The 103,901-nt window shown below is 38.3% G+C and overlaps 3 protein-coding genes across 5 annotated transcripts; 2 read left to right on the top strand and 1 right to left on the bottom strand.

The window, feature by feature from the left end:
• Window positions 1-19,571: 19,571 nt before the first annotated feature.
• Window positions 19,572-25,308, top strand: LOC139726013 (uncharacterized). Its single transcript, XM_071637093.1, has 2 exons — window positions 19,572-19,600; window positions 22,725-25,308. The coding sequence occupies exons 1-2, from the start codon at window positions 19,572-19,574 to the stop codon at window positions 25,306-25,308; spliced, it is 2,613 nt and encodes an 870-aa protein (XP_071493194.1).
• A 10,928-nt stretch (window positions 25,309-36,236) lies between these two features.
• On the top strand, window positions 36,237-67,631 carry LOC139726021 (glutathione hydrolase 1 proenzyme-like). Of its 2 annotated transcripts, none has more exons than XM_071637103.1 (12): window positions 36,237-36,335; window positions 39,633-39,847; window positions 47,163-47,402; window positions 55,745-55,968; window positions 57,422-57,620; window positions 58,241-58,401; window positions 59,265-59,414; window positions 60,706-60,842; window positions 61,722-61,918; window positions 62,654-62,867; window positions 63,682-63,801; window positions 64,727-67,631. In XM_071637103.1, the coding sequence occupies exons 2-12, from the start codon at window positions 39,633-39,635 to the stop codon at window positions 64,874-64,876; spliced, it is 2,007 nt and encodes a 668-aa protein (XP_071493204.1). In that variant the 5' UTR covers window positions 36,237-36,335; the 3' UTR covers window positions 64,877-67,631. The 2 variants fall into 2 exon arrangements, with proteins under 2 accessions (XP_071493204.1, XP_071493203.1); XM_071637102.1 differs by lacking the exon at window positions 36,237-36,335 and adding an exon at window positions 36,424-36,597.
• A 4,939-nt stretch (window positions 67,632-72,570) lies between these two features.
• On the bottom strand, window positions 72,571-99,821 carry LOC139726020 (L-lactate dehydrogenase-like). 2 transcript variants are annotated; one of them, XM_071637101.1, is made up of 9 exons: window positions 99,683-99,821; window positions 94,785-94,945; window positions 93,623-93,740; window positions 86,911-87,021; window positions 84,583-84,819; window positions 84,037-84,154; window positions 78,899-79,022; window positions 77,730-77,933; window positions 72,571-73,107 (listed from the first exon to the last, which is right to left on the bottom strand). In XM_071637101.1, the coding sequence occupies exons 2-8, from the start codon at window positions 94,911-94,913 to the stop codon at window positions 77,754-77,756; spliced, it is 1,017 nt and encodes a 338-aa protein (XP_071493202.1). In that variant the 5' UTR covers window positions 94,914-94,945; window positions 99,683-99,821; the 3' UTR covers window positions 72,571-73,107; window positions 77,730-77,753. The 2 variants fall into 2 exon arrangements, with proteins under 2 accessions (XP_071493202.1, XP_071493201.1); XM_071637100.1 differs by having other exon boundaries at window positions 77,758-77,933.
• Between the last annotated feature and the right edge of the window lie 4,080 nt (window positions 99,822-103,901).

The following is a 103,901-nucleotide window of genomic DNA, read 5'->3' as shown; positions in this document are numbered from 1 at the left end:
TAAGGAGAACTGGAAACTGGTGTCGCAAAAGGGAAGGATCTTGCAGGTTAGAGATATCAAGGTAACATCATCATCCCTGCGATGAATCTGTGTTTTCCGCCTGCAGCCTCTGGATCTACATCCCATGTGTATGTTTTGTGCGATTGGTAGGCAGTAAAGATAGGGAGACACGGAGAATAAAAAGATCTACAAGTGTGATCTCTGCCACTGGCAGACCAAAAGATTTGGAGATTACAAGTCTTGATGCCAATGTGGCTCCTGGTGAGCCATTGACTGCCAAGGAAGAACTGGAGCTGATGTTGGTGGATCCTCCAGGACTCCAAGGTGATGCCTCCAGAAGGCTCTTGAAGACCTCAGGAGACCTTATCGTGTTTAGACTGATCCTTGACCCTAGACAACTTGTCTCCTTATCCTCTCTCTCCTTATCCATGATATTTGTAAACTTGTCAGTACATCAGGATGTTAGAGAGAAAAATTCTAGACATCTTGGCATTCCTCGTGGCCAGTTCCCTCCTGGAAATGATCTGCATCTGAGACAAAGGTGCCCTTGGTACAGTGTAGTTGAGAGTTGCTCAGTAACAAGATCTAGTCAGTTCTTAGGAGTTCCCTAATGGAAGCTTTAACAGAAAGTCTTTGGCAAGTGAGGAATCACAAGATCGACCTTCATCTATGATGGACCCTGTTCTTCACCTGTTCCAAGAAAGGGCATGGTGCCAGGATTATTCTAGGGAGGGTCATTTGGTGCCATTGGCTTATCGGCAAGACTGTTGGAACTGAGCAATGGTGGTGTTTGTTGTATTACAAGAAATGATTGATAGGCTGAGCAGGTGAAGTAGGTGAAAGTGAAAATTTGCCCGTACACATCTCTGCAACTCAAAATGTATTGCCTCTTATTATAGGTCCCTGTTGCAATTTTGACCATTGTATGTACGCAAAGGAGAGAATGGTTTTCCAAAGAATATGGGTCTCATACATTTGTAGACTCTGCCTGCAACAGTGACCCACCCAGTGTAAATTATCATAACATGCAACTCTCAGTACAATGATAAAAATGTGTCAGTAAGACTTCAAAGAAGTGAGATTTTTTGATGCATTTGGAAATTGTAAGTTTTCATGTTACCACTGTGAGTATTTTGGTAAGTTTGTTTGTTTGTTTTCCTGAGATAATTATCCGTTATTATGGATAGACAGGATATTATGTACGGAGGAAGGAACAAGATGTTTTAGTAGGGAATTGATATGATAGACCATTTCCTCATTCAATGAAGGAACAAAGTTACAGTGTAATATTGCGTGTGTAGATGTGTGATTATACCTCCCACTGGTACTTCAAATCTAGGTACACTGGTTTTTATTGCATCCCAACGATGGCGATGTTGTTATAAAGTACAGCTGTATGTGACCAGATGGGCTGAATCAATAATGCATTTGCATACATCCTTGAGTAAAGAATTTCCTCATACTACGTTTGATGTCTCTCACATTCTCCCTCTCTTTCTCTCTCTCTCTCTCTTTCTGTGTATCTTTTTGTCTTGTCACCATACTATTGGCCCATTCTCCGTCTCAGATAAAAAGAAGGACTGGTTATTGAGCAAAATTGAGAAGAACTTGTATCAAAAAATGCAATGGTGCATAAACTGAAGGGTTTGTAATGTTCTGAAGGCTGTCTCATTTTTTTTGTTCAGCTGGTGACTTTTCAAAATGGAATTGACACTGAAAACATGGTATCTGGGCCATCACAACATGGCAAGCGTGTAATCCGCAGGCTCCCTAGTGAGTCATTTCGGCTCAGACTTCAACTGTGATGCAGTTCAGAATCTCTCCTTATTATTAGCTCACTTTATAACTTCTGCTAATGGTATGACTATGATATCAGTGGAGAGATCTGCAGTTTCCTGTAAATATTAAGCCCCCAGGAGAACAAAATGACCGCAGAATTGTAATGTCTCACATTCTTTATTTTCCTTTCTTGGGGCCGTATCAACTTGACGGAAATGATCCATTCATCTTAATGATCTATGGCAAGCTTGGCTTCTACACCTGTGTTGTCTTTACTGCTGGCCTGTAGGTAGAATAGGAAGAGCACAGAAACGTGCAGGACTGTGTAGTCTAAAAGAGAAACTCTATTCCGTGTTGAAGAGAATGTTTATATTAAGGGGAAAGTGAAACAAACAGGACAGGAGAAGCTTCATTTAGATCCCACAAGGAATAAGAAAGTGAAAAGTGTTTGCATTGAACTTAACGTGTTTCTACAGCAACAGTGGTATCAGTCACATGACAAAAAAAAAACAAACAAACAAACAAATTTATGTAGCCCCTGTAATATATGACATTCTCTCATTACTTTCCATGTACTGTCTTTGTAAAAACTGTTTACATGTTTAAATGTTTACCAGTGAATGTGAATTTGTCAATTTGTCAAGGGTTGTGGAATCAAACACAAAGATTTCTTCCAGGTTTGCATCAAACACTTTGCATCACAGTACTCCAAATGCATTCCAGTATTCTGAAAATATTGAAAATTATCCCCTCCTCCCCCCCCCAAAAAAAAGAACAAAATTTTTCCTTTGTTTTAGATGTGCAGTAGTCTTTTTTTAAATAGTCTAGAGCCATATGAAAAGGAGGCACCATTCAAACACTGACCAGGAAATTTCATCTTGAAAACAGAATGTCATTGCCATTAGAACACTACAAGAATATCTGTGGTAAATAAATGAGGACATGACACTCTGCTTGCTATGTATCTACTTTACCCCTTAATAGGCTTTCATGGTCTTCAGGGTTTTTTGCTGTAACAGATTATCACTTTCATGTCACGTAGGCATGACAAGTAGGCATTGTGAAAGACTCTGGTGCATACAATCTCAGACGATTGGATACAAATGGCTTCATAGTTAAGTATCATAAATATGGTTTGATGTGGACACTCGTTGTGAAGACAAATTACATCTCATAATATGCGATTACAGACTTTCAGTGGCATAGTGCCGCTGTTACATCTTTGATTTATCACGCCATTCTGAAACTCAGTCCATCGTTAACAGTCATGTTTATGCCAATTGGAATACAAGTAAAGATTTAGCATTCTTAACTGCATTTTTTTAAGTTAATGCAAATTACCATGATGTGATTTCATTAAGGTATGAACATAAAAGAGAGAGAGAGAGAGAGAGAAGGAGGAGACTTTTAAAACTGGTGTTGAGTTTCATCTATGATGTGATGCTGATATCTTTAAAGGACAAGTTCACCTTCATAAACATAAGGATCGAGAGAATGCAACAATATTAGTAGAACACATCAGTGAAAGTTTGAGGAAAATTGGACAATCGATGCAAAAGTTATGAATTTTTAAAATTTTTGTGTTGGAACCGCTGGATGAGGAGACTACTACAGCTTGTGAGTCATATGCGTACAACAGTATAAAGAAAATGTAAAAGAAAATTCAACATATTTTCACTTTTTTCGCATAGTAAAAGAGCTCTTGACTTGCCTCTTTCTAAAGGCAGGGGGAATAATATTACCCATAACATTTGTCGGTAACGAGTCAAGGGAATGTGTACTTTTTTCAAAAGATGGCATTTTGTGAAATTCTCTTTATATTTTCCTTATATTGTTGTACGCATGTGACATCTATGTTATTCATACACTGCAGTATAGTCTTCTCATCCAGCGGTTACTGCACAAAAACTTCAAAAATTCATAACTTTTGAACGGATTGTCTGATTTTCCTCAAACTTTCAATGATGTATTCTACTAATATTGCTACATTCTCTCAATCCTTATGTTTATGAAGGTGAACTTGTCCTTTAAGTGATTTCTCTGCTTCTTTCTTTGGCATTCTGGAAATTGTTATGATTTCTATCTTTCGTACAAACTTTGACATGTTTTGTCCCAATATCTGGTCACTTATTCTGTTTTAACAATCATTTGCACTAGATGTATATTGGGATAAATTCAAGAGAAGAAAATGATGATAATTCCTTTTAAAGTGTGCATGCATGTTCAGATATTTAAAAAGAAAAACACCCTCTCAAATTTCAATGCTTCTATTAAAGGCTTTTATTGAAACATTACTCCTCGAGCAGTATCTCGGCAGCTTGAACAGATGTTTTTGCAAATTTCTTTACCCTTCGATATGATACAAATACTGTTAGACAGGATTTTGTTTCAGCAATAAAATTCTATTTTCATTCAATGTAACAAAAGGACACAAACAAATTCAATGATACTTTGAGTTACACTGAGGTCTTGAATGTTGTAGAGTGTCCATGACTGTTCCGTCGAAGACAACTATTACTGGTATGTACAACTGTGAGTATGCTTTGCATTAAAAAAAAAAATTGTTTGAGACTAAAGGTTTAATGCATTGAGCACAGATGAAGTGGTAAATGCTTTCCAAACTGTTGATAAAGTCTAAACCAATGTGTATTAAATGTGAAGTGATTGAATCATTTGTATTTCTGAGACACTTTCAGTATTCTTCTTCGTTTTTTCAGTGCTTACAAAGAATCTGATTACCGTTGATATCAATAGACCTGTAGCACTGCATAATAGATACTTCAGTATGCACATTGCTTAGTATCATGGACAAGGAAACCTCCCACACACAGTGAGATGTAGGCTTTCAAACAAAGACAAAGTGAGGCTGAATATGACCTGTTATTTGACACCAGGCTTCATATTTCCTATAATCTGGCGATGTCTCAATGAAAAGTGATCTGCGGTCACTGATACAATTTCTGTCTGCGTCCTAAGGACCAGCCCAAAACTAATTCGAAGAAAGCCTGCAAGGTACTTTAGAGTCCATATCAAAAGTAACCTTTGTTCTCTTTCTAAGATGAAACTGATCTTAATAGTATGTTGCAAAGCCTGAGTCAGTCCCTATTCATTGTCTTCCATTGTCATAAATGTTACATTTTGTATTCATTCAATTTTAGAAACTGTATTTATCTTATAATTATTATTCATTATCTTTAATTTTTTCAAGAAGAAGGTACAGTAGAGAATCTGTTCATTCATTGGGGAGGGTTTGGCAATTTTCTTTGTTCTGTCAGGGTTTTCTGCCCCCTTTTTTTTTCAAATTGTAAGCATCTCAATCCAAGTTCCATGTTATAATTGAGCATTAACTTCCATTAAGTCTTAAAAGCTCGTTTCTGCATATGTTATCTTTATGATGCACTGGTAGTCAGGTATGTTGGCATAGAAATTATCAAGTATTGTCTCTTCAAGGAGATATGAAACTCAATGAAGTGGCTTGAAGTCATCTCTTCCATGCAAGTGCATGATATAAACCATAATGGCCAGATATTATTGTTGCTATGTGACAATGTTCAATGCTTCATTCATGTCTGGATCCGTATTCATAAATGTAGTCTGTCTGTCATCATACTTGAACAACTCTGTGTTCCAATGCAATTATGTATATATTGTAACATTATGAGACCTGTATCATATTTTTATTCAGAAATTTTGTGGGGCTGTTCCCCATACAACCTTCCTCCATATACATAATTCTTTTCAGTACTACAAAAGCCAGTCCATGAAACTGGATGGCAGTTTTTTTTTTTCTCATGACAACATCAGCAGGTGAAAGTGTCAACATTTCCTTGATTTTATTTTTGGTTCCGGGGGTGGGGGGGGGGGGGGGGGGGGCGATGGAAGGAACAGGTTTTGTGCACAAGCTTAGGCATCTTTTCCTGACTCATTATTTTTACTCTACAGTCTTAAGTCTTAAGGAAAAATGAAACCCAGATATACAGAAGGTGTATGTTGATTGAGAAAATGCAGCAATACTAGTACATTCTAGAACACGTCTGTGATGTTTAAGAAAAAAAAAGAAGGATCGTCCATTCAATAGTTACGAGTTTTTAAAGTTTCAACTGCCATTGCTGAATTGGGAGACCTTGAGACTTCCTGACGGCATGCATGGACAATGATATGAAAAAAAAATGAAGATAATTTAAATTTTTTTCATTTTTTTTAGCATAATGAAAATGCACTTGACTAACCTCTTTCACAAAACAGGGAAATTGTATTACCCTTCACATAATGATGTCTGTATCTAGAGGTACTTTTGACTAAAAAGAAATAAAATGTTGTGGAATTCTCTTTATATTTTCTTTATATCATTGTCCATGCGTGATATCACTAACTGTTGCACTGTTCTCCATCTAACGATGGCTGCACCAAAACTTTAGAATTCATAACTTTTCAATGGATTGTCTGATTTTCCTCAAACTTTGCTGATGTTTTCCTAGCATTTGCTGCATTCACTCAATCCACATCTGTATTTTTCCATGCCATTTTAAATCTTTTATGTGAAACAGGTTTTGTGCACACCACAAGTTTAATTGTCTTTCTGTGACTCACTTCTTACCCTGTATTAGTAAGTGCATATGAAGGGAAAATCTCACCAGGATGGTAGATATTTTGTAGGTTGTTTCAAAGGTGTACAGATACCTGTAATTCCTCAGTACTCTTGTATCTTGGTTTTTTGAAAAAAAAAGTTTCACAATTCAGCTTCCTCTGTGTCTGTATTTTAAGATGCAATGTACATAAACTCCTTTTAATGTTGGAGAAAGTTTGTAGTACTGTTGGTGAATGGTGTGTGGATTGTGGCTTACATATGGTATGTTCTACATTCAAACAAACTCTTAATTTGTGTACAATGGTCAAGATAAAAATTGTTTTATTTTTCAGGAATTTCGGCCATTGATATAAATCACCTCTATACCAATATTCAAATTATGGTTGGACATTCAATGAAACCAAGGTTCTGGATACGCGGTAGATTTATCGATTCTCTTTTTTTTTTCATGACCTTCACTAGCAAACTGATATTCAGAAAATGAATAACCTTCAAAAATATTACCACCTGTAACACAAGTACTCTGTATTTAAATCTCCAAGATGGGATATCATTCTTAATTTTTTTTTTTCCAAAAAGAGAAAATATGTATTTCTCAGCTTCTTGTTTGCATAATCAACCATTCAGCAAAATTGTCTTGCAAGGCCCAATTCACAAAAATACATGGCGTGTACAAAATGATATAAGAAGCATTCATTATATCAGAATCAAATGAATGTGCACTCATGTACAGTCAAACATATCTTAGCAGCCACATGATTAATGTGCTCATTACAAGCTTGGAGGGGGGGGGGGGGTGTATGTGGCCTTGAATACAATGGCCACCTGTCTAATGTGACCAGTGGCCACATTTCATTTCCTCTAGATCATACAAGTAATGTACTGTGTATAGTGGCCACAGATTACATAATTATGAGCAATGTCTGGTGATGTACTAAAGTACATGTTCCTTTTGTTTTTTCTTTCACCAGCATTCCTGAATCTGGCATACCGTACCAGCCCTGTTTTGAGGGTCAGTTTACAGTAATTTTAGTTTGAAATGAAAACGAGACTGAATAGCGTTTGCACTTAATCACTTCTGAGATATGATAATTCATGTTGAACATTTGTTACTGCTAGTACAGCACATACGATTGTATGTGACGAAATCTAGTTGGTCGCAGTTTGTAGTGACCACTAGTCTGTGAAGAAGCTTGTTTGTGTGTGTATGTGTGCTTGTGTGTGTGTGTGTGTGTGCTCTGAGTGATTGCTTTGTACAGGTTTGTTCATTTCCTTCTGGGAGATGAAAATATGAATGTAATGTTGGAATTGTTGGATGTTGAATAGATTTGTATTATGCAAAGCTGCAACAAGCTACTTGAATGCATGGTATCACTTCTGTCACACAAGTCAGGGTGTTTTACCTTGCTCAAGTAAATGATATGGTGCTTACACCCTTTAACAATGCTTCTTCTGGTTTTCACGTAATGGTATGAACAATGTTGGCTGAAAACTCAATGGTTTGAGTCAGAGAAGAAATACACTCTTCATTGTATGGATGAAGTTCTAGCTTCAACACTCAAAGTGTCTTGTCTTTTTATCTGTACATTTCAAAGTGTCAGTACTCCACAAAGTTTACTTACATGGCCGCCTCAACAAAATATGTTCTCTTATGCAGGAAAAGATAAAATAAAATAAAGCAGAAGAAAGACTACTCCATTGCTGTATGAGTGTAATTATTGTAACTTTGCGTGGATAAATAGTGAGTGGAGCTGGAAACCTTGTTAAGTGTGAGCCTGAAAATGGACTGTGTATGGAGTTGGGTGTATGATATGCATTTGTAAGCATTGAGCAGTCAGTTCATGGAATATGGTGTAAAGGTACAAGTGCCGAGTATTAGACCTAATAGTCAGTATTGGGTAGGGGGTAAATGTATAATTGTAGAGTATCTGGTATTGAGTAGGGTGTAAATGTGTGAGGTTTAAGTATGTTTGTACCAGTGGAGTAGAGAGAAAATACTATGGCAGTGTTGTGGTCATCATGGTGTAGGGTGTAAATGTAAGTGTTATGAGTATATAGTCAGTGTGGAGTAAAGAGTAGAGTGTAAATGTTTGAGTGTGACAGGTAGTCAGTGTAGAGTTGTGAGAAGGGTGTAGAGTTGCATAGTCAGTATAGAGCAGTGTTGTGTTAGTGTTGAGTTGTCAGCATGGAGTAAATGTACAAGTGGTGAGTAGTCAGTATGGAGCAAGGAGTCAATGTATCTAATTGTGTTGAGTAGTATGAGTGTTGATAGTTCGATTAGATACATGTTCTCTGAGGGGTGTTTAAGGGACTGTACAGTACTGGTTGAGGTGAGGATTCAGGTTTATAACATTCCTAAGTGAGATAATGAGAAACCTCTTATGAAATATGAAAGAGCATGTAATTTTAAGAAGGATTCAACGTTTATTTGATGAAAATTGGTTTTCAAATGACTGAGATATCCGAAAAAGTGATAATACTAAAAGGTTATAGGCCACGACTTTTATTAGGATCTCTTTGTTTCACCTTGTTTTTGGATATCTCGGCCATTTCAAAACCGATTTTCATCAAATGAACTTTTGATACCCCATATAATTGCATTCTCTTTGACATCTCATAGATTTGTTACTGAATATCTCGCAAAACGTTAAAAGCTAAATCCTCACCTCAACCAGAACTGTACAGTTCCTTTAAGTGAATAACATGCATACAGATTTTATGATATTCTGTGCATTGATTGATTATTTGAAAAGCTTTGGATCGTTCTGTCAATTAGTTTTATCGATATATCCATCTATCATTTCACATTTTGTGCATTTTTACACGGATTACAACATTATACAGAAATCAGTCTGAATCTACAAGTCTACAACTAGTATACAGCTACTCAAGAAACTGCTCGAGATCTGGTTTTAAAACGAGTAAAAGTTGAAGCAAAAGATGTGACAATCACATTGTATATCAAATTTTCTAGCATGGACGTCACTTCACATGGATTAATTCCTATCAATTTCTTCTTTGCTTGATTACCATTAATATTTTATTTGGCATTTGCAAGACAATGCAAGTGAGTGATCAAGATACAGCAGACAACAAACAAAGCAAGAATAATACAAGAGTATTAGTTTCAGAAATCAGGCTTTCCCTGTTGTGCTTCCCTAAGTTGCTTACAAGTTGATTAACATCAACATCAACATGCATAATTATATCACACTCTGGCAACCTCTCTTTCCTTCCACAATCATGATTTCAATCGAAATCCCATTTTTAGCGGCCAGACGTTCCAGGTTAGTAGAGGCTACTATGTAATCCCGTGAGATTTTCGTGCCAAAATTGATTTTTTTCACTAACTTTGTCAATTTGGGGGTGCTGAATCCAAAAAACTTTGGTTCCATTTTTTCTGATCACGTCTTCAGCCGCCATTTTGAATTTCAAAATGGCCGCCCTTGCAGACTGTATTTTGACCCATATTTCATAGAGTGAGCATTGTAGAAGCTTAAAATTTGGTGCAAAATGCATGGGTGTGATGTCAGACACTCTGATAAATCTCTGTCTGATATTGTGAATTGTTTTGATACAATTTGTAGGCTGCCATATTGAATTTCAAAATGGCTGCCATAGCAAGCTGTATTTTTACCCATATCTCATAAAGTGAGCATTGTAGAAACCTCAAACTTGGTGCAAAATACATCGTTATAATGTCAAACACTCTGATATATCATTTTCTGATATTGTGGATTGCTTTGTAGAGTTTGTAGGCCGCCATCTTGAAATTCAAAATGGCCGCTATAGCATTTTTACCTATATCTCAGTTTGCAATTATTGTAGAAGCATCAAATTTTTAAGAATGCATATGCTTGTGGTGTCCAATGGTCCAGCACAGCTGTTTCCTAATTGTGGATCATTAGATAGACCACCATGTTGAAATTCAAGATGGCCGCCATAAAAACATAATTATAATACTGTGGTAAGCGCCTTAGATGAATGTGCCAAAATTGTCCTAGTTAGACTGAATTTATTTCCAGTTCACGCAAAATGACAGCCATCTCTCTATTCAAAATTGCCGCCATAAATTCAAAATTTAAGGATGAGGTTCTAATTACGTCATCAAGAGATGCTGAGGGGCAAGAACTGCGTAAGGGGGGAGGGGGCATACCACTGTCCGATAGTGTGGGCAAGCGTGTAAGCTATACATCCCATATAGCCAGGCGGGTATGCGGTTTGCAAACTGCGCGCTGAAACGGTTCGTTTTTGCCTCTCAGGCAACACGTTATTTTGCGTTGTGGAACCTCGTTCATGATTATATTTAATCCCAATCATTGAATATTTGTATAAAAGCAAGCATTGATGCAATTGAAGGTGATCTTAAAAAAACTTGATGCTGCCTCAAGAGAATGAAGACAAACGAGGAAAAGTCTCGCAATGGCAAGAAATGCTATGGTCACCCTACCAGGCATCCAATTCACAAGCTTGTGTGTTGGCCAAAACTGAAACACTTAAGGTTTGATAGATATAATTATTTCTGGAATAACACAGAATGAAGAAGGAATAAGTAGGCTTTTCGTGATTGCCCTTGAGTGGGTCATCTTCAATTATCAAGACTTCCAAGATGCTTATTGCTGTACAGCCAATTATTCTAAAACTACAAAGGAGTAATGATAGCTCAGTTCTGTGGCGCTTGCATCCATCAGAATTCCTCCACAACTTAGAAGATCATCACACAAGGGTAATGTAAGAACTTGACACTGCCTTGAAGCTAATAAATGTGGTGGTTGCCACTGGTTGGTAGTCAGATATCAGAAACATTCAAGGGAGATACTCTAGAAAGAGATGAAAAGGGCAGTTTTAATGTTTTGTACTAAGAATTTGTATCTGCGAGAATTAGAATATATTAATCTCCGGAATATTGTGAGAAAGGCCAGACATTCAGCTCGTGCGAAAAAAAAAATACACCATGTAAGATTGGATCCAAAGTCATTAAGCTTAAGGGATCGCAAATTCTTCATAACATTTCTACTGGTTCTACAGCCTGATAAATGTAGACCTGTCATTATCCGGTCATTGCTGGGGGGCGTTTCATCAACGAGTTCGTCGGAGTTTTCACCGACGAATTTGCTATCAGCCAATCAGACCAAGGATTTCATTAGCTTTTAACAGTTGTCAGTGTAAATCCTTGCGTCTGATTGGCTGATAGCAAATTCGTCGGTGAAAACCCCCGACGAACTCGTTGATGAAACGCCCCCCTGAACGATACAATCATTGAAAGGTATAAGCTCTAAGCAATTCCACAATCACTCTTCGTCTCATTGTTTTATGGCCTTCTCCTCATTCTCCCTATTAAAGGTTCATTTTTCCTACCCATGAATGCCTTAGAAACTCACAAAACTGAGCCAAATAATAAGCCTGAAAGTTGAAATACTGAGCAGTCAATTCCATGTGACACAAAGACCATGGAAAGAAAAAAAAAAGAGTTCATCAAAGATGCCATGGGAGTTACTGTCACCCGTCACTCACAAGAGATAGCCTCATTCGATTGTATGTACTAGAGCAACGAGAAAATCAGAGATATTGATGATTATTACGTAGACTCTAACATTTCAATTATCCTGATGGATCTTGTAGTTTGCTTCACTTACTGCATTGCATGTTGTCTGCTCCATCACCGGAAAAGGAAATGATAAAGGTACAATTGACAATTTTGAGAGATTATGCTCTGCAGTTTGTTGCGAACAAACAGGAACAGCTAAAGGTCTGCTTTTTAATGCCTTTCATGGTGCTGGCTGAAGTTGAAAATTTGAGGATGTCTCCAGGAGCAGATGGACCAAGAAGTATCTAAACCTTGAATCATGCAGAATGTGGTATGACACAGTCCGTGCCTTCCAGAAGTTTGGCGTGGATGACTTCAATCAGGACAATTTCCCGCTTTACCCTCGTAGAGACTTGACGATATAACCAGAGAACGAACCTCGTAAACTCTCACAACCTAATTTGTGCCTCTAATACATATAAATATGATATATTAGATTGTAGATATTTCGAAAGGGTATGCATAAATTGTTCAATTACTATAAAATGCTTCGAACTTCCTACATCAAAGGTAGCCACAGAATTCATTATCATGCTCAAAAGCAGGAAATGCAAAAGTCATTATTTCTTGAAGAATTTAGAACTAATTCTCCCCTGTGTACAGCTTTAGAGTGATGTTTCTAAACATGTGCAGGAATGAGCCTAGAAAACCTTTAATTATCTAAGTGACTATCCCATGAATTGTTAGAGTATATAGGGCTAATATTGTAAGTTCTTACAACCAAATCGTCCAAATGGGGCATTATTTAGTCAGTCAGACACAGTTATTGAGAGGTGTTTTTTTGAAAGTCATTTGTTTTTAACATCAAAATCACATGATTTCCCATTCACAAATTTTACCCAAATGCTATGCTTTTAAAGGAATGTTTCACAAGGCAGCATTTTTGCATTTCAACACAACAGTGTACCTACAGGACAGGAAACACTTGAAGTGATCGACTTATACATGAGTGTTTCACCATGCTTGGGTTTGCAGTTTAAAGATCTTACAGCACCAAATATGGTCGAAATACATCTTGAATTTCAAGAGTGGCGACCAATACAAATAATCCATTATTACAGAATGTATAAGCCCTATGTGTGTGTGTGTGTTTAAAGAATGTACACCGTAAGCCACCATTAACATTGATATGTCTAAAAATTAGCTGAAAAGCAGCCATTTTGAATTCTAAGAAGGCAGCCTTGAAAGTTAGGCCTATCTGCAATTTTAGGGAGGGGAAAAGTGCATCTGAATGTTCAACATTATGAGCCCGGTTTATGCCCGAAATGTGAACTGTCTGTATTGCGTACAACATGAGATATGGGTCAAAATATACATTCTGGTATGGCGGCCATTTTGAATTTCAAGATGGCCAACTTTAATATCAAAATGAACATCGTTCACTCAGTAAAAGGTTTTCAGAATGTCTGACAACATACGTATGCTCTCTGCCCCCAAATTAGAACCTTACACAATGCATACGATATGAGATACCGGTCCAATTACATTTGTTATGGTAGCCATTTTGAATTTCAAGATGGCCGCTAAGGAAAATGATCCATCATTAAATAAATAAATGTACATATTAGCATTGATGACTGACATCATAAGCATGCTTTTTGCCCCAAATTTATACTCTACATAGTGCTGACAACCTGAGATATGGGTAAAGATATATTTAGCTATGGCGGCCATTTTGAATTTCAAGATGGCTGCCTAAAAATGTATCAAATCTAGCTACAATATTAGAAAATGGTGTATCAGAATGTCTGACATCACAAACATGCTTTTTGCATCAAATCTGAACCTGATATGATGCTCACATTATGCAAATTGGGTCAAAATACAGTTTGCTATGGCGGCCATTTTGAAATTCAAAATGGCGACTGAAGACGTGGTCGGAAAAAATGGAACCAAAGTTTTTTGGATTCAGCACCCCCAAATTGACCAAGTTAGCTTAAAAAATCAATTTTGGCACGAAAATCTCACGGGACCCAATACTTCGACATAGTAGACTGTACTAGGTGGTTCCGATCCACAATCTATCAGAAGTTGATGTTCTCGTTTAACTGTGCTGAGAGAACTCTACAGCTCCCTCTATCGGTAAAAGTCTTAAGACTGGGGACTGCGTTTTGGCCACACAGTGACGACGACGCGCGACGGTAAGATGCCTGTGGTGCACACAGGACAATAATTATACTGCGGGTAGATGCTGCATCCGCATTGACCTGTTGTTAACAGTCCATTAATCAAAGTGTAATTGAACACCATGTTCAAATGATTTATACAAATTGAGTCAACTCAAACAAACAGAAAGCTTAATATGTTATATAATCGCGTAGTTAGGTGATGACGTCATTACCTCACAAGTTTTTCGATTGACCTGTACATTGATCTGCGCTTACTCAGTTATTTCTTCTTCTTCTTCTTCTTCTTCTTCTTCTTTTTCTTCTTCTTCTTCTTCTTCTTCTTCTTCTTCTTCTTCTTCTTTGTGCATTTAAACAATATGAAGAAGTTGTATTCTGTTCAATCACTTTAGACTTGAAATAAATAATGACTTGTGGGGGAAGGAGTTTTACTTGCTAAATTATTGGCCAAAAGCATTAGTTAGTTTGTTTGTTTTTTCAATATTTGTTGTGCACGAACTAATGTTTATGAAGAGTGGTGAGGTGATGATATCGTTACCTGTCTTGACCAATGTCCCTAGTACTATCTGGCTTTGTAGGCTATGACATCGTCACCACAATAATATTTCCAGATGTGATTACAACTATATAACATAACAATTTCGTGAAAGTATGTGAATTTAAGTTCATCTCCGATTTTTGTTGAATTGCTACATTTCGATTCATTTTTTTCACTCTATTGTTATAGCGAACTTGAACGCAAAGTAGAAATTGCACTTTGAACTTAAAAAGAACAATTCTTCAAAAAAAAAAACAATCAGTCAGACATCAATTGTTATCAAGTACCGAAGATCGCCTCAATTCGTGATCGCCACTTTCCATAGAACATTATCCTTCTTTGTTATTGTTTTTTATGGTGGTTGGTTTTGTGTTCGTTTGTTAATTTATTTGTCTGTTTGTTTTTGTTATACTATTTGCTGGTGTTTTTTTTTTTTTTTTTGGGGGGGGGGGGGGAGGGGGTACTTCAATGTTGTAAATCCTTCACACACAGAGTCACTGAGTGGATCTGCTATACGGGAAACAGTTGCTGCGATTGAGGTCCTCCCGTATCCATGAGCAGTGGAAGACAGCAAAACGGTGATTGTGGTCCGCCCCGCAGCAGAAGCACCGAAAGTGCCCATTCTTTTGTACTTGGATTGTGCTTGGATTTTTGGTTCTTTTCATCTACAACTTAACCAATTTTTAAGCCGTGGAGATCCCTGGGGGTTGTTGGCTCTGGGAATTATGCCGACTTGTATTAAGGAGAAACTCGGGGTTAGATGGTCGCCTATAGTTTCTTTGCGTCTCTACATGGGAATTCAGACAAGCAGCCTTACAAATATAGCTCTCATCGTCTCACCCCAAACCCCCTTTATTCTGTTTAACCTAACTACACCCCTGAAACCAGATGTTAGATATCCAACAAACAAATGGTCCTATATCCTCTTGTGATCCGACTATTGTTGCAATGCAAATACAACAAGTCCCAAAATGTTCGGGAACAGCTTCTTCTGCCTATCTGATTTACATCTGTGGTTGATTCAGTTCAAAGGAGGCAGTAAAAGGGAATCTTAGAGCGATAACTTTGGCAACTATACGGATGACGAAGATAACACCTAACCCGTAACCCAGGATATATTTTCGAATATAAAGGTAAGGAAACTTTCTGGTGCATTGAAGTTCCTGGGTAAGAATGAAAGTGTTAAAATAATCGTTAGATTGACTATGCTTTTATCGTTCTGCTGTTGTCAAACCTATGAAGCAAGAAAGTGTACTAAGCTTGTCCGTCAATCGATGATTATAAATGAACTCATCCGGAGAAATAGTCGTTTGCGGTTTTTGCTTCTGATGATAAAGATGTTCAAATAATTTTAGAGATTGGTAGAAGAAACAATCTGTCGGGATAAACTCTTTCCGAGCCTGAAAAGGTTATCATGATTAATAGTACTCAGTGATAACATTTGAATATAAATCAATTAGGACAGATATTCATGCTCAACCTCATAACTTTTGTACCTATGACATTTGCTTCTGCATGTGTAGTGTTATAAACCTGTTTTTAGCACTGATGTGTCCATCTCTTACACCCCTGCTATTTTTACCTGACACATAACCGTATGACGTTAAACATTATAATTAGAGAGGCAAACAAAATGGTTTACTGAGATTTGAAACACTTGAGATTGGCTTGAAGCGTTCCAGAAACAAAGTGTATGATATGTCTTTACTGCAGTGTATTCAATAATCTAAAATTTGAATCGATATTAAGGTGGTGAGCCAAGTTACCCGGAAACTGACTGCATTTGACTTTGATTTGTTATTATCATGTTTATGTCTAAAAACTTCAATTTCCCTCGCACAAATTGATTAACATCCCAACTTCCTCCCTCTGTAGCATTTCCGCTTTCGTATTCTACGTCTGTATTATGTTCGTAAATTCATCAGTGCATACTCCATCTCTCTCTCTGACGATCAACGAACATTGTTTACCTCATGTATCCATCCATACAGCTATTCATTCAATCTATGTATGTGTCTCATGTGTGTCTGTATATAACTATCCATCTATCTATCTTTCTATCTATCTATATTCTTACCAACTTACGAACATTTTATTTCATTTTGAATCATTATCAACATCTTCAAACTATTTATTGCAACGAACGAAAAAGGGATGGAAAATCGAACAAAGAAATAAGATATCGTCTCGAAAACATGTTTAAAGTAAGCTGTCAACCAAAGAATCACAAGTGTAACCACTATAATGTGATCTCACGACAACAAGATGTACATGGTTTTTAATGGTGGAAATTTGAGAGGATTCAAGAAGTGACAAGAAGTGATTTCCATTCTCGCTACTCTCTAAAGATAAGAATCACTCCAAAATCTTCAAGAGTGATCCTTGCATGAAGTCACTCCAAAATTAGTGAAAATGAAAATTTTCACTCAAAATTCACTCCAATTTCACTCTAAATGTACTCTTTTCTGTTATTCACTCCTTTAAGAGGAAACATTTTCACTCGATTTTCACTGACAGTACAAGAAATCAATTGATGCATTTTCTGTCAACGAAAAGAAAACCACATTTTATTTTATTAATACTAACAGTTTTACGAGATGATAATTGTGATGATTACAAATTTATAAAGACAAGCCTCTATAGGCCTAGTAATCAATGATGATAACAATGACAAATATAATGACGATTGGGATGATAACAGTAATGGTAATAGTAATAATAAAGATAATAATAATAATAATAATAATAATAATAATAATAATAATAATAATGATAATGATAATAATAATAATGATAATAATAATAATAATAATAATAATAATAATAATAATAATGATAATGATAATAATAATAATGATAATAATAATAATAATAATAATAATAATAATAATAATAATAATTCTTATGATGCAATGTGAAATGTTTATGTTCTTTTCAAAAAATGAAATGAAATTTGATTTGAATTGAATTGAATTGATTTGAATACCACTCAAAGATTTATTGTGCGTCCGGGCTCCGGAAAAGAAGAATGAAAAGAATATACGTAAAAGTGAAACTTGAGTTTCCTTTGTTATCATATTGATGAACTTGAATAATTGTATAGGCATTTGTTCGTTAGAAACTGTTAACATATTTCTATGTTTGATATCATTGTAATGCTGTTTTTGTTGTTCTGTCATTTCATCTTAATGTAGTTGAGTTTTTCCCATTATTCTCTAAAATTTTATCTTGCATTGTAACCTTGTGAAAACTCTAAAATCCATCTATTATTACAGCACTAATTCATTTTCGTGATACGTACCCAGATACATATTCAATTTTTATCGCGTTCTTACATTTGACAGTAAAGGTGAATACTTTCACAAATCATTTATTTTCCCTTCCACCTTAACCCTTTTTTGATGACCATTTCAAGAGAAAAGAAGATTCTGATTTCATCTCTTCATATTCATAATTGAACCGAAATCTGTTGTTATTATTATGGCGGTAATTGTGCATCGTTAGTGTATTCGTTTGAATTGTTTTCTTCTTCACGGTACGTTTGTATAAGTAGCAATAAGTTAGTGTCAGACTGGCATTTGTTTTTTAGGTGATGAGATAGAATCAAAGAAAAGAAATGAACAATGGATACAAGAAAGAGGTTTGTCAAGATGTGGAGTTTCAAGCAAAGAATCGAGCATAATAACAGTGATCGATCATAACTGTAACCTGAAGGCATACTCTGTCGCGTAGCAACCACTGGTATGTTAGTTGTGTAACCTTTGATTATCATTCCTCCACTGAATACTGGCGATCGATACAGGTGTAGCACCTTTTATTCGGACACGGGAGGCTGGACACCCCAGGTCGTAGCTTCGATCGATGGTGCGATAAGGCTGCCCTTTTGTCGATGTTCAATAACACATGTACGCAACAAACAATGGGCCAAGGGTCAAGAAATTGCAATCGTTGTATCTGAGTAGCCAGTAGAGTTATGATCGATATAAAACAAACCTTGACTTCGTAGTGTTGTCTACAGCACGTACTATTGTTCTTTTTTCTCTCCCTCTCTCTCCATTCCCCTCCCTCCCTTTTCTCTCCCCCCCCCCCCCCCCCCCCCCTCCCTCTCTCTCTGTCTCTCTGTCTCATTCACGCTGTATTGTTGTCCCTCCATTGGGAATTGACTGGAATTAAGGGGTAAGGGTTAAGGGTGAAGCCAGTGTGGTGGGATACAGGGATCAACGTCTTCTTCATACTTTTGAGGGTATATGAATACTGTGAGTAAACCATCAAGACATTCTACAAAATTTCAGTACAGGCTATAGTTGGATATTTGTTTTAGTCACTAATTAACACCTGGAAAGTGTGATCAAATAGCGAGCAAGACAGAGAAGATTAGTAAAAGAAAAAAAATACGTCTCATGTTTAGGGTATATACAAATTCGCATATTTTCGTACTCCTCACCATCACCTACAGAGCCGTTCCCCTCCCCCATCATCCCTACCCCTCCCTGATCCCTCCAGCCCCCTTCACCCCATTCCCAACGCGGTTATCCTTGTTTCTCATCTCGCTTTGGTCGAGCGACCTCGTAGGAACGTGTAACCTGTTTGTAGAAGTTATAGAGCCTTTACGGGACCCGTTCGATCGGATCAATGCTCGGCATTGTCGGCCATAGACGGCAAACGTCGTATCCCCATTAAATATTGATGATAATTTGAATGTAGCCATTATTATGACCATGCAGTACCACATGGGGGAGATCGACCGGCATGGGGCCATGCAGCCGACTCGGGGCGCGGATCACGAAACCGTACGATTGTCTGCATGAACACGTTAGTTCGCGGTTGCTACGGAATCACCTGTCGCATGTGTATTGTAATTTCGCCGGTCTATCTTCGAAACTTGTGCTTTGGATATCAAAGAGGAATGGATATTACCAGTAATGTGACTGAATTATGACGGGAATTGTCGAAATGGAAGCACTGGAAGGGAAAAACGGGAGGTAGGTTGTTGTGTATGATATACTTCGATATTATTTTCACGCCGGTTGATTGTTTGTTTAAGCTTAGCAGGGGGCTATACGGAGGGGTGTTCGCGGGGGTCCCGTCCCGATACTGAACTCATCGGTAATCCCATCAACAGAAGGGGAGGTAACCCAAATATGGACGAGAAACCGCAAAAGAGGGATACACAATTCAGAGCGCGATTTGATATCAATAATAACCCATTTCTGCAAAATTCAATGTCACCCCGTTTACTCTAGTGATGTTAAATATCTTCTCTTTTCGAAATCAAATTGATATTATTAGGCCTATACACTCATCCACATATTGAGCAGGCATGGGCCATGGACGGCTAGTAATGTGTGGTACATGCATAATACTTAGAACAGAAACATGTATATTGCATGGAAAGATAATCCACATACATCAACCGTTTATTCCTGGGGTGTGTCAGCAAAACGGAACTTCCCTCTTCACTCCAAAATATAAACCGCATTCATCTACACAGCAACAAAGACACATAACGAAACGAAAGGAACGAAATAATGTACTAACAATACCACAATGTAGCAAAACACAACGCCTGAAGTCATAGAATATTGCTCAAAGGGATGAATGATTTAAACACGTTGTATAAAGTAGCAATCATTTCCTGTTTAAACGTAGATCCATTGAAGATAAACTAAATATAAATTTCCATGCTTTTCAGGTGCAATATGAATAAGAGAGAGGCCTCTTTACCAAAGCAAATTCTACTAAAAGACTGTTTTCATGAATATAATCTGAGAGAAGAGTCTAGGACACTTATTGAAATATTCTAAACCGCATTTAATGAGGTTTTCCGATAAAAAGTTCCCTTTTACACTTGTCTTTTCACAATCATTATATGAATTAAGTCGATAAGATAAACGATACCCTCTAGATAAGTCCAATATAAGAACCGATAAACAATGAACTATACCTCCGGTTCTCCATTGTAATGAGATATAATATTTTATGACAACACTGGAGTTTTACACAAGAAGAGCATCAACATTATACCTTTCCTTAGATTAGACATCTCTCGGAATTCATACATTTTGATTTTTAGATTCACGTCTGGAGAATCTTGATGTTTAAGAAACTATTAATTTTTTCGACGGTGAAATCAGTAAATTTGACACACACACACACACACACACACACACAAAACTGACGAGCAAAAGGTGTCTACGAGATACCTATCTGCTCTTTCTAACACTAATAAGCAGAGGATTAGGTGTGTTACGGTGTTTTGTTGAATAAATTAAGGATTTCGTTTTCTCAATATTCGTCGCATAGAAACAGAAACGTTAATTAGCTGTAATTTATTTAATTGGTTAAATCAACATTTGAATGACGGAATACTATTACATTTTGTCGTAAATTGCATGCAGTTCTAGTACTAGTATCGTTTTCAATAAAACAATCGTCAAGAAATTTGGTAAAATATAATTAAGATATAGGAATATGTAAACATAGATTTGTAACAAATTTGTTGATACCGTACACTGATTAATATATCAATAATTATATATTTAAATGTACATGATATACATGCAACAGATTTGTTAATTTCGTACACTGATAACAATTTTAGTTTTGTTTTGTTTTGTGTTTAAGCAAGGGTTATGTGTGGTTGCTTAGGGCTGATTTATCATTACCTATTCTTTTTCTTACTATTATTATTCCTCATATTGTGAACATAAATTTATTCTATCATTTCTTCTATCATTTGATTTGATTATATAGATTTGTTGGTTCCTGTAGTATCATTTTACGTGCACATACATTGTTGGTGCCATACATATTTATACAGAAACATAATATAACGATTTTTTTTTTCTTCATTGCCTTTATAATGTACAGCAAAAGCAATACAGTGAATAATACAGAAGGGCTACAGCTTGAGCTTAGCTTGATTTGCTTGCAGCCCTCGTATACATATCGGAAAATAGGAGGGAGGGATGACTTGCGTATAACAGAGATAGGACAGTAGAAAAGAAAAAGGAAAGGAAATGTCTATCTGCTTTCACTAAAGGTTTACACAAAGTTAGATCACCTGGATCACTGATGAGCAAGGCATGACAAAATAATTTCTCTCCGAGGTACTGGTGAACAGTTACAGGTCATGGCCGGTTGCATGATTATGTATAATAGATTAGCTGCTGCGATATTTCCATAATTTCCATAATTTCATGTACATGTATAGTGCATTTTGAATGACAGTGAAATCACTGATATCCAGAGAGCAACATTTTTTGTTATAGCTTCCTTAAAAGAGTTCATGGACTTTAAACTTCGAATTTCAGAAGAAAGAAAGATCCAGATATCGGGTCCAGTGTGTCTGATAGATTTGAGAGCCATCACCGTTTTAGGATAGCCTAATATAAATGACATCATGCACAACAATCACTATTCTATCATTACCGTTGATATTTTTTGGTGTTGTCGCTAATTGTCTTTGACATTGTGTGAGCTGTTCCTGTGGATATTGCTGTCTGTTTATGTTATGTTAATAACTTGTTATATCAACTTAAAATATCTAAATCAAGATATAAAAGTTACTAACAATATTGATATTTACTTAGTACCATCTAGCTTTTTGTAGTTACTAACACTAATTACCCATAATATGTCGTGACTATTAGTGAAAATATCAATTTATGCAAATCATGCTACTAGTATTCATTCATTCTTTTATACTAGGGCGTACATCCGAATTTCATAGTACAGCAAAGGATTGATTTCAATCCACTATCTTTTTTCGACAAATAGCGTTGGTGTAAGATTGGAGTATAATATTCTGCCTCCTTACAATTTTAGGAAAAAACAACAACAACAAACAAGAACAACAAGCCAGAACAAGACACGCATATTGCATACATTCACACTGATAATCATTTAATTTTTTTCTCGTCCTTGTCTCGTCCTTTCATTCACCTTCATAGACAAAAACAAAATAATGATGGCAGTTCCATCACTATGAACATCATCATCTTCATCACCATTAATGTCTTGCGCGCATTAGTCATAGTACTAGCACATGTAAGGTATACATCGAAATAAAAGCATATATATTTTGTCTCTCAATCTCCTCTGCAGCTACCAAGACACCATTACCCAGCAATGGAAAGACATTGCACAGCGCCCTCGCGTGCCCACACCGAGTCGCAAGCCATCCGAGCACAATGACATGCAGACGGGCGTATTCCTTCAACTCTTCACGAACAGCATCAACAGGGCGCTGCACAAGCAACACTGCACCTGTAAGGGGAAGAGCTACGATGCCGATGAACTCTTTACCAAGAGCAATCCCGGAATGTTTGGACCTACTGCAAATCAGGATAACAAATCAGTGAAACGAATCATGAAAAAGAAAGAAACAACGAGAAGTGATCTCCACGAATGTGTTGACATCAAACTTCCCCCACTTTCAAACCTGAGAAGTATGATTCCCGTCAGTGGGTCGAATGAATTCATCAAACAAGCTACGCAAACCTTGAAGGAACAGCTAAAGGAGGCCGTAGACGATGGAAGCGGCACGCAGACATCTCCGCGGGCAAAGCCTCTTGGTACAACGGGGATTGTGGAACCCGATGAAGAGCTGCGTCTTCCTAGTATCATGGAGATTCGCGATCGAAACGGCAACAACTGGAAGATTGTTCAGGAGCCGTCGATGAAAACCCGCCAACGTCAGAGGACTGAAAAGGCGCGATACGACGGGAAGCTATTCCAACAAATATCTACGCAGAAGATTGAACTGAAAAATACGCCTCCAAATACTGCCAGGCTAACTCTTCCTACAGCAGACACCGTTAGCGCCATAGATGCGACAGTGATTGACGCAGTGTCACGAACAAACACGCCACAAGTCCAGCAACTTAACTTTGCTTTGTCCGATCTAGACGACTTGCTGGACGCCAACAGCACAACGCATGATGACAAAGCCAACCTCCCGGAACTTCAACCACTCTGTCAGCCCGCTCTTAAACACGTCTGCACATCACAGCTCCAGACGCCTAAGGACGTCCCGGACGAGATGACGCGAAAAGTGTTGCTGGGGAAATGGGCAGCGTCGGTGCGCACGGGAAAAATGTCTTATAGTGAATATCTGCAGAAGGTTTCGCTGATGTCGATGCTGCAGCGGTCGGATACAATGACAAGCAAAAAAGACATGCTACATAGCCAGAGCCAAGTGTGGGTGTCGAGTAATAAGGAGAAGAGACCGCGGACGAGAAGTCTTGAAGATATGCTCACCGCCGATACCAAGCAAAAGAGGCTGGTTGTTGAAGCAAACTCTGATGGACTCTCCCCAAGACCAACCGGTCCGTCAGGTAGGACCGATCCCACGGGAGGAGTCACTCCAGCCAATAGCGTCACAGTATGTAGCCCAGACCTACCACCGGAACTGCAGCGGTTGTATACGAGGGCGGCAAAAAAGGTCGCGACCGTAGATATTAGCCAGCATCTGCGAGAACAACTACCCAGCAATTTTCTCGATCTAGATCGACACAAACTACGCATGCAGTATCCCATGTACAACTTCAAGCGCGAGCAAGAACGTTCGAATGTTTTTAATAGACTTGGTTCTCAGTCGATGCCTGGCGGAGTCTCTGTGAATCAAGAGCTAGAAAGGCCGATGACGAACGAACCGAAAGAAATACAGCTCCAGGCGAATATTACCCATGTAGTGAATGACAGGAGGCGGTCTAAGGCCCGCAGGACCTTGAGCAGTCGGCAGGGTAGAAATGCCATGACGGTAACAGGTGGAAGGATCATGCAGGCACCGGTGGAGCAGAAGGCAAAAGATGAGATTGATGAGATGGCTGAACTCCAGCGGCAGTACAGAGAGCAACAGGCAATGATCGAGAACGCATCACCATCCAAGATCTACACAGTGCCTCACCAGCCACCGACCACACCCGTTGATGCAGCCCTGACTCTAGCCAGTGCCTCCTTGCCTGAGATGGTAGTGCACATGTCCGTCGAACCGGCCAAAGAAAAGCAAAGCAACACCAAGGGGCCTAGGGGTACCGTCACGGCGGCGACTGAGATCACAGGGAATGATCCAGGAGCCGAGGTGAGGAAAAATGAAACGAGGACAGCAGCGAAGAAGGCGGATGTTGGGGAACCTGTGCCGATCCTTACCATCATGCCGGAGGGACAGAATTGTGACAGCACTCTGAAGTCAACAAGCTTTGTGACTGTGAAGGGTAACAAAGCCACTGTTGACAAACCAGGGGTGAGGGGAGGACAAGAGATCGACTTGGAAAGGAAAGGACAGTATGACATAGACGCTCAAATGGAGACGCAGTCTGTTGCCAGTGAGATAATCGAACATGATGGCAACTTCACCAACATTGACAATGATATATCAAAACCATTAATAGGAACCTTTCAAAAGGAGAAAGGTGACTTTTCTGACGCAAAACCATCCATTACGCAATTGGAACTCGCAAACTCTGACCTTGCAACCAAACAAGCACCCACAACCACCTTTAGAAGCCGATCGCTGGAAATTTTAGCGAGGATTCCGGACGGAGCCGGAAAGACTTCTGATGCTCAGACGAGGAAACCTCGATTACTTGGTTCAACAAAGCCAGGACTGCTGACAACCAAACGAGTTCCCCTGAACACGCAAAAAGTAGAGTTTATTAGTCCCGCTGTGCATCAGGGCAAAGCTTAAAAGAATTCTTGCAAGAATTTCAAAGACTTTAAGTGCAATTTGTTTACTTTTATTTCTCTTAAGATAATCAGGACTTTATACGCTTCCCTCTCCCTCCCCCAAATTATTTTCTGCTGACAAATCACCCATTTTGACTAATTTACTAAACAGCAATGACGATATATGAAAACCTGTTGTGTTAACTTAAAACTTCGCAATTGCATTATTGCCAATATGAAATGCACATTTATGTGTCATTTGGCACCTGTCGAGTGTCTTATTCAACTACATGGTCGTCTTTTTATACATCTTTTTACTTGCAGAAATATATGAAAGCCCAAGCATGATGAGGGTTTGGGTCACCTGCTAACCAAACAGACTTAAGAAAATATTTATTTTCTTCTCTTTTTTTTTTTTACTTAAGCTACATAAAAGTAAACAGCATAACAATACCTTCACAATTCAAATCCAATCAAGTCAGATCAAACCAACTGAGATTTAGTTCAAAACGACAACCACAACTTTGATGTCACATATTTTCTTAGGGAAAGAATAGATAATATACTATTGTTTTTCTTATCATTATTAAACGTAATACCATCATTACTATCACTGCTACCATTTCCACCAGTATCTCAACCATAATTCTGTTTAATTTTGGTATTCCGCCAAAGTTTTATGAAGATGTACGAGAAGAACCTTATGTCTTTATACGTAGTACAATCATGTATGGGTTTTTTTTTTTTTTTTTTTTAGTCTCTTGCCCTTTCAAAACCTTCGCTAATAGACGAGGAATACGAACTTGAAGCTCGAAACGTGTGTTCATTAATTTTTCATCTGGGAAAAGTGCAAAATTCATCGACAGTGATAGCTTTTACAGTCACAGGCAGATAAGGGTGACTGTGATATAAGCAAGATTCGAAAGAATGCATTTCATCATGAAAATGGATGGAGTTCACTTTTTTTGTCGATGCACATCGTTTAAAATGTTGCCGACTATTTGAAATATTGCAGTGATGATGTGTCAGAGCTTTCTTGCAGTTGAAAAAAAAAATATTGGCTTCTGATGCTTTAAAGATGACACAAAAACGTCTAATGTCCACTATTGTCACTTTCACCGCTTTACAAATCGTTAATAGAGGTATATTTTCTGATGAATGATAAAATATCCAATGTGGTTATTTCACGGTAAACATTTATGCATGAAATCCGTGTCCTTTTTTCATATTTTTTGGAATGAAGTTATGTAGAAGAAATAAAACTTTCGAAAAGCTAACATGTAACACAAATCTAATCTATTAAATATTTTGAACAGACCTTGAGTCAGTCCAACTCCCCAGAACATAAAAGATTATGAAATGAATAGATATAGTTTACTGGGAATGTAATGTTTCTTCCAAAATCTTCCACCAAAACACGGTCAGATCATCCATAGGAAATTGAAATACCACCAATAATGTATCCAGTATGTGTGTGTATTTTTTTTTTTTGCAGAGTACAGAATATCATGAATAATATTTATCATGCAATGCCTTTTTTAAGATGACAATCTTCGTATTTTGAATTTGTGTGCAATATTTGCCTGTAAGTTATAGTCACGTGTATTATAATTAACACATTCTTGGTTTGTTATGTCAATGTAAAGGTGACGGGTATCTTATTTCACTGCACGTGTAACATGATTCTACTTGGAACATGTTTGCAAATTAAAAGTCGATTTGACGTTGCATTTTGCGTGAAATGTAATCTGGACATCCATGGGTCCTTTTTATTCATGTTCTTACGTTAAATCCAATGCACTTTCAATTTTGTAACTTTTCTCTTTAGTTTGATATTCCCAGGCAAACTAAACACTTCATAAAAGAATTTGAAGGATGATCGGTGTATCATATCGTTACATTCCTTGATGCTCGTTCGTTCTTTCGTTAGTTTATTCATTCCAATAAAAGATCAATGGTTACAAAGAACACAAACAAAAATCAATCATATTGAGATCAATGGCATAATGCAGACAAACAAACTTAGAGGTTACATATTTTGTCATATCAAATACAGTAGTTCATTGAAATGAGAAGGAGAACTAGAGAAAAGCCTTGCCACAATTCAATGTCACAATTAACAAATTAAAACGTCTTCACAGTCCTTTACACCTCATTATACAGTATGTCCCAAAAAAAATTACAACGCGGCCCTCCGCAATGATATCTTTAAAAATAGTGAATCAATCTAAATACAAATTCAGGGTATGAAACTATAACTCATTGCCCACATCTTACAAAAAATCCCATTCGATTTGCTTCAGTGGTCAAAGAGAAATACGGAATTTTGTAGAGGATGTCAAGAATCTCTTCTGTCCAAATTCTGTCTATTATTTACACACAAGAGCACTGAATTGCTATAATTGGAAGAATCAGATTTATGACATGTTTTACAACAATCCACATTTCTATGTGACCGCTTAACCAAATTGAATGGGGTTTTCTGCAAAATAGAGCTAAGATGCTATATTTTAAGACCCTGAAGTAGCACTTAGACAGGTTGATCATATTAGGTGTTATCAATCCGAAAATCTGATCGTAATTTTTGGGGTGACTTACTGCAGTATGTCCCCAAAAAAATTACAGTCAGATTTTCGCATTGATAATGCCCAATATGAATAAATCTTATAAATGCTACTTCAGGGACTTCAAATATAACATTTTAGCTCTATTTTGCAGAAATCACCATTCGATTTGGTAGAGTGGTCACAGAGAAATGTGGATTGTTGTAAAGCATGTCATGAATCGGATTCTTCCGAGTTTAGCATTTCGATGATCTTGTGTGTGAATAATAGACAGAACTTGGACAGAAGAGATTCCCAACATCCTCTACAAAATTCTGTATTTCTCTTTGACCACGGAAGCAAATCGAGTGGGGTTTTCTGTGAGATGTGGGCAATGAGTTATAGTTTCATACCCTGAATTTGTATTTAGATTGATTCAAAATTTTTAAAGATATCATTGCGGAGGGCCCCGTTGTAATTTTTTTTTGGGACATACTGTACGTCATTTACAACAAGTTGAAGTTTACGTGAGATGAATTTGCTCCTATACTTGATTAATTCTGACAGCTATCAATAGTCTGTACTACAATCAAGATACATGCACACTTCATTTGTTTTGTTTTTCTTTATTTTGGTTCTTATTTTCAATACCTTCAAAAAGACACGTAATGCAAGATTAACATTCTTTATACGAAATACATACTGTAGCAACATTGTCCCAAACGACCTAAATCTACTATTGGCGCAGAGGGCGTACTTGATGATACGAGGGCAGTGCCGTATCGGCACTGCATGAGGGCACCCTGTTGTGAAAAAAATGCGTGTGACAGAACTTACTAGGATACCAGGAATTGTGTTTTATATTCCTGTTAAATCGATGTCCATGTCGCTTTAAGTAATTATTCCAAAAATATACTACTTAATGCGTAACATCAGTACTGCATAGACTTCGAAATTTTATTCTTCATGATTAGAATGATAATAACTTATCTATGTTATATACATAATTGCACTCTCTCACACACACATATGATTTATATATGAATGTATATATCTATATCTATATGTATATATATATATATATATATATATATATATATATATATATATATATATATATATGAACAACTTGCTTTCAAAAGGCGCTATATCCATCATTTTTCAATGGATAGAGAGCACCTTTTGGTTGCAAGCTCTTATATAGTATATACGTTACTAAACATCATTACTGTTAGCATATCTGACTACGTTATTCCCGTTCTCTTGTGACCCCTTAAGTTCAACATCTAAAATTCCACGACTTTTAAGTGATTCGAATGATCACTGCAATGACAGTTGACAGTGTTGTCTGTTTAGATTTACTATACTTCACAACCACGGTTGTCATAGTGTGAACGTTCCCTTTAACTTGCACGATATCATGCATTAAATTATTATATGTTTCTATCGTTATCTCTCTTGGGCATCGTTCTAATTTCGAGTGTCACATGACACTCCATTTATTTCAGCCCTTAAATACTTCCAGCTCCCTACTTGGTCACCTCCGTTTTCATCAGGGACTCGTTAAAAGAAATTATATTTTAGCACATACACACACACACACACACACACACACACACACACACACACACACAAACTACGACGCCCTGTAGTTTCGGTAGTATTATGCCACCAACCGATACATTTTCTGTCGTTTCCGTATGTCTATAGAGGCCCCATAGTGTAAAGAGACAATTATTTTTTGTAAGTGTGCATGTGTAGAGATTAGGCATACACTATACACTGCATAAGCATGAATGTAATCTTACCGATCTTTATAGATAAAGTTTCATTGTGAAATTATCAGTCTGAAGCAAGCGAAGGAAACATGGGCGCTTAACTTACCTTTTTCGACTTTAAAATAGCAGTCCCGACAGCAACGAGAATTCTATACCAGATATAAACTGACTACCACAAAAGGGATATCCATGATTTAACAATGAAGGACAGAGGCAATGGTACTGAAATCAGGCAGGTGTACCACCAAAATTTTGAATGTTACACCAAAGACATACAAATTCAGATGTTGCAAACTTTTGTACACTGTCACATTTGCTCACAAAATCCCGATTCTGATGCAAATACCGTACAACGATACTACATTGTAAACCACAGATCCCAACACCTATCGGCATACAATTACGTTACCATAAAATTACCATTCTGCAACCTTAAAGGCATACCATTTGCAGATGAAGCAAAGACCTAGTATTAGTGCTTAAAATAGTTCTAAAATGCGAGTTTGGGATAGAAACAACCACTGTAAAAATTTGAATCTGTATAATCGATTTTAAGTATTGTTAAATACACAAAATGTGAAGAATAGTTGTAATAAAAATGTTTCCGGACTAAGTCGTCTACAGTTATGGTTTAATGAGAAAAATACTGAAATCTCCTTATATATCAAGCTTTATTGCGAAAATTTCATACGATAGGATTTTTTGTGATACAAATGACCTACACATATGCATCAAATGTGATATCTTGAACATTTTTTTTTCAAATCACTGTTCCCAGAGGTAAACAGGACCTTTAATTACACACGGTACAGTAGCGTAAATGTACTGACATCTTAATGTAGAATAGTGATGTAAAATAAGGGCTTTTTACACTTGCAAATTTTTACTTAGTCCCGTACCAACGGTGGGGCTAAAGGGTTTTTAACACTTGCAAATTTTTGCTTAGTCCCGTACCAACGGTGGGCTAAGGGGGGCCTTAGCCCCACCGTTGGTACCGGACTTTCCTTAGCCCACTTTCTGTTTACACTTGTTTTTGCCAAAGTGGGCTAGCCCCACCGATAATCCCGTACTATCTGGCCCTGCAAAATAGCAGGGTTAGCACCGCAATTGCGGTGCCAAGCAAGCGAGTGTAAACAGAACGAAAAAATAATCCGCGGCTAAGCGACGGAGACGAAGTCCGACCCCCTACAGACCAATCAGAAACGAGGTAATCAAGTGCTGCCGGTGCGTGCGTGTACTTGAACAGTGCACAGCGTAATCATGAATATTCATGTATTGGAAAGTACGGGGCTAAGAAATATGAGTGTAAAAAGGTCAGTTTTCTCCTTAGCCCAGGACAAGAGCTTAGTATGGGATTTATTGGCGAGTGTAAAAAGCTGAAGCTCTTGTCCGGAGCTAAAGAGAAGACTACGTATTTCTTAGTCCCGTACCTTCCAAACCACATGAATATTCATGATTATGCTGCACACTGTACAAGTACACGCACGCACCGGCAGCACTTGATTACCTCGTTTCTGATTGGTCAGTGGGGTTCGGACTTCGTCTCCATCGCTTAGCCCCGAATTATTTCTTCCGTTCTGTTTACACTCGCTTGCTTGGCACCGCAATTGCGGGGTGCACCGCAATAACCCTGCTATTTTGCAGGGCCAGATAGTACGGGATTATTGGTGGGGCTAGCCCACTTTGGCAAAAAGAAGTGTAAACAGAAAGTGGGCTAAGGAAAGTCCGGTACCAACGGTGGGGCTAAGGCCCTCCTTTAGCCCCACCGTTGGTACGGGACTAAGCAAAAATTTTCAAGTGTTAAAAGCCCTTAAAAAGCTTAACAAATTCGTACGGGATTAACGATAGTCCTGGGTCAGAGAAAGCAGATACGGGGTTAAGAAACACGAGTGTAAAGGGGCTATAATGTCTAAGGTGGCGTTCTGAACAAGGGAAGCTCTGCTTCTGATGCCGCTCTCTCACTCTTAAAAAAAAATTGAAATGATAAATCAACATTCTAAATGTTGCCACTCCTCCAACCTTCAGTAAATATCAAATTCAGCACTCAAAATGGCGGAGACCTCTTATTTCACTCTTTGAATATCATCGATTATTAAGTTCAATAACTCTATACTTAGTTTCCATCAAACAAAAGTTAATACATTATACAAAGCAAACATTTGTACACTCACATTGTCAAAGAATTTGAAAGAAGATTATGCATGTATTTACTTAATATCATGAACCCAATACCACAGGGGCGGCATCAATAGACGTGAGGAGTGGGGGGGGGGGGGGGGGAAGAACTGCTGAACGGCAGCGATATATTATGTACATGCGCTTCAGTTTGTGAATGAGGGGGTATGGGGTTTTCGTTGGCTGGTGTTTGTTAAATAGCTCCTTGGTTATTCCAAAGGTTCGTTTATCCGAATTAAGATGAGCTATAAAGGTTCGTGATTCCAAAGGTTCGAGAATCTGAAAAATGAAAAAAGGGTTCATTGTTGGGAAGATTCGATAGTTTGAAAATGAAATTAGGGAAAAAAATATTACGCACTAACGAACCTTTATTCGGAATTACGAACCTTATTTTGTTTTTGGAATAACGAATTTTCGGAATAAAGAATTTTCGGAATAAAGAACTGAATAACCGTTTTCGTGGGTTTTTTTTTCCGGGTGGGGGTGGTGGGAGTAGGCAGATGAACAATCTTTCATTCTATTTCAGTTCATTCATTTCCATTTTTCCTCTTTAGAAACATTCTTTTGAGTCTGATCATACATACATGAATTGTTCTCTTTGCAGTTATGAAAATGTATTTTTGTTCCTTTTATGAGGACAATCAATATCTAAATCAAAGTCTCAGAGCATTCTGTATTGAGTTTTGTTATGAATAATTTGTATAAGTTTATTGTGAAGGTGTGGACAATTTGTATTTGATTTGAGACGGAAAAAAAAAACATCATTAAAGCATTATCTCTAATTTCCAACACACTATGTAATATAAAGTCACGGTGTTGCTATACGAATTGACAATCTCTGTTGGTATCGATTTATATAATAATCTTCTACTTTCCTTGCTTTCTTTACCTACTTCAGTGTACTATAGGAGAATGAGATACTAGTATCAAGCATAAAAACAAAGCAAACCAAACCAAAACATGTTTTGTTTTCATGATTTTTAATCGAGGCCCTATTCATTCAAATAACAATAACTAAAATGGTAAACGAAAAAGAAGAAAGAGGAGAGAAAGCATGCTAATGAAAATAAATATGATAGTAATGATTATGATGATAGAAGAATAATAGCAATGATAACACTGCAGTATACTAGTATATGATGCACCATATCACCGTGTGATACTTTTCTACCCCTGAATACCAAATAAAAAAAATATAAAAAAGCAATATTAGTGAGCATACATACACAATTAATCGTCCGAAGTACGGTGACATCAAGGAAAGTTGTCGTAGGTTTGCCCGGCATAGTAACAACTACAGCAGCAAGGTATATAAGATGTCCACGCACTGGAGAGGAACATCAGTGAGCGTTGTACAGTGCATGCACAATGGGTGTTTATTGGGGGCTTTCTGTCGGAGAGGGATGGTACAGACTATATACAGGCCTTTGTTTTGGTTGAGGTGGGGATGTTTTAATTTTTTGCAAGATAACTAGACACCACTATATGAAATATCAAAGAACATTATGATTCTGAGCGGAATTGATTAAAGATGCCTTAATAGAAGGTGAGTCCCTTCTTTCATTAGGACACGTTTTTTAATCTTGTTTTTGGATATCTCAGCAATTTCGAAACAGATTTTCATTCAAAATGAACTTTGAATTCCTCTCAACAATAAAATTGTTTGCTCTTTGATGTTTCATGGAGTGGTTTCTAATTATCAAGAAGTTAAAACCGAAAAAACGCCCCCAACAAACACTCATTATTTAAACACATCGCAATATCTTCCCATTAACATGATTGACATATCAGACGTGCACAACATGACAACAACCTTAACCTAAAATTGAAAAAAAAAACACAAAAAACACCCCAAAAAACAAAGACTGGTTTCCTCCGAAAGATAAATGGCGCGTGATATGCTCTAAATGTACTTCCTGTTTATGTGTTTCTCAACTCGAGCTCCTTTCTATTGCGCACTGGCAGGCTACAAAAAAAAAAAAAAGTTGAAAGATGTATACTTTCCCTTGCCTAAGGTTACCATACAAAGACACAGATAATGTTTGTTTGTCATAACCTCTTGATAAAGCAACAGCTGGCTATTAATGATATTCCAGCGCTTTACATGGGTACAGCTTCTCTTATAAAGCCTAAATTGTACTTATATCAAGTATCGTAGAAGGAGGCGTGCGTGTCATATTCTTAGTACATTTTTAAAAGTAAATTATTTATTATGTGGAACTGAACTTAATTTTCAAATCAGTGGCAATCACCTCTTGATTGAATCTGTCAATATGCAAAGAGCTTAATTTGAGACTATATTTACATAATCAATCACACCGTTGTTTTCAAGAACATAAGGAATCGCAGATAATATGATAATATTAAGTGGTGGTTTTTTTTGGTAATAACTGGTGTATTATCATTTTTGATAGAACTGATTACAGATACCACACGATTATTACCTGTTATTTGTAATCTTTTATTACCTAGAATCTGATATGACACAGGGTGTGGCAATCGCACAACACGGATCCTATGAACAATCATTAGCTTGTCCAGACGACTACATATTTATCCATAAACTTGGAATTATTAAAACCTCTGCCAGTCGCACAGTAAATGACTTCTGATTAGTCCCGAGGGGATGGGGTGGTTCCGGGGTGGTGATCGAGTGGGAAGGGGTGATTGGGATGGTGATCGAGTGCGAAGGGGGGGGGGGGGGGGTGGGGCTCCGCCAGAGCTTACTATCGGTTTATAAAAACTTTCCCTCAAGTACACGTTTGGACCTGGGTATATCCAGTCCGTATCTCTCTGTATAGCCATGGAGCTATATAGCTATATGAGAGCCATATCATACATGTTGGTCTTCTTGAGCAGAGAGACACGGGGGAGATGGGGATTCGTTGAGTGCAAGGTTGAATATCCCCAAAGAGGTCAGATTGACATGACCTGCCAACCTCGACACGAACTGTTTGCCATAAGAATTTAGTGCATGTTTTTGTAATACCATGGAGCTCCATGGTAATACCTAGCCCAGTAGGCATATCGTGCCAGCGCGTAGGACCGGATCTACGTGTATCATGCTCGTCATGTGCATTATCAAAACAAGAGTGCAAAGACATAATAATAAAATACGTATATATTATAATACAGTCTTCCTGGGCGTAGATAAAGTGGAAGGTGAGAAAGCTGCCAAACATCGAATCGAGAATCTGTCTTTGAGGACGCGAAGGCATTGTGTGCGAGGACATAGGCCCATATAATGATGATCTAGAGGGGAAAAAACAGATGGGGGAAAAAAGAAAAAAGAAAAAAGATTCTTTCATAGGGGAATGGTGAACTCTTCAGTCGGTCTCAGCAGGTAGGCCCCTTAAAACAATTATGACTGTAGGTCATAATCCTTTCATTGGGACGCTAAATATCAAACTGCACCTTATTCAACTTCGGTCCTTCTTCGATATTTGCAATATAAGTTACAATGATTGTTTGATGTCTCCAAACAATTACTGTTTGTTTAACTGATTGATTGTTTACTCCTCTCGCCCATAATAGCACCTGTAATCGGGCAATGATCAATGTTTGTGAACACCAATTCTAAGTGACCGTTATGATCCAAGGTTTTCACATAGGGCCTATATATTAATGTCCTTTTAATCTTCCCTTTTTTGGGGGGGGGGGATGGAACTCACGATCATGCGGCACGTGAATATACTCTTATTCTTCACCAGCAAATCAGTAAGGCGATCAGAGGTGACGACCTTTTTCGCTTGAGTTCTTGAACACAATCTAAATCTTCTCCTCCGTCGTTCAGTGACACTGACGAAACCTAATTATGCAAGAATTAAGGCAAGCAGCTTAGGCGAACATGCTCCCGGGGACGTGCTCTTGGTTGTGTACGTGCACACAGTCGGTACACAGAGCCTAGAACCCGTCATAATCCCTCTCCCGACAAGAAGTTTCATTTCCGGTTATTTGTGTGTATGTGATTTTCTTTTTCTTTCATCAGACCACCTTCATTGTAGACAATAGTTGCATGCATGAGTGGCTACGAAAGAGGGTGAATAATGTCATTGCCGACGAGGCGATTGCTTCTTTAGTGTGATGAGGACACTATTTTGGACCGAGATGAAGCCCGTATCACTGCAGGCTGGGGATCATTGAGGAGCAGACGAAACAAAGCCAAAGACTGAAAATCATGACCTCCCAGTCAATCAGTCCGTCTGTCGACACAAAACAAGTTGAACTCACACTCGCAGACGATCGAGCTGAACGCGCGCGCCACAAAGAAGCACTTAATGATCTATTGCTGTCTGCAACGACCGGGACGCTTTCCTCTGCTCTGGAGGCAGAGATAAGCTGCCAGCACTCACTGTCGCGCAGATTCAGTGTAGGCCCGGATTACCACCTGCAAGGAAACTCCCGAAAGAACTTCCCTTGATTGTGAGTTCGAGGTAGATCCCAAGCGAACGGAGCTGTGATCTTTGAACCTACACTTTGAAGGTCCAGGTTGTAGGAAACGACCCCTCTGCGAGAACATCGTTTATTGGACGTTTGCTGTGCATTGAAAAGCGGTGAGTAAATAACGAACACCGTATACAAACATTAAAGCTTAATTTGTTCACCATGCACCAGAGCGTGTACATGCCCATAAGTTTTTCTCTGGAAATCATATTTGGGCTCGGTCCCATTGACTTCAGGATCGGTACGTCCTAACGCGTGAATGAGCTATTGTCATGAAGAATATGGTTCGACACATTGGGTTAATCGAAACTTATTGTGCTGCTCAAGCGGAGGGGACAGACATCTGTGTAAGCGAGAACTGAATTGTGGAAGGTAATGTTATAGACCGACGTTATACCAAGGAGGTACTAGGCAAGCTTGCCTAGTACCTCCTTGGTTATACAGAAGACTTGAAATAGTTTCTAATGAGATTCATCATCGTCGTTTTGTTTCATTTCGGCTTCAAAGATCTGTTTTGCGTATAGTTTTAAAGGTTTGCCTGGTTTAGGAAAGACTTCATCTCTTTTGCCGTGACAAGTAAATGTTATCCAAACATCGAATTGTATTACCGATTTTTGTGATAGCCTGTAGTCCATCATTAAACATACGATGTAGTATATACTGCGAATCGAGTGTGTTTATGTTAATTGAAAATAATTGGGAAATTATTGTCAGAGCGATCGAGCGACTGCTATGACGGCTCGCACTGTACATTAACGATTCTAGCGTATCACATGTATCATGTTTTGTCATCCTTCAAAAGACACAGACTGTAGTGCTTACGAAGTATGATTGATTGGTCTGAAAGATTGGTCTGTCTGGTCGTCGGGGATGTGCTCCGCGGAGACTGCGTCTGTCTTCACGAAACAGTGTCTACGGAGGAAAGCCGATAGTATGAAAAGAAAATCAATAGATAGATAAATAAAAGAGTTCGGACCAACTGATTTTTCTGTCTAGATATATGAGTAAACAATGGTATTTTCATTTTGTGATAATGTGTTAGATGCCTTCCCTACTACCGAGAACATTTCTCCTTGGTTTCACGCAATCTCATGAACTATAATTATATGCATAGATTCGAATATATAAACGATCGAAAATGATCAGGCAGGATGTTTATATATATATACTGTATATAGATGGAACTATTTCTATAAGACACAGAAGTCATGATTGAAATGCAAAGAGACTGTCCTGTTTGTAGGTAAATGGATAGTACCGTGTCGTTTAGTGTGGGAATACGTGAAGAGGCGACTACAAAGACACCTACAGAAGAAGAAAATAAGATTCGAGTCCACATTCCTGTATTTATATCATTCTACTCTTTATTGGCGAACGCGTGATTTTTCCACCAACGATTTTAGTTTCAGTTTTCATATATAATAGGGAGCATTCGTTCATTTTTCCTTGAACTGAAAACGTAAAACACTGCCTAGATACCATGAATGTATTAACAGTCATAGACATTAAGTGATTCCTGCTATAAACCACTTCTGAGTGCTGTTATAAATCCATATGGTGTCATCATATCCCATTCATTACTTTGCGGCAGAAAAAAAAAATAGTGGTAATAAAATAGATTAAAGCTAAAAAAAAAACTACTCGTACTTCCTGCCGTTAATGTTATAGACGGGAGGCAGACGTGATAGGACTATCACATAACCGGATTACGTGGGAAAGAAACCAGGGATTAAAGCGATGCAAATTGGCGATATATCCGTTTTCAAGGAGCAGTTAACCTATGTTTTTTTCTTTAAAAATAATTTATGTCGTTCTTAGCATTCCATCATGACCTCTCATTGTTTTCTTGTCTAATAAAAAGCATTGTAATCCATGCAGTCTGAACAATCTCAATTCTGTATCTACCGTATATCTATCCATTGGTTTCGTACATGCAGACATGAATTACATCAGCAACAAATATCGAAGAACATCTAATTTCAAATACAAGTGTACTAAAAAGGCTTCACATTTTGATTTTGATTGCAAACTTACAGATAGTGTTCCCAGTGACCATACATGCACTCAGCCTTTAACCTCCTCGAGCTTTTATCTCGCTATATAGCGCGTTGCCTCTACAAAGTCGTTAAGCGGAATCCAATATTGTCATAATGTAATATCTCAGTCCATTATTCTCTCCATAACGTAATATCTCAATCCATTTTCTCTCAGGTATTACTGTATATTGAAATCATAAGACATCATATTTCATGCATGTGCCTCGCCTTCGCAAGAATTGCTCTGCCTCTATTCCCGCCAACTGAGATTGATGACCCTATATACCGCGCAGACAGCACCATCGTAGTAACGAGCAGAGTCTATACAAGATATGCAAACGGAATAAAAGATGAACAGTTAAATGAGATAGTGCCTCGCCTGAAGACATCCGGAAGTTCCAAACAAATAGTTTGAATGGGTCACCGTCATTATTTGTTGTTGTTTTTTTCTCTCTTTTTTTATAATTTCCAATGAAGGCCCTGGATGACACACAACCTCGGTGTATTGATTATGGGTTATCTTTATCTCACTACCGTATACCCTCTAGTGGTAGCCGTTATGTTCTGTAATGTCATGAAGTGCAGTCTAGTACTAAACTTAATTTGTATTCAAGTTAACAGAACGTGGGACCTGACACACACAAATTACAGGAACGGCTCATTGCACATTATTATTGTACTCTACGCGAAGCATTGCACTGTTATTGTACATTGCAGTTACACCTTGTGGTCATGAATACAAGCCTTACAAAGAATTGGCATAAAGCGTAGTTATAACGGTATGTTCCTTCCTTTTTGCGTAGCATTGTGGAGGGTATGTTTGTAGGCATATTGCTTGCTGCTGAGTTATTGTGTTTGACTTGCTTCTTCACAAAATCAGTCAGATAAAGAGCATTTACACGAAAAGAGCGTTGACAGAATGAGTTTGTAATCAAGTTACATTTCCGGACTCTTGTCGGTCTTGTGAATGTCCAGCCAGCCCTTTCTACCTGAGTTTCTCAAACGAGCTACGCCATCCCATCAAGAGCCGGATGTGACCTTCATGGCATAGTCCTAATACACCCCCCCCCCACACACACACACACACACGACATATCAATACTAATACTGTAATGTTTCCTTATCATTCACAACAAGAATAAGCAACAATTGCTTCCTTTGCAAAGACATGCCAGAAATCATTAAAACGCTGATGTGAGATAGCTGTCTTTCACAATCTTGTGATGATGATACGGCTCTATCGTGTTCAATTAGTGCAGTATATTTCCTTATCAATTTTTATGTCGAATGTACATTAATCCACCTATCTATCTATCTATCTATCTATCTATCTGTCTGTCGGTCTATCCATCTCCATCTACCTACCGAAAGATGGAGGCTGCAGCTGAAGAGGTAGAGTTGGAGAAGAAGGAGCTCTTGGCTCAGGGAGGAACGGAGGCTGGATACGGCTCGGAGGCCAAGGCCGACGCAGTGACGGGAGACGCCGATGTCCTCACCATGGAAGAGTTCCGGACCAAGCTTGCCCAGGAGGGCGCTGTGGCAACCAACGCTGACCCGGAAGAGGCGTACGAAAAACCAAAGAAGGGGTAAGAGCATCGCGGCCCCTCTTGCGTCTGTCATAGAAAAGTATGGTTAACACACTCAAGGTGTGACTTGTTCGTCTCGGGTTTGTTTGTTTTTTTACCTCTTTTATTATTCAGTGTAGCACCTCGTCGTTCCTCCTTCAAACTCCCATTCATTTCTTTAATGCGTTTTCTTTAGCAATTGAGTTGGAAAATCCCAGGATGTTTTCAATCATTGGGAAGAGCAAAATGTTAGACAAAATGACAAAGAACTTGTCAGTACGGAGACTGCTCCTTTTGCCTATAAGCTGATAAGAGAACCGGAGAACAGCTTTAATCTGGGAGCGTTTCTAAGAAAGCCGCTTGACTTGCCATGACATCACGTGGGAACAAAGTATATCTGCTGCAGAAAAGTTAAGAATAAAAATGTGGGGTCTCATATTTCAAGTCGTTTCATGCAAGTTGATTTTCGTTAAAGTCGCAGTACTTTTGTCGAGTGGGGAAAACCGAAATACTTCGAGACTATGAACATTTTTCGACAAAGGAAGAATGGCCGACGGCGCTTAGAACCTTCCACTGGTCATCTCAGAGAAAACGCGGGACTTTTATTCAATCTCATAACGGCCGAAGGAAGAAGACACAGTTTTTAGGTTGGAGAAAACTTAAAGTTTTTGACAAAATATGAACAAGATGCTAAGGAGATTAAATATGTCATATAATAATTGGATAGTAAACGTATACAGTGAGGGCTATCCCCCCTCCCATCACACAAGGGAGCTCTTGCATCTTCAGAACTTAAATTCAACGATCTGGTGCACACTTTTTGTGTGAATATTTGGACCAAAAAAAAATTAAAAATGTTCATTTCCAAAGAAAGAATGAACAATCACGGACAATGTGAATGAGTAAATTAAGGGATCTGTCATGTGGTGGGTTTTTTTTTCGGTGTGTGCGTCGTCATTTTATACTGAGTCCATGGGGATGGAAAGAACGGGGCAGAGTGTGGGGCAGGGTATACTCCCTCCCACACGCGGGGACCATTTCCTTCTTAGATTTGAAGTTCAACGATTTGGTGCACACTTTTAGGGAAGTGCATTGTATTGACAAAATTTTTCAATGAAAAAAGTGAGCGATATGATAAATACTCAGGACAATATGACTGACTAAATAGCGATATTTCCGCGTGTGATATCTCACGGTGTTCTACTATAAATTTATGCAGGTGGAACGAGGGGTGGGAGGGGGTTCCCCTTCAAAATGAGGGAGCTTTTGCATTTTTAGAATTGAATTCAACCATGTGGTGCACACTTTTGGTGCATGGAATGTTAAAAAAAGTTTTAATTAATAAAGTAATAGAATTATATTGGGGAACAGTTTGCTTGCCTAGATCATGGTATCTGTCAGGTCTTGTTCCACATTGCGTGTAGCGCTCCTGAAACAGCAGTGAATGGAGTGATGACAGATTTATATAGGATAACGAGATACGAGAAATGTACTTAACAAATAGCACGCACACTCAGACAGATTTTACCATTGTTGCCTGATTTTTCTCAATTAGTAATCAATCAGTCTAAACACTTAATATCCAAATCCAAAGAGGAAAAAAAAAAAGCCAAGGGGGGGGGGGGGGGGGGGCTATTTCTAGGAAGTAACTGCCTCCCCCCCCCCCCTCCCGCCGCCATACATACAGTATACTAACACAAGTCCGATTTTCCGGTCAATTGAGTCGTAAAAAAATTCAAGGATTCCGTTCAGGGAGGTGGAAATTTGGGTCTCTGTTTGGAATAGAAATGACTATTGTGTAGAGCAACAAATCGTCTGCATGCGCCATTGTATCAATGTCTGCAAAAGCAGGGAGGTGGAAAGGAAAGTACCCAACTCCCAGCTTGATCAAAATAAGTGGAGTCAGTCAAACACCACCCATATAGCATATAAGACCACGATTGCACAAACTATCTCTTCAAAAAAAACTCAATTTGCTCCGAGATCACCTAGACTTCTTGGCCGTGGCTTTGCCGATATCACACTACCAGCTTATGCTCTGGTCGAGCTTGGAAGCGGGAACATAACTTGAAATTAGACAGTCAGATGCAAGGCGGTAAGTTAAGTGTTGAGTAAAGTGAAGAGCAAAGGGCCTGGCTTTACCCAACAGTCTGAAACATGTCGCTCCTTGAATATCACACCAAGTCGTTTGACTTCAGAATCGTTTATGCCATCACGAAACGTATGCGAACATTTAGGTTCTAATTATGTGAAACGCTGCGTAAAAACGGTCCCATGTATTTCAGGTTTCAGGTTGATGATTGTTATACTGAAGGTTCGTCATTCCGAAACACACATGTGCCATTTACCTTGTCATGCTCGTTAATCCGAAAATGAAGCAGGGTTTATTAGTCCGAACACTTGTGGCGTTATTCCAAGGGTTCGTCATTCAGAAGGCACGTTATATCGAAGGTTTGTTAAACTGTAAATGAAACTAGACTTCGAATTTGTCATTACTGACAATTTAGGTGATCCAATCACTTTGAGATCGAGGGCAATTGGCCATGCAATGTCGTATATGTTTATAAGGGAACAGATATTTGAACTGCAACTTGCGGACGACGAGCATTGCAAACAATCTTCGTAAAATTGAAGCCTTTAAGAGTTTCAAGTTTAACCACATTCTTATGAGTGATTGCAATTTTCAATTAACAAAATAATGGCCACATGACGATAGCCCAGAGTGCCAGCTATAACATATAGAAATCCTAGAGAAATCCGACCGAGCATTGGTGAGCTACTGCTTAATGAATAAAGTCATGGCAATTTGTGTTTCACACACACACAAAAGAAAGAAATGGACTGTCATTGAGATATAACGTAAAATGGCCAAATTTGACAAGGGTAAGTTCAATCGATGTCGTTACTATGATGACGCCATCAAATTGAATAATCGTGAGGGTAATTTCGATAGAGAATTCAATAAGCCACAACATACTAAATACATTTTGGGTACAGATTTGTCAAGGATAAGAGACATACACTAGCCTATATGAATTTCAAATGTGAAGACGAAATCATGAAATTTCATATTTTCATTTCATGCAGGAATTTGATAACTTTGAATACCTTTACAAGACTTATAGACCAATTCGCTGACATCTACCACTCATCCGCTTTCAGAATATGTAAAGAAATAGGGGGTTATTGTCCATCCGAAAGAGCTATACGTGGAAACGTATATGCACGCAGTGAATTCCAACTTTGGCAGGCCTGTATGACGTCATATCGAGTCGGATAGACTTGAAATTTAGTAAAAATATTCTCCATAATATATCAGTATAATTACATGCAAAAAAAAAAATCCAACTTGGTATCTTGCTGACGATGGGCAAGTGGTTATATAAAATTTTGACGAGCACGTATGTGCGCGTTAGTGCGCGTCAGAAATATTAGAAATATAGATCATTACATGTAAATATGCACCTGCCGATTTTCATTGGTAGAAAGCGTCTAGAAATAGAGCTAGAGACAATGAAGTGATTTTAGAAAATGACGTCTTAATGATGTCACAATTGAATAATCACAGAGAAAAAGAAATTTTAGCATCCTGAGCTCATGAGACAATATGTACTAAAATATTAAGAGCTAAGACCTTGAGCTTCTGGAGATACGCTCTGCACAAGATTTGTACAGAAAGAAAGAAATAAAGACAGAATTCGGACAGATTACGGATCACGGATCACCTAACAAGAGGTGCTCCTTGAACTTTCACGGATCATCCAATAAGAAAGATTTCGTATAGGAAGTTCGTTATTCCGAAAATGAAATAAGGTTTGTTATCCGGAAAGGAAAAGAATGTGCTAACTACCGAGTCTTCAGAATAACGAGCCTTATTTCAAGAGGTACCTCGTGAGCTTTCACGGATCACTAAATAAGTTTCGACGTTCCGAAGGTTCGTTAATCCGAAAATTAGGGCAAATTGGGTGGTACAAAATCAAGGATTCCGTTTAGAGAGTTTGATGGAAATTTTGAGTCGCTGTTGAAATAAAATGAAATGACTATTGTGTGAAGCAACGAATCATCTGCATGCACCATTGTATCAACGTATTCATAAGCAGGGAGGTGGAAAGGAAACTCTCCACCTCAAAGCATGATCGAAGTCAGTGCAGTCAGTCAGACACCGTCCATATGAAACCACGACTCCACAAACTATCTCTTAAAAACCTCAATTTGCTCCGAGACCACCTAAACCTTTTGGCCGTTGGCTTTGCCGCCATAACATTACCAGCTTGTGCCCTGGTCAAGCTAGGAAGCGGAACATAACTTGAAATCAGATGCAAGGTTGTAAGTAAAGCGTTGAGTAAAGTGAAGAGCAAAGGGCCTGGCTTTACCCAACAGTCTGAAACATGTCGCTCCATAAATATCACACCAACTCATTTGACTTCAGAATCGTTATACCATCATGAAATATGTGCAAACATTTAGGCCCTATCTGCATGAAAGACTGCGTAATAGCGGACCCTAAGTATTAGGTTCCAGAGTGATGATTACTATCCCTAAGGTTCCTTGTTCCAAAACACACACACATGTTCAAAAAGGAAACAGGGTTCGTTAATCTGAACATTTGAGGCTTTATTTCAAGGGATAGTTATTCCGAAGGTTAGTAAGATACGTATAGGAAGTTCGTTATTCCGAAAATGAAATAAGGTTTGTTTAACCGGAAAGGAAAAGAATATGCTAACTACCAAGCCTTCAGAATAACGAGCCTTATTTCATTTTCGGATTAACTAACCTTTGGCATAACGAACCCTCGGAAAAAAAAACGAACCTAATTTTGTTTTTCGGGTAAACGAACCGTCGGAATAACAAGCTGTAACCGTATTTCATCCTATTACTCGTGTATGCCATCTGTTCCACAAGGAAATAATGAAATAATATACCGTGATTCCAGCTAACCATGATGTTGTTAGTACCGTCTCGTGTGGTTCTGAATCTGATCTTAATTCCTTCATCCATGAAGTCCCCAAAACCATGCACATTTCTTTGCTTTAATGTTGTGCTCGTTATCACAAGTATCGTTCTATTCAATCTTAGTGAAACACTTCATGAGAGGGAAGAGCAAAAATACCCTTTCATTGGGGCCTTGTTATTCGATATGATTTGTTTCGCTTGCAGAAACTTCAAAAGTCTCTTAACTGCTAAATTTATAACTGATGTTTAGATCAACTTGTTTTCAGATAATTCAAGTTCCCGTTTATCCCTGCTGTGAAATATGCATATCTTTAATTTCTGATATTGTGAAGATTTCATGAATTTAGCCATTTCCATCTTATTGTTTTCGTTTATAAGATATACAGCGATATTCAAAGATGCCAGCTTATGCTGACCTGATGCTGAATTATGTGGAAAAAAGCAGTCTTAATTCTCGGGGCCTTATAATTGCGGAGTCTTTTTTTATATTGCTTTTCACAGAAATTAATCGCAGCATCTTAATTTCCTTTTTTGAAAGTTTAATTGTATGAATTCCATTTAGAATCACACAATCGTGAACGCTAGCAAACGATATTTTATGTTCGTTATTCGAATACTTCATTATCGTCCAAATATACAATACATATCACAAATCTTTAGATATAGTTGTTTTTTTTTCTGCAACTAACACTCCGTAAAACACGGATTGATGTATGAACGTCGTAGATTACAGGTGTTTCTTTGTTGCTTTTCAGTGCCTGTGGGTTTTTGGATTGACATAAAAAAGAACTTTTAGCCTTCTGTAAATACATAGATCGTATCGGAGTACCGGGTCGACATTGGAGATGACATTTTGACCCTGTCCCGTGTCCGTTTTCAAATTGTTTATTATCGTTTCTTCGCACAAAATAGAGGTAACATAACCTTAACTGCAAGCTATTCGAGTTTGATGTTATATATATATCTCCCTGTTTGTCCCTTCTTTCGTTTGGAATGGACCGTTAGAAATTAATTGCTAACTCATAAAAAACTTATCAGCTTATTTTTGTTACATATCGCGATTTACAATTTTGAAGCTAACTACCCAATTGCTTTTGAGTGAAAGGTCGAACTCTCGTGATACACGTCTCTTTGCTGAAGGGAACTCCGATAGTGACAACTGATTTAAGGGAAGTAAAGAATCATTTGTAATGTCTATTATTCGTTTATCAAACGTGCTGTAACAGGTATTTTGAGCATACATCACAGCAAGGCCAAAGCATTAGAACACTTTTCAAGCATCATGAGCATCATTCCGTTACTGATCTATGGAACGTATGTCACAAATACGTCATGGGGGGGGGGGGGCATGTTATCAAGCGTATTGCCAGATTTTTTTGTCTTCTGACAAATTTGCTTTTAGCCAGTCAGATGCAAAGGATTTCAGTAGCTTGAAATAGTTTGTAAAAAATGATAATAAAAATCTGACAAAATGGTTGATGAAATGCCCAAAGAAATACGAAAAGGCAACCGAAAAAAAGAAATACTTGGTAACTCAGACAAAATGCTAGAACCGAGAGGAGTGTTGCTTGCCCTATACTAAGTCTTCTTTTTACAAAACAAGGTCCAAATGACCACATCAAGCTTCAATTCAATTCTCTGTTTTGACGTGTCCTATATTCTGCAATATCCTTGGCTCATCTCCCAACCACAATAGGACTAAGTGACACCTGCTACCGGTATACATACATATGCCGAGTCAATTAGCCCACAGATAGCGCAACTGCATGCTTGCCCCCGTAAAAGGAACGGAAGGGTACCCCTCCTATAGCCATAACTGGCAGGAGACCTGTTCCGTTAAAGGAAGGGGATCACTAATTAGAAAAAACAACAAATCTTTGAAAGACAGCCGTGTATAATGCAGGCTTCTATAACCATACTACACTTTACAAGCACAGACGCACGCACACAGACACACAAACCCATACAAATACACACAAGCACATTACAAACTCACGCAAACACATAACTGCGAGTACTAAGTGCAATGGTTTTTAATGTCATTATTCCTGTATAAACAAAATCGGTAGTAATGATTGATGATGAATACAATCATTATAATGATTTAAAAAAAAACTTCATGAGTCAATACAAAATATTATGATATCATTGATTATGAAGGAGATAGTGATCGATGATAGATACTTGATGATAATGGCAATAATACGTTTCATTTGTGTACGATGTGACTTTGCCCATAACGAAACAATTTTTGTGTCTTAGCATTACTTCATTGTTCTGTTCTAGATAACTAAATTTAGTGTTTTGACATGGTTTCGCAAAATTCCATCTATACGCAGATGTTAACATCGGTGATTTTATGAATTTTCATTCCCTCCTCCAGATTCGGTGGTTCATCTCGCCTCGCCATAGCTCTCAGCGTTGGTCTCGCTGTCGCTGTGATCTTCACCATCGTCCTTGCGCTCGTCAGTGGTCGGGGAGGCAAAGAAGGTGTCGCCATGGCAACGCCTACCAATGGGAGCACAGGGACAACGCCTGCCAATGGGAGCACAGAGGACAGGTCGAGCGTGTTTCAGTCAGCGGCAGTGGCATCAGACGTGGATATATGTTCAAAAATGGGAAGGTGAGGAGACGGAATCCACAATCCAGTGTACTTGTCTCTTCTGACCTTTTGAAAAATGATCATCCTGTTTAATGAAATGTTGTAGGTGGATCTGAAATTGAAAGTCTTATTTGAAATTGATTAAAGTAAACTTTGGGGTTCGCCGTAAAATGCCGTTATTCTCATTACAGCAGACATTTTAAACCCCGTTCTAAGGGAAACCGAAACCCAAAGAGAAATGTGGATTGAGTGCAAGGGCGTACCGAGGGGGGGTGTTTTGGGTGTTCAAACACCCCCCTTTGCCAAAAGGGGGGTGTTTAAGGTGTTCAAACACCCCCCTTGGGCAAAAGGGAGGTGTTTGAGCTATTCAACACCCCTCTTCAGCAATGCTTAGATGTTGACAAATGAAACAAAAGCTGTCTTTACCGCTTTTATTTCCGTTTTGAATTCCGCCTTTCCTTTCTTTTGCGTTCATTTTCTCTCTCTCTCTCTCTCTCTTCCTTGTTTTTATGTTTGTGCGGATGATGATACATTATGGAGTTACATAATATTATACACACTAAAGAACTCGTGTACAGTACGTGTTAATACTACGTTACTGCACCGCGCGCGAAGCTGACGCGCAAACAGTAGACATTCCCGATCCCTGCTTTGCTTTCTGACCGAATCGCGAAGATACATTGCGATAATGTTCACCGTTTACCGGTATTATACTGTACTCGGTACCGTAAATTGTGTATGATGCATAATATTATGTGTGTACAATGCATGCTGCGCTGCAGCCTATTATAGGCACATTGCATGCTAAGTCAGTAGTATCAACTACCAACAGTGGCGTATCTAGGGGGGGAGGGGGGCAAGGGGGCACGTGAAAAAAAAAAAAAAGAAGAAAAAAAAAAAAACCTCGCCCGGACGGGGGGAAGGAGAATGGGGAGGGGGGGGGGGGGGGGCAGAAAACCAAATCAAACAAGATAAAAACAAAACATGAATTCCATGTTTTGTAACGCTGAAATATAAAAATTTTCGGCTCGCTCGCTGCGCCCGCTCGCCAAAATTTATCCCAAGAAAAAAAAGTAAGAAGAACAAAACGTAATGATGACGTGGAAATATAAAAATTTCGGCTCACTCACTCGTAGTAATTCAGAGTATTTTTCCAAGTCCTTAGTTTGTTGGCATAAATCGTTATCTATGAAGCTGTCACTATATCTTGATTAGAATTGTAAGATTTAACAACCAAAAAATGACAAGAATTCCAGGTTTTGTAAGGTGAAATACAAAAATTGTCGGCTCGCTCGCTGCGCTCGCTCGCCAAAATTTATCAAAATTTATCAGATTTTATATCACCCTCAAAAAAAACCCTTTTAAGTGCTCGAAAAAGCATATCAAGTGGACTTTTTTAAAGTCCCTACCGGGATGGGATTGGGGTTGAACACTGTTGGTATAAATCGTTATCTATAAGACCGTCACTATATCTTGATTAGAATGGTCATTCGAAGATTTAATAACCAAAAATGACAAGAATTCCATGTTTTGTAAGCTGAAATACAAAAATTTTCGGCTCGCTCGCTGCACTCGCTCGCCAAAATTCTTCAATATCTATTACATTTAAAACACCCTCATAAGACCCCTTCTATAAGTGCTTGAAAAAGCACATCATGTGAACTTTTTTTAAGTCCCTACCGGGATGGGGTTGGACACTGTTGGTACAAATCGTTATCTATAAGGCCGTCACTATGATTAGAATTGTAATTCGAAGATTTGATAACCAACAAATGACAAGAATTCCATGTTATGTATAAAGCTGAAATATAAAAATTTTCGGCTCGCTTGCTGCGCTCGCTCGCCAAAACACATCAAAATTTAGGGTTGCCTATTTACATTTAAATCACCCTCAAAAGACCCCTCTTAAGTGCTTCAAAAAGCATATCATGAGGACTTTTTTTAAGTCCCTACCGGGATGGGGTTGGGGTTGAACACTTTTTCAGAAATTAGGGGAGCAATTTTCGCGCTTGCCACGGGCGCCGTTTTCCCTAGATACGCCACTGACTACCAAGTAAAGTCAGTATAATGGCCTACTGGAAGCAGCAAGCTCTGGAAGCTCTGGGAGTAGCAAGTTACTTGCTACTCAATGTAATTAGTAATAGCACATGGACTTGGTAATCTTTAGTAATAGTAGATATGAATTTTTTCAATGACTGAAAGTTAAAACTGAAAAATAACTGAGTGTGAGTCTACAAATTGTGGTTGGATGACTTTATTGCGTCTAAAATTCATTAGATATCTAGGTCTAGGAACAGTGGCGTAACTACGGGGGCATGGAGGGGGGGCACGTGCCCCCCCCCCCCCATCCGCTGATTTAAAAAAAAAGAAAAAAAAGAAGAAAAAAGGAAAAAAAAGAAAAAAAAAACCTACGAAAATGGTAATTCAAAGGTTAGTAAACTGCTTTTGAAATCGACATGAAAGGATGATCAAGAAAAAAAGATATTTTTCTAAGATTTCTTTTAACCATATTATAATTAAAGAGGTATAACATTGTTCAAAAAGCCCGGAGACGACAAAAGATTGTGATTCAGCGTGATTCCTGGTTGGCATTTTGAATACAAGCAGGATGTGCGCAGTGTACTCAGAATATCGGAATGACAAAAAGAGTCGCTGCAATGTTGCGCAATGTTTGATAGGTTGTACACATTTGCTATCAAAGCTTGATCATTGATTTTGCAGTGTTGCTCTACATACTAGTCTATATTAAAATGCCTTGCATTGCCAATAATAAGACTTGACCTTGGCTATTTCCTAACTTTTCCATCTATATGAAACACACACACTCACAAACACAAACAAATTAGGGGATGCTCTGTATAAAGTGCAGATTTTGGACATCCTTCTCCCGCTTGGTCACTTCGACGCCCCCTCGCTGGTCATACCTCCCCCAATCATGAACATAAACCGACACCCTTGACTACCAGTGGCGGATCCAGGGGGCGCACCGGGCGCCCCCTCCCTCCAATGCGAAAAAAATATACATGTAGCTACAAACGACAGTTTTTGGACGGTAAAATGTCAAAATTTTCAAGCTCGCTCGCTTCGCTCGCTCGCATTTAACCGTTATATGCCATTCTCCTGATGTTACTGCCAGTAATTGCCAGCTGTTGCGCCCGGTGCGCCCCCCCCCCCCCCCGAATTTCCAAAGCGAAAAAATATAGCTACAAACGGCAGTTTGGGGACTGTAAAATGCCAAAATTTTCAAGCTCGCTCGCTTCGCTCGCTCGCATTTAACCGTTATATGCCATTCTCCTGATGTTACTGCCAGTAATTGCCAGCAGTTGCACCCGGTGCGCCCCCCCCCCCCCCGAATTTCCAAAGCGAAAAAATATAGCTACAAACGGCAGTTTGGGGACTGTACAATGCCAAAATTTTCAAGCTCGCTCGCTTCGCTCGCTCGCATTTAATCGTTATGCCATTCTCCTGATGTTACTGCCAGTAATTGCCAGCTGTTGCGCCCGGTGCGCCCCCCCCCCCCCCGAATTTCCAAAGCGAAAAAATATAGCTACAAACGGCAGTTTGGGGACTGTAAAATGCCAAAATTTTCAAGCTCGCTCGCTTCGCTCGCTCGCATTTAACCGTTATATGCCATTCTCCTGATGTTACTGCCAGTAATTGCCAGCAGTTGCACCCGGTGCGCCCCCCCCCCCCCCGAATTTCCAAAGCGAAAAAATATAGCTACAAACGGCAGTTTGAGGACTGTAAAATGTCAAAATTTTCAAGCTCGCTTGCTTCGCTCGCTCGCATTTAATCGTTATGCAATTCTCCTGATGTTGCTGTCAGTAATTGCCAGCAGTTGCGCCCGGTGCGCCCCCTCCCCTTAATTTCTAAAGCGACAAAATATAGCTACAAACGGCAGTTTGAGGACTGTAAAATGTCAAAATTTTCAAGCTCGCTCGCTTCGCTCGCTCGCATTTAACCGTTATATGCCATTCTCCTGATGTTACTGCCAGTAATTGCCAGCTGTTGCGCCCGGTGCGCCCCCCCCCCCCCCGAATTTCCATAGCGAAAAAATATAGCTACAAACGGCAGTTTGGGGACTGTAAAATGCCAAAATTTTCAAGCTCGCTCGCTTCGCTCGCTCGCATTTAACCGTTATATGCCATTCTCCTGATGTTACTGCCAGTAATTGCCAGCAGTTGCACCCGGTGCGCCCCCCCCCCCCGAATTTCCAAAGCGAAAAAATATAGCTACAAACGGCAGTTTGGGGACTGTACAATGCCAAAATTTTCAAGCTCGCTCGCTTCGCTCGCTCGCATTTAATCGTTATGCCATTCTCCTGATGTTACTGCCAGTAATTGCCAGCTGTTGCGCCCGGTGCGCCCCCCCCCCCCGAATTTCCAAAGCGAAAAAATATAGCTACAAACGGCAGTTTGAGGACTGTAAAATGTCAAAATTTTCAAGCTCGCTTGCTTCGCTCGCTCGCATTTAATCGTTATGCAATTCTCCTGATGTTGCTGTCAGTAATTGCCAGCAGTTGCGCCCGGTGCGCCCCCTCCCCTTAATTTCTAAAGCGACAAAATATAGCTACAAACGGCAGTTTGAGGACTGTAAAATGTCAAAATTTTCAAGCTCGCTCGCTTCGCTCGCTCGCATTTAACCGTTATATGCCATTCTCCTGATGTTACTGCCAGTAATTGCCAGCAGTTGCACCCGGTGCGCCCCCCCCCCCCCCGAATTTCCAAAGCGAAAAAATATAGCTACAAACGGCAGTTTGGGGACTGTACAATGCCAAAATTTTCAAGCTCGCTCGCTTCGCTCGCTCGCATTTAATCGTTATGCCATTCTCCTGATGTTACTGCCAGTAATTGCCAGCTGTTGCGCCCGGTGCGCCCCCCCCCCCCCCGAATTTCCAAAGCGAAAAAATATAGCTACAAACGGCAGTTTGGGGACTGTAAAATGCCAAAATTTTCAAGCTCGCTCGCTTCGCTCGCTCGCATTTAACCGTTATATGCCATTCTCCTGATGTTACTGCCAGTAATTGCCAGCAGTTGCACCCGGTGCGCCCCCCCCCCCGAATTTCCAAAGCGAAAAAATATAGCTACAAACGGCAGTTTGAGGACTGTAAAATGTCAAAATTTTCAAGCTCGCTTGCTTCGCTCGCTCGCATTTAATCGTTATGCAATTCTCCTGATGTTGCTGTCAGTAATTGCCAGCAGTTGCGCCCGGTGCGCCCCCTCCCCTTAATTTCTAAAGCGACAAAATATAGCTACAAACGGCAGTTTGAGGACTGTAAAATGTCAAAATTTTCAAGCTCGCTCGCTTCGCTCGCTCGCATTTAATCGTTATATGCAATTCTCCTAATGTTACTGTCAGTAATTGCCAGCAGTAGCGCCCGGTGCGCCCCCTCCCCTTAATTTCTAAAGCGACAAAATATAGCTACAAACGGCAGTTTGAGGACTGTAAAATGTCAAAATTTTCAAGCTCGCTCGCTTCGCTCGCTCGCATTTAATCGTTATATGCAATTCTCCTAATGTTGCTGTCAGTAATTGCCAGCAGTAGCGCCCGGTGCGCCCCCTCCCCTTAATTTCTAAAGCGAAAAAAATTAGCTACAAACGGCAGTTTGGGGACTGTAAAATGTCAAAATTTTCAAGCTCGCTCGCTTTGCTCGCTCGCATTTTATCGTTATGCAATTCTCCTGATGTTGCTGTCAGTAATTGCCAGCAGTTGCACCCGGTGCGCCCCCTCCCCTTAATTTCTAAGGCGAAAAAATATAGCTACAAACGGTAGTTTGGGGACTGTGAAATGTCAAAATTTTCAAGCTCACTCGCTTCGCTCGCTCGCATTTAATCGTTATGCAATTGTCCTGATGTTGCTGTCAGTAATTACCAGCAGTTGCGCCCGGTGCGCCCCCTCCCCTTAATTTCTAAAGCGAAAAAATATAGCTGCCAACGGCAGTTTGCGGGGACTTAAAATGTCAAAATTTTCAAGCTCGCTCGCTTTGCTCGCTCGCATTTAATCGTCATGCCATTCTCCTGATGTTACTGCCAGCAACTGCCAGCAGTTGCACCCCTTGCAACCCCCTTAATTTCCAAAGCAAATACATATATTATTATATATAGCTACAAACGGCAGTTTGGGGCTGTAAAATGTCAAAATTTTCAAGCTCGCTCGCTCCGCTTGCTCGCATTTAATTGTACAGTTATGCAATTCTGATGTTGCTTCCATGAGGTGCGCCCCCCCCCCCCCAATGTCTTGACCCACGGTACGCCACTGAACACCCCCCTCCAAAAAATCCTGGGTACGCCTATGATTGAGTGAAAGCAGCAACATTAGAAGAGCACATCATTGAAAGTTTGAGGAAAATCGGACAATCGATACAAATGTTATGAATTTAAAAAAGTTTTGGTGTGGGAACCACTGGATAAGGAGATTGATATGAGTGAGTTTATGACATCATGTGTTGACAACAATATAAAGAAAATATAAATTCAACATGCTTTCACTTTTCTAGCGTAATGAAAGAGCTCTTCACTAACCGCTTTCAGTAAGCAGGGGGAATGATTACTACCCTTATCATAAACGTTATGTCAGTATCAAGTAGATGGAATGTGTAATTTTCATGAACAATGAATTTTTGTGGAATTCTCTTTATATTTTCTTTATATTGTTGCCCACACATGACGTCATGAACTCTGGTACTCTCCTTATCCAGTCATTACAACACAAAAACTTTGAAAATTGATTACTTTTGCATTGATTGTCCGATTTTCCTCAAACTTTCCCACTGCACTTACGGATGCAAAGAGGATGTAAAACGTAAAAATCTTGCCATCCGTTGGAAAACGCTACGCATCCGCTGTGTACTCATCCGCATACGTGTTTCATACGCTCTATCCATCGAGCATCCGTCCACTGTGATTTCATCCGCGCAAAAAGTTTTAAGCTGCTTAAAACTTTTAGAACGGATGAACTTTCCGCCGTGTACGATGTAAATCCGCGACAGACGAGCAACAAACGTTGTATGTCCGTTATCAGCCCTTAAAGGGATCGTATAGTTCTGGTTGAGACCTAATTTCAGGTTTCTAACATTTTTGGTTAGATAATGAGAAAACTCCTGTGAAATATGAAAGAGCATGTCGTTCCATGAGGAATTCAACTTTTATTTGATGAAAATTGGTTTTGAAATGGCTGAGATATCCAAAACAGAGCAATTCTAATAAAGTGTGGGACCCACATTTTATTACGGTTGCTTTATTTTACTTTGTTTTTAGATATTTCAGTCATTCCAAACCCGATTTTCTTCAAATAAACTTTGAATTCCTCTTAAAATGGCATGTTCTGTACTATTTCATAAAGGTTTTCTTGGTATCTCACAAAAAGTTAAAAGCTCAATTTTCATCTCCACCAATACTGTACTATCCCTTTAAACGTCCGCTGTATCCTCTCTGCATCCTCTGGGCATCCTCGCAACTCACATCCGCTGCAGCTGAAAACGGAAAGAGGGAGGAAAGATATGGTACATGGAACGTCTATACATCGTTAATAGAACGGAAATAGAAAGGATGTAAGCGTATGCATCTCGTATATAAAGTATTTAGAACGGACGAAGCGTTTGTTTCCGTTAGGCGTACGTGATGCATCCGCTTCATCCGCTCTGCATCCGCTCTTTCCGCTATGCGTCCGTTTCGAAATTATCTACGGTAACCCCTTCGGAGCTGTCAACCACTTCCATCCGCTTTCATCCGCTAGGCTTCCGATGAACATCCGTTTAACATCACCGCTACATACTACCCACGTCCGTACTTTTTCCGTTCTGTTTTCGCCAATTTTCGCCAATTTTGTCAATTTCTGGAGCGGATAAAAGCGGATGGAGCCATCCCCGAAATTTTGTTCGTCCGCTGTGTCCTTTCTGCATACGTTTTGTGTCCATCGGCCAGTGGGACCGGGCCTTAACTAATGTTGCTGCTTTCACTCACACGCAATCCACATTGCTTTTTGGGTTTTGGCTTCCTTATGCAGAGCCTTTCAAATTAGAGTTACCGCGACAACGTCCGGGTAGCGTCCGGGTAATCCTTTTTTTAAACCCCTGCCTGTTACTTTCTTGTCATATTTGTAAAGTTCGAGGGGAAATCTGATGAGCGCTTTATTTTTTTTCTCCATAGGTTGCAGAAATACAAATACCGGGACATAGGTGGGGCCAGATGAGTTATAAATCAACAAATCTAATACGAATTACAGGAAATCGTGACAGGTGCATCAGGAAGGAAAACAGTAATGTTTGATGATTCTAGCGTTGTCTATCCAAAGTTGTGCTGCATGTTTTATATAATTGTGCGTGTGTGTGTGTTTGTGATTGGTTCTGGTTTGGATCTTACCAGCGATATTCTCCGAAAGAACGGATCAGCGGTGGACGCCGCCATTACCACGCAGCTCTGCATCGGGTTGGTGAACAGCCAGAGTTCCGGCCTCGGGGGAGGCTTCTTTATGGTCATCTACTCACAGTCGACCGGGGAAAGCAGGTTCCTCGACGCTCGGGAGACGGCCCCATTAGCGGCCAATGAGGCGTACGTAGCCAATCTTCTTGCCGCGGATTCGCCGTTCGGTAAGTTTACGTCGAAATTACCTCATACCAAGGCATTTCCCTAAAGGGAGATTGATATGAGAGCGAGACAGCCTTCATCATTATGTCAATAGTATTATTATATCATCTTTTTCGACCCCTCTATCCCCAGGGACTCTCTTCCTCCAGTGGTTGATGGGGGGAGGGGGAGGGGGAGGTTTAACGGGTTTGAACATCCCCTTCCTGGACTTTTGTTTTGTTTTGTTCTTGTTTTTGCTTGTCAGATGATTTTGGGAGAGAAATGGCAGCTTATATATAATATGTATAGTTATAATTATTAAATGATAATGATAATAGTAGTAGTAGTAGTAGTAGTAGTAGTAGTAATAATAATAATAGTAATAATGATAATAATGATAATAATGATAATAATGATGATGATAATAATAATGATAATAATAATAATAATAATAATAATAATAATAATAATAATAATAATAATAATAATGATAATAATAACAATAACAATGATAATAGATATATTTTATATATATTATCATATCCCAGCCTTCGATCCTGGCAATACAACTATATCAGTGCCGTATATATACGGCACTGAAATATATTAAGCAGAGCTTGGGTGAAGACATGAGGTACAATTATGAGTTTTCTTCAATTCTCTTTTCCGACTTTGTTTGTTAAAATGCAGATCAGCAGTTTCGATCTTACAAATTTCATTTGTACCGAGGGCAGACAAATTAAACGAAACTCATACCTCATGATTATCTTCACCAATCTGCTTATTATCTCTCGCTTTCAAAACACATGATATTATACTTGTTTTTCTTTTGTTTTGTTTTTTAAATGGTTGTAGGAGTTTCTGTTCGTTCAGTGCAGGCTTCTTTTACAAATTTCATTCATTTCAGTTTGATTTGTTTTTTTCCTCTTTTATTCCATTTTAGTACGATATAGCAACATCTAATAAAACACACTACACCCACTTAAAGCAAGATGTACTGGCAAACACAGAAACAAAAAGAACAAATATTATCTACGTAAATATTGGTATCTCTTCGCCCTGCAGAGAAGCTCCTCGACTGCATTTTTAGTTTCGGCCTATAGAGCAAGACATTTCTGACTCTACACAATTGTGTTTAAATCATTATAATTATGATCTATTGTGCATGTGGGAGAATAAGAACGAGCGGCATTGCTAAACACATGGTCGTCAGTTGGAAGCAACATGAATTATGACGTCGTAGCATTTAGTGTCATTAATATACTCTCTTATTATCATCAAACTTCACCAGTGTGTTATACGGATGCATTGTGATAGTTTTGTACTGACTGATTTCACGCAATGTCATATGTATGGATTAAATATGTCTGGATTAAATACCTCTTTAAGTCCCCTCTCCATTGGTCTAGACTTGTTGGCTGCACCCCCCCCCCCCATGATTAACTTCCCGCCGTTGATGTGATGTGTATTATATAGGCATCCAAAACACGGCCGTTCCAGGCGAAGTCCGCGGACTGTGGGAAGCCCACCAGAAGTACGGCAGCCTTCCGTGGTCGGACCTCTTCCAACCCGTGATCGAGCTGGCAGAGAATGGCTACAGGGCAACAGAACATCTCGACGTCACCCTTCAGCGGATGATAAAGAAAAAGAATCTTTCAGAGTACACGGGCGCGTGGTAAGAAAGCAAGTTTCTGTCTTCCGCAGGGTAGTGTCGTGTTTTGCTTTTCTTCACAATTTCTGACAATGGCAAACAAAATTGAACCACCACTCTCTCAACTTCTTTTATATCTTTCGGGTGCTCATGTTTAGAGTTGCTACTGCGAACTATACCTTCTTCTTTTTTGCGATGTCACTCCGGTCCTGATGAGCATGAAAGGGATAGTACATTTTCGGTTTAGATGGGGCTTCAAGATTCGAACATTTTTTATGATGATATTCTAAGATAATAAAAGACCTCTTAATAATATGAAATATGAAAGAGCATATAATTTTAAGAGAAATTCAAAGTTTATTTCATGAAAATTGGTTTAGATTTCTCCCACTTCTCTCTCTCTCTTGTAGTTTTTTTTTTACTCGTTTAGTGTTCAGATGCCCAGTTTGTTTTACCGTCCATCCGGTATATATACCGGGCGACGTGATGATGGTGTCGGCATGCTATCACGTCCAAACAAAATCTACGTGACAGAACACACCAACAATGCCTTGTCACCTCTCTGATCGGGAGATGTTTCTTCCACCTCCCTGCTCTGATGAAACTAACCCCTTGTATGGGGTTTATTGCATATCCTTGTGTAGGGACATTTATATGCGAGAGGACGGAAGTCCCAAACGGGCGGGAGATCTGGTCCAGAACCGTCTATTGGCCCAGACACTTCGAGCCATCGCAGCCAACGGATCGGACGAGTTTTACACGGGGAACACTGCCCAGAAACTGGTTCAGGAAATACAGGAATTAGGTAGGAGCTTTCGTGCGATGTTACAATTCATTGGATGAATTTGTGTGTCTCAGCCATGCGCTGTTCATGTTTTTTTTTTTCAGTAAAAATTTTTAAGATCGTTGGACGCTTGAAACGGATTTTGCTATAGTTTGCATGCAATGGACCGTCTCTGTAATGATTATGTATGAAAATACATGGAAGTTTCTTTTCCTACAACCTAGAAACGAACCATTTTATTCACCCGCTCCTTGCAATTGAGTTTCTTAGACAGGAATTCACTCGGTAACCATTAGTTATTGCTAGGTTGGGCAATACTCCGGCAAGTTTATAGATTTTGCGGCAATCTTTTGTGAGCAAAACAAGCATAAAATGTAAATGTAATGTCTTTTCATAATGGATGACCATATTACTATGGTATCATCCAAACATTTGTAGAGCTTATTTCCAGTCAACCCGATAGTGACTGAATTTTTATTTACCCCAGTTTGCCCAAATTTTATCATTCAAACGACCGACCATCTCAATAGTTTTCGACTTTGCGTCAGCCACATTTTGCTGGATAATTTCGACTCTAAAAATCTTAAGGTTGTATCCAGTGAGTATAGGAGATACTGTGTAAGGTGCTGCTGTGAATGTAATCACGGGTAAAAGCTTGTTTTCATGACTTGAATACAGTAAAGTAAAAATTGTTTTAGTAAGTCATTTGCCCCTTTTCTTCCAAGTTGAGTACTCGCAGTGGTTTTTTTTTTTAACACCGTTACTGGAGTATTATTCCTTGGTCGTAACTTAGCACTAACATATTATTCAACTCAATGCCCTCACAACCATTCTCAATCCCCAAATTGTATCATTAATTTTATTGCGTGACTGAATTGATACAGGTGGAATCATTACCGCAGAAGATCTGGCCAATTATACGACGAGATGGGGTGACGCTCTCTCGTCACCATTCGGCGATGGGGGCACACTCCTCACCACTGGATCGCCATCGGGTGGACCCGTCCTCCAGTTCATCACCAATGTCATGCAAGGTAAAAGCGATGCAATTCCCTGTACCTTTGCCACTATGAAATAAACGTAAAGGTAGCTACTAGTTACTCCATTAGCCTCTGACGTCATGTAAAGTCACAGTACGTTCTAGCACGCAGTACGACGATATTGTGATTGTACAGTGAATTCATTTTCATGCCGGCGGATGGTTGTTTACTTTGTTTTCATTTTCCATCCGACAAGATGGCTGGCTTGCTCATATTCAGTTGCAGTAGCTTTTCTTTTATATGGGATACAGTGATGTGAGGACATGGTGCTGACGGAATGACGGAATGGTGGCTACAATGGAGTCAAGTTGTGAGAAAGATACGCCATTTTATATAATGCCCGTTACGGAGTCATGAAATAGTTCATTAAGCTACTAGCGAAACAATAAAGAAGGCATGTATAAGGAAGTAAACGAGGTATCTCACTGAAATGGAGATTAGATGGCGACCTGACGATTTTCTTTTCAGAGACTCCTTCCAGTCTGTATTGGTCTCGGATACCTTTCCGCGACGTCTCTGCGACATCTCCTTAGTCGCAACCAAATCGCTTAGGCTAATATTGTTTGCAAAGTCTCCGCGACGTTTCCGCAATCTTGCGGAGACTCATTAGTAACTTTTCGGAGACATCGTGGGGGCGTCTCTGCGACTCAGCGCATGGTGATAAATTATCACCTTATTTGAAAACGTTTCGAAAGTCGCCCTGGAGTCGCCTTCTTGGTGACAGCGCAAGAATCTTTCTTGGTCTTTTGAGACGCATGAGTCGCGGGCGAAGTTTTCTCCAGTTAATGATTTCGTTTCAGTCCTCCCCGAGGGGAAAGTGCCGTGAAAGAAGGCCCAACTGCTGCTACAAACGACTCGAACCGATAACCTTTGGATTGAGAGCTCCCAGTCTTATCCACTGAGCCACACTCGATCATTATTTGGTTTTCTTACTCTTTATCACATGATTTTATATCGACAATGATTAAGAACATTTCTTGACTTTCGTGCTGTATGAATCAGTGGAAATACCTCAGATTTCAAATACTCCTGCCTGGGAAATACTCAAAAACAAAGGAATCCTGATCAGCTTGGTTTACAATGTGCAATCAAGGAGGTGTGTGTCTAATGAAATCAAGGCAAGTAGTGCGTCTACGCTTAAAATAATCACACAAAAAGTATAGAGTGAAATAATGAAATAGAATTGTCAAACCTTGCCATAAGTATTCACTCTTATTACCGCTAGATGCACTCAAAGATATGTACGTGATTTTTTTTTTTTCTCCACACAACATTGCATCTCCAGCTTTCAACCTGACAAGCGCGGACTTTGCTTCCCCAGACGCCCTCGTGCTGACGTACCACCGATTTCTGGAGACACTCAAGTTTGCCTACGGTCTTCGCAGTCACATGGGCGATTCCGACTCACCCAAGGTCAGACAGGTAAGATTCCGTATACATCTCCCCTGCGGTCTCCCATTTCTCTTCCGATCGAAAGGACCGGAACTATAGTAACCGTTAGGTACTCTAGTCTTGTTTCGGCAAGACCAGGGCCCTGTTTTATGAAGATTTATAATTGATTATATAGTTGATTTCTATCATAAGTTTATTGCAGCTTGTGTGGTAAGGAAATCTTCAATCGATTATATCTTTTGATAAAACGTGCTCAAGATTACAGAACCAGTGTACACATAAGTGCTTCTTTTTTTACACCGTGTAAAAAGTGTACCGTGATATCACAGATGAAAAGGGACAATATAATGAGAGCAAACTGGCCTAGTATATCAATTGTAAACAACAATGTGACGGGACTATGGTGTGCAGTATGATACCATAGTATACAAATAATGACTGCTATGAGGGGCACAGTTAAAATTATGGGCCCAAGGTGATGTGAAAACCGTAACCATGCCCGAAGCGAAGCTGAGGGCATGGTTATGGTTTTCACATCACCGAGGGCCTACATAATTTTAACTGTGCCCCGAATATCAAGCAGTCATTATTTGTTTTATATACCGAAAATATAGATTCCGAAATATAGATACCGAAAATATAGATTGTAGTCTCTTTTACAGCACTCGTAGTCAATGCTGATCGACAGCGCGGCGGTCGTATCATTGGTGCGTACATAATATGAGCGATCTATGTATACGGGGTCGCGACTGTCTCCAAACCTATTTACTAACTGTGCCCGGGCCCCCCGGTCACAGTAACTCAAAAATAGGGCACAGCTATTTTCATGACTCCCCTTTTAACCAATCAGATAAGAGGATTCTAGAAATGAGGTACACGTATATAATACACGCTATAATTTGTTTCAAGGTCCTTGCTGACCTAGCGTCCTTGGACGTGGCGCGTGAGGTCGCGGCAAGTATCCCCCACGACGCGGTGACGCACACCAACATCAGCTACTATCAGGTGGCACCACGAGTTTCCAGCACCCTCGGCGGCACGAGCCATCTCAATGTCCTGGCGCCAAACGGCGATGCGGTTTCCTCCACTACATCAGTTAATTACAGGTACAGCAGGAACACAAAGATTGTCAGTTGTATTTCTATAGGTTCTCTTCTCTGGACTTGGACACAGATTGTCAGAACCATGCTCTGTCATGTACGCCTGCTGAATGTCATTTCTTTTCCTTTTTTTATTGTTTTTTTTTAAGATCAAATTAAGAGTTTGATCGCAAAAGGAGTTAACTCAATCCTTGTTGATTTTAAATACTTGCAATTAAAGCTGATAAAAGAAAGAAAGTGAGAATTAAGAAAATATGAGATTTTTAATCATAATTTCAAGAATATTCCGTGTTAGCTGACAAGTGAGGTGTTACTGGAAAGGTTTGATTTTGCTCTTTCTAATGATGAAGTCACTGTAAAGTGTTTACAAACGGCACTAGTCTGCGATGAAACTCTTCAAAAAAGTTTCAGATTTTTTTTTTGTACAGATGAAAGCATTGTAGTATTCAACAGGCAGCCGTTCAGTGCAGTCTTCTTGAACTGTCGAAAATAGGATAGAGAGATAACAAATCTGACACTCTGCAGCATTAGATAAAGATTACAACTGAACTTGAAAATATCGATTATTCACGTACGCGTAAAAAAAAAATTAAAAGTTATTTGCTTGTTCATCATTCTTTTTTATAATTTTACAATCACAGATTCACTTCCCATTATCTCTGAACTGTATCAAGATGACATGTAAATGTGCCTAAAACACACTGTATAGTTCGTTTGATTGTCTGTTTGTTTGCACTGAAGGTTTGGCAGTTCGATCCGCTCTTCAACGACTGGACTTATATTCAACAATGAAATGGCCGACTTCAGTCTTTACGACACGTCGCCCAATTTTGTCGAACCGGGAAAGCGCCCTCTGTCGGCCATGGGTGGGCTTATAGTTCTGGACAAGGAGGGAAAAGTGAAGTTTGTCGAGGGCAGTGCAGGAAGCAAACGTATCATTAGCATTAATGCTTGGGTAAGTGACGTTATTCCTTCTCGCGTTTAATGCCTCTTTCCATACGAAAATCGATCTATCTATCTTCTATCTATCTATCTATCTATCTATCTGTTTGTCTATCCATCTCTTATTCACTTTTCCTTTTTGTCTGTCTCGGTCTTTATAAAGGACTGATTAATAATAGTACCCAGTAACTTACAAAAATAACAACCGCTATTATTACAACAAATCAACTACGCAGGTACATGTATTAGCGTTCTCGAGAGGTACAGTCGGCCTTTATGCCCATGGTTGCGACAGTCGCTGTTATATTTTGAGTCGCTATTATATTTTGAATTAAAATTTCATCCTATAGTGATTGGTTGAAAGAGCTACACTTAATTTTAGGTAGTTTCAGCTATGTCAGAATGTTTGCATTTTTCTTTCTCGAATATATGAGAACTACTTTCATTTCAAAAATGCTTATCTACTTCACAAAAGGACAACTTGCGCAATCCAGGCGTTCTGTAACGATACACCACTAGATACACTCGAAACAAAATAGGTTAGGTCGTCGTGCTTGCATGCGACTTTCTGAATGAGTACTATAATCCATACAGTGGATCCGATTAAAAGCTATCATAATGGAGCCTCATAACACACAACAGATTGTAATGGCCAATGACCCAATGAGGTTTTCATTCTCTTGCTGACCCCTCTCCTTCGAGTGAGAGTATGCGAATGAGTTAGGTGTCTTTCACGACACTTCCGAGAAAGGAGAAGCCGTGAGAAGGAGAAAACATAAATAATTTGGTGAAAGTCCTGACTCTCTTGTCTGTTCTTTCAACAACAGATGGCGCTGGCCACGGTTCTTGGCGATATTCCTCTCTCTGAGGCTGTCGACGAACCTCGTATTCACTGTGAACTCAGACCGCCTAACATTGTTGCTGACTACGAGGAAAACTTCCCACAAGTGAGATCCACAATTCTGTTGATTGCTACACATTGTATCTTTAGAAAGCTCTCATTACTTACGTCTGTCTTTTCCCTTTTTGCTTTATTGATACTTTTGTTGCTATCTGAATGCTGCCTGAATTTCTTTGAAAGTTTCAGAGTTCGTATCGTGACTGTTCATTTGTTTTCAGCCCAGATAATCTCTGTTATTTCTCAAATGAACCATGTCAATTTTCGAAATTGTGTGAAAGGTGCGTGGAAAGAGTGTGGAGATTCATCCTTACGTCCCAAAGATTTGGACAACGTATCGTGGTTTCCATGTGTCAATAGTTAACTTTGTATTTACCTAAGCTCTATCCCCGTCTTTGAATGGTTTAGGACCATGTAGGACCATTATTAAGAAAATGACGCTATGCCGTTTGTTTTTTGAAAAAAAAATCATGCAGGATGCAATGGTATAACTCGGCTTTGTTTTTGTTTTTGTTTTTGTTTAAGTAAACAGCATGCGGAATGACGTCTAATGACGTCATGTAATTTGGACAATGCATCCATTTTACACATAGCCATAGGGAGGAGGGTCGACTTGTTGTCACGTACAGTGTAAACTAGTGGGAATTCGTTGAGTACTCATGTAATACGACATTATTATTCACCACTTGCAGATGAATTAAAAAAAAACAGCAGTAGTTCTTCAAAATAGTTCTAAAATGTGAGCTAGGAATAGAAACAACCTATGTGAAAATATTAATCAGTTTTAATATACAAATTGTGTACAATAGTGTCATTAAAATCGTTTCTAGAATAAGCCGTCTACAGTTATGGTTCATTGAGAAAATTTGTGGTATCTCGTTTGCACCGTATGGTTGTCTCACCTCGAGTCTCATCCACGCATTTATGTATGAGAATGAGGGGAGAGTTGGATCCACTTTGTTTATTCTTTGCAGAAAGTGCTAGACGGATTGAGCAGACTGGGTCACAGTTTGACAGAACTCGAAACATGGTTGTCTGTCGTGGAGGCCATTCTACGAGACGATGACGGACGGATTTTGGCTTACTCGGACCAACGGAAAGGAGGAGCACCAGCCGGATATTGAGGTCAATTTCAACAATCTGATCGCGGGGAAAATGAGATCTCGTTGACCCTCTTACAATTTCTGGATAATCCAAAGTCACTCAGCGTGGGTACCCAATGCAAATGGCAAACGTTTCGTTGATTAACGCAGTTCCTATAGCATCATTACGGTGTCAGGGACTGGCTTCTGTGCATAATAGGGGTAGACACGCGGAGAGAAGTTGGCTTGCTGATTAAACTCACCAAGTTTTTTCAGGATGATGTTAGTCATTCCGAAGGTTCGTAAGTCCGAAACTGTAAAAAAAAGAAATCGGAATTCCAAAGGCTCGTTATTCCGGCACGTTCAAATCTAGGTATGCTTAGATGTTCGTTACTCCGAAATGAAAAAGATTCGTCATACCGAACATACAATTAATTTGGCGTTACTCCGAAGTTCCATTATTTTGAAGGCTCGTAATTAGGGATCGTTATTCCGAAGGTTCCTTGTAAATAGAAGGTGATTACTAACGAACCTTTTTTTCGTTGTCGGATGAACAAACCGTCGGGATGATTAATAACCTTTTTTCATTTCCGGATTGACGAGCCTACGGATTAAGGAAATTTGTTTAATTTTCGGATTAATTAACCTTCAGAATAACGAAGCTTATTTCATTTTCTGAATTACGATCCTTCGGAGTAACGAACTTTCAGAATACCCAACCTTCAGAATACCGCATCTTCCTTTGAAACGATCTTATAAGTTTTTTCCGTCATTTTCTAGATTAACAAACCTTCGGAATAGCGAACTGTAACCGGGTTTTTTTTTTTTTTTTTTTTTTTCGTTGTCGGATAAACAAACCGTCGGGATGATTAACCTTTTTTCATTTCCGGATTGACGAGCCTACGGATTAAGGAAATTTGTTTAATTTTCGGATTAATTAACCTTCAGAATAACGAAGCTTATTTCATTTTCTGAATTACGATCCTTCGGAGTAACGAACCTTCAGAATACCCAACCTTCAGAATACCGAATCTTCCTTTGAAACGATCTTATAAGTTTTTTCCGTCATTTTCTAGATTAACAAACCTTCGGAATAGCGAACTGTAACCGATTTCATGCTAAGACTATAGAATGTGCCTCGGTGCTTTGATGAGTTATTGACAACTGTCCTTACTTACCCTCTTACCTTTCATTATACTCTATTCCTTTGAACAAACTCGAATGTACGGATTGAGCGTACTAGTGTGATATTCCCATGATCCTTGCCCAGTGTATGTGCAACAAATTCAAAATCTGAAACATGCTCACTTCAGCTTCAACAACTCAACAACTCATGGCTGACATTTTCCTTGCCAATTTTTTTTTCTCGACTCGCTGCCTTTTTTTTCCTTCATTTTTTGTTGTTGCTTTGTAACCCTACACATTCCGTTATGATAAAGAACATCACTGCTACCTCTACATGACATTCTATAATAAATCGAGACATAGCTGTCGTCACGAACATGGTGATTTGAAAATATGAGAATAAGATGACAACTGAGCAAATGGTGTAAGACATAGTTAGCGTGCCCTGAAATTGTACATGATGACGAGATGTTTAGAGTTACGTCATCTTTGTCCACTTAACCACCTCATGCGACCAAAGCTGACCAAAGTAAACGGTGTTTTCTTCATGCATTTCTCTTTTTTTTTTCACGTACAGAAGATATGAAATATTATCAACAAGTAGCGTATGTCTTCTTATCAACTTGTACTGTAAATAATTGTAGATTAGTACCACCCGTAGACGCTGTCATCATAGTATTATTTACTCTATGGTAACACTTTATCCTTTTGTCCAACGCATTGTATGAATTACGTCACTTACGTTTCAAGATTGTGTGTGTTGATATGTATAAACCTAGATCGCAAGAGACCAAACTGCGTCGTGTGTATACAATTATACTGATTTTCCCTTTTCTTTTTATAACCTCGTGAGATTAGTTTCTAGTTTAGCAAAAGTGTATAGTCCATTCTTGGCTTGACTGTTTTTGAAGCAATGTACAGCTAACACAATTTGTAAGCATTGCATTGTAAATGGTATCATGTTTCGTTTTTGCAATATCATCCAGTTGTACTTTTTTACACTGTCGTTGTTTCCTGATGTGTATTTTACGAGAGTGAATGAAGGATTTTGTGAAATAATTTGTGGTATTCACATTGTGTATTTGATGACCTATATATAATAAATATCACAATGTCATACAACAATCGACAAGATTCATGACTTAATGTAGGAAGTTTCCAAGTTTTGCTTCTATCGTTTGAATCAATAATGAACGTGTTAATAAGAGGCAATAAATGAGCCTTCGTACTCATTTTGATTTTAAACGTTATAGCCCCTATGTGTAGATGACCGCAGTTTCTTGCGCGATGTGCACTTCTCTTAGAGAGACTGAGTCATCTGATTTAGATATGATAATCATAAAACATTATTTTTGGAAACCCTTTGTTCTTTTCTTACTCAAGTCTGCACCTTTGAATGTTTCTATAACAGATATATGGCGCTATACAAATGATGTGGCTCATCATCATCATCATCATTATCATCATCATCATCAAGGCATTGTCTTAAATGTTTTTCTCTATCTCTTACTCTTTCTCGTGTCTTTGTCCTATTCTGTTACTGTTTCTGTTACGTGTTATATTGTTCGGTGTCCGTGAATTTGTCTCCAGTTGTTGGCTACATGATGTACATCTGTATTCATATTTTGGATCAAGAGAGTATCCTCTTGTGATATTTAGTTGAACCGTGTTGAAGGAGCTTCACCGTGATTACAATCATGTCTTTTTGACTACTTTATAATGCTAGCAATGCATATTTTGACACACCATGGTATACTGTTTGGAAAACGACGTCACTTTTTATGACAAAATTTTCAAAATAGTACACCATTACATTTTGTGAAATGTCACAAAGCAATTATGACGTCACAGAGGAATTGTAACATCAGTTGCTGCTTCGTACGGTCACTGTAGGATCCTTCCACTACCTCGCATCCACCACACGACTTCTCGCGTCATTTTCACATTCTTTTGTAATATTTTTTTAAAAATCCAAGATATGAAACAAATACATTCTGCCTAATTTCAAGTTTTTAGTTAATACTATGGGCCTGGGTGCCTCCAATAGTAATGCATGTATTCGCCCCTCAGTGAATATTAAATGTACTCATTTGGAGTTACCTTCGCCTTTGATTTTAACCAGAAACTCTCAAAGGCAAAGCATATAGGTCCCTCAATATATTTTCACTGAACTTTAAATTGTAAATGCGTAGATAGCTACAATTCCCTCCAATCACGGTGCACACGTAAGCTTTCATATCGTCATCTCTATGGATAGATAGGTATCCTCTAACAATGTCGTATAGCAGCAAGAAATTACTTTGATGTGTTTTGTCATACATTGGTACACTTTTTGTAATTGAATAATGGACAGTAATAATTCGATATAAATGTTTACATACTTCCCAAAAGTTGAAACTTTGTTTCTTTTCTTCCTTGAAACTTGGGAGTCTTGAAAGTCAGGAATGTTGGTGATGTATTTATATCAACTCTTGACAACTCATTCACTCTTACATGCACACACACACACACACACACACACACACACACACACACACACACCATGTAAAATCTAAATACATTGTATCTAACGTTAGATGAAGTTTTGTTATGATTAAATAAATGATATTTTGGATCAAGAATTTGTCCATTAGTGATTGGTTGAAAGTGATGTACGTGATTGTATGTACATTGCATTTCGCTATACGTTGTAGGTCATAGTGAAATGTCGGAGAACAGTTGTGACATCGCGCTCTGCTTCGTTAAATACACATACGTCGCTGTAGGATCCCTCTACAAAATTGCATCTACCAAAGGACTTCTCGCCTATTTTCCCTTCTTTTGTTTAAATTTTTGATCCAATGTATAAGACAAATGTAATCCGCCTAATTTGTAGTTTCTGATAATAAAATGAAACAAAACAAAACAAAACTATGGTCCTCGTTTTCAACAATGGTCGTAGGCCTATACTGTTTTGGAGCCACATCTGCTCACAGATTTCACCAAAAGTTCTCACGACCTACATCTGTAGTTTACTTGTGTGCTATAATATGATAGAATGTTGGCATGTTTGACGTTCCAAGATACAGGTGTAGCTAATGCGTCATATACATTTGTGAAATGTCACAAAGCAATTGCGGCATCGTGCCCTGCTTCGTACGGTCACTAGCTGCTGGAAATCTCCACATCATCGCATCCACCACACAATTTCTTGAATCATTTTCCCTCTTTTGTATAATTTTCCGATCCAAAATACACTCTTGCCAAATACATGTACATGTAAATGGTGTCTCCAATAGCACAATTCACTTCAGGTCTACTCCCCTCGGTGAATAATAGGCCTACTCTTTTGGAGTCACCTCTGTATTAATTTGCCTTGTCTCAATCCTATGCAGGCCAATCCATCTATGTATTAAAGCTGTCATCCTTCATGTTGTGCCTTGATCTATAATTTAGCACCAGCAATTTTTAAAACAAATTAGAGATACACGTAATTGGTGCTAACAACATATCAATTCATCATCCATTTAATAAAGTCTTAGGTTGCACTGTGAACGTTTTGCCATATTTCTGTTGAAGCATATGTATGCTCATTTACATGTGTGTTTGGGTTTTCCCTTCTGGAGATGTAAATGAAATGTTTGCTATCCCAAACCTTTGGACTGTTTTGTGTCATTCCTCTTGAGAAATATATATCCATTGTACATGTACAAAGTGTAGAGAACTATACAAGTTTCATTCCTATTCCCTACTCTACTGATGGCTTGCAGACTGGACAAGAGCCACAGCAGTATAAAGTGATATTCAGACATTGTATTACTATATTTTGCAAACATTAATTTGTTTTATTCATGCATCACGACGTACATGCATTACACTGAAAATAATACTTTGCATGATTGTCAAAGGGCAAATGGCACTAGGCTCTAGTGGCATGTACAGGCAATGAACATTAGCCACATTATACAAATATCACAAATCAATGACTGCAAGCAGATATGAGTTTTTCTCTGTTTTGACAGAAGAATCAAGCCATTTCTACATAACTTTTAAATACAGTATTTCACATTTCAGTGTCAATTACTGTATATGTATGCATGGTATGAAGAAATCAATCACGTATCCTGCCATGAATTGTTCATTTTTTCAATTTCTCAGAATGATACAAATGTATGACACAACCATTATAGAACTATTTTTGTCAAGAATCATTTCATTGCATGATATTTCAATGTTTATCATAATGCATTTCAACTGCACTTGTTAACTGCTGAATTATTCAAGAGTCATCATGACTTTACACAAATATTTGGCACACATTCTGGCTTGTACATTGCTAGTGCTATGCAGCGATATAATAATTTGAAACTGGATAAAAAGTGCATGACACTGTACTTTGTTGACAACATTTGAAATAATGATAACAATTATACCTCACACTCTACAGAACTGTCAACTGAATAATAATAACAATAAAAGAAATTATCATTGTGTGAAGTTCCAATATGTTCTTCATGAATAATTTGCTTGTAAGTCGGCAGGAAAACAATGTACAGGAGTAAAAAGTCAAGTTGAAAGTAACAAAATAGGAAATTTTACGAAATAGGAAATGTTCAATATCTACACTCAACCCAACCATCCATACATTCTTTCTCAAAATTTTTTTGCGCGTCGCTGCTCAGCATGCTCTCTCCGCAAATAATCATACAAATTATATGGTGTTACATAAGCCAATTACATGTACATACATTACAATTCAAGCATTATTGTCAAACATGCCACTGAGAATATCAACTGCCTTCTTGTATTTTTTCCATCATTCCCCTGTCACTGAAACTGACGTTATATCTTTCATCTAGAATAGGCTGTTGTTCCTCTACAATTTAAACAAAAATCATCAAAGGTCTGAAATTTATCAAACTTTAGAAAATACTTTAGATCTTGCATATTAGAAAAAAAAAATACCAGCTTTACGGAAAAAAAAAATTATCAAAACCTAAAGACATGCTTCTTGGTTCAATTTGGAGTAATGAGCCCCAAACCTTTTCACATTATGTATGCTGATACTTGCAAATTCTGATAATATTCAGTGATTTGCTCTTTCTCACAAACTTAACTGCAATGTGGTTTCAGACAACCATGGAATGAAATACCGTATGTAAATCTGAATATCTAATGTTTTGAATACTGCTTCAAATGGTTCTTGTCTCAGAAACCGGAACTCGGTAAAATTAGACACACCATCGATTTAGATACAAAATCTGTGCGACAAGGTGCATAGTGCAGGATTTCACAGCAATGTTAGGTTTGGCAGCAACACCAGTGTAAAATAGCCTGGATTCTAATTGATGCAGTGCAAACACCAATAATATGTCGATTGCGGGACTCCAATATGCTGATAGTCTGTTCCATCGCAGACTCCATTTCTATTAATCTTACGTTTTGCTCTGGTGAACATAAGAAATGCTACAACACAGTTTTCTAGAAGACTAACATGTACCAAATATCCTGTAGGCTACACAGACTACCATGCAAATACACCATAGTCATTATCCACTGTCTGCCATGTACAAACAGTAATATCATTTTAGTCTCACCTCCCTGTTCTGACTCTTCTGTATTATAACATGATATACTACACAAAATATACATAAGTTAACACTAAAGTGTGTGCACAAACATGTGTACCACTATATAAATACAGCCTTCATTATATGTGTGGAGTCTATATGACACCTATGCTACAATGATTAAAAGAATTTTAGGTCAGAGTATCACACAAGTAATTACAAACATGTCTTATTTTTGCATGAGTTGTTTCACAAGGTTTCACTCTGGCAAGTACAATGAAGGTGGAAAGTAGACCTGCCAACAAAGTGCATGGTTTGAAGAATCTTGTTGATAAAGACACCTAATAAATAAATAAGAGAATAAATGAATAAAAGGATGAATAAACAAATAACTATACAAATGGATGAGTAAATAAGGAGTCAAAACAAAAAGAGATGAAATAAAAGAATAAAAATGCACGTGATAAGAGAAATATCCTATGGTATCAAACTTCCCAACACTTTCTCATTTTACTTTAAATGCCTACCATGTCAATCACAGTCACCCCTCCAAATATGTCATCTCGATCCGTTTCACTCAGATTTTAGAATATCCTCTCACTAGCAATCCTGGAAAAAAAAAGGACTTCAGGATAGTGAGGATGAAGACCTTCAGAGTTTCCTAGTTTTCCACAAATAATAACACAGTGGGCACCTTACATCTGTTCACACAAGGAAAGAAAGGAAAAATAAAAGAGCAAACATAGTGAGCATGAACTTGAACTAACTTTGCTCACTATTCCGTGTACTGGTATTGCACATACACTACAGTAATGGTATTCAAACATGTTGCTCAATCACTGCACATGCTAAATTTGTGTCTGCATAAGAAGATGTTGATGGCCTACACAATTTGAAAATCAGAGATAGACAGAGAAAACAACAGTCAAACGTTAATGGTATTACCATTCATTACTGATTATGCAGAAATAATGCATAGTTTGAACATAATAATCAAGAAAAAAACAACAACTCAGGAGAGGTAGTGACTCCATTTTAACATTGCAGATCAACTTATACAAGTAAGCACTGCCTTGCAAATTAACATCACATTTGATGACCACTAACATTTGCTGTGCTGTTCATACATCAACTACTTCTGGGAAGATCAGGAGTTAAAGGTGACCTGCTAGCAAAATGTTCACATGCAGAGATAATGCAAATACAATTTGAGTCCAGTGGTTGTACAAATATACAGGTCCTTCACCATTTGAGATGGTCCTTAGAGGATGTGGGTGCCTATCCTTACGACATTTTTCATCCTTCAGATACTGTAGTACATATTTGTGCCACTGAGTCTTCAGTATCCTAAGCACCTCTTAAACTCTTTTTAGCACACACACACACACACACACACACACTAATACACTTCCCTACAAAATGACAATTGGGTCCTAAAGGCAAAGAAATGAGGTCATCTGCTCTCCTGCCTGCCGTCAATCTGTATCTCCTGGTTAGGACAAAGGGGGGCGCTATTTGTCGCCCGCCAGGAATGCCACCAGGGGTCCGATGATGGCCCACATGAACAGGTGGTAGCAGCCCATCAGCATGTTGGAGTACCTGGGGGGGGGGGGGGAAGCATACAAAATATTGATAAATGATTCAAGACGTTTCTGAGTTTGGGAATTGATGAATTGATGGTGAATTCATTGCAATCAAATACATGAGCAACACACTTTTATCTGTGAAAATTCTTGACTCTTGATCAGCAGTGCACTCCCTTTATGGTGAACACAGTTATAACGAAATTCCAGTTACAACAAAGTAAAAATTTGTGTCCAAACATTATCCGCTCTTTGTTTCTAAATTGTTTATTTGTTTATAGGTTATATGGAAATTTCGATATAATAAAAGGAAACTGCTAGTCCGGAGGACTTCGTCATAACAGGAGTCGACTGTACTACGCTATCGTTTGGTAAACATGTATTAAAGCTTTTGCCTCATTGATTATCCCATTAACTTATCATTCTTGTACACCTTTGGTATGGAATATTTCTTCTCACATGGCTAGTTTCTCTATATTGTTAACATATCCTATAGTCCAATCTCAAAAGTGTACGGATTATGTGTTTCTGGAACATACTAACAGTCCTTTGACCACCTGGTTACAATTCTGCCACTGATCCAACAAAGTGCTAAGATTCTACTCCTTTTCATGTACAGTGTACCTTCAGCATAAACAAAATCAACCATCCAAATCCTGGTCACTTTTTGAAAATTGAAGACAAAATACTGTGTTTGTGGTACTTGAGAGTGAATTTCTTCCCTGCTGTCAGGATTTATACAAAATGATGCTTACCTGATATTCACTGAGAGTTGAATGTTATTGAACTTTTGTAGTTACAAGTATCAAAAGAGATTATGCAAGCAGTATTTTCATCTTCTTCTTCTTTTCTTTTCTTTTGTTTTTTAAATTACACAACACAGAGGGTTGCAGTGTTTTATCCTGAATACATGACTGAACAATTCACTGTCTTTCCAGAGTGGGGTGGGTGAGAATGCAACTTTCCACATTAAAATGCGATGATATTCACATAGAACAGCATGTTTCACTACTGGTAACGTAACTTTTAACATAAAACTTCAAGTCCACCTACTGACATAGATGGAATGGACACTGAGGGTCAGATTAACTGTACAAGCCAGCTAAAAGTGAAATATTAAACTACCACTTCTCTAGATTTTCTTTTGACGCATGTGGAGTCTTCAAATAGCCATTCACTTAAAGAAATACATTGAACTTCTCGCTTTGATATTCTCATTTTAAACTAAGACAGATGTGGAGCATTACTGCAAGAGTTTTCACCATGAGCTGGCTTAAGTGTAGTTTGTTAGATATCCCTTTTGGATTTTGCAAATGTGAAAATGTTTTCTTCTGACTGCCTTGGCATAAAACTGTAGTTAACTTTGAGAAGAGCTATAGAACATCATTGTTGAGTTATATGAAACAGCTTGCCTTTCATATTCTAAAAATCAAACGAAAACTTAAAAACATATCCAAAATATATCATTTCAATGAATGCTACTATTAAATGTAGCTCATTGCTTACAGTTGTATTTGAGTCTCAATACTGTTCACATGCAAAATATGATTAACGCTTGCATTCTTGAAAATACAACTGTTGTTTTTTCTGTCTACATTGATGGGTACTGAGTATTAAAAGCGATGGCATAAAATTACGGAGTGCATGCTTACAAACTGTAAACAAAGACTGTATAGAATTCTATGACCTTAACATTACTCTTCCAAGTTCACCAACAGTAACAAGCATACATACATGTACATATGACACATGAATATTTCCACTACTAAGAAGCATTCAAATCACAAGATCATTATTCTTATATGGATTTATGGAAAACAATCTAGTCTTGTAAGCTGACACATAACCAACATAATTAACATGATACCAACACATGTATGAAAAGACCCAAAGGATACATTGTTCCATAAATCTTGGAAATATTTTAATAGAGCTTTTTTTCATACATAGAAATATTAAAGTACAAATCTTTGGTCAACTCTTTTGCGGCATGGAACACCATAAAGCACATGGCCACTACAGATGGTAAAATTGTCTACAGTTACCCTTAGCTCAACTGAGAAAACCTAAACTGAAAGCATGCTATAAACAAGATTAAAAGTGCATACACATACATCATCAAATCTTCCTACTTTGACTACAGTAATATCACAAAAATAAATAACCATTATTTGTCATTGATACCGCTTTACGCACTGTAATCACTCTTGTTTTAGTGGTGTGACACTGAGGAAACAAGCATAACTTAAATATTTTGCCAATTCTAAAAAAGCTGCAGCATGTAATCAAGTGCAGCATGTGACGTGTGTTACTACTACGAGGTAATGTGTCTCTTAAAAACATACAGAAATGAATAGAACAGATTGCCTCTAAAAATCACTACCATATACATGTACCATACAGATTGGGATGATCTCCTCTCGAAATTTATCATACATTACAGCTTTGCTTGAAGATGAATTCATACGTAGAATTCATCAGAGGTACAAAAATACTGTAAACCAAATCCTTAAAGTGACAGTACATTCTATTCCCACACCTGAAGGACATTCCTTCTCTGTTTTACCCTGTATTTGGAAAATTTCACACAAAATATACAACCTGTGTCGTTCACACAACCATAACATCAATAAAACATTGACATGACATCAAGTGCTTACAGTTTATTTACTGCAATGTAAGAAGACAAAGTTGCTGACACAAAAAACAAACAATGTACTTTGTAGGAAAACACAGAGACAGATATTAAAACAGAGGTGGTTGTAAAGAAAGAAAGTAAAACCCAGCTGTTCTGTTATGTGCAGGAAATAAAATGTGTGGATCGATTTTGCTGCTGTATGCAGTGATCTTTTTGCACTGCTTACATGACTTTCTTCAGAAACAATTGTGTAAGTGTGATGAAAATTGGTAATTCAGCAATCTTGTGTTCACAAGCACACAATGTATGTGCTTCACATTCAAATTCAAGTTCCATAATTTGTTCCCCACTACGAAAAAAAAAGAAGAAAACTTAACAGCAGCTACTTACATACACATTCAGCTGTTTCATTGATTATACTTGCAAGCTTCTCTATTAGAGTGACAATATCTCAACACTATCGTCTTTTGAAATTTTCAGACAGTATGTGGCAACCAGAACCAATACCACACTGCACTGCACATACAGAAGTCAGCATGTTGAGACTTTAGATCAGTGTATACAACACAAAGAATAGAACATGAATGCATGTCGAAAAAGAAAACAAAGCAAAATTTGTGGATTTTCTGCGTGATGAAGAGAGGCGAAAGGTTAGCTATGGCACAAATATTCATAAGCAAGCTCCATTGTCCCCTACAGCCAATCAGAAAGAAGTAAGCCCATGATAAGAGAGCCTAGCCAATGTACAGTAGCATCCTCGCACTTCTAGGCCAAGTGAAACAGAGTGTAAAAGAATACAGCCAGTTTAAATGTTAGTCAACACACATACAAAAAGGGAACAAGAAAGCGAACATTGGACTTATGATTGATTTGATTTAGATCAAAATACTTTTCCAGGAAAACTTAATCTGAGTACAGACATTTCGAGAAAATTGAATATTTCACACTGAAATTAAATAGATTTGGATGGATTAACAATTCTATTTACTGCATTGAAAAAAGTAATAATTCCCTTTCAATAAATGCGTATTGGTAATGAACTGAAATAAAAACCAATATAAAAACTTACTCCAAAACCTTGAAGCACAAGAGACTGTTCAAAATCTAATACTTAACTGGTGATATGGGGAGGAGGGGAGGAGGAGGGGAAACGTGTAAGTGTAAATCTCTTTGAAACAACACATACACAAAATGAAACCAGTTGTAAATTTTGCAGACAAAACAAATAGTTGATTATGACAGTTGACAAGCAAGCAAAATTTTGATACAAGGAAGATCCAGCAAACCAAAAGAACATGGAAGAAAGCAACACAAAGAAAGCAATTTCAAACAGAAATGGAAATTAAAAATTTGAAGCTGGAGTATTTGATGATGGCTGAAAGCGAAGAGGATTTAAAAGAATACTGCCCTCAAACATGAACCACTCATGGATTGACTCCTATGATATTAAGCCATGCCAACAGAAACACTTCTCGATGTTACAACTCCCCCATCCTTAACAGTCAAACTTTTCCTTTCCATTGTGGCCATTCAATACATAGATCCATAGCTTTACAGCCCTTTTCTCAAAAGTGATATTCCTTAGGGTTGGAATGTTCTTTGACATTAAATATTTCATTACTTGGGAAAATGCGCTTTTCATTACACATCATTCAAAAGTTAAAATTGTTTTAACTTCTCTCAGACTTATCATAACCAAAAATCTCACGTGGTGACTTTTTATTATGTTTTGTGATACAAGGTCACCAAAGTGTTCACAAGAGTAACAGTTTCACTGACAAAAAAGAAACCACAGAGCATTACAATGTCCAAAGCCGACATGCTGATCGGATCATGCATACGAATACCGAACAATGACATTTTATCTGGAAAACAGGGACAACACCATCCAAAACTGTGCTCGAAAAAGAGAAAAGTAGCTGCAGTGAAAGCACTACAGCTTTGATACACGCAAGCACAAGCACATATGAATAATACTATAATTTGGCCGGGTTATTGACCTTGTCTGCGATAGAGGGAGCCCCTTACTTCGACGGTTCCTTGAGATCCAGGGATTTGGCAATGTCCCACAGCGTGTTGGCGCTCTCCTGGAGCTGCGCCTGCTCCTTGGTGTTCAGGTTCTGCTTGATGACGTGAGAGATGCCATCCTGGCCCAGCACACAGGGAAGACTCAGAAACACGGGATGCTGGATGCCATGGTAACCCTGATAATTGGTGGTGGAAGGAAGAAATTAGGAACATTTATGACATGCACAATGACACCTATTAAGCATCAATGCGTCCCACACAGGTGTATTGCTTAAGGTTAGTCTTTGTGCTGTACAAATGACCAATATCATATCCTGTAAAAGAGGAAATTTTCACACATTTTGCGCAACATGGAAGTAGTGCAAGTATAGAAGCAAGCGAATTGTTTCCCTGTTACATGGAATGCCTCATTTATATATCATCTGTGGAATTTAAAAAAAACTCGAAATTTATCTTATCAGGCCTAGCACAATATGTCAAAAGTGCGAAAATTACCACTTTTACAGTAGTACAAGGTTTCTGTTTCTCTTTTCATTACTTTTTTCTTTACTTAAACTTCGAGTCTCTTACATAAAGAAAATTCACAGCACTCTCTTATTTTCAGCAGTTTTGGAGATAATTCTCAATAAAACTGATCAGACTTCAGTAATGATCTAAGACTGATAACACTGATTTATTGTGAGATTAATTTATCTTAAAGTTGGAAAACAGACAAAAAGTTATGCAGCAGCATAGTAAACGTGGGAGATGCTTTAATTTGGAGACTGGTCGACCCATGGAGTTTTGTACCTCTGATCAACACAAAGAATTGAGTTCATTACACCTCCTTCAATGAATGATTTTCCATTACGAATCTTTGATTGGCAAAATAAATGGCAAAGATCACTAAAGCATACTACGTCCTTGATGTTACATAGTTATATTTTCCACAAGGTGACTACAAATTATAACCTTGGCTTTTCAGCAAGTCTCCTCCATTTCTTGCGACTTTAATCTTAATTCAATTTCATCTGTGATGCTTAGTATTGTTAATTTCATGTATTTTTCTTCATTATTACATTGTATTGACATTGTGCTATAATGTGTATGCAAATGTTTTGAATTGTTGGAAATGAATTAAATGACATAAAAATGAAGTCACCTTTGCCACCGTGGACACGGCAAAGACCCCCTTCTGGTTGCGTAGGACGGCTGAGGCCAGGGATGCACAGCTGAGTCCAATGGCCCACGAAGTGTAACCCTTCAACTTGATGATTTCATACGCACTGAGTGAACAAAAAAAGACACAACCCAACTCAATCTAAACAGAATCATGTTGACAAGATAACAGGCAGAGTTAGATCATCATGGCCCCAACCTCTTAATAACAAATAAAAGAGTAAGCTCCTTAAAGGACAAGTTCACCTTCATAAACATAAGGATTGAGAGAATGCAACAATACTAGTAGAACACATCAGTGAAAGTTTGAGGAAAATTGGACAATCGATGCAAAAGTTATGAATTTTTAAAATTTTTGTGTTGGAACCGCTGGATGAGGAGACTACTACAGCTTGTGACTCATATGCGTACAACAGTATAAAGAAAATGTAAAAGAAAATTCAATATATTTTCACTTTTTTCGCATAATAAAAGAGCACTTGACTTGACTCTTTCTAAAGGCAGGGGGAATAATATTACCCATAACATTTGTCAGTTACGAGTCAGGGGAATGTGTACTTTTTTGAAAAGATGGAATTTTGTGAAATTCTCTTTATATTTTCCTTGTATTGTTGTACGCATGTGACATCCAAGTTATTCATACTCTGCAATAGTCTTCTCATCCAGCGGTTACTGCACAAAAACTTCGAAAATTCATAACTTTTGAACGGATTGTCTGATTTTCCTCAAACTTTCAATGATGTGTTCTACTAATATTGCTACATTCTCTCAATCCTTATGTTTATGAAGGTGAACTTGTCCTTTAAATCTTTGAAAGAAATCCCATATGAGAAGGAAGATCTCTTCATATAAAAGCCAGTCATTTCGGAGATTATCTTATAAAATATTTCTAAAGACATTACACACCTGGCAGTAGCATTTATCAGTGAGTGCATGATTACATGTAAGCAGTAGTGGCATATCCATTCATATCGAGAAGCACATAGCAATTTCTAAAGTCTAATGAAATCTAAACTACTGTAACCTGTAAGTATGCCTCAACGTGCAAGTTGATCATACATGTACTTATACATGCTGTAATAAACTGAGCAAGTGCATACCACAGTGTGCAGGTAAGAAACATAAAATGTAATAACTGGGATCATTTTTGGACAAATTCAAAATGCAATCGGCCTACACTAAAATCTTTCTGCAAGGTTCCATTGCAATTAAGGGTAAAAACTAGTGCTATTCCCATGCAGGAAATGTTGCATATACTGTCAAACACTTGACAAAAAGAGAAAAGTCAGACAAAAAATATAAATATTTTAGTCTGTGAATAAAGCAAAGGCTTGGCAAAGAATCATTTTCTCATGTGCATATGCATCAAATGACAGAAATTGAGTGTACATGTATTCTGAGTTGTCTAAGAAAAGTAGACTACAAACTGCATGTAACTGAATTGAATGGGATGAGGTCAATATTAAATTGAAACATATAACATGTTCACCATAGTTGCCTGTATGAAAAACAAAACATTATAAAAGGAAATTCATAATGCTCAGCAAATAATCCAACTGCATTCCCATGACTTAGATGCAATCAGTAAATAAACTCATACACGTATGAAAGCAATCGAACTTATGAAACGTGGATTGGATCTTACTAGGTACACTTTAGTATACAGGTACAGCTGTACATGTAGTGTAAAAGTGGAAATTTTTGTAGTGTTGAAATTTTTGTGCATTTCGCACAACCAAAAACTAGCGTGAAAATACAAACACAGTAATATTTTTGCATGCCGTATGCTTGCGTAGTTGATGTTTTGATTCAAGGGAATAAAAAATACACGAAACTCATCTTACCCAGCCAAGCACGAACAATTACTCATGCAAAAATATCCACTTTACAGAATATGAATGTTAGTTTGTGTCTGTGAGTGTATTTGTGTAGGGCTGCACACTAACCCTATTTTCTACTGGTCCGACCTGTCGTCTATCGGACCAGTAGGTACCCAGTTTTTTCACTTTTTACTGGTCCATTCCTGAAAAAGTGACGGGTCCGACAGTGACTTTTAGCGGGCAGGGATCATTGAACCAGTGCCAATGTGCAGCACTGATTTGTGTACTATAAAACATTATATTTTTGCAGCATGAAATTTTTGTGAGTTGCCTCTAAAATTCAGTGCATATACATGTAGTGTAGACAAGAACTTTCACATGCACTTTGATTTTCACAAATCTTGGCTCTCACAAAATTCACGAAATTAAAATGCACGCGAACATTCCTCGTTTTACAGTATACTGTAAAGCAAGATATATTTATGGCATGAAATCTTAACAAATTGGAGCGGACTGCCTTTTTCGCGGCATGAAAATTTCATGAATTGCCAGTGGCATTCAATGCATATAGTGTAGACAAGAACTTTCGCATGCATTTGAATTTCGCAAATCTTGGCTCTCGGGAAATTCATAAAATCAGAATGCATGTAAACATTTCTGGTTTTATAGTACTGTGTGTTTGTGTTGTCGAGTCTGTGTGCATGTGTCTGTACCAGTGTCTATGTCTGGATGTGTGGCCGTGTCTGTGTTTATGTCTCTGTCTGTCCGTTTTCATGTGTGTGTGCGTGTGTGTGTGTGTGTGCCAAGGCTTCCTATAAAATCTTGTATACAAGATATGCTCATATTTTGGTCAGTTCAAAACCACACAATTAAGTGAGCAATTCCACACAATAAGGGTTAGTTTGCAGATTTGCACCTGTCTTCTTTTCTTATTTCTTTTTTTCATTTACAGAACTTTGAAAGCATCTAGGTTAATATTTAGCACACAATTTTTGTAATGCATATCCACTCAATAACTTAACACTAGTTATATTGGGAATGTATTTTTTGTTTGCTTTTCTCTTTTTACACATACAATGTATCTATGCATACTTACAATATTATTTACCACAAACATAAGCTTACAATTGAATTCTTGGTACACTGTATATATATGCTTTAAAGAAATGCACATAATGGGATCAGTGTGAAACATAGCACTGAAACACAATCCTAGGCCATGCACGCTGAAAGAGTTTTACATCACCGGCAAACAATAAGAGCACTGAAAACACACACACACTTTTGACAGAATGACAAACGATGATGCATACAAAATAAAAAAGAAGAAGTAAAATCAATATTTGAATGAACAACGACTAAAAGAAGTGCCGCACAATATGATGGTAGTATGATATGGGTGAAAAAAAAAAAGAGGCCAGATGGTATTTTTTGGCAAGAATGAAAAACACAAACCTGTTCTTCACGGATTGAAGAATGCCATCAAGCGATTTTTCGGTATCACTTGAGGTACAAATGACAAACAATTGAAAACAAGACTACATAGCAAAACAATTTTGATGTTTTGAAAGGAAAATGAAGAAAACTTGCATTGTTGGATCATGACTTAGAATAGCATACACATAGAAAAAAAAACTATGCTTTTGTATTATGAATGCCTACTATTGAACAAAAACCATTCTGTTTTTCAACAACCGTACTTCTAATATCATGTTTCAGATTTCCTTTTCTTTTTTCTTTTTTTTTTGCCTTCACTTTGTTTCATGCATCATTTTGCAGGTCACAGTGTATCTTTCCATTACCCCACCCCCTGGAAAAAAAAAAATGTCACAATAGGATGTCATACAAATCAATGGTCATCATGTCTATGCACACAAATGACAAGATTTATTACAGCAAATGACAAGATATATCAAAGCAAATGAAATGTTGGAGATTGCTTGCTGAAACAAATCAACATTTTTGGAGTAGAAATGAGTAAACTGATGGGTACATATAAATGCTATATCCACAGCGACTTGGAAATCTGCAAATGGTAAGCAATTGAAAAACATAGCAGTCTCTATGGGATTCAAAATGGAGGACTTGCTGCCCATGCACAAAATCCCATGAACAGAGCAAAGGAAGAATATGTGACAAGCCACCACGGAAGCCTGAGAAGTGAGTATCAATCGCCAGAAGAAGAGTGCATGTACCACTGTAACCTTGTATTTGGATTATCTATACATTCTAAATCTTTTCATTAAAACATACAATTTGTCTCACTATGTTAACACGATCTGACAATAAACCCATAAGAATCCTAGCCAAACAAATATGATAGGGTTTTGGAGAGATTGAGATTGAAGTTGAGATTACGTCAAGCATGTCAGACATTGGGCTTTTATAATTAGCATACACAGCCAGAAGTATGATCACATCATTAAAGTAAAAGGCATTTGTTTAAAATATGTTGAATTTGCTCACAAAAATAGGTTCCATCATTGTTACAATTATAAAAAATAATGCATATCTACTAACATTCAGCTTTTTCAAATGAGATGAACTTTGTTAAAGCACTTCTTTAAGGAAGGGGTGACAAGAAGTTGTGGCAGGGAGTTCTGAAAAGAGCCCTAAAGAGGAGCAATGTTAGATAAAATATGAAAGGGGGGAGGCTACCTGTCTGTTGTGAATTACTTCCAAGTGGAACTAACATAGTGTCGGGGTAGAGAGGCCTTAAGTAGTGGAGTAAATAGTTCTAAAAAGAACTTTGTAGAGGAGTGGCAGTGAAAGAGGATAGAACAGTGGGAAGTTGAGAAGAAAGGGGCATCTTATCTTTGCTCCAAAGTAGTTTTGAGTAAAACTAATAATAGTGGAGTTGGAGAGGAATAGAGTAGACTATAGCTAGAAGACAGGGGTGCCGTCATAAAACTCTTGATCCACAACACTCGTCCTGGAAAGTTTCACTCACCAAATAAACCTTGGATTACTAAAGAAAAAATCTTATTTTTCATATTTTCCACCTCAAATAACCTAGTTTTGCATTTTTGTTTTCCTCAGCTTCTAAGGTCTACAACTTCATCAGGTTAAAAAGGGTGACTGGCCACATATTCTAAATATAACAGCTTCCAGTATTACAACTGTGTATATCATGAGTAATGTTATGCATGTATGACAAGGGACACCAACATTTTTCATACAGAGTGGTTGGCAGGATGATTTTGGCAAACTTTGAAGACTGGTCACAGGAACGGGGTGATGGTACATCAATATAATATGGACAACTTCACATGGAAAACGACATATGGAAATTTTGCCTTACCTCTCAACAACCTCCTTGTGAACTTTCTGCATGCTTTCCTTGTCTTTGGGTGTGCCAATGTCTGGGTCAAGCTCTTTGAGGTTGACCCCTGCGATAGTTGTACCTGACCAGCAGGCAACTGGCACAAAAAAAAGGAACAATAAGTCAATAAATCAATAAAAAATAAAAACAAATAAATGCCTGGTGTGCTGTGCTCTATATTATAATCTTGCATCAAACTCTGTGACACTTTAGTCTCAAAACAAAAATAAACAACAATTGGAATGGAAAGATTCAAACAAATTTACAACAGCGTCAATATATGTGATTTTATGTCTGCTCTCTACTGTGATATTGCCCTTGAACTATTAGCATGTATTATGATTATCCATAATTTTAATAACAAAATCTTGTGCAATTAATCAAACAATATCAGATCAAACATGACACTGAGTGATGTGCAGAAGGTGGAATATTTCCATATCTTTCTAAAAAGTGCCTGTGGTCAAATTAGAAATTTTTTTTTGTGTGTGTGCAATGGAGATGATAATGAAAGGTGACACTAACCACTTGAGTCTCCATGTTCGCCAACAATGTATCCATGGACACTTGAGGCCGCTATGCCAAGTTTCTCGCCCAGCAGGAAGCGGAACCTGGCAGTGTCCAGGTTCGTGCCACTCCCTATGACGCGGTTTGCCGGCAGTCCGCTCAGCTTCCACGTCACATAGGTGAGAATGTCCACAGGGTTGGACACCACTAGCAGGACAGTGTTGGGGCTGTACCTCACCAAGTTGGGTACAATTCCTGAGAAAGCGAGGAAAAAAAACACAAATAAATGGTGCTGGACAAAAAAAAAAACAGATACATTTTCTACAGATTTGATATCACGTTTGCACGTTATATCTCATCAGTTGTACATCGACAAAGATGTTGTGATCCATGACATTGTAATGGTATACAAAACACTTGTTGTACAATGGAGGGGATCACTTGTTGGTTTTGATCCCAGTGAATGTCGTCTTGGCTGTCCGGCTCCTATACAGGGCCTACATAATATGCATCATCAATGTCACTGACTGTGATCATACATATTCAGGCTGTCATTTATCCTACGGCTTGTACAAAGACTCATAAGTCATTACATCCAAAAGTCAACAGCCACACAAAAGCACATCATCAAACTTACAGTCGTCACACTGTCAATTTTCCTTCCAAGTTCCTGGATTAGGCTTCTAGCTTCAGAAAGAAACAACAACCTCCAGGAAATTGAAAAGCTGTTTGCTTTTCTCACCAAATCTTAATCAGCAATCATGATGGTACCTGCCATCAATAGATTAGATTTCATGAAGAGCAGAAAGAGCTTCCACATATAGGCTACTTCCTGAAGGGTTTTTGTTAATTGTTTTTGTTTTGTTCTGTTCACAGGACAAAACCCTATCACATTGGTCTCACAACAGAGAAGCCAATAATCAAAGCTCTAGGGAAAAAATTCTCCAAACAGTTTCCTCCTGGTGCAAAGTTTCAAGACTCATTAACGGTTATATCAAATATGATACAAAGTCATCATAGTTTTCACAATAAGGTAGATAGATCTCACATCTGGGTGCTGTCTTCATGGCTAAATCCTTGTACCCTACTAACTCAAATCCCAGGATATGGGACTAAAGATCTGGCTCCAATATCAATGCTTTAACCCCTTCTTCTGCTGAGCTCTAAAATCCTCGACTATGGGACAATAGATCCGGCTTGTGTCTTCATGGTTCTACAATCCCAGGGTGTGGGACTGAAGATCTGGCTCCAATCTTTTTACTACCTTTTCTGCAGTGCACTTAAATCCTATTTGTCACTATTTGTCTACCTTACACTCTCCCCAATTCATTTCACTCCTCAACCATCGTCTTTCTAGGCTCTTCTTCTTCCCCTGCAAAGGACTACATACACACATGGTGTTACAGCAAACCTCTCTCCCTCACTATAATCTAGATTGCAGTACTGTCTGTGCCAACTTATGTGGGTTTCTTTGGGTTTTTGCTCAACATGTAAAATACACTTACTTGAGCCATATACAGCGCAATAAGCAAACTGGATTTGGCGAAAGAAAAATGGAATTAGGAATGAGCTAACAATCGTTAACTTACATTCACTTGTACATCCTATACAAGGCATTGGATAAAGAAACCAGAATGAACTCCAATCTTACATACGAAAGTATAGGCCTACAGTGCTTTGTTAATAAATCAGCACATTTGTAGTGGTGTGCCTTTTTTTGTCAATAAGCAAATTGCCACAAGACAAATAGTCAAATGAATACTGACAACCTAATTTTCTCATTTCCTTTTCTGATCACACAGCCTTCCTTCAGCAATGTCAAAGTGCAGGATATTGCAAGATATTCCTCAAAACTTGTCAAAATGGGACATTTGGGCAACTGTTGCATGCTATTATTATTATTATTATTACTGTTATTATTATTATTATTATTATCATTATTATTATTATTATTATTATTATTATTATTATTATTATTATTATTATTATTATTATTATTATTATTATTATTATTATTATTATCATTGTGTCACATGCCCCCAAAGGGCAGTTTAGTTGCCCCGGGCCATGTTGCATAAAAAGCTATGATCAAACATAAGTCATGAAATCAAACACAGAAACTTCTGTTTGATTTTCTGACTTACGTCTAATCTCAACTATTATGCAACAGGGCCCTGGGCTAGCAGGTAAGTGGCTTCATGGCACACTGCATTGTTATATTGAAATGGGTTTTACTGGATTGCAAAGAGCTAAATTCAGGTGTGAATCTACCAAATGCTTCAGAATTTGGCAAGTCACTGTGAAGTGCACAGTCTCATAAAGGGTTGTACGTGGATCCATCCAAACCTTCAAATATTTTGACGTTCCTCTGGACAAGGTTCAGCCTGCTCTCTCCGTCCCTCTGCCTAGCTCCAGCTGTGATGATGCACAACCTGGATCCGGCTGTCACCTTGTAATCTACAGAACGACAAAAACATGAGATGAAATACATGAAAGAATCCTATTCAACAAAACAGGGCTGTATACTATGCCATATATTTTGCCGGTTTTTATTTCCACGAATTTCACAAGTATGGTGCTATTTAGCAAATTCTAAAACATGTGAATATAAATAATATAAACTCTGACCCCCACATGCATGCCGCGTGCACACACACATTTCTCCATCCCCTGCTGTACTCCATGACAGTAAATTTAACCTCTTATAGAATTGTTGGAAAGTCCACGATTTGTGAGAAATGAGACTAGCTAAATATATGACGTATACAGTATTTATCGTTGATGGTATGTATCCACTTTCACATCCAATCATTTTTACAAATCAATTAGTAAGTTTGGTATGATTTCAAGACTGAGATATTAAATCTTTACATACACGCATAATGAGATTTTTTTAGAGGAAGGATGAAACAACATATTTGGAAAACACATGAATATATATATATTTTCTTTTTCTGCGACATAGGTAAAACACGTTATATAAAAAAAACAATGGAAGGATGCAAAGACCTCTATGGATAGTCAGATAGATTATAGCCGATCTTATTGAAATACAAGTTGATTTTTTTCCTTTTTTTTTGGTGGGGGGGGGGGGGGGGGGGAGGGGGGGACTATGCTACCAGACCTGCTTAACCAGCACCGTGATTGGGCAGGAAGAAAGTGTGTGATCCAAAGTCTGAGCTAATAATCACCAAGGTACATTTCAAGACACACCACTTACATAATAGGTCCACTGTACTGTAATCTGCTACATGTATGTGCTAAGTAAGCTACTGGTTCATAACTTCCTGGTATCCTACAATACACTACCATGGTCCATGCTAATAACGTCTACAGTTACACTTCCCTCAGACACAAAATGATGATGAATATCTTTAAAAGGCAGCATTTATCTTTGGCCTGTCATAAATTTTTACAAGATTTAAATTTAAGATGTAGAGCAGTGGAGCAGTGGAAAAAAACATTCTAATCTCTTAGATTTACCTATTTGACTACATTCTGAGATATTACTGTTAATGTTTTTTTTTTCTTTTTTGTATTTCTTTATGAGCTTCTAAGCCTTTTCTGATGTGAAATGTTCCTTTAACAAACGTAGCACCTAGATCATATACTATTCACTAAATGATGTACCTTTAAACAGATATAACAGGTCAGTGAATTTGATTCTAAAGAAATGTTGTGTTTTGACTGAAACTTGGAAGACTGTCTGTGCACTTAGGAGCTTACTACTTGTACTTAATGGTATGGTAGTATTTTGAATTTCCAAAATTTCTGATTTCTAATATCTTTTCAATTCCCAATATCTTCTCGCACTATGGCATGTACATAAAGATAAAGTGAAGAAATTGATAATTGCATTCAGGAGTCCTTTCGTTGTTGCTGTTGTTACCTTCATTAAAATACATTATTTCAGAATGGTCAATTTGAATAGCTAATGTGATCACATTTACAAAAATCAGTTACAAAGAATGACAATGACCTCTATTCCCACTCCCTCAAACTCATCCATTCTATACGGATTAGAAACCAGGACACAGGAACTGTGTGTACACGTCTGGAAGGCACTACTATGAGTAAACAGTGGTGTTAAGTTTCTAGGACAGAAGTATCAGCGACACCATAAAGCAGCATTCACTTTCATACTGGGAGTACAAGGATGTGATGTAATGAACCAGGGGAGACATACACAACATCTGTTTTGTTTTGTTTGTGCGTGTGTGAGTGTGTTTTTTTTACTTTGAGTCATCCATATCCCCTCCAGTACTTGGTAAGGCATTAAAATGAATTCCTGTTTCCTAGCCAATCAATTATTTAAGTTCTTGTGGGGTTTGCAAGTTGAATGACCTGGATGTTGTGTGGCTTCACAAACTTTCTTGATCAGCTCAAGTGAGCTTTTTAAACTCATGATATACATACAATGCACTCCTGTTATAGCAAGCATGGTTATTTCAACAAAATTCTTTTTAGAACAAAGTGAAAATTCAGGACACAAAATTCCATCTGTAGACCTTTATATAGTTTTCCTGTTCAGTAATAACACAATTTCACCACAATGAAAGGAAACTGCCACTACTAAGCTGCCTGTATTAAAGTACACATTCCTGATCATGTTGTGATATGCTCTGCACAAGAAATACTTCCTCACTGCAATTAAGTGCTTCCAGTAAAAACTAGAACTGTCGCTATGGCGACTGATATAGCGACTGATGCCTCCGCCATAATGCATGATTCTCCCAATAGGTGTATAGTACAATGTCTTTACAATGTGTGATGACAGTTTCACATAACTGGCAAAATACTGAAATGACAGGTTTGTCAGAAATATCTTGAACGTTCACTTTCCTTGAACTGGGTTTGCTGTAATTGTCCAAGAGTGCAGTTACACATATTTGGGGAATTGAGGATTTTTACTTGACTTCTGACCGACCCTTTTATAAGTTTATGCATTGCGTAATTCTCAAGGTATGAAGAAAGAGTGTAATTACAGTACAAAATAGATTTTTTTTTGCATTTAAACCTGGCATTTGACCCTTAACCTTTGACCTTCTGGCTGGAAATTTCCCAGAGAATCTCCATTAGGTAATTATATTAAGTTTTAAAACTAACAAGGAAAAGTAGAAATTACGCGGTGCGTAATATATGTCCCCGCCGGAAGTAGCATTTTGTAGCAAAACGTACAATATAGGTCAAAAATCAAGGTCAAAGGTCAAAGAAGTCAAAGGTCAAAATTCTGTGTAGAAGTTTTGAAGCGCTCACCTAGTGCCATCACATAAAGCTAACGGAATTGAAATCGGGTTAGAATTGGCGAAGGAGTAGCATTTTGTAGCAAAATGTACGACAAAATGTAGGTCAAAAATTAAGGTCAAAGGTCAAAGAAGTCAAAGGTCAAAATTCTGTGTAGAAGTTTTGAAGCCCTCACCTAGTGCCATCACATAAAGCAAACGGAATCGAAATCGGGTTAGAAATGGGGAAGGAGTAGCATTTTGTAGCAAAATGTACAATACAGGTCAAAAATCAAGGTCAAAGGTCAAAGAAGTCAAAGGTCAAAATTGTGTGTAGAAGTTTTGAAGCCCTCACCTAGTGCCATCACATAAAGCAAACGGAATCGAAATCGGGTAAGAAAAGGCGAAGGAGTAGCATTTTGTAGCAAAATGTACAATACAGGTCAAAAATCAAGGTCAAAGGTCAAAGAAGTCAAAGGTCAAAATTGTGTGTAGAAGTTTTGAAGCCCTCACCTAGTGCCATCACATAAAGCAAACGGAATCGAAATTGGGGTAGAAATGGCGAAGGAGTAGCATTTTGTAGCCAATGTACAATATGGGTCAAAAATCAAGGTCAAAGGTCAAAGACTTCAAAGGTCAAAATTCTGTGTAGAAGTTTTGAAGCCCTCACCTAGTGCCATCACATAAAGCAAACGGAATCGAAATCGGGTTTGAAATGGCGAAGGAGTAGCATTTTGTAGCAAAATGTACAATATAGGTCAAAGATCAAGGTCAAAGGTCAAAGACTTCAAAGGTCAAAATTCTGTGTAGAAGTTTTGAAGCCCTCACCTAGTGCCATCACATAAAGCAAACGGAATCGAAATCGGGTTTGAAATGGCGAAGGAGTAGCATTTTGTAGCAAAATGTACAATATAGGTCAAAGATCAAGGTCAAAGGTCACGACTAAAATTCTGTGTAGAAGTTTCAAAGCTCCCATGTAGTGCTATCATATAAAGCAAACAGAATCAAAATTGGCTCATTAATGACAGAGAAGTAGCAAATTGAAGATTTTGATCACACACGGACGCACACATGGACGGACACACAGACGGACACACGGACACACACACGTACGGAGCCCGTTTCATAGTCCCCTGCTCGAACTCGTTCGGCGGGGACAATAATGCAAGCATTGCATATACTAGCATATGAGGGAAATAGTAAAATTTTGAGGAGTTGACCTTGACCTTTGACCCCTGATTACTCTTGACCCATGACCCCTAAATTCCCTAGATAATCCCTGCCAGTCAGTCCACGCGTATGTACCAAGTTCCATGAAAATACATCAAACCATTTGCGAGAAAAGTGAAACTGTAACATTTCACCTAACTTTTGACCTTTTGACCTTTGACCTTATGACATGAAACTCTCTATGGAGAATCTTTACGCAGTAGTACATGTCTACACTAAGTTTCAAGAAAATACCTTTGGGCATTGCATAGATATGGGGGAAATAGCAACATTTTTAGCATTTGACCTTGACCTTTTGACCTTTGACCTCTTGCCAATGTCACTAAAATCTACTCAACTAATTGCCCATCATACATCATCCTTGGACCAAGTGTGGTGAAAGCTGCTTCATCCAGTTTTGAGTTATCACATAAACACATAAATTTTAGGATTTGACCTTGCTCTTTGACCTATGACCTCTGTTCGATTCACTAAAAAACTAATCAAGTAATTGTCTCATCATACATCACCCTGGGACAAAGTCTGGTGAAATTTGCTCAATCCAGTCTTGAGTTATCGCGTAAACAAATACAATTTCATGATTTGACCTTGACCTTTGACCTTTGGCCGATTCGCCCAAAATCTAATCAAGTAATTGCCCCATCATACTTTATACTTGGACCAAGTTTGGCAAAATTCCAGTCAATATTACTCAAGTTATCGCGTAAACGAATGCGGACGGACGCACGGATGGACGGACGCACGGACGGACGGACGGACAACCCGAAAACATAATGCCTCCGGCACCACTTCGTGGCGGAGGCATAAAAAAAACAAAACATAAAGAAATAAACAAAAATGTGTAATTTACTGCCTTCCATTATTTCTTAAAAGTGTTGGTTAAAGGGTGTGTACAGTTCTGGTCGAGGTGAGGATTGATTTAGCTTTTAACGTTTTGCGAGATATTCAGAAACCACTCTGTGAGATGTCAAAGAGCATGTAATTCTAAGGGGTATCAAAAGTTTCTTTGCTGAGAATCGGTTTTGAAATGGCTGAGATATTCAAAAACAATGTGCAACAAAGAGATCCTAGTAAAAGGTGTGGCCTGTCGCCTTTTATTATTATCACTTTTTTGGATATCTCAGCCATTTGAAAACCAATTTTCATCAAATAAATGTTGAATCCTTCTTGAAATTACATGCTCTTTCACATTTCATAAGAGGTTTCTCATTATCTCACTTAGGAATGTTCAAAACATGAATCCCCACCTCAACCAGTCCTGTACAGTCCCTTTAAAGTTATAAACAACAGAAAACATAAAGTCCTTTGGTACATTTATCTCTCTTATTGAAAATTAACTCAAATATGAGCAGTTCATGCTTAAGCATGTCTAGCAATGTGTGACATCAAGTTTCATCACAGATTTTCAATGTCATCAATTGAACAATGACATACACTGTATTTAACATAATACTGCTATTTCCCACAGAATTTAATTTTCATTCCCGGACTTATATTCAAACACACACACTAAAACATATAATTGAAGCAGATTTTAGATAATTCATTTGTTTGTTTTGTTTACTTTTTGTTTTGTTTTTGTTTTTGTTTTTGTTTTTGTTTTGTTTTTTACTTTTTTATTTCAAGACTGTACCTCTTACAATGTACACACACACATCCATACCATTGTTACAGCTCACCAACACACATACACATTTCAAGAGGCCACATCTCTGTCACATTTAGCTTGCACATTCAAATATGTCCCTAGTGCATGATGGCTTTGACATTTACCCCAGCACAAGGACCGTATGGGCAACATGTCTGGCCTGCATACCACATAGACATCTCTACTGAAAGAGCCTGCCTCATTAATGTGTCTGCTTAAACATCTCATGGAAGCAGTCAGTTGGAATAGACTGGGAAGGCTTTGCTCCCACCCAGTTCTTCTGGACCGCGGATGGCAGGCTTACATTCGACCTGATCAAAGATCCAGGGACGAGCTAAATTGGCAGCCACCTGCATTGTGCATTAGAGAGCGATTGGCCGGCCTGCTCATCATGCGCTGAAATGTTGCCTCCCTGGCCTACTTAGCATAATGCCTGCAGGCAACATTCAGTTTCTATGGAGCACATGATATGTTAACACGTTGTACCATCTCACGAGTGGCTACATAAAAATAGACATGCTCAAAATGACAGCAATCTCTTCATTTTGAGATATTGTAGTTTCCCATACGATCGAGATGTGGCACACCTGTTTCCCCATAAGGGATGGGTTGACAAAGAGGAAAGTTCATGTGGTAGGCATGATGCATACCCAACTGTCATTTTTTATTCGATGTGGATATTATCTATTCAAACCATAATGACACCACCCACTGACCTATACTGTATCAAGCACAATACAGTGTACCTGCAGGATTATTTAACTTAAGTTTGCACATACATGCATGACAGATAAGGCAGTGAACACATGCATGTTTATACTTCACCATTACACAGTATAAAATGCTGAACAGTAGTCAATTATGTCTGATTCTCTGCATTAAGCAGAGTCGCAACTCATCCAAAGTCTGAACCACATAGACTACCCGCAAGTGAATCAAATGTCAAAAATTGGCGTACCCGTATCGCCTTTCACGGCACAGCCTTTGACGAACGCCAGCCCATGTTGCATGTCGTACACCTCGCCCTTTAGCTTGTCTTCCAATACATCTACCAGTGCAATCTCACTGGCAATGTTCTGTTTGTGGGAATGAATGAAACATGAAAAAGAAGACATGATATATATTCAACGTCATGGATGTTACAATTGCCTGGTGAATACATGTACCTTATCTTAATCTTTCATGTTTACGGCAAATGCTGGAATTCATGTTTTTTTTTTATTCTCATAATTTTGGCTGAATCTGCAAAGTATACTTGTAGCTATTCTATCATTTCCTCCTAATCTATTGCTGCTGTCACACTAAAATCAGCAGCCATGGTGTAACCACGGCAGTTTGCATGATCGATGAATCAGAGCTGTCAATCCCTCTTGACCAAAAAGAAAAAGTCATATCCTTTCCCCTAAAATATCCTTTTTCAAATATCCTTTTTCACAGACAAAAATTCTATTAAGTGTATCACTGGACAATCCAACAGCCTTTTATGATAAATTGCAGTAGGAGTTACCAAGGAGATCTACATGAACCAGACAGACGCAATGGCAGTTCCATGAAGTATCAAGTTATAACAGGATATTTTCTTTTGTAGTTATGATAGACAGTCATTGGTATAAAGCCAATTCAAGACCCTATGGGTAAATATGACTTTGAGGTCACAGGGCTATAAACAGTAAATTTTTGCCACTGGCCATTTAAGCCCTTAAATGTAGGCTTTATGAAATGACGTACATGCAGTCATAGCTTTACTGAAAATATGTATTATGATTTTTTTTTTTTTTTTGGTCAATCAAGCCATTACCTCATTCAGTCGTCCATTCAGTTGTCTGCTTGTTTGTTCATTCATTCATATTCATTCATTTGGATTCATTCATTTGGATTCATTCATTCATTCATTTATTTATTCATTCATTCATTTGAATTTGAATTTATTCACTCATTTTCATTTGAATTCATTCATTCATTCGAGTCAGTCAGTCATTCAGTGAGTTAGCAAGTCAGTCAGTCAGCAGTCAGTATGTCTGTCAATGTGGATCATTTGAGCAAACATATCATCTAATCTCTCCCCTATCCTCTTACCACCAACCATCAAGACATCATATCACAATAAATTAATATCATACCTGTGTCATGATGCTGTACGCACACGCCATGCCAACCTGACCCACCCCCACCACCGTCACTTTGGTGGGGGAGCTTTCATCAAGCTGGTCGGCCACCATGTCCATCAGTTTACTCGCGATGGTGGACATCTTTGGGTAGGGCTTGACGCTTTTATGAAGATCTAGACAGAGAAAGCATGGTCATAAAGTTTGTGTTTGTTGGTTTGTTTACAATAAGACATTCACTTAAAAAACTAAATCAAACATCTTTTGAGCATTGTCTTTAAAGCTTATAAAAAAGTGTTGCTATGGTACAGGAACACTGAAAACAGACTTTATTCACAGGAGAGTGAAATAGTTTTGATGTTGCCATGTGGGCAATCAGCAAATTATCAATCAGCCCTTTGACTTGAAACAAGAGGAATCAAAGTCAGTGAAGAAACGTGAAAGATACATTTTGAAACATTTCAATGGTCAACAGAATGTGCAACACTGGCATCTTGTATGACACATTGTACATTGCATGTCACAGCATGGCATGTTTGTACAATTGTAGCTCATGAAATGTAAAAGCATGGTTTCCATATGCCCCATTCTCTAAACTGCTCTAAATAAATAAAATGCTCTAAATATATGCCTACAGTGCTATAAAGTGGACACATGCATAAGAAAAGTGTGAAATAACACAGTGATGACACAACTTCAGTTGGGTAACCACAAAAATGTGAAATATTAGCCAAAAAGGTACATCGACAGCATTGCAAATCGAAAACATGCGATAGTGGCTGCTATGTAATGTTACATAATTGATTACCAAATATATTATCAACAAATCAGGCCACACAACATTATCCATCGATTTTCTGCATGAGAGTGAAATGCATGCAGCTTGTTGAGGACTGCCACTGCTAAGGCACAATAGATCATCACAAATTGTTCTACCTTCCCACCACTGAATGGGAAGAGCACTTCCAGAAATGAAGTTGAGTATTCTGATCTAAATCATGTTACAGTTATACTTTTTGACGTCAAAATGCTGTACTCCAGTTGAAACAAGTCAATATCCTCGCAAAATGCTTCAGCCAGACAATTTTCTTGGTAGATAATTTTGCTATATATTGCAAGCAAATTCCTAATGGTGCAAGAAAAATTTTGAGCTCTTCTGAGAACTATGTTTTACCTTTAAGCCTATCAGCTGGAACAGCTAAAATAGTGTGCAACAAATAGCCCAACTTATGGATGTAGCTACAAGTAATACAGTACCTGTACAGTATATCCAAGAACAATAAACAGATACAATGTGTACACGAATGCAGCTGTATGCCTCTCCAAACGGGTGGAGATTTTATAGAGTGAGGAAAAAGAGGTAACATTACAACGGCATGGGTTGCATATGCCTCGACTGTGACATGTTGTAACCACAATGATTGATTGGCGTCAGGTCACATGGGCAACTCTGCAGTCATAGATGTGCGAATAGATAACTCTGCCCTTAACATCATGCTCATTAGGATTCATACATCACATGTATGTGCACTTTCAACTACAAATGTCGAGAACACTACACTGAGTACATTGCTTCGTACTGTACATTATTGTATGTGCTCCAAGATTATTGAGGCACACAAACAGCTTGTGTGGTATGTACACTGCACAATATGCGCAAACATTATCACAGGTACACCGGATGTATGGTGCTCCTTGCACTACACAGCACTCACTAAAAGGCAATGGCTTACAGTGCTTCTCATCAAATCTTAAACTTTACATAAACACTCTTCTAAAAGCGCAATTCTTCCTTTTTTATGTTCGTGGTAGAGGTTGATTTACGTAATAACACAATAATAGGCACGTTATGTAAAATCCTCCTACATGTATCCCCCCCCCCCCCCCATGCAATTTCATTTTGTTTTCTGATAAAATGTGAAGTTTTCAATACTTGTTCACAAGTGGCAAAGAAAATCACCTAGATGAAAAGTGAATTCAGATATCTGCCCACATTTTACAGTTAAGTTTCAACAATGAGCAAAAATGTTACATACACAAAATGAAAATAAAACAGTGTAGCATCTGTACAGGACTGTCTAATCACAATGTTGATACCAAATGCACGACACAACAACAAACAAAAACATATCGATGGATAAATGATTTTTTTTTTTAAATGTCATTAACTGTTACACTAATCTCTCTTCAGAGGAAGTACTTTCACTTCAAATCATTGTCTTTCCCCATTTGTTTCAAGTTGATCATCATACATTTTATCAACAAATATACAAATCCTGGTAGGTATATGCGCAAAGGACAGCAAATCAGACTCAAACACAAAAAGGATCTAATTCATATTGATATAAAAACAAAAAGTATTAAATATTTTGTGTCTGATGTCAAGACTAGTTTTGACAGACTTATTATCACTACGAAATTACAGGATAAACTGCTATTTCCACCAGAAAACATAAATACTGTTACATAGATGTGGATCTGGCACAGCATCAATATGCTATACATAGTTGTTGTTTTTTTTTTAATACACTACACCAGGCAGTGTACACTGTTGTCATCACTACTTTAGAGGCTCACAAAGCACAAAGTGAAGAGTGAGTTGTTTTCAGTGTCAACTTATATTAATGTATGAGTAGTAAAGTAGATTGATCTATGTTGATACATTAGCTTCCTGAAAACTGATTTGGATCAAATTTACACGAATGATAGAAAAAAAAATAGAGCCAGAAGGTAGGCCCTATATTCTGTGATTTTGGTGTATTTTGGGTTTGCAATTTTGAGATATTGACATCCAGGGATTCAAAAGCCTATTAGTGCCAGACTTCCTTGTGTCCCTGCAACTAATGGCCCACCATCCCCACCACTTGCTATTTCATAAAATCAAATGTGCTTGTGTGTGAGCATCCATGTGTAACAAGGGCAGGGCAGTGTAGAGTGTATGCATAACACTGGTATGGCAAACTTAGTGAAGGGGGAGGAGTCATATGGAAGTCTTCCCATATTTTAGAGCAAGATAAAATTTATCAATAGCTGAATATTAAGACGAGACTAGACCTTAGCATCTACTAGACTACCAAGAGAAGTAATCCAAGTACTGTAAAGCCACTATCATCATCACATCCACAGACAGTCCATCATGCTGATTGTCCTCACACTCACACACTCAGTAAGATTTACAGGGAACCTGGTCCTGTCATCCTATTACTATTAGTGTCAGCATGCAGCAATGTGTTGAAGTAAGAGAAGAAAAAAAAATCATACAGAGTTCCAGTTTATGAAGTTTTAAGTGAGGTATAGTAAGTTACGTACATGGACACTGGCTTACTTAGTCGCTATTTATCTGTGACCTACTATTTTAGGTCAGTAAAATTTCAAATACCTCACAGTTGATATACAACTTAACACAAGTAAAATACCCTGTTTGCGGCAAGGGCCATTTCATTCATTGATGAAAAGGCCCAGTCGTGTGTCACTTCCCATAACACTTGCGAGTAACTCCTGCATGTTGTGTTCTAAAGTGGGACTAAGCACACATGATGTTCATTAGCTGTTTTATTGATGAATGAAAGTGCCCCTGCCAGAAAAAGGCACCCTGCCGCATATTGGGTACCGGTATTTGACTCTATAAGCAGGGCTCGACACTAACGGTGGCCCGGGGCCACCAAAAATGAAAGTCGGGCCACCAAATATTTAAAAAGGGCAAATTTGATGGCCCGCCTCGGGCCACCCAAAATTTGTAACATAAAATTTGTAACTTTTTGCGCCGTAAATTAGCAGTTAAATTTGTTTAAAGGATGGATAAAAAGGACTAAATGAGTGCCTGAGAGCGAGTGTTGCGACTTTGTTGAGGTTTATTTATGAGAAGATACAATGTATGTCCAACTTCCAGTTCTTACTATGATAAAACTTAAATATTTGACTCATTAAAAAAAACAGGACTTTTAATGTTTTTAATTGTTTTTTTTTTCAGGCCACCAAATTTTTCTCTTGGGCCACCAAAACTTTGAAATTGAGGATTTTGGTGGCCCCATCGGGCCACCAAACAAAAAAGTTAGTGTGGAGCCCTGCTATAAGGCATTGCATCAATTTGGTTAATAGATCTACAAAATGTGCAACTAGACTCCTAGAGTAAACAACCTGTTTGCAGCAGGCTTTGTACAGGGTAAAAAGACCATTTGTAGCAGAAGCCCTTCATTGAAAAAAGGACCCAACCATAACTAGGTCTAGGCCTATGTCTATGAGGTGTCACTTCCCATAATGCACAACACTTGCGAGTAACTCCTGCTTGGGTTCTGCAGTGGGACTAAGCACACATGATGTTCATTAATATACTCCTTTAATTTAGCTGTTTTATAGATGAATGAAACTCCCTCTGCCACAAATAGGCACCCTGCCGCAAACAAGAGTTTACACACAGCCCGGCCCTGGCCTGTAACTGTACAGAAGCTTCCGCACGGCTCTGGCTGGGCCGGGCTAACCCCGGTCGCAGTTTCTAATGCCATGGTTGAGCTACAAAATGTGTCCTGTGTTTGATCTAGACACCTTTCTAGAGTCTACTTGAACTTTATGTGATACATTTACAAGTGTCTTGAGCCGGGCCGAGTCCCCAAGAATATTCAGCGGAGCTAGCCGAACTCTACATGTCAAATGAAATGCAAGCTGTAGACTGTATAAACAGATTTGCTTTGAAGTGACCTCGTCCCTTGGATCGTGTGGCAAACAAAGCTCGCGCGACCGACAGGAGTGCAGGGCTGGGGGCACCCACACCCAGACGACCGGCCACGGAGCAGTTTCGGTGCACACGACCAACGTTGTTGCGGCTCTGAAAACGAACGGCAGCAGTGATTGGAAAGAGTAAAATGAACTTATGGTAATCGTTGATGCTACACTGTGACATTCAAGTGATTACTTACTCGAATAAAGTGATTCTCCCCCTGCAAGAATGGAGCACAGCGTTTCCCTAGCTACTCAATTTGCCGAGCTGAATCCATAATGACAGCTACATATCATTAGGAGTTTCTCGGCACTTCGTGGTCCACTGGCCTTTACCTATATCATCTCACATGTCGGTCATGCACGTATACCACACATGCACGTTGAGCCCCTGCATGCATGCTCGCGTTTTGTTTATACAGAATTTTAATGATACCCTTTTTACCTGTAGATGAACCATACACTACCTAGATGGTGAACGAACGGGGAAGACGTAGAATTGTTTGTGCACCAGCCAGGTAATACGTGCAGCTGGTCACGAGCTTCACACGCTTCCACGAACCGTTACAAACATTGGAAATTACTTGCATGATTTGATACTATCTCAGGAAGTTTTCTCCAGTAATGACGCATGAAGAGTAAATTATTTCAATTACTGCTGAGATAAAAACCATCCAACCATTTTCTATTTAAATGCTAGGGTAGAATCATAGTCGAAATCGTAGAGCACAACTAATACCTGCAATTCTTCAAGATAAACGAGAGAATGCATACTAGCATTATATTAATTGCTATAAAAATATACATCCATCAAAGTACTAAGTAATTGAATTGTTACGCACAATGTATATATCTAAAAGCAACAATGAAAGTCGGACCCCATGGCAATGAGTATTTACGCCATCGAATAATTCATTCGGAAAGCAATCGGCTTATTACATGACTTTGTGAATTTGTGATTGATTGTATTGATGCTTTATCAATTTGATTATGAAGTATAGGCCTACAAGTACTAAGTTCATTTCTCTGTCTGTAAAACGCGCATTGACACAAGTATACATCCTCTCATTTGCCAACAAACATAATTCATATGTCATGTCTACCCATATGATCGAACCTTTTCCTCTTATCATAAGCTGCATCGCCTTGTAATATTTTCAATGAAATCATCAACTTCACCTGGACCTGTCGATATTCGCCGTCACGGTATACGTATCAAATCAAAGAGTGAATTCAATGTACGCCCACACATTCAATTTAATTCAATTTATTTCAAATGATTATACCTAATCCGATAAACTCAACTGGTATTACTGTACAAAGTAACTTTAAAAAAATCGTAGTTGTGTGTGTGTGTGTGTGTGTGTGTGTGTGTGTGTGTGTGTGTGTGTCAGTGTGTGTGTGTGTGTGTGTATGTATGTGTGTGTGTGATCACTTCATTGGTATTTCACACTGATCTTTACAAGAGATGTAATCAAGCCATATCATCCTGGTCGTAATCTGCGCTCAAAATCAAAAAATGTCCTCTCTGAAATAAGTGTCAAATCTAAGACATTTGGTAATAGGGCTCTTGGAAAAATGGCACCATCATTATGGAATGATCTCCCTCACAGTATTAGATGCGTTACAGATTTTGATAAATTCAAATCTGTGTTGAAAACTTAAGTTGTTGATAATTTTTGATTACATGTTTGAATAGAGAAATATACGTGATAGATTTTGTTTTCATTAATTGTGTACACGCATAGAGAATATCTTATGGTATTATGCGCTCTAAGAACTGAATATTATTATTATTATTATTATTATTATTATTATTATTATTATTATTATTATCATCATCATTATTATTATCATCATCATCATCATCATCATCATCATCATCATTATTATTATTATTATTATTATTATTAATGAAGCGGGTTCTTTTACGTGCATATATAAAAAGTGCATAGCTCTTTTATCCCAAATGCGGACAAACGGTTTTGAGTCTCCGCTGAAAGACTTGGCAATAGCTGGGAGAGTCCAAACCATATGTACATTACCCGTCTTTCTGCAATATGTACGATCAGAAATGCAACATCAATCAAAATATCGTTTGTTATCTTTCTAAAACAATAGAGGGATGTTAATGAGTAGGCGATGCCACTACAGCACTGTGCATGATATTGATTGCATGGTTGGTTGTGATATTGAGTTTTTAGTTTTCTGTTTGTAAAATGCGCGTCGATACCTCACTTTCCAAACATACCTATACTTGTAACAGGTTATCAGTTATATACCCACATACTGTACTTATCATCAATCAATGCCTTTTGTCATTCTAATAGTCTATGGTATTATCTCCGGTAAACATTTTTTTTCCAATGAACTATATACTGTATTATCCTCAACTTTATCTGATCTGAGCAGTCATGCTGATAATACACAACACACATACACACCGCCTTTTTCATTGGTATTTATTTATCTTTTTCAAAATAACACCTCAGCCAGTAATCACAACTGCAAAGTTACAAGCTGAGTAGTAAATTTGGATATCATTCTTTCTTCGTAATAGGCCTATACATTTTCGCAAAACACACTACTAGTGTATAATAATTATACCAGTCTTCTTCTCCCGAATAACCTGCCTCCTTCAATTCTGGCCACAGGGCGGGCGGAATCGGGGTAGTTTGCAGGCACAAACCCTTCTTGGTCGTAAAGGAGTCTGCGCCAAGACTACTATGCACCGCTTCAGCACTGTCCCATAGGCCCTGTGTTGTAGCTGGGAGAGGCTGCAGTGCAGTGTTGCGTGTATTAGTCTTGGCACATGCAGACTCCTAATACGACCAACAAGGGTTTGTGCCTGCAAACTAGAATCGGGGCGGGGTGCTGCGGGGCCCCCACTTTTTTGAACCATACAAAGGAATACATAAGGTGCCACCACTTTGGGCCCCCACTGTTATATCCCGAAAGTGCGTACGTAAAGTGGCACTTGTTGCGCTGGAGACCTTTTTTTTTTTTTTTTCCATCAACAATATACCGCTTAATCACACAAAATGCAATGCAGGGCACAACATAACACAAAAGCCTATGCTAGTAAACTAAAATCTCACCATGGGAATTAAAACAGTGTTGTACTCGTGTATTATAAGGTTACCTAATCGTAATGGTACAGACTGTGAGCAACCACGTGCAAGCCTTTCATTTTTCGTTAACATGCCCAGTGGGCGTATCTTTTTAATGATTATATCTATCTATCATTTTTTTTTCTCCTAATGATAGGTGCTAATGACCAGTACTAATCACATAGCGACTGCTCAGATATATAAGCCATATGTATCACTGGCTGCTCAAACACGTGTCTTTTTTAAATTGTTCTTTCAGTATACGCCATTGTTGCTATAGGCCCTGTATAACATATTTATGAAAACTGTCTTTGATAATGCTGACACATTTTCTTTTCACGATCCACTTTATGTCATACTTATTTTTGCATCTTATACTTGTTTTTATTTTTTTATTTGCCAAGTATATCGTATTATGTATACAACATGTCAAGTGAAGTATGAAAATAAACATGCTCAATGCTGTGTCTCGAGTGTATTAAAAAGACCGATGCAGTTTCAGTAAGTCGATTACTACAGTATTGTCATACTTGATGCACATATTATTGTGGCACAACGGTAAATCAGGATGCAATCTCTGGACCGGATCTGGACGCAGATGATCGAAAATTGAATGAATTTATGTACTACATAGGTTCTTGTTGGCACCAGCAGCCGACATCCTTCCCTGCCAGACTTAGTGTCATGATTCTGAAGAGAATTGGAATTTGTTTTCAACTTTAATACTGGAAAGATAACGGTGCAGGATACTACGTATGCACATTATTACCAGTGTACAGGTTGAGGACATTTCAACCTAAAGGGTGTGTACAGTTCTGGTCGAGGTGTAGATTTAGCTCTTAACATTTTGCGAGATATTCAGAAATCACTCTATGAGATGTAAGGGGGAATGCAGTTCTAAGGGGCATCAAAAGTTTATTCGATGACAATCGGTTTTGAAATGGCTGAGATATCCAAAAACAAGGTGAAACATAAAGGACTCTTACTCCTATTTTGAGAGACCTGATCTGGTTAGTGATGATGGTATGTGTGAGTCTGTTTTTATTGAGATTTGTCAATCAGTAGGAAAAAATATTGTGATAGGCACTATGTATAAGCCCCAGGTATAAATACGCATAACTTTAATGCTACTTTTGATTCAAAGATCTCACCGCTACTGAAAGAAAGCAAATTAGTTTATATTATGGGTGATTTTAATATTGATTTATTAAAATATAGCACGGATATGATGTAACTGAAATTGCTCGTGTAACCCCTGTGTTTAAAAATAGTGACAAATGTGAATTGTCAAATTACAGACCAATTTCAG

Source organism: Diadema antillarum, unplaced genomic scaffold (genome assembly GCF_040938485.1).
Source record: "Diadema antillarum isolate AM-2024a unplaced genomic scaffold, OU_Dant_1.0 seq00000070_RagTag, whole genome shotgun sequence".
In the NCBI taxonomy this organism is placed as follows: domain Eukaryota; kingdom Metazoa; phylum Echinodermata; class Echinoidea; order Diadematoida; family Diadematidae; genus Diadema; species Diadema antillarum.
The sequence above is the reverse complement of the archived record's forward strand: the minus strand, read 5'-3'. Positions and strand labels throughout refer to the sequence as shown.

Coding starts and splice junctions, on each gene's coding strand:
- LOC139726013 (XM_071637093.1), top strand. CDS start 19,572: ATGGAAGCACTGGAAGGGAAAAACGGGAG. Junction 19,601..22,724: donor CTGGAAGGGAAAAACGGGAG/GTAGGTTGTTGT, acceptor TCTCCTCTGCAG/CTACCAAGACACCATTACCC.
- LOC139726021 (XM_071637103.1), top strand. CDS start 39,633: ATGGAGGCTGCAGCTGAAGAGGTAGAGTTGGAGAAGAAGGAGCTCTTG. Junction 58,402..59,264: donor TCAGGAAATACAGGAATTAG/GTAGGAGCTTTC, acceptor GAATTGATACAG/GTGGAATCATTACCGCAGAA. Junction 61,919..62,653: donor ACTACATCAGTTAATTACAG/GTACAGCAGGAA, acceptor TTTGCACTGAAG/GTTTGGCAGTTCGATCCGCT.
- LOC139726020 (XM_071637100.1), bottom strand. CDS start 94,913: ATGTCCACCATCGCGAGTAAACTGATGGACATGGTGGCCGACCAGCTT. Junction 79,023..84,036: donor CACAAGGAGGTTGTTGAGAG/GTAAGGCAAAAT, acceptor TTGTTCACTCAG/TGCGTATGAAATCATCAAGT. Junction 77,934..78,898: donor CCGTGTCCACGGTGGCAAAG/GTGACTTCATTT, acceptor ACCAATTATCAG/GGTTACCATGGCATCCAGCA.